This window comes from Hylobates moloch, unplaced genomic scaffold, assembly GCF_009828535.3.
Source record: "Hylobates moloch isolate HMO894 unplaced genomic scaffold, HMol_V3 SCAFFOLD_15, whole genome shotgun sequence".
Taxonomy (NCBI): domain Eukaryota; kingdom Metazoa; phylum Chordata; class Mammalia; order Primates; family Hylobatidae; genus Hylobates; species Hylobates moloch.
The window spans coordinates 2715273-2848319 of NW_026652290.1; the positions used below are offsets into that span (position 1 = coordinate 2715273).

Below are 133047 nucleotides of genomic sequence, written 5' to 3' on the forward strand. Positions count from 1 at the left end.
TTTTTTTTTTTTTTTTTTTTTTTTTTTTTTTAAGCATTTATAGAGGCGGTTTTGTGGTGGTTAAAAGCACAAGCGTGGACTCTAAATAGCCTGATTTAAATCCCAGCTCAGCCTCTCAGGGATAATGTCCTTGAGCTTGTTTCAACTGTAAAATAATTGTGTCTTTGCTACAAAATTGCTGTGAGGATTAAAAGAGGCAATTCATTGGCATTTTTGCCTAATGCCATCTCTGATGAGGGCTCAGTATGTTTTCATTATTATTATTTTGTTTTGTTGTTTTGTTTTAAGGCGGAGGCTCGCTCTGTTGCCCAGGCTGGAGTGCAGTGGTGCAATGGCTCACTGCAACCCCTGCCTCCTGGTTTCAAGCGATTTTCCTGCCTCAGCCTCCAAAGTAGCTGACATTACAGGCATGCGCCACCATGCCCAGCTAATTTTTGTATTTTTAGTAGAGATGGGGTTTCACCATGTTGCCTAAGCTGGTCTGAAACTCCTGACCTCAAGTGATCCCCCTGCCTCAGCCTCCCAAAGTGTTGGGATTACAGGCGTGAGCCACGGCACCTGGCCGAGAAGCACTTCTGTAAGTCCTTCTAGCATCAGTCATTCACTCTACCCAGGACAGCTGGGTGTTCATAGCCACCTGTGAACAGGCTTGGAGGTGATCTCAACTATAACTGGAAGGACCATTGACTTCAATTTCCCATGATCTAGACAAAACTGTGACCTGGTTTGTGGATCAGAAAAACACAACCTCGGCCGGGCGCGGTGGCTCACGCTTGTAATCCCAGCACTTTGGGAGGCCGAGGTGGGCGGATCACGAGGTCAGGAGATCGAGACCATGGTGAAACCCCGTCTCTACTAAAAATACAAAAAATTAGCCAGGCGTGGTGGCGGGCGCCTGTAGTCCCAGCTACTCGGAGAGGCTGAGGCAGGAGAATGGCGTGAACCCGGGAGGCGGAGCTTGCAGTGAGCCGAGATCGCGCCACTGCACTCCAGCCTGGGCGACAGAGCAAGACTCCATCTCAAAAAAAAAAAAAAAGAAAAACACAACCTCCAGCCTGGCCAACATGGTGAAACCCCGTTTCTACTAAAAATATGAAAAGAATTAGTCGGGCATGGTGGCAGCCACCTGTAATCTCAGCTACTCAGAAGGCTGAGACAGGAGAATTGCTTGAACCCGGGAGGCAGAGGTTGCAGTGAGCCGAGATCGCGCCACTGCACTCCACCTGGGCGACAGAGCGAGATTCTGTCTCAAAGAAAAACACAACCTCAAGTTGTATCTGATTTGCTTCCCAATTACATCCTGTTCAGGTCTGGGAAGTAGACTGCACAGTATGTTTTAATTCTGTGAATCATGGGGAAAGTTTGAGCAGCAGAGCTTGAAGCACAGAATGAGAGGACTAGGTAGGGACAGGCAGTTTAAGAAGATGTGCCCGCCACCTCACTGGGTGCAGTGGCTTGCGCCTGTAATCCCAGCTACTTAGGAGGCTGAGGCAGGAGGATCACTTGAGACCAGGAGTTTGAGACCAGCCTGAGCAACATAATGAGATCCCATCTCTCAGAAAAATTTTTTAAATTAGCTACTATGGCTGGGCGTAGTGGCTCACGCCTGTAATCCCAACACTGTGGGAGGCCGAGGCCGGCAGATCACTTGAGCCCAAGAGTTCCATACCAGCCTGGGCAATGTGGGAAAACCCCGTCTCTACAAAAAATACAAAAATTAGCCAGATGAGATGGTGCACACTTGTAGCCCCAGCTACTCAGGAGACTGAGTCAGGGAGGTTAAGGCTGCAGTGAGCCGTGACCCTGTTTTTCTAACACATCTTCCCTCTCCAGATACTGAAGAGAAGATTGATATTGGGCTGCCTCCACCCAAAGTCTCCCGGACCCAACAGCTACTAGAACGGAAACAGGCCATCCGGGAGCTTCGGGCCAATGTGGAAGAGGAGCAGGCTGCCCGCCTCCGCACAGGTAAGCCTTCTCAGGGGAGGGGCCATCCCAGAGTTGGGGTACAGGGTGTGTCCCTGCCCCCACCCCGTATCCCAACTGGCCTTATTCCTGTCTAGCCAGTGTCCCACTGGATGCTGTGCGGGCCGAGTGGGAGAGGACCTGTGGCCCCTACCACAAGCAGCGTCTGGCTGAGTATTACGGCCTCTACCGAGACCTGTTCCACGGTGCCACCTTTGTGCCCCGAGTTCCCCTGCACGTGGCCTACGCTGTGGGTGAGGACGACCTGATGCCCGTGTACTGTGGCAATGAGGTGACTCCAACCGAGGTAACCGCTCACTTGTGCCCCTCCTCCCTGCCCTGTGCAAACACAGACACATCCCATCTCAGTGTCACAGACACTCCTGCGTTTGGAATTTTGTTCTCTGTCTCTTTGATTTCCTGGAAGACAACACCATGACAATTTCAAAGAAAATAGAACAAAAAGAAGGAAAAAAAGGCTCTGTCTTAGTACATTCCTGTGACCGGCCTTCTGTCTGTGGTGTGCCCTCCTGGCCAGGCCTTGGCACATGTTCTTTTTTGTGGTTGTTGCCTGGACAGGCAACTCTGCAGGGCTCCTTCTCTACGCATCCGTTTGCCTGCCTGCCTGTGCCAGGGGCTGTCAAGGGTGTTTGGGTCAGAGTGGGCACCCCCTTTCTCCAAGGCTCCCTGCAACAGCTGGTCTGTCCCTGGTGGGGCTAACAGCTTCCTACTCTCCCTGCCAGGCTGCCCAAGCGCCAGAGGTGACCTATGAGGCAGAAGAGGGCTCCTTGTGGACGTTGCTACTCACTAGCCTGGGTGGGTATCTGGGGCTTACCAGGCCTTCTGCCTCTCTCACCTCCCACGAGCCAGGGCCCTGGGGGCTGGGGGAAGGGCCAGGTGGAGATCTCCAGCGCTGGCTCCTAACAAGGGAGGGGGCAGCAGGGCCGTGGTCGGCTGGGCCGTGGTCAGCAGGTGTCTTTTTGTGCAGATGGGCACCTGCTGGAGCCGGATGCTGAGTACCTCCACTGGCTGCTGTGAGTACCGGAGTACCGGGGGTAGAGGGGTACTGCCCAGGTGGGAGGAGGACCTAGGAGCCTGGACTGAGCTGCTCCTGAGTTCCATGGACTACCCATGGGACCTTGAATTCACCTCCCGCCTCAGGAGGTGACTCCCGCCTCTGCCTCTTGAGGGTGTTAGGGGCCCTGGGATCCACGTTCTACTTGAAGACAGCTACAGGAGACAAAGTTTGCAGTAGGCCTCGGTCAGTCCCCACAAACCTCATCTTTTCTTTTTTTTTTTTTTGAGACAGGGTCTCACTCTGTCCCCCAGGCTGGAGTACAGTGGTGCAGTCATGGCTAATTGCAGCCGCTAACTCCTGGGCTCAGGTGCTCCTCCCACCTCAGTCTCCTGAGTAGCTGGGACTACAGGTGCAAACCACTACACCCAGCTAATTTTTGTATTTTTTTATAGAGACAGGGTTTCACCATGTTGCCCAGGCTGGTCTCCTGAGCTCAAGTGATCTGCCCGCCTTTGCCTCCCAAAGTGCTAGGATTACAAGTGTGAGCCACCATGCCTGGCCCCTTCGTCTCTCTAAACTCATTTCTTCACCTGTAGAACTGGGATAATGGCACCACGTGCCTTATTCAACATGAGGTGGACTGTGACAGTCACGTGGGAGAAGGAGCGGGAGAGGCCTGGCAGCTGTGGCGTCTCCCAGGTGCTCCTTGAACTACTGGGTGCTCCTTCCCTGGGCCCAGACTGGGCTGCCTTCTATCTTGGTAGCTTTTGGCTCTGAACACCAGGCCAGGGGGCAGAGGTCAGGCCAGTGACCCCAACTTTGAGCCTTGCGGTTAACTGGGGACAGGGACTGGCAGGCTGGTTTCTGTCATTTTTATTCAACTGTAGTTACCAGCCTGTGCGGCAGGACCCTCTGGGGAGTTGTGCCTGAGGCGTTCGCCGCCCCTGTGCCAGGCTGGGCACACACTCCCTGACAAGGTCCTGGAGACTTCAAGATGCAGAGGGAAAAGCAGCCAAAAGTGGCATGGTTTCTAGCCTCAGTGACTGTGGCTGACCCCCTGGCTCCCGGGGCCTGGAAGCAGGCTGCGTGGCCTTGCTGTCAAGTTGATGCTTTCTGGAGCTCCGTCCCCCACTAGGAGCTCCTCCAGCCCACTTCCCGTGTTTGCAGTATGTCCAGGCGTTCACGGAGCGTGGCTGCCTCCTCTGTCCTGGGAGAGAGAGCGCTTACAGCTGTCCTCCCAGGGCGTCCTGTCAGCCTCTAGGGTGTGCATGGAGCTGAGGGGACACTCCTGCTGCCTCCCTGGAGTGGTAATTAATGGGGACTTTCCTCCTCCCAGAACCAACATCCCGGGTAACCGGGTGGCTGAAGGACAGGTGACGTGTCCCTACCTCCCCCCCTTCCCTGCCCGAGGCTCCGGCATCCACCGTCTTGCCTTCCTGCTCTTCAAGCAGGACCAGCCGATTGACTTCTCCGAGGACACACGCCCCTCACCCTGGTAATCTACGCCACCCACACATAACCCGGCCTCAGGCCAGCTCCCCTGGAACGGTCACTCTTGCTCAGTTCTCTCTCGACCTCAGCCTTGAGACTGGCAGAAGAGCAGGATAGGGTGCTAGCAGACTCCCAGGGGCCTCTCAGGGTTACCTGTTGGGGTGGAGGGGTGAGGGGCTTTGGTGCCCCACTCCCCACTCTCACACGCTCTCCATCTTCTCATAGCTATCAGCTGGCCCAGCGGACCTTCCGCACTTTTGATTTCTACAAGAAACACCAAGAAGCCATGACTCCAGCCGGCTTGTCCTTCTTCCAGTGCCGCTGGGATGACTCTGTCACTTACATCTTCCACCAGCTTCTGGGTAAGGGCCATGGGGCTGGGGCACTGGGTGGGCCTGAGCTCCCAGGCTTTGCCTGCCCTGCCAGGGAGAAGCTTTGTTAGGGGAAGGCTTCGGCAGGCCCCTGGGGGGCAGGCCTCAGCCTGAGGGGGCGCAGGCCAGCAGACCACCCCCCTGCCCCTCACTCTTCTTGCAGACATGCAGGAGCCGGTGTTTGAGTTTGTGCGGCCGCCCCCTTACCACCCCAAGCAGAAGCGCTTCCCCCACCGGCAGCCCCTGCGCTACCTGGACCGGTACAGGGACAGCCATGAGCCCACCTATGGCATCTACTAAGGAGCCAGAGTGTGCGCACTTCAGAGCATGGGATTGATCGGCAGCAAGAGTAAAGACACAGCTCCAGAAGCCCACGCTATGGGGTCTGGGCCCTGCCTTAGGCAGCCCCTCACTGGCCCCCTCCCATCAGGCCCAGGGCTTGGAGTGAAAGGGACTCTCAGGTGGTGGGGTGGGGAATGTGAATAAAGATGATTTCTTGCCAGGCTTGGTGGCTCACGCCTGTAATTCCAACACTGGGAGGCTGAGGAGGGAGGATCGCTTGAGCCCAGAGTTCAAGACCAGCCGGCAACATGATGAGACCCTGCCTGTATTTAAAAAAAAAAAAAAAGGGATTTCTGCCATAGCTGGCCTGGGTCGGTGCTCCAGGGCCAGAGGACCCCGATGGAGCTTCATGGGTGGGAAAGGGGCTGCCTCCCACCCCACTAAGTGTGTCCTCACCTCCGTCTTCTGAGGGTATCCGGGGCCCTGGGATCTGAAGCAAAAGCAGGCAGTGGGCCAAAAACAGGTGTGGCCCCGGGAAGGGAGACATCCCAATCCAGCAGGTTCCTGAAACCCAGCTCTGAAAAAGTGGAGCAGAGCAGCTGGGCTCAGGAGGGAGCATTTATTGAGCACTGGCTCTGTGCCCCAGGCGGTCCCACCGGCCCCTGGAGAGAGAGTGCCGGCCCAAGCACTGACCCTTTGTGCAGGCTCCAGCCCCCACCCCATGCTTGGGAGGAGAAGCCACATTAGGTAGGCAACAGCGTGTCTCAAGAGACCTGCTCAGGGTCAGAAAGCCCATGGAGCCTCGCGGCTGAACAGTTAGGCGTTTTGTTTCTCCCTTACCAAAAGCAGAAAAGTCTGGCTAACTAGTAGGTGGAGGGTAGATCCGTGCATTTTGTCCAGAAAGAAACTTCGCCTATGGCCGCACAGAGGACGCAGTGCTTGCTGCAGCAGTGAGAGCTCGTGCCGCCTCAACATCAGCCCAGGTCGGTTAGAAAGGCCTTACTCTCCTGGGGTTCCCTCTGGCCTGATACACACTGCCGGGGAGGCGGGCGCTAGGCCCCAGAGCCGCCTTGCCTGCTCAGCTGCAGGGGAAATGCTGGAGTGCCCCTAAATACTGAGGCTGCAGATCAGCTTGGACCCCAGGCAAGGAACCCTCCCCAGCAGAGGGCAGCAGGGAGAGGGGATGCTGATTGCAGATGAAAGCTGGTTTGTGTACTCACTCAAGGGCCATTTGAAAAATACCAGTTAACTGGTCCCTGTCTCTTGGTGACCAGACATTTCCATCTCCCTGTTTACTTTAAAAGAACCAAAATTACGTGTAGCCCAGAGAAGGGAGACACCCCAGTCTGGCAAGTGTCCGAAACCCAGCTCCAGGAAAAAGTGCAGCAGTGCTCGGGTCTGCAGGGAGCCCGCCCGCCCACGTGCACTGACTTTCGTTTCATCGCCAAGCCCTGGGGAATTGGTGTGTGTGTGGGGGGTGGGGGGTCTAGGCTGTTAGGCGATTGACAGAAGAGTCCAGAAGAGGCTTCGCGTGGCCCGTGGTCAGAAGCCCGGAGCCTGGCGGGGTTTTCCAGTCTCTGGTTTCCAGGACCTGGGCTGAAGGCCCAGGGGGGTGGGATGGACCCGCCAGGCTGGGACCGAGAGAGCCGAACCTAGCTCTCAGCCGGGGTGGCGCGAAGCCTAGAGGGAGGGAGGGGCACAAGGCGGGAACGCGGAGCCTTCGAGTGGGCCAGGCCCCTGCGTCGGTCGCTTGTCGAAGGTGTCAGAGAAGGGCCCGCCTCGCCCCTCCGCCTTCCCGGGCGGGGACCTCGCCTCGCCCCGCCCCGCGTTAGCCACGCCCAGGCGCCCTCAGCGCGCGAGGCCCGCGGTCCCTTTAAGAAGCCCGGGGCCCGCCTGGCTCCCGCCGCCGCCGGGCCATGGCCGCGCAGTTACTAGAGGAGAAGCTGACCTGCGCCATCTGCCTGGGACTCTACCAGGACCCAGTGACGCTGCCCTGCGGCCACAACTTCTGCGGAGCCTGCATCCGGGACTGGTGGGACCGCTGCGGAAAGGCGTGCCCCGAGTGCCGGGAGCCCTTTCCCGACGGCGCCGAGCTGCGCCGCAACGTGGCCCTCAGCGGCGTGCTGGAGGTGGTGCGCTCCGGGCCCGCCCGGGATCCCGGCCCCGACCCCGGCCCCGGCCCCGGCCCCGGCCCCGGCCCTGCCGCGCGCTGTCCCCGCCACGGGCGGCCGCTGGAGCTCTTCTGCCGGACCGAGGGCCGCTGCGTGTGCAGCGTGTGCACCGTGCGCGAGTGTCGCCTCCACGAACGGGCGCTGCTGGACGCCGAGCGGCTCAAGCGCGAGGTGACGCGTCCGCCGGGAGCGGGAGGGGGCCGGACCCACCGCAGCCTGGCCACCGCCGGGTGACTCCTGCGGGCCTCGCCCTGCTCTTTCCGGGCACCCGGCGGGGGCGGGGAGCCTCAACTGGAAGGGGCTTCGCCCAACCTGGGAGTTGATTATAAAAACCGTGGGTCTGCCAGGCTCAGTGGCTCACGCCTGTAATCCCAGCACTTTGAGAGGCCGAGGTGGGCGGATCACGAGGTCAGGAGATCGAGACCATCCTGGCTAACACGGTGAAACCCTGTCTCTACTAAAAATACAAAAAATTAGCCAGGCCTGGTGGCGGGCGCCTGTAGTCCCAGCTACTCGAGTGGCTGAGGCAGGAGAATGGCGTGAACCAGGGAGGCGGAGCTTGCAGTGAGCTCCAAAGCTCAGGAGCGGGGAGCTGGAAGTCGAGAGCTGGGAGTCATTAGCGCTAGGAGGGAGAGAAGGTTCCAAGCTGGAGCTCCCAGGGAGATGGGGAAGGTCGGGGGAACAGCAGCCTTGTGTGGCGCCTGGAGACGGGTGCCAGGAAGAGAGCGAGCAGGGTGCCCATGCTGATCAGAGGCTCAGTACGAGGACAGAAATGACCTTCAGCATCGGTACTGTGGAGGTGGTCCGTGCCCTTGACAAAACCCATTTCAGCAGTGAAGACAGGAGGTGGAATCATTCAGGGACAGAGGAGGGCTGGGGCTAAGGCGTGGATGGAGGATGGCGCAGGGACACTAGATGGGACAGGAAAGGAAGGCGTGGCCAGGAGGCCTGATGGGCAAGGAGGGATGGGGGTGTGCACTGCTGGTGGTCGGTGAGGTGGGAGGACTGAGACAGGTGGCTGGAACAGGAGAGGGCACAAAGGCAGTGGTCAGAGAAGGAAGAATGGATGCCTAGAATGGAGATTTTAGAGCTGGTGACAGGGCCAGAGTAAGTTCACAGGAGCGGCTGAGATGAGGTGAAGGGAAAAGGGCTCCAGAGTGTTCTGGGACGTTCCTTGTAGCTGCTGAAGCCACCGAGAAGGTTGAGACGAGATGTACTGCTCACGGGCGGGTGCGGAAGACTGAGCTAGGCATGGAAGTTTGAGTTGGAGGCCGGTAGATGAGGGCCATGTGGAGGAAGGGAGTGACAGTGGCAGCCAGTAGCACCAGGGGAGCCAGGATTTTGCAAGAGAGAGAGAAAGGGATGTGGGGGTGCCTGTCCCTGGGGGAGGGTCGGGTGCCCTGGGAGAGCCTGCCCTCCTGCCTCTTGTGTTCCTATGTTAAATGCTGGAGGCCAGGGGCCTGGAGGAGCTCTGGGCTTAGGAAGATCTGAGGACTTTGACCAAATTATCAACTTCTCTGAGCCCGTTTCCTCCTCTGTGATGTGGGGATAGTAACGGTCCCCATCTCAGTGCATTGCGGGAGGAGCAGAAACAAGGTGGTGAAGCTTTTGACCAGGTGCTGGGAATGGAGCCCCTGGGACCTGCGTGGTTCGTCCCGCTCTCGTGAGAGCACGGTGTTTTGATTCCCAAGGGACTCAGGGAGCACAACCGAATAGGGGTCCCTTCCTCCCTCCTCAGGCTCAAAGCTAGGGCCAGGGACTGGCCGGATTCCCCAGAAGAATCTAGTTTATCCAGCAAGTAACTGCCCACTTGTCAGACAGCTTTGGTGCTTTGGGTGGTCCCTGCAGTCAGCTTCTCAAGCCCCAGGGCCTCCTGGGCCACTGACCCCTCTGCAGTGAGACAGGGACCAATGGCTTTGATGTTTGGGGTCCTCCCTGCGAGGCCTCCTGAGCCAGCATTATCGCTTTCCTGTATTGATGGGTGGGGGATTAGGCCCAGAGAGGGCAGGTGCTTTGCCTCAGCTTGCTCAGCATGCAAGAGGTAGAAATGGGAATGGAAGTTGGGTCCTGAGCGCAAGGCTTCCGCTCTGTTCAGGCACCACCCTGCTGCAGAGTAGGAAGGACTTCGTCCGGACCCCCCGAGGCACGGCCCCGACTCTCCCCGGGTTAGAGTGAGGCCGGTGCTCTAGAGGCTGGCCTGGGGTGGCGTGGGGAGGGGCTGCCTGCTGTCTGCAGGCATGGTTGGTTGTCTGAGAAAGGACATCACAGCCAATCCTGGCCTCTTGTTGCTTGTCCCATGAGCGGGCACCACAGGCCCAGCTGAGAGCCAGCCTGGAAGTTACCCAGCAGCAGGCCACCCAGGCCGAAGGCCAGCTACTAGAGCTGCAGAAGCAAAGCAGCCAGATCCAGGTACGAGGCCTGTGCCTGCCTGCCCACCATGGCCTCACATTGCATCCTGGGGGCAGCCACCAGCTGGTCCCTGGAACACTGGGCAGCAGGGAGTGGGGCTGAGCAGGGAGCTGGGCACAACAGGGGTCCTGGGGAGGTTCCCGGGACTCTGCCCCCCCACATCCTGACCCTCAGCCCAGTGGGCAGCCCTGGCCCTAGCCTGCCTTGGTATGGCACAGGGCCCTGGCCACCCTGAAGGCCCTCCTGTTCCCACCCAGAACTCGGCCCGCATCTTGGCCTCCTGGGTCTCCAGCAAGTTCAGCAGCCTGCTACAGGCCCTGGAAACGCAGCACACGGCAGCGCTGAGGCGCATCGAGGTGGCCAAGACACAGGCGCTGGCACAGGCTCGAGACAAGGAGCAGCAGCTGCGGGGCCACTTGGAGGCTGTGGCTCGCCATGGCTGCAGGATCCGGGAGCTCCTGGAGCAGGTGGATGAGCAGACCCTCCTGCAGGTTCGAGGGCTCAGGGCACAGGTGGGGGACATGCTTCCCCGCCCCTCAGGCCCAGGCTTACTTGTTCTTCCTGGGGTTCAGGAATCACAGCTCCTCCAGCCCCCGGGGCCTCTTGGGCCACTGACCCCTCTGCAGTGGGATGAAGACCAACAGCTGGGTGACCTGAAGCAGTTGCTAAGCCGGCTGTGTGGCCTCCTCTTGGAAGAGGGGAGCCACCCCGGGGCACCAGCGAAGCCTGTGGACTTAGGCCCCGTGGGTAAGACTGACCCCAGGCCTCCCCCTGCTGTCCTGGGCCCAGCTGCCCCTCCCGCTGGGGGGTGGAGGCAGGTCAGGGCCTACACATCATGACCTCTCCAACCATTCCCCTAACACTGCTTTGCCCCCTAGAGACCCCAGGTCCCCTGGCACCGGTCCCAAGCACAGTTTGTCCACTGAGGAGGAAACTCTGGCAGAGTAAGGAGGCCGTTCCTGTGCGTGTGCGCCTGTGTGTGCTGTGAGCACGTGTGTGTGCACGCATGTTTATGCACATGTGAGTGAGGGGGGCACGTGTTGTGACTGTCCTGCCAGGACATCTGAGCCTGGTCCCACCCCCTGCACACCTCGTGCACATCCACCATGAAGCAGACGCAGCCAGTGTGCGTTGAAGGACGGAGTCTGGGGCACAGACCTGCAATTCTTCCACTTAATACTGAGTTAATGGCTCTTGGAGCCCCAGTTTTCTCAGCTGTGAACCAGGCTGATAGAGGATTCCGCCTGCGAGGTCGTGGCGAGGATTAAGTGCTATGGTGACGGCCGATGCTCAGCGTGCCTGGTGGAGGTTTAGCAGCGGATAAATGGAGATCTGGTTGTGCCGTCTTCCCCTAGCCCACTGCTGTCCTCCTTTCCCCAACAGATTATCGCAATCTGACCTTTGATCCAGTCACCGCCAACCGTCACTTCTATCTGTCCCGCCAGGACCAGCAGGTGAAGCATTGCCGTCAGTCCCGGGGCCCAGGCGGGCCCGGCAGCTTCGAGCTCTGGCAGGTGCAATGTGCCCAGAGCTTCCAGGCCGGGCACCACTACTGGGAGGTGTGCGCGTCAGACCACTCGGTGACACTGGGCGTCTCCTACCCGCAACTGCCACGGTGCAGGCTGGGGCCCCACACAGACAACATTGGCCGGGGACCCTGCTCCTGGGGGCTCTGCGTCCAGGAGGACAGCCTCCAGGCCTGGCACAACGGGGAGGCCCAGCGCCTCCCAGGGGTGTCAGGGCGGCTCCTGGGCATGGATTTGGACCTGGCCGCAGGCTGCCTCACCTTCTACAGCCTGGAGCCCCAGACCCAGCCCCTGTACACCTTCCATGCCCTCTTCAACCAGCCCCTCACCCCCGTCTTCTGGCTCCTCGAGGGTAGGACCCTGACCCTGTGCCATCAGCCAGGGGCTGTGTTCCCTCCGGGGCCCCAGGAAGAGGTGCTCAGCTGAAGAAGGCATGGGATGGAGCCCTGGCATAGCTGCCACCATGCCTGTGTGCCCAAGAGCTGCCCAGCTCCAGCTTGGGGACTGGAAGACCAGCTGTTGGCCTCTCTGTTAACTCAGAAAGAGATTGGAGGTTGGGGGAGGTGAGCATAAACGCAGAGTTCACTGTTGCAGCCTTTTTGAAGGGGATACAGTCTAGGAGGGGGATAAATGGGATGCCCTTGCCCCAAACAGAACCCAGTTCTAGGTACTGCCTGGGCCTGGGAGGCAAGAGCAGTGCCCAGGGGACTTCTGGGCTTACAGGACAGCATGTGACAAAATTCAGATCCACCTGAGCTTGCCTCGAGATAAGGGCCAAAGGAGCAGTGAGGGAGGGGCGGTGAACCAGAGTAGCCCCGGGGGAGACGGACTCCTCCCTCTTCCCCGCCTGCAGCTCTCTTTAATTTTTTGTAACATTTGGATAGACGTCCGTCCTGTCTTGTAGTCTTTTTATTTTGTGCATCCTTATAATTGTATTCTACAAACAATTGTTTTCTGCATTTCAACATTTTTGTTTTTTTAGGAGATGGTCTTGCTCTGTCACTCGGGCTGGAGTACAGTGGCACAATCATGCCTCCCTGCAGCCTCGAGCGCCTGAGCTCAAAGGATCCTCCCACCTCAGCCTCCAGAGTAGCTGAGATTACAGTGTTTTCTGAAGTTTCTTGACTTAACATAAGCATTTTTCACATGATTGAATATTTTCACTGATTGTTGTAGTCCTTCTAATGACTATCAAGTTTATTTATCCATTATTGGACATTTAAATTGCTTTCTTTTTAGCTATACAAACATCGATGTGTGTTTTTTGAGACAGGGTCTCCCTCTGTCACCCAGGCTGGTGTGCAGGGGTGCTCCTACCTCAGCCTCCTGAGTAGCTGGGATTACAGGTGTGCGCCACCATGCCTGGCTTATAATGAATATTTCTGAGCAGGATGCTTGGCCACATTTATGGTCATGTATGTAGGTTGTTACCTCAAGTGAGTCACTCAGGGAACAATGAGCACTTGAAGAGTTTTTTAGGCCGGGCGCGATGGCTCACGCTTGTAATCCCAGCACTTTGGGAGGCCGAGGCGGGCGAATCACGAGGTCAGGAGGTTGAGACCACGGTGAAACTCCGTCTCTACTAAAAAAAATACAAAAAATTAGCCGGGCGTGGTGGCGGGCGCCTGTAGTCCCAGCTACTCGGAGAGGCTGAGGCAGGAGAATGGCGTGAACCCGGGAGGCAGAGCTTGCAGTGAGCCGAGATGGCACCACTGCACTCCAGCCTGCGCGACATAGCAAGACTCCGTCTCAAAAAAAAAAAAAAAAGGTTTTTTTATACAAAAGGCCACAGTGAGGCCACCTTGGGTCAAGCCGACTAAGGCCCCTCAACCCTGTCACTAAGCAGCGGATGACACTGGCGGGACCTTCGTCTCCAGCATCCCACCCCTGGGTGTGGGACTTTGGGGCAGCCGTGTGTGCAGGTGCCGGCACAGGCCAGCTCCTCCTGGTTTGGTGTGGTGTTTGCCATTGCAGAGCAAGCTGCCACGAAGACCCCTGGGCATGATTTTGCTTGTATTTCCGGAAGTGAGGTTGCTGGGTCATAGAGCAGGTGTAATTTTTTTTACTTGAAATGTTCCACTTCTTGTTCTGGGAGGTGGTTCCAAGGGTGTCTGCTTTTGGCCAGGCACGGTGGCTCACGCATGTAATCCCAGCACTTTGGGAGGCCGAGGCGGGTGGATCACAAGGTCAGGAGTTCACGACCAGCCTGGCCAACATAGCGAAACCCCATCTCTACTAAAAATACAAAAATTAGCCGGGCATGGTGGCGCGCGCCTGTAATCCCAGCTACTGGGGATGCTGAGGCAGGAGAATTGCTTGAACCCGGGAGGTGAGGTTGCAGTGAGCTGAGATTGTGCCACTACACTACAGCCTGGGTGACAGAGTGAGACTCCATCTCAAAAAAAAAAAATAAATAAAAGGGAGGGCTGTCTGCTTTTTATAACTTGAAAAATTGGACATCTATGTTATATGTACTCATGGATAAATATTTCACAATGAAACTTTTTAAAAGGATAATACATGTAATATACATACCCCCTAATATATATAATGTTTTTATGTTTGTAAAAAAAAAAAGAAAACCTCCCACGACAACCCCACCCCGATCACTGCCGCCATTGCAGCCTCCATCTTGTGGCCCTGCTCCTAGCCTGTGGCTGTTTGTTCAAGAGCAGGGCAGGGCCTTGGATTGGCACAGCCAAAGTCAGGCAAGGACTTTCCAGCAAGATCCTCAGGTGGGAGCTCCCCAGGCATGGGAAGGGAATCTGACGTGCAGCCCCACAGCCAGGAGGCAGGCAGGACCTTGCTGACCAGCTAGGGGCAACCGTGGGAGCTGAAAGCCCAGCCAGGCAGGATGCATTGGCCTGGCCAGATGGCTGTCATTGCTGTCCCCACCTCATAGTCCCTCCTAATCCAAGGCTGCAGCAGAAGCGCCCAACGGGCTAAGCTGCGCTCTGAAAGGGGCAGAGAGAGGAAGAGTGGCCCCCTTTTTGCTTCTGAGGTGGGAGGTGTTTGGGGTCATTTATTTTGTGAAATTCATCTTCCTTTTGGGTGGTGGTTCTTTCTATGTTTTGTGAGCGCGTTCTATATTATTAATGTTAACCCCTTTTTTCTTTTTTTTTTTTGAGACGGAGTCTTGCTCTGTCGCCCAGGCTGGAGTGCAGTAGCGCGATCTCAGCTCACTGCAAGCTCTGCCTCCCGGGTTCAAGCGATCTTCCTGCCTCAGCCTCCGGAGTAGCTGGGATTATAGGCGCACACCACCACGCCCGACTAATTTTTATTTATTTATTTTTTGAGACAGAGTCTCGCTCTGTCCCCCAGACTGGAGTGCAGTGGCGCCATCTCGGCTCACTGCAAGCTCCACCTCCCGGGTTCACCCCATTCTCCTGCCTCAGCCTCCTAAGTAGCTGGGACTACAGGCACCCGCCACCACACCCGGCTAATTTTTTGTATTTTTTAGCAGAGACGGGGTTTCACCATATTAGCCAGGATGATCTCGATCTCCTGACCTTGTGATCCGCCCGCCTTGGCCTCCCAAAGTGCTGGGATTACAGGCGTGAGCCACCATGCCTGTCGTAACTTTTGTATTTTTAGTAGAGATGGGGTTTCATCATGTTGGTCAGGTTGGTCTCAAACTCCTGACCTCGTGATCCACACGCCTCGGCCTCCCAAAGTACTGGGATTACAGGCATGAGTCGCCATGTCCGGCCCCCCGCTTTTTTTCCTAATGCACAGCCTCCCAAGTCAACGTAGGTTCAGAGACTCCCACCCTTTATCTTTTTTTTTTTTTTTTTTTGAGACGGAGTCTCACTCTGTCACCCAGGCTAGAGTGCAGTGGTACAATCTTGGCTCACTGCAACCTCTGTCTCCTGGGTTCACGCCATTCTCCTGTCTCAGCCTCCAGAGTAGCTAGGACTACAGGCATCCGCCACCATGCCCAGCTAATTTGTTTTGTTTTGTTTTTGAGACAGAGTTGCACTCTTGCCCAAGCTGGAGTGCAGTGGAGCAATCTCAGCTCAGTGCAACCTCTGCCTTCCACATTCAAGTGATTCTCCTGCCTCAGCCTCCCAAGTAGCTTGGATTATAGGCGCCCACCACCACGCCCAGCTAATTTTTATATTTTTAGTAGAGTCATGGTTTCACCAGTTTGGCCAGGCTGGTCTCAAACTCCTGACCTCATGTCATCTGACCGCCTCAGCCTCCCAAAGGGATCCACGCCTGGGATTGCAGGCGTGAGCCATTGCTTTTTTTTTTCTTTTTTCTTTTTCTTTTTCTTTCTTTTTTTTTTTTTTTTTAAGAGATGGAGCCTTACTCTGTCACCCTGGCTGGAGTGCAAGGGTGGGATGCAACCTCTGCCTCCTGGGCTCAAGTGATCCTTCCTCCTCCTGCCTCAGCCTCCTGAGTAGCTAGAACTACAGTCGCATACCACCTCGCCCAGCTAATTTTTTAATTTTTTGTGAAGAACGGGGTTCTCACTGTGTTGCCCAGGCTGGTCCTGAACTCCTAGCTTCAAGCAATCCATGCCCAGCCAGCCTAACTGATTCTGATAGAACTCTCCATCGTCTCTCCAGGAAAATGCACGCTGATATTGAGGGAAAAGGCAGCACAGAGTTGGGATGTGACATTTGGAAAGGGGACATGTTTGATTAGCTTGTGTGTGTTTCCAGCATGTCTGGCCTACCCACCAGACCCCCTTACAGATTCTGGGCTTCAGTTATGCACAATCAGGTGGATGGTCACCCAGAGACAGAACAAGGGCAGGAGAGGTTGTGAAAGACAGGGACCTCACGGGCCAGCAGGATTGGAGGGAGTTGGATTGGAGGCCAGAGAGGTGTATTTGTCTGTTTTCGTGCTGCTAATAAAGACATACCTGAGACTGGGCAATTTATAAAGGAAAGAGGTTTTTGTGTTTTTTTGTTTTTTTTGAAACGGGATCTCGCTCTGTTGCCCAGGTGAGTGCAGTGGCACGATCCCGACTCACTGCAAGCTCCACCTCCTGGGTTCATGCCATTCTTCTGCCTCAGCCTCCCAAGTAGCTGGGACTACAGGTGCCCGCCACCACGCCCGGATAATTTTTTGTATTTTTAGTAGAGACGGAGTTTCACCACGTTAGCCAGGATGGTCTCAATCTCCTGACCTCGTGATCCGCCCGCCTCAGCCTCCCAAAGTGCTGGGATTACAGGCGTGAGCCACTGCGCCTAGCCAGGAAAGAGGTTTAATGGACTCACAGTTTCACATGCCTGGGGAGGCCTCACAATCATGATAGGAAGTGAAGGAGGAGCAAAGGCATGTCTCACATGCCGGCAGGCAAGGAAAGCGGGTGCAGGGGAAGTGCCCTTTATGAAACCATCAAATCTCATGAGACTTATTCACTACCATGAGAACAGCATGGGAAAAAACAGCCCCCATGATTCAATTACCTCCCACCAAGTCCCTCCCACGACACGTGGGGATTATGGGAGCTGGGATTCAAGATAAGATTTGAGTGGGGACACAGCCAAACCATATCAGAGGTGAAGGGTAAAGAGAACAAAGGGATGTGCCTTTCCAGGCGGGATAGGAGCAGGATGCTGCCTGGAACTGAGGCTTTGAGTAGCATCAAGCTGGAAGGTAGAAGACAATGGAACCAGCCCTTGAGATGCTGGGGGACTGGATTTCCATCCTAGAATCCCATGCCCAGCCAAACTGCCAGTCAGGGATGAAGCCCAAACAGAGACACTTGCAGACACGTCAGCCTCCATCCTCAGGAAGCACCCAGAGGGCAGACTTTTCAAAAATGAAGAAGTAAATCAGTGAAGGGAAAAGGGAGGCCTGGGATCCAGGAAACGAATTCAACACAAAGGAGAAGTAATCAAGCATCTGCAGTCTCCAGAAACACGAGCACAAACAAGCTGGCTGGGCGCGGTGGCTCCCGCCTGCAATGGCAGCACTTCGGGAAGCTGCAAACCTCCCTAGGAAATGTGATAACACACCTCTCTACCAAAAGTACAAAAATTAGTTGGCCATGGTGGTGCACACCTGTGGTCCCAGCTACTTGGGAGGCTGAACGGGGAGGACTGCTAGAGCCCGGGATGTTGAGGCTGTAGTGAGCCGTGATCTCACCAGCCTGGGTGACAGAGCAAGACCCTTTCTTTAACTAACTAAATAAATAAATATTTAAAAATTGAAAAGCTGTACAAAACTTAGCAATGTCTTGAGTTAAAAAAAGGAACCCGGGGCTGGGCGCAGTGGCTCACGCCTGTAAGATGTGGGGGCAGATGCTAAAAGAAATCATTACAAGACTTAAGATTGGTTGTCCGTGGGGAGCCAGTGGGACACAACATTACTAGTTTTTGTTATAAGCCTTGTTAAATTGTTTACTTTTTTTCTTTTTTTTTTTCCGCTCTTGTTGCCTAGGCTGGAGTGCAATGGCATGATCTCGGCTCACTGCAACCTCTGCCTCCTGGGTTGAAGCGATTCTCCTGCCTCAGCCTCCCGAGTAGCTGGGATTACAGGCATGTGCCACCACGCCCAGCTAATTTTTTGTATTTTTAGTAGAGACAGGGTTTCTCCATGTTGGTTAGGCTGGTCACCTCAGGTGACCCGCCCACCTCGGCCTCCCAAAGTGCTGGGATTACAGGCGTGAGCCACTGCGCCTGACCTAAGTTGTTTACTATTTATTTATTTTTTTTTTTGAGATGGAGTCTCACTCTGTCACCTAGGCTGGAGTGCAGTGGCCTAATCTCGGCTCACTGCAATCTCTGCCTCCTGGGTTCAAGCAATTCTCCTGCCTCAGCATCCTGAGTAGCTGGGACTACAGGCATGCACTACCATGCCTGGCTAATTTTTGTATTTTTAGTAGACATAGGGTTTTGCCATGTTGGCCAGGCTGATATCAAACTCCCCATCACAGATGAGCCACCACACCTGGCCTGTTTACTTTTTAAATAATATAAATATATCCATTTGACATTCATACAAACCAAATGTTTAAAAATACATAAAAAGCCAGGCACGGTGACTCAGGCCTGTAATCCCAGCACTTTGGGAGGCCGAGGCGGGCGGATCACATGGTCAGGAGATCGAGACCATGCTGGCTAACACGGTGAAACCCCGTCTCCACTAAGAATACAAAAAATTAGCCGGGCGTGGTGGTGGGCGCCTATAGTCCCAGCTACGCGGGAGGCTGAGGCAGGAGAATGGCGTGAACCCGGGAGGTGGAGCTTGCAGTGAGCCGAGATCACATCACTGCACTCCAGCCTGGGCGACAGAGTGAGACTCTGTCTCAAAAAAAAAAAAAAAAAAAAACTTGTTCAGAGACAGAAAAAAATACAATGAAACAAACAAACAAAAAAACAAACAAAAAAGCTTTTTAACCAAAAAACAAAACAAAACAAAAAAGTACATCAAAAGCATAAAGAAGGCCAGGTGTGGTGGCTCATGCCTATAGTCCCAGCAATTTGGGAGGCCAGAGTAGTTGGATCACCTGAGGTCAGGAGTTCAAGACCAGCCTGGCCAACATGGTGAAGCTCCCTCGCTACTAAAAATACAAAACTTAGCTGGTCGTGGTAGTGCACACCTATAGTCCCGGCTGCTCTGGAGGCTGAGGCACGAGGATGGCTTGAACCCAGGAGGCGGGGGTTGCAATGAGCCAAGATTGAGCCACTGCACTCCAGCCTGGGCGAAAGAGTGAGACTCTGTCTAAAAAAAAAAAAAAAAGCAAAAAACATAAAGAAAAGGAAGTGCTGTTAGGGACGTGGTGTTTTGATCTCCTTTCAATAATTTTCAGAGACAGAAGTAAAGCTAGAAATAGCTTTTTAATTACTCTCATCACCGGATTGCTTTTTGCTTTTTGCTTTTTGCTTTTTTTTTCCAGAGACAGGGTCTTAATATGTTTCCCAGGCTGGTCTCAAACTCCTGAGCTCAAGTCCTCATGCCTTGGCTCCCAAGGTCCTGCGATTATAGGCATGAACCACCACACCCAGCCACTTGTTTTTGTTTGATTTTTTTTCCTTTTTTTCTCAAGCACTGCTACTACAGCCAGACAGTCATATGTGAGATTTATAATTATTCAAGCTGCAACCTCTTGAGCTTAAATTCTGCTTCCTCTGCAGGACAAGTTATGTGACCTCTGGCAAGACATGGTACCTATCGGAATTCCAGTTGCCATCCTTTAGGATAGGGTCCTTGGACGGACAGAATGAGGGCAGGTGTGAACGTGCTGAGCTCACATGGTGCCCTTGGCTCTTAGACAATTCATTTTGAAGAGAACTAATACATTGGGCGAACAACTTCAAAACTTTGGAAATGGAAATGAAATAGCAAGATAGCAGGCTGGGCACGGTGGCTCACGTCTGTAATCCCAGCACTTTGGGAGGCCGAGGCAGGCAGATCACCTGAGGTCAGGGGTTTGAGACCAGCCTGGCCAACACGGTGAAACCCCATCACTACCAAAAAATACAAAATTTAGCCGGGCGTAGTGGCACACGCCTATAATCCCAGCTACTGGGGAGGCTGAGGCAGGAGAATCGCTTAAACCCGGGAAGTGGAGGTTGCAGTGAGCTGAGATTGCACCACTGCACTCCAGCCTGGGCGACAGAGCGAGACTCCATTTCCAAAAAAAAAAAGAAAAGAAATAGCAAGATGCCGTCACACTGACAAACCGCATCTCTGTGCTTTCCTCCTGGGGAGCAGGCTGTGGGTGGGGAGCAGAGGGTTGGCTGGGACCCAACTGGAAAGGCACCCCCTCCTTCCAGAACCAGGCAGGTTTGCGGCCTCACCAAACCCAGGCAGCCTGGGCGCCAAAGCCACGGAGCAGGGTGGCACTGATGCCTGGGCCTTCCAACCGCTCCTGGGGCTTGGCAAACAAGTGATAGTCCTGATCAAGTGCTCTTGGTGGAAACCAACGTATGGAACTCATTACCCACCTTCCTGCCAAATCAGACACACCCAGGCCGCTGCCTCTGCTACTCCCTCTGCCTGGAAGGTCTTTTCCCACCCCAGTCTCTGCCCGCCTGAGTCCTAGCAGTCTGTGAAATCCCAGCTCAAATGCCGCTTCCACACTTCTCCAGCCTTTCCCATGGAGGCCCCAGGAGCAGATTGCACCGCTCTTTTGGCACTTGGAGTTCCAACAGACTGAATGTGTGTGGACCCTCAGAATTGATGTGTTGAGATCCTGACCCCTAAGGTGATGGTCCTAGGAGGCGGGGTCTTCAGGCGGGCGGAGCCTCATTCATGGGATCAGTGCCCTTGTCCAAGGGGCCCCAAAGGCTCTCTGGCTGTCTCTTGGCCATGTGAGGACACAGTGGGAAGGCAGCCATCTACAACCCAGGAAGTGGCTCTCACTGTGCTGTCACCATGATCGCAGACTTCCAGCCTCCAGAACTGTGAGGAGTGTCTGTTGTGTATAAGCCACCCAGTCTCTGGTGGTCTGGGATAGCAGCCCAGACACACTAAGACGGGTCACTGAGTGCCTGGAGAGCCAGCTCCCTCCCCAAGAGGCTAGGTCCCTCCTTTCTTTCTTTCTTTTTTCTTTTTTTTTTTTGAGACAGAGTCTCGCTCTGTCACCCAGGCTGGAGTGCAGTGGCACGATCTCGGCTCACTGCAAGCTCCGCCTCCCAGGTTCACGCCATTCTCCTGCCTCAGCCTCTCCGAGTAGCTGGGACTACAGGCGCCCGCCACCACGCCCGGCTAATTTTTTGTATTTTTAGTAGAGACGGGGTCTCACCATGGTCTCGATCTCCTGACCTCGTGATCCGCCCGCCTCGGCCTCCCAAAGTGCTGGGATTACAAGCGTGATCCACCGCGCCCGGCCCTCCTTCTTTTTTCTTTTCTTTTTCTTTTTCTTTTTTTTTTTTTTTTTTGAGATGGAGTCTTGCTGTGTCGCCAAGGCTGGAGAGTGCAGTGGCACAATCTCTGCCTCCTTGGTTCAAGCGATTCTCCTGCCTCAGCCTCCCGAGTAGCTGGGAATACAAGTGTGTGCACCACCACGCCCAGCTAATTTTTTTGTATTTTTAGTAGAGATGGGGTTTTGCCATGTTGGCCAGGCTGGTCTGGAACTCGTGACCTCAAGTGATCCGCTCACCTCGGCCTCCCAAAGTCCTGGGATTCTGGGCGTGAGCCACCACGCCTGGCACATTTGTGCTCTTTTGCTTGTGCTTTCTCCTCTTTAGCTCTGAACTCATAAAGTGCCTTCTGAACATTTCTAGCCTGGTCTTAGGGGACCTGAGGGTATTTTCCCGCCCCCTACACCTACAGAGCTGGGGAAACAGAGGCAGGAATGCAGACCCGGTGGGAGAGGTGGACAAGGGTTTGGGATGGCCGCAGCCGTGTGTGCTGAGGTTTAGGGAAGGGCCAGGGTCCTGGAACACAGGAACACCAGGGACATGCATGACCTCTAGCACATTTGGGCCTGGGCCTCTCTCCAACCTTTCTTTACTTAAGCACTGTTATAGGTTGAATCATGTTCCCTGAAAAGTTATATTCAGATCCTAACCCCCAGGACCTCTGGCTGTGACCTTATTTGGAAATAGAGTATTTGCAGATGTGACCGAGTTAAGATGAGGGCATACTGGAGTAGAGTGTGACCTAATCCAACGACTGGTGTCCTTATAAGAGGAAACTGGCACCGGGCACAGTGGCTCACGCCTATAATCCTAGCACTTTGGGAGGCTGAGGCAGGCAGATTACTTGAGCCCAGCAGTTTGAGTGGGCAACACAGCAAGACTCTCTAAAAAAAAAAAAAAGAGAGAGGGAGAAGCGGACATTTGAACATAGACACAGAGAAAAGGCAAATGACAACAGAGGCTGATATTAGAGCGCATCTTACAGCTACAAGCCAAGGAACGCCAACAGTTGCCAGCCGGTAACAGAAGCTGGGACAGACGCCCAAGATAGTCTCCCTGAGATCCTGCAGAAGGAAGCCACACTGCAGCACCTTACTGAAACGCAGCATTTCTTTCTATTCCAAATGCAGAGAATACACCAGAGTGGTATGAGCAGTTCCCTGTGACTTTGTCACTAACCAAAATTACAGATATCTCCAGGTGCGGTGGCTCATGTCTGTAATCCCAGCACTTTGGGAGGCCGAGGCGGGTGGGTCACCTGAAGTCAGCAGTTCGAGACTAGCTTGGCCAACGTGGTGAAACCCCGTCTCTACTAAAAATACAAAAATTAGCCGAATGTGGTGGCGGGTGCTTGTAATCTCAGCTACTCAAGAGTCCAAGGTGGGAGAATCGCTTGAACCCAGGAGGCAGAGGTTGCAGTGAGCTGAGATTGTGCCACTGCACTCCAGCCTGGGCAACAAGAGCGAAACTCCATCTAAAAAAATAAAAATAAAAAATTACTTGGAATTTTCAATGCGAAATGTGTCTATTCTCCCCGGCTTGTTAATTTATTATTTATTTATATCGGCATGGACCCATAGATGTTTATTTTACACTTTGGGTTATAATCGGTGCTACTTTACTTATTTTGTTGTCATTCTGGTGTAGTGTTTTATCTTAATATTATTGACATATAACTCATACAATAAAACACACCACTTTAAGTGCATAACTAGATGAGCTTTAAATACTTCCAGTTGGGGAACCCCCAACCCCACCACAGGTGTCCCCAGTGTCCAGGGACCAGAACTAAATTCCTCAGACAGGGGACTTAGGGAATGACGTCAACTTCCCATTTCAGGTCTAGAAAAGCCCAAGTTCCCTACTGGGGGTAAACAGAGTCGCTAAAGGGGCTGGGCCCTGTGGCTCACGCCTGTAATCCCAGCACTTTGGGAGACCGATGCGGGTGGATCACCTGAGGTCACAAGTTCAAGACCAGCCTGGACAACAAGGTGAAACTCCGTCTCTACAAAAAAATACAAAAATTTGCCGGGTGCGGTGGCGAGCGCCTGTAATTCCAGCTACTTGGGAGGCTGAGGCAGGAGAATCACTTGAATCCGGGAGGCGGAGGTTGCAGTGAGCCGAGATCGCGCCGCTGCACTCCAGCCTGGGCGACAAGAGTGGAACTCTGTCTCAAAAAAAAAAATAGAGTCGCCAAGGGGCAAAAACATATGTACATCAGCAGTTATTTTTCTCTGCAGTCAGCAGCTCAGGAACTTTGCTAAGGGTGCCAGGGAGGGGTCGAGCGCAAAGGTGCAGGCGTGACACAGCTAGACCCGCTCAGCCCCTGCGGAGCCCTGGCCTGGCCCAAAATGACCACAGGGATGGAGGCTGAGCCCTTCCCATTCCTTCCGCTGTACCTCTCGCGTTCTCCGCCCGCGCTCACTCAGTTTCACACCCTTTCAGCAGCGCCCTTCCTTAGGACCACGCGGACTCCCCTGGGGGTCGCGCGGGCTCGGAGACCTCCCCGCGTCATCTGGGCGGGTACTGGGAGTCCGCAGGCCGGCGGCGCTGCGGGGCGGGCCGAGCTGGGGGCGGGCGGGGGCCGGAGCCCTGGCCTAGGTCCCAGGGGGCGGTGCCGCGGCGCGAACGGCCCGGGTCCCTCCCAGGCCGGAGCAGAATCGGCGGCGCCCTGGGCGGCCGCGGAGTCATGGACTGCAGTGGACCCTTCAGCTGCCCCATCTGCCTAGAGCCGCTCCGGGAGCCGGTGACGCTGCCCTGCGGCCACAACTTCTGTCTCGCCTGCCTGGGCGCACTCTGGCCGCATCGTGGCGCGAGTGGCGCGGGCGGACCCGGAGGCGCGGCCCGCTGCCCGCTGTGCCAGGAGCCCTTCCCCGACGGCCTTCAGCTCCGCAAGAACCACACGCTGTCCGAGCTGCTGCAGCTCCGCCAGGGCTCGGGCCCGGGGCCCGGCCCCGGCCCGGCCCCTGCCCCGGCCCCGGAGCCCTCGGCACCCAGTGCGCCGCCCAGCGCCCCGGAGCCGTCGGCCCCCTGCGCTCCCGAGCCGTGGCCCGCGGGCGAAGAGCCAGTGCGCTGCGACGCGTGCCCCGAGGGCGCGGCCCTGCCCGCCGCGCTGTCCTGCCTCTCCTGCCTCGCCTCCTTTTGCCCCGCTCACCTGGGCCCGCACGAGCGCAGCCCCGCGCTCCGCGGACACCGCCTGGTGCCGCCGCTGCGCCGGCTAGAGGAGAGCCTGTGCCCGCGCCACCTGCGGCCGCTCGAGCGCTACTGCCGCGCGGAGCGCGTGTGTCTGTGCGAGGCCTGCGCCGCCCAGGAGCACCGCGGCCACGAGCTGGTGCCGCTGGAGCAGGAGCGCGCGCTTCAGGAGGTGGGCTCCGGGGGCACACTAGGGTGAGCCGGGGCTGGTGACCGACCGCGCGCGAGCGGGCCGAGGACCTTGGACCCCCCCAACCTTCCCGGGTTGGGTCTTAATTTCCTCCTCTAACCTGAGGATCTTTGAGGTCCCTTCCAGCCTTGACAAGGTCATCTGCTGGCGGTGATGGAGATGGGAAGGGAGGAAGGAGGGACGTGAGAACAGGACAAGGACGCGAAGAGCGGGCAGGGAACCTGAAGCCAGGCCGGGGTCTATGGGGGTGTAGGCGGGAGGGAGCCGGGTTAGGCCCGCGGGGTTGCGGTAGCGTGGCTGCTGCTCCCGCCCGGAGGCTCACGCCGGTCTCAGCTCAGATTTGCCCTGGGCTGAGGCAGCGGCTTTCGATGGGTGTGGCAGGCGGCAGGAGGGCGGCAGAGGGCGACCGGGCACACAGATTCTCTGTCCAGCTGTTGCGGGGGCCAGTGGTGGGAGCATGTGCGCCGCGGCCTCTACCTCCCGCCCCCAGTTTCCTTTGGCCTCCAGCCCGGTCTTGGCGCCTCTGGCCAAGGGATTTTCCGTCTCTCCTGCCTGGAGCAGTGACTCATAAGACCTAGGGGATTTGCCCGGAATTCCCTTTTTTTCAGGCCTGGACTGTGGATGCAGGCTCTTTGGGAACAGTGATCCCCAGGACAGCTTAATGCCTCCTTGCGCAGTCACCACCCCCGCCGCCCCCCTCCCAACCTAACTCGCTTACTCTGTGCCTCTTCCCCGCCGGAGGAAGTTCTCAAATTCATCTGAGCAGCACTGAGACCAGCGGACTGCCCTGTGCTAGGCCTCCTGTCAGAGACCGGACGCAGACACCCGGTCAGCCTGCGCGCCCCCTAGGCGTTCAGGAAAGGCACCAGCCTGGGCTGCAGGCACCTTTGGCATATTGTGGGACATCACGGCCCCTCCAGTCCCACCCGATGCACAGACACTACTCCCCGGTCACCCCCTTCTCTCCCCTGGCAAGGCCTGGGACCTGAGCGTAGGGCTGTGGCCTCTGCCAGACCTCACACTCATGGAGGATGTTGTCCACAGGCTGAGCAGCCCAAAGTCCTGAGCGCCGTGGAGGACCGCATGGATGAGCTGGGTGCTGGCATTGCACAGTCCAGGCGCACGGTGGCCCTCATCAAGGTCAAACACCCCTCCCCAGCCTCCATCCCTGTCCTCCCCTGCGGCGGGCATACTCCTGGCAGTGTATGCTTTCAGCATGGAACAATCCACTCCAAACAAAGCATGCCCATACCCACTGAGCACAAGTGTCCCCTGACCTGGCCCAGATCCAGGACAGGCTCAGGCTGGGCCCTCTGTCCCCTCAAGAGGGCCGGTGGGAAGCTGGGGTCAGGGAAGGAGGGGGGCACAGTCCAGGACGGTTCTTTGCCCTCATTGCCCCCTCTACTGTCGTCCTGTGCAGAGTGCAGCCGTGGCGGAGCGGGAGAGGGTGAGCCGGCTGTTTGCAGAGGCTGCGGCCGCCCTGCAGGGCTTCCAGACCCAGGTGCTGGGCTTCATCGAGGAGGGGGAAGCTGCTATGCTAGGCAGCTCCCAGGGTGACCTGCGGCGCCAGGAGGAACAGCGCAGCCGCCTGAGCCGAGCCCGCCAGAATCTCAGCCAGGTCCCCGAAGCCGACTCAGTCAGCTTCCTGCAGGTGAAGGCCACTCTGGGGGCCACGGAAGGAACAGAAGCTGGGACAGGTGGGGGGGGAGGGAGGAGGAGGCAGTGGGTGCATGACCTCCTGGCAGAGCTGCCTCCACCCCCAGCAAGGAGGAGCCATGGCCAGCAGCGCTTTAATGGGCATTTGTCTGGCACAGGAGCTGCTGGCACTAAGGCTGGCCCTGGAGGATGGGTGTAGCCCTGGGCCTGGACCCCCGAGGGAGCTCAGCTTCACCAAATCATCCCAAGCTGTCCGTGCAGTGAGAGACATGCTGGCCGTGGCCTGTGTCAACCAGTGGGAGCAGCTGAGGGGGCTGGGTGGCAACGAGGATGGGCCACAGAAGCTGGAAGGTGGGCACCGCCCCCCCCATGACTCACCCTCTCCCAGCCTCTCACATAGGCCCCCAGGCCTGGTGCCCATCCAGAAGTGGAGGAGGAAAATTGTGCCTGGCACAGGGAGGAGCCCAAATCCTGCCAGTGACTAGAGCTGCCACCCTGTGGGGATCAATCAGCCCCTTGGACCTGGGGGAGAGGGGGCTTCTCCTAGCCCACCCTCTAGCTCCAGAGGGCTGTGGCCTGGGAAGCACATGGGGCAAGGGGCAGAACACAGGCAACGGGCATGCGTGTGAGCACAGCGTGCCACATCTGGGTGGTGCTTCCTCCCTGGTGGCTCTGGACTCTGGGAGGAAGTGAAGGGGGAAGGGATTGTAGTCACAGGTTCAGAAGAGGGCAGTCGCCGGGCGCGGTGGCTCACGCTTGTAATCCCAGCACTTTGGGAGGCCGAGGCGGGCGGATCACGAGGTCAGGAGATCGAGACCACGGTGAAACCCTGTCTCTACTAAAAATACAAAAAAATTAGCCGGGCGTGGTGGCGAGCGCCTGTAGTCCCAGCTACTCGGAGAGGCTGAGGCAGGAGAATGGCGTGAACCCGGGAGGCGGAGCTTGCAGTGAGCCGAGATTGCGCCACTGCACTCCAGCCCGGGTGACAGAGTGAGACTCCGTCTCAAAAAAAAAAAAAAAAAAAGAAGGGGGCAGTCTGGAGGCGTTCTCACCACTATCTCCTCTTCTACAGCTGATGCTGAGCCCCAGGACCTCGACAGCACGAACCTCTTGGAGAGTGAAGCTCCCAGGGACTATTTCCTCAAGTGTAAGTGGACGCCTGTGCCCCCTCCACTCACACTGGGCCCTCCCAGTGCTGCTGGGCTGGTCCCAAACACAGGTCCTAGCAGGGCCCTGGCACACGAGGGTTAGGATTCCTCTCCCCAGTTCGTGGGGAGAGCTAGGGCAGCTCCTGGGGTGGTCCCCGGTGGGGCTGGGTCGTGCCGGTTGGAAAGCAGCGTTTTCCAACGCTGGGAAGCACATGGGGCAAGGGGCAGAACACAGGCAACGGGCATGCGTGTGAGCACAGCGTGCCACGTCTGGGTGGTGATTGCTCCCTGGTGGCTCTGGACTCTGGACTCTGGGAGAGGCTGCGTTTTGCGGGGGTGGGTACTTGGGGAGGGGCCGTGCCCTCTGAGCCTGGCCCTGAGCCTTGCCTCTCTCTTCTGTCCGCGGGATCAGTTGCCTACATCGTGGATTTGGACAGTGACACGGCAGACAAGTTCCTGCAGCTGTTTGGAACCAAAGGTGTCAAGAGGGTGCTGTGTCCTATCAACTACCCCGAGTCGCCCACCCGCTTCACCCATTGTGAGCAGGTGCTGGGCGAGGGTGCCCTGGACCGAGGCACCTACTACTGGGAGGTGGAGATTATTGAGGGCTGGGTCAGCGTGGGGGTCATGGCCGAAGACTTCTCCCCACAAGAGCCCTACGACCGCGGCCGGCTGGGCCGCAACGCCCACTCCTGCTGCCTGCAGTGGAATGGACGCAGCTTCTCCGTCTGGTTTCATGGGCTGGAGGCTCCCCTGCCCCACCCCTTCTCGCCCACGGTCGGGGTCTGCCTGGAATACGCCGACCGTGCCTTGGCCTTCTATGCCGTGCGGGACGGCAAGATGAGCCTCCTGCGGAGGCTGAAGGCCTCTCGGCCCCGCCGGGGTGGCATCCCGGCCTCCCCCACTGACCCCTTCCAGAGCCGCCTGGACAGTCACTTTGCGGGGCTCTTCACCCACAGGCTCAAGCCTGCCTTCTTTCTGGAGAGTGTGGACGCCCACCTGCAGATCGGGCCCCTCAAGAAGTCCTGCATATCTGTGCTGAAGAGGAGGTGATGCCGGGCACGGGCACTCCTGCTGCGGTCTCTGCTCCAGGAAGCTGCCTCCTCTGGGCCCTCTCCTTCGTCTGGGGAAGGCACCAGCATGCGTCCCACACACCCAGCCTTCTTATTTCTAGAGGCTTCCACCTTTTATACACTCAGCCTTCCCTCTGCCAGGCAGGAGGACCCCCAGACCCTGTTCCCCTGCAGACCTCGCTTCTGGGAGACAGAGCTACAGCTGGGACAGCTCCAAGCTACCCTGACTCCTCCTCTTCCAGGTTTCTAGAACAGTGTCTGGCATGTAGTAGATGCTCAATAAACACTTGTTGAATGAATGACTCCTTTTCCATCCTCTCCATCCAAGGATTCCCAGAACTGCTCTCATTTGTAAGCTGGCTGAGTGGGCAGGCAGGAGAGGGGCCGGAGCCCCTGGTCCCAGGATTCCTGTTGAGAGAGAGCCCTGGCCTGGGAGAAGGGGGCTGGAACAGGGTACGTGTCCTTTGGGGCACCCCCACTCCCTTGTTCCCAGCAGGGGCAGCCAGAGGTGGCTTCTCCAGCCCCACTGCCACCCTGGCTGCTTGAGTGTTTGCTTGGGATGGCCTGACTCCCACCAGCTATTTTTATCTTTCATGCCGCAGCCTGGTTCTGGACCTGCCTTTGCTGTTTGTACTGTTTGTGCCTAGCATTAAATGCAGGCATCACCCCTGCAGGAACAGGGCAGGACCCCTGGGTGTGGGCAAGAGAGTTTTGAGACCTGGAGCTTCCTTCACACATAGTCCTCAGCCCACAGAGCCGGCCCAGGGTGTGGCTGGAGCCCAGAACATCTACAATAAGAGAACTTATGTCCTAGCCGGGCACAGTGGCTCATGCCTGTAATCGCAGCAGTTTGGGAGGCCAAGGCAGGCAGATCACTTGAGGTCAGGAGTTCGAGACCAGCCTAGGCAACATGGTGAAACCTCGTCTCTACTAAAAATACAAAAATTAGCCGGGCATGGTGGTGGGCGCCTGTAATCCCAGCTACTCGGGGGTCTGAGGCAGGAGAATCACTTGAACCTGGAAGGCAGAGGTTGCAGTGAGCCGAGATCAATCATACCACTGCACTCCAGCCTGGGCGACAGAGCAAGACTCCATCTCACAAAATAAAAGGACTTATGTCCCCCTCTGGAATCTTCTTGCCCTCCATTCTGGGGACACCTGTGACCTGTGCCCCAGGAGAGCCTCTGCCTCTCTTCTGGGAGGGCCCAGTGCCCTCTGCTGCCCTAGAACCCAAGCCAGGCCTGGGGTACCCTGAGGCTACAGGCCAGTGTGTTTCCAGGCCCAGGCCAGCTCACTCCTCCCTGTGTTCTGTGTGGCCCAGGTGCACCCCAGAGAGGGGCTGTGGCCGAGCGCAAGGGCAGACAGAGAGGCCTCTCAGATAGACGCCCAGCTCAAGGTCAGGCGGGATAATGGGTGAGTTATGCAGCCAGACAGCAAGGCCATACAAGTCCGGCCCCAGCAGCCTCAGCAGCTAAAAATAGCCCCTCCCATAGAGCCTGCCTGGGCCCCAGCAGCCAGGATGTTGTTTTTCCGGGCGGGGCCTCCTTGCCCCTGGTGCTTTGTGTTTTCAACACCGTTCCCTTGGCAGCCACGGGTCCCCAGCTCACCCGGCAGTGAAGGGGCTGGTGGAGAAGGCTGCCCTGCTGTCCCCTTGGATGCTCCTTGTACCTCCTACTACAAGCCTCCTACCTTGCACAGGACCCCTCCCACCCCTCAGGCCACCTGGTGTCTCATCTCGTCCCCCAACTTGGCACTCCCTACCCCACAGGCGCCCCTTGCCGGGGAACCTTCTGGTCTCTGACCCTGCAGGAAGCGTTGGCATGTCCTGGAATGTGGACTAGACAGGCCTGGTGCTTTCCTGGTGGAATTCAGGCATGACTAGTCCTGCCTGTGGCCACAGACACAGCCACTCAGCAAGCATGCCATCTGCAGAGTGGCCTCCAGCTCCAGAGTCTTGCGTGGAAGTTTGGGAAACAAACATCTCTTTAAAAAAATGTTGAGGCTGGGCACGGTGGCTCACACCTGTAATCCCAGCACTTTGGGAGGCTGAGGTGGGGAGGATCACTCGAGCCCAGGAGTTTGAGATCAGTATGGCCAACATGGTGAGACCCCATCTCTACAAAAAACAAAAATAAAATAAAAAAAATTGGGGCCGGGCACGGTGGCTCACGCCTGTAATCCCAGCACTTTGGGAGGCCGAGGCAGGTGGATCACGAGGTCAGGAGATCGAGACCATGCTGGCTAACACGGTGAAACCCCGTCTCTACTAAAAATACAAAAAATAAGCCGGGCACGGTGGGGGGCACCTGTAGTCCCAGCTACTCTGGAGGCTGAGGCAGGAGAATGGCATGAACCCGGGAGGCAGAGCTTGCAGTGAGCCGAGATCGCGCCACTGCACTCCAGCCTGGGCAATAGAGTGAAACTCTGTCTCAAAAAAAAAAAAAAAAAAAAAAATTGGCCAGGCGTGATAGCTCACGTCTGTAATCTCAGCACTTGGGGAGGCTGAGACGGGTGGATCACGAGGTCAGGAGTTCAAGACCAGCCTGGCCAACATGGTGAAACCGTATCTCTACTAAAAATACAAAAAAAATTAGCCAGGTGTGGTGGCAGGCGCCTGTAATCCCAGCTACTTGGGAGGCTGAGGCAGAGAATCACTTGAACTCAGCGGGCGGAGGTTGCAGTGAGTCGAGATCACGCCACTGCACTCCAGCTTGGGCGACAGAGCGAGACTCCGTCTCAAAAAACAAAAAAACAAAAACAAAAACGAAAAGCCATCGTGGCGGTGCACGCCTGCGGTCTCAGCTACTTGGGAGGCTGAGATGGGAGGGTCCCTTGAGCCCAGGAAGTTGGCGCTGCAGTGAGCCATCTTCATGCCACTATACTCTAGCCTGGGTGACAGGGTAAGACCCTGTCTCAAAAATAAATACATAAAATAAAATAAATTTTAAAATGTAGAGACGGGGTTCTGTACCCTGCCTGAAACAAGCATTTTAATCCCAAATCCCTGTATTTCAGCTTTGCAGCTCAGAGCCAGGGATTGGCTGGCCCCTGGGCGCACAGCTAGCAAGGGGCTGGCTCTTCAGATCCCAAGTTTCAGACTCGGAAGACTGGAGTGTTAGCTACAATCTCGCATTTCCTTTGTCACCCTGGAGTGTGAGAGTGTGTGTGTGTGTGTGTGTGTGTGTGTGGTCTGCATGCCTATGTGTTTTGTGTGTATGCGTATATGTGCGTATATTCATATACATGTGTGTATGTCTGCGTGTGTGTGTGTGCTGTGTGTGCGTGTCTGCCTGGGTGAACACCTGTGTGTGAATGCATGTTGCTTCAGCCCAGTGGCTTTTCCAACAATGCTCTGAGAAGACCTAGGAGGAGATGCACTGAGCGGGGTGGGCTGGGGAAAGGCTGGGGGAGGTCCCTCAGCACCCCTGCCAACACCTTAATCAGAGAAGCATTTGCCTATTTGATTCAAGACTCCTTTAAAAAAAGAAACTGTGAAAAAGAAAAAAATGAGAAAACCACTGATCTAGTCTCAACCTTCCCCTCCCACTACCATTTGCAGAGGAAGAAACTGAAGCACAGGGGTACTGGGGGGCTGCCCACTGTTACCCAGTCCAGAACACTCTTTCCATACCGCCCAGCCTAGGTGTGTCTTGTGCTTAGAAATGCCTAAACAGGCCAGGCGTGGTAGCTCATGCCTGTTATCCCAGCACTTTGGGAGGCTGAGGCGGGCAGATCACTTGAGATCAGGAGTTCGAGACCAGCCCCGTCTCTACTAAAAAATACAAAAATTAGCTAGGAGTGGTGGTATGTGCCTGCAGTCCCAGCTACTCAGGAGGCTGAGGCAAGAGAATCACTTGAATCTGGGAGGCCGAGGTTGCAGTGAGCCGAGATCACACCCCTGCACTCCAGCCTGGGCGACAGAGCAAGACTCTGTCTCCAAAAAAAGAGAAATGTCTAAACACACACACACACACACACACCTCACACTCACACTCACACTCACACACACACAGGCCTGCTTCCCAGCGCTGCCGCCTGTGTATGCGCTGCCCTCGGCTGGGTCCCAGTTCCCACGGTCACCAGAGCCTTGGCACGGCTGCCCAAGGGTCTGTGGTCTCAGAAGCTCCCGCCAGAGCCCCCGCCAGGCCCAGACAATGGTGCAGGGTGAGGGGTTTCCGAGGCTTTGGCGCTGGTTGCCGGGCCTGGCTGCTCTGGACCAGGCAGGGAGCCAACCTCCACTCCCACTTCGTTTCTGTGGGAAAATGAGCTGGGGTTCCAACCAACGGCCTGAGGAAGGGGCTTGGGCTGCTCCCATGACCTCCCCACACCCCAGGAGGAAACAGACCCCCAGTCTTCTTTCCTCCCTTCTCCTCATCCTTGTCCTCTCCTTCCCGAGGCCCGAGGAACACTCACAGAAGTGCCTCCCTTCACCCCCTCTCCTCCCAGGCAGAGCGGGTGCGGCCGGACTGTGGCTCCCCGAGGCCTGGCCAGGAGGCTGGGGCCCAACTGGGCGTGGCTGAGGTTGGCAGCTGCTGCGTCTCTCCCGTGAGGAAAGTACTCTAGTACTTCTTTATCTCGGGGGATGCGTTCCCAGACCCCCCGTGGCTGCCTGACGCTGCAGACGGTACAGAATCCTATACGCACTATGGTTTTTCTATGTAGTAACCAAGACGGCTAAAAGTAAACAATGGGCGGGCAGTCCCTACAGTGTGGATTCCCCAGACAAAGGGATGATTCTTGTCCCAGGCAGGCTGGATGAAGTGGGATGGTGTGAGATTTCATCATGCTACTCAGAACGGCATGCAATCTAAAACTTATGAGTTGTTTACTTCTGGAATCTTCCATTTAACATTTTTGGACTGTAGTAGACTGTGGGTAAGCAAAACCATGGATAACAGGGGACTACTGGAGCACTGAGCAGGGTCTGTGTCCCGTTCAACCCCAAACACCCCATGCCCGTTTGATGCCAACATTCAAAACCTGGAAGGTGGCCAGGTGTGGTGGCTCATGCCTGTAATGCCAGCACTTTGGGAGGCTGAGGAGGGCAGATCATGAAGTCAGAAGTTCAAGACCAGCCTTACCAACATAGTGAAACCCCATCTCCACTAAAATACAAAAGTTAGCTGGGCATGGTGGTGCATGCCTGTAAGCCCAGCTACTCAGGAGGCTGAGGCAGGAGAATCGCTTGAACCCGGGAGGCAGAGGTTGCAGTGAGCTGAGATCGCACCACTGTACTCCAGCCTGGGCAACAGAGCGAGACTCCATCTCAAACAAACAAAATCTAGAAGGCAAGGTCATTCCCCGTCCACACAGTCGGATCTGGGAGATGCATAAGAAATGCAGGAAATCCTGGTGGTCCTTGTGGGCTTTGCTTGGGATGGAGAGCCTCCGTGTTCTCCCCACGTGCTCCTGACACCCTCAGGGGTATATGGAACCAAATAGAGATGGGGTCTTGCTATGTTGGCCCGGCTGGTCTCCAACTTCTGGGCCCAAGCAATCTTCCCACTTCATCTTCCCAAAGTGCTGGGATCATAGGCATGAGCCACAACACCCACACCTGGCCTGTACTTTATCTTTAAATGACATTCAAATTTTGAAGTTTACTCAATAGCTGAGATTACAGGCGTGCACCACAACGCCCAGCTAATTTTTGTATTTTTAGCCCAATGTTGCTTTAACATACAAGCCTGGCCCAATATTGCTTTAATATAAAAAACAGGCCAGGCATGGTGGCTCACGCCTGTAATCCTAGCATTTTGGGAGGCTGAGGCGGGCAGATCACCTGAGGTCAGGAGTTTGAGACCAGTATGACCAACATGGTGAAACCGCGTCTCTACTAAAAATACAAAAATTAGCCAGGCATGGTGGCTAATCCCAGCTACTTGGGAGGCTGCGGCAGGAGGATGGCTTGAACCCAGGAGGCGGAGGTTGCAGTGAGCTGACATGGCACCATTGCACTCCAGCCTGGGTGATAAGAAGGAAACTCCCACTGAAATAAAATAAAATAAATAAAAAACAGCTGGGCTCGGGGGCTCGCACCTATAATCCCAAAACTTTGGGAGGCTGAGGTGGGAGGATCACTTGAGCCCAGGAGTTGGAGACCAGCCTGGGCAACATAGCAAGATCCTGTCTCTACCAAAAAAAAGAAATCGAAAAAAACAAACAAATAAAAAACTAGCCAGGAGTGGTGGCGGGAGCCTGTAGTCCCAGCCACTCAGGAGCCTGAGGTGGGAGTACTGGTTGTTTGAGCCCCAGAGTTCAAGGTTGCAGTGAGCTGTGATCACACTATCACACTTTAGCCTGGGTGACAGAGATCCTTGGGGCATCCCAAGGATCTGTTTTTCAGGGGCTAAGATTAGCCCACACCTAAGTTTTCCAGGGCACTACATCTTGTTCTACCCATCCTGATAGGAAACTTTCACTCACTCATTCAACGATAATGTTATCAGGGCTGGGCACAGTGGCTTATGCCTGTAATCCCAACATCTTGAGAGACCGAGGCAAGAGGATCACTTGAGGTGAGAAGTTCCAGACCAGCCTGGGCAACACAGTGAGACCCCATGCCTAAAATAAAAATAAAAAATTAGGCTAGGTGAGGTGGCTCATACCTGTAATCCTAGCACTTTGAGAAGCCAAGGCAAGGGGGTCGCTTGAGCTCAGGAGTTCAAGGCTACCCTGGGCAACATAGCAAGACCTTTTCTCTGTAAAAATAAAAACAAATTAGCCGGGGTGGTGGTGCGTGCCTGCAGGCCCAGCTGTTCAGGAGGCTGAGGTGGGAGGATCACTTGAGCCCAGGAGTTCAAGACTACAGTGAGCTACCATTGCACCACTGAACTCCAGCCTGGGTGACAGAGTGAGTCCTTGTCTCTAAAACAAAACAAAACTATATATTATGTGTAATATATATTTGATAGATAATATATTTAATATATGATATATTTATTATTTCATATATAATATAAAATATATATTATGTAGTGTCTACATAGATAGAGATGCCAACTCAAATATATATTATATATTATATTATACATATATAATTATTATATATTATATATTTGATAAATATAATATATATTATATATTTGAGTTGGAGTCTCACTCTGTCTCCCAAGCTGGAGTGCAGTGGCACAATCTCAGCTCACTGCCACCTCTGCCTCCCGGGTTCAAGTGATTCTCCTACCTCAACCTCCCAAGTAGTTGGGATTACAGGTGTGCACCACCACACTGAGCTAATTTTTGTATTTTTAGTAGAGATGGGGTTTCTCCGTGTTGTCCAGGTTGGTCTTGAACTCCTGACCTCGGGTGATCCACCCACCTCAGCTTCCCAAAGTACTGGGATTACACGCATGAGCCACCGCACCTGGCCAACAAAACAATATTTAATCGCTGTAGGGCACAGTGCTCCGTGCTAGGGATACAGCAGTGGGCGTCACAGAGATGCCCCTGTCCTCACAGGCACTACACAAATGGCTGCCGGATAGGTGTCACTGTACTAAGTACTATCAAAGAAAAGCACAGCAACCCCACTTCTGGGTACGTATCCAAAATAACTGAAAGCAGGCCGTGTGCAGTGGCTCAACACCTGTAATCCCAGCACTTTGGGAGGCCGAGGCAGGTGGATCACTTGAGGCCAGGAGTTCGAGACCAGCCTGGCCAACATGGTGAAACCCCCATCTCTACTAAAAATACAAAATTAGCTGGGTGTGGTGGCAGGTGCCTGTAATCCCAGCTACTCTGGAGGCTGAGGCAGGACAATCCCTTGAACCCGGGAGGTGGAGGCTGCAGTGAGCCAAGATCACACCATTCCACTCCAGCCTGGGACAATCCAAGTGTCCACAGACACATGAATAAATAAGCAAAAAAAAAAAATCTATATATACACACACATAATGGACTATTATTCATCCCTAAACAATCAAGAAGTTCTGACATATGCTACAATTTGGATAAACGTTGAAGACATTATGCCAAGTAAAATAAGCCAATCACAAAAAGACAAATACTTTATGATTCCATTTATATGAGGTCCCTAGAATATGATAGAGGTTGCCAGGGGCTGGTCGACAGGGAATGAGGAGTTGGCGTTTAATGGGGACAGTTTCAGCGTGGAATGATGACAAAGTTCTGGAGATGGATGGTGCTGATGGCTGCACAACAACGTATTCACTTAAAGCCCCTGAAGTGTACATTTAAAAATGGTTAAAATTGGCTGGGCGTGGTGGCTCACGCCTGTAAATCCAGCACTCTGGGAGGCCGAGGTGGGTGGATCACGAGGTCAGGAGATCAAAGCCAACATGGTGAAACCCCATCTCTACTAAAAATGCAAAAATTACAAAAATTAGCTGGGTGTGGCAGCACTCATTTGTAATCCCAGCCACTGGAGAGATTGAGGCAGGAGGATCACTTGAACCCAGGAGGGGGAGGTTGCAGTGAGCCGAGATTGCACCACTGCACTCCAGCCTGGTGACAGAACAAGACTCCGTCTCAAAAAAAAAAGGTTAAAATGGTGAATTTTATGTTATGTATATTTTACCACACGCCCTGCCCCCTGCCACCAAAAAAAAAAAAAAAAAAAGACAGAAAAGGACAGTGGCCATGAGAAGGAGCCCTAATGGGGCTGGCAGAAGGCCATTTCTAGGGATCACCTCCTTGAAGAAAGGACTGCTGAGGCCTGAAGGACAGGGAGGAGTTAACAAGACAGAAAGGATGGGTGTGGGCTCGAGACCAGCCAGAGCGCTGCAGGGGACAGGAGTGCAGGGCAGAAGGGCGAGAAGCCTGAGGTGGCAGGCCAGGTCCTGCAGGGCAAAGCCTGGTAAGGATTCTGGACTTTTCCTAGGAACAATGGGAAGCCAGGGCATGGTGTCACATGGGGAAACAGTACAATCAGATTTGAAGTTTCGGCTGGGCACCATGGCTCATGCCTTTAATCCTAGCACTTAGGGAGGCCAAGGCGGGAGGATCACGAGCTCAGGAGATCAGGGCCAGCCTGGGCAACATGGTGAAACCCCATCTCTACCAAAAATACAAAAAAAACAAAAATTAGCCAGGCATGGTGATGCACACCTGTGATCCCAGCTACTCTGAAGGCTGAGGTATGAGGACTGCTTGAGCCCAGGAGGCAGAGGTTGCAGTGAGCTGAGATCACACTACTGCACTCCAGCCTGGGCGACAGAGTGAGACCTCATTTCAAAAAAAAAAAAAAGATTTGAAGTTTCAAAATCATTCTATTATTTAGGTGAGAGATAAGCTTAAGGAGCGGAAAAAAGAGGATGAAAATGACTAAAGCTGCCGCGTTGCATCTTGCCAGGGAAGTGGAGAAGAGCCCCCTAACTCTGGGAAGGGGGACCCAGAAATATAATAGCAGGGAGGGGCCAGGCCTTTAAGCACCTCCCCTGGTCCCTCTTCTCCTCCAGCTCTCTGGTGTGGGGTGGGGGGGTCCCTCCAGCCAAGGCTTCTCAGTACTGGGATGCAGACATCTTCAAGAGGTCACAACGCCCCTTTCTGGCTTTCTGTGGTTTTGGAGGCTCAGAAGCGGAAATGCACTCGAGGTGTGTATAAACACTCTAACAGCAGGAATTGCTCAGAACAGGCGTTGCAGCTGTGTCTGGGGAAACTGAACTTGACAGAGCCAGGAGGTCCCAGCGGGAACTTCAGGGTGGGGCCCATCTCTATAGCAACCAGAAACAGCCCCAGACACGCGCCGCCGGGCCCTGCCTCTGAAGAGGGAGAGGGCAACTTGTGTTCTTGAAATACCCACGGCCAAAAAGGACTCATCCAAAATAGCCCACTTCCACGTCACCAAACATCACCAGCGCCTCACAGGGCATCTGCCACTCCGCAGCAGAGCAACCAACGGTGAGTGGCAGAAAGTTACCAACGACTTACCAGGAGTTTTATTTCTCTCACTGGCGTATTAGAAAGAGGACAACTGGCTGAAAGAAGAAGACTTGGTGTATCAAGCACAAATTTGTTCCCCAAAACTCAGGTAAAAGAAATGTCCATTTGGGCAGTTTCCCTAAATCAAGTAAAATGTGATTATAGGCCGGGCGCGGTGGCTCACGCCTGTAATCCCAGCACTTTGGGAGGCCGAGGCGGGCGGATCACGAGGTCAGGAGATCGAGACCATCCTGGCTAATACGGTGAAACCCCATCTCTACTAAAAATACAAAAAATTAGCCGGGCGTGGTGGCAGGCGCCTATAGTTCCATCTACTCGGGAGGCTGAGGCAGGAGAATGGCGTGAACCCAGGAGGCGGAGTTTGCAGTGAGTTGAGATGGCTCCACTGCACTCCAGCCTGGGCCATATAGAGCGAGACTCCGTCTCAAAAAAAAAGTGATTATAAGCTGCCCTTTGCCAAGAAAGTAAGAAATTCAACTTCAGGCATATGGGGAGGGGCATCTTCCCCCTCAGTAGAATCACTATTACTATAATAATAATAATAATAATAATAATTACTATAATAATAATAATAATATTATTATTATTATTTGAGATGGAGTCATCCAGGCTGGAGAGTACAATCTTGGCTCACTACAGCCTCCACCTCCCGGGTTCAAGTGATTCTCCTGCCTCAGCCTCCCAAGTAGCTGGGATTACAGGCGCCCACCACCATGCCCGGCTAATTTTTGTATTTTTAGTAGAGACAGGGTTTCACCATGTTGGCCAGGCTGGGCTCGAACTCCTGACCTCAGGTGATCAGCCCACTTCGGCCTCCCCAAGTGCTAGGATTACAGGCGGAGCCACTGCACCTGGCGTTATATGGTGATTCCATGGTGCCCAGGGAATGGGAGAGCTTTCTCCCCCGCACCAACTCTGTTGCTCAGGCTGGAGTGCAGTGGCACCATCTCAGCTCACTACAACCTCCGCCTCCCAGGTTCAAGTGATTCTCCTGCCTCAGCCTCCTGTGTAGCTGGGATTACAGGTGTGCGCTACCACGCCCGGATAATTTTTGTATTTTTAGTAGAGACGGGGTTTCCCCATGTTGGCCAGGCTGATCTCGAACTCCTGGCCTCAAGTGATCCACCCACTTTGGCCTCCCAAGTGCTGGAATTACAGGCATGAGCCACCGCACCGGGGCCTCAGATGGGAGAGCGTCTACTCTGTTCTCTACAGGGTCTGCTGCTCAGATGCTTACCATCCGAGCCCAAGTGCTTCTCTTTTTTTATTTTTATTTTTGAGACAGAGTCTCACTCTGTGACCCAGGCTGGAGTGCAATGGCATGATCTTGGCTCACTGTAACCTCTGCCTCCAGGGTTCAAGCAGTTCTCTCGCCTCAGCCTCCCAAGTAGCTGTGATTACAGGCATGCGCCACCACGCCCGGCTAATTTTATATTTTTTAGTAGAGACAAGGTTTCTCCATGTTGGTCAGGCTGGTCTTGAACTCCCAACCTCACGTAATCCACCCGCCTCGGACTCCCAAAATGCTGGGATTACAGGTGTGAGCCACCGCGTCCGGCTCCAAGGGCTTCTAGCTGCAGCTGAGGCCCTACTGCCCTGGGCCAAGCACACTTTGGGGATGATGCCCAATTCTTGACTCTTAGCTCCAAACCCACTGTATTAATGTGCTAGGGCTGTCGTAACAAGACACCACAAACCAGGTGGCTGAAACAATCAAAATGGGCTGGGTGCGGTGGCTCACGCCTGTAATCCCAGCACTTTGGGAGGCTGAGGCAGGCACATCACGAGGTCAGGAGATCGAGACCATCCTCGCTAACACGGTGAAACCCCGTCTCTACTAAAAACACAAAAGAATTAGCCGGGCGTGGTGGCAGGTGCCTGTAGTCCCAGCTACTCGGGAGGCTGAGACAGGAGAATGGCGTGAACCCCGGAGGCGGAGCTTGCAGTGAGCTGAGATCGCGCCACTGCACTCCAGCCTAGGCGACAGAGTGAGACACCATCTCAAAAAAACAAACAAACAAACAAACAAAAACAATCAAAATGTATCGTCTCAGTGCTGGAGACTGAAGTCTGGAATCAAGGTGTGGGCAGGGTCAACTCCTTCCGAGGCTGTGAGAGCAAATCTGTCCCCTGATGCTCTCCTTGCTTCTGGTGGTTTGTTGACAATATGTAGCAATCCGTGTAGCAATCCCGGTAGCTCTCTGCCTCCCTCTTTGCACCGCCTTCGCCCTGCATGTGTGTCTGTGTCCAAGTTTCTCCTTCTTACAAGGGCACCAGTCACGCTGGATTTAGGGCCCACCCTAATGATCTCATCTTAACTAATGATGTCTTCAACAACCCTATTTCCAAATAAGGTCACTTTCTGAGGTAGTGCAGGTCAGGACTTCAACATATGAATTTGGCGGGGGGACAGAACTCAACTCATAACACCCACCCACCCAACTCAGCTTCATGGTCTGGCTGGGACTCAGAGCCACATGTCTTTGTTTTCTTAATTTCATTTTTTAATTTATTTTTTATTTTTTTGAGATGGAGTCTCTCTCTGTCGCCCAGGCTGGAGTGCAGTGGCGCAATCTCGGCTCACTGCAGGCTCCGCCTCCTGGGTTCACGCCATTCTCCTGTCTCAGCCTCCCGAGCAGCTGGGACTACAGGCGCCCGCCACCACGCCCAGCTAATTTTTTTGTATCTTTAGTAGAGACGGGGTTTCACCATGTTAGCCAGGATGGTCTTGATCTCCTGATCTCACGATCCGCCCACCTCGGCCTCCCAAAGTGCTGGGATTACAGGCGTGAGCCACCGAGCCCGGCAATTTTATTTTTTATTACTACTTTTTGAGAAGGAGTCTTGCCCTGTCGCCCAGGCTGGAGTGCAGTGGTGCGATCTTGGTTCACTGCAACCTCCGCCTCCTGAATTGCAGGGATTTTCTTGCCTCAGCCTCCTGAGTAGCTGGGACTACAGGCACACGCCACCACGCCCAGATAATTTTCGTATTTTTAGTAGAGATGGGGTTTCACCATGGTGCCCAGGCTGGCCTCGAACGCCTGCCCTCAGGTGATCCACCTGCCTGAGCCTCCCAAACTGCTGTGATTACAGGCGTGAGCCAGCGCACCCAGAGCCACGTTTCTCCACTGCCTGCCGCTCCCTGCCAGGCTCTGCCAAGAGGGGGTGCTAGAGAGACCTGCAGGGCTGGAGAAGGCCCCAGCCTCCCATCTGCTCACTATTTTTGCCTGTATTTTACCCAGGAAAGCTTCTTCATTGGGGCAGCTGCAATTCTTTAGCAGCAGCTGAATCTAGTTTCTACTTTTTCCAACCCTTGCAGAACCAGCTACCCCGAGCTCCCTTCAGAGGCACCGGCACCAGCACCAGCCGGCCCAGGCCCCCTCCTCAGAGGGCTGGGTTTTAGTGCCCTGGGGCTCCTCTTTCAAGCCTCTGTACTATTGTTGTTGATTTTGGTGTTGTGTTTTGTTTTGTTTTCTGAGATGGGGTCTCACTCTGTCACCCAGGCTGGAGTGCAATGGTGCGAACTCAGCTCACTGCAACCTCTGCCTCCTGAGCGAAGCAATCCTCCCACCTCAGCCTCCTGAGTAGCTGGGACTACAGGTGTCCACCACGCCCGGCTAATTTTTTGTATTTTTAGTAGAGATGGGGGTTTCACCATGTTGGCCAGGCTGGTCTCAAACTCCTGACCTTAAGTGTCCGCCATGAGCCACCATGCCGGCAGCACTTTTTTTTTTTTTTTTTTTTTTGAGTTTCTCTCTTTTTGCCCAGCCTGGAGTACAATGGCGCCATCTCGGCTCACTGCAACCTCTGCCTTCCAGATTCCAGCTATTCTCCTGCCTCAGCCTCCCGTGTAGCTGGGATTACAGGTTTGTGTCACCATGCCAGGCTAATTTTGTAGTTTTAGTAGAGACGGGGTTTCACCATGTTGGCCAGGCTGGTCTTGAACTCCTGACTCAGGTGATCTGCCCGCCTCAGCTTCCCAAAGTGCTGGGATTACAGGTGCGAGCCACCGAGCCCAGCCCTTTCAGCAATATTTTTGTTGTTTTTTTTTTTGAGATGGAGTCTCGCTCTGTCTCCCAGGCTGGAGTGCAGAGGCTCGATCTCTGCTCACTGCAAGCTCCGCCTCCTGGGTTCACGCCATTCTCCTGCCTCAGCCTCCCAAGTAGCTGGGACTACAGGCGCCCGCCACCACAACCGGCTAATTTTTTTTTTTTTTTTTTTTTAGTAGAGACGGGGTTTCACCATGTTAGCCAGGATGGTCTCGATCTCCTGACCTCGTGACCCATCCGCCTCGGCCTCTCAAAGTGCTGAGTTTACAGGCGTGAGCCATGGCACCCAGCTGCTTCCAGCAATTTTTTAAGATGACAAAATAAAATAGAAAATTTCAGAATATATCCCACTACAAAATACACATTAAGCAGCATGTGGTGGTGGCAAGGCCTGTACTCTCAGCTACTTGGGAGGCTGAGGCAAGACCACTGCTTGATGCCAGGAGTTTAAGACCATCCTGGGCAACATAATGGAACCCCATCTCTACCAAAATTTTTTTTAAAACTAGCCAGGCATGGTGATGTGCGCTTGTAGTCCCAGCTACTCAGGAGGCTGAGGTAAAAAGATTGCTTGAGCCCGGGAGGTTGAAGGTGCAGTAAGTCATGATTGCACCACTCCAGCCTGAGAGATAATGTAAGACAGGGTCTCGCTCTGTCACCCAGGCTGGTCTCAAACTCCTGGGCTCAAGCCCTATATATTTTTACTGTGGGTCAAGGTAAGGAAAAACAGCCACCGTTTGGTAAATGCTGCCAACCTTTTTTTTTTTTTTTTTTTTTTTAGAGGGAGGGTCTCACTATGTTGCCCAGGATGGTCTTAAACTCCTAGGCTGAAGCAATCCTCCTGCCTCAGTCTTCCAAAATGCTGGGATTACAGGCATGAGCCACCTCTACGGGCCCGCCAATCTCTTTTATGTCATGGCACACACAGAAAATTATTTGTTCCGTGAAAATGGTATTTATTTGGCCCACTGGGGCAAACAGATTAATCTTATTGGGGGTCAAGAGGCGACCAGTCTGGGGTGGTGGCTCACACCTGTAATCCTAACACTTTTGGGAGTGTTAGGTGGGTGGATGACTTGAGGTCAGGAATTTAAGACCAGCTTGGCCAATATGGTGAAACCCCATCTCTACTAAAAATACAAAGCTTAGCTGGGCGTGGTGGCCCACATCTGTAGTCCCAGCTACTCTGGAGGCTGAAGCATGAGAATTGCTTGAACCCGGGAGGTGGAGGCTGCAGTGAGCAGAGATCGTGTCAATGCACTCCACCCCAGGAGAAGGGCAAGACGCTGTATCAAAAATAAATAAATAAATAATAAATACAATTATACACAGAAAAAAACAGGTGAAAAGTTCAGGGGCTCAGCTGCCCCAGACCCTGCCTGCTGGTATCTGAGGCCGACCTGCACTCCTCCTTAGCACATTGCTAAGATGTGCTCCAGTGTGGAGAATACGAGCAATCATACTGCAGTGAAAAAGAGATCTGGAGACAGGCAGACAGGAGTATGAGGCCGGAGGAGAGGTCTGAGTACTGAGACCTGGGCCCAGGGGGGCCTCCAGCTGCTCACCTGGTTCAGCAATAAACCATTGTTGAACTCTTCGGTTTGAGTTTTGAGTTCTGGTACCTTCCAGCCCCAAAGTCATGGGAGCTGCCCAAGAAGTGTGTTCACATGGTCATATGTTTTTGTAAAACTTAGCAATTCTGGACATTGTAGCCGGAGCTGGTCAAGCTTGTTATCTCTCCACAGCAACTTCCTCTTCTTGTCATTTCCCCTCCTGTCAGGAGGCCTCACTGTGGCCACAGTATTGTGAATGAATAATTGTGGGTTTTCTTTTTTTTTTTTTTTGAGATAGAGCTTTCCTCTCCTTGCCCAGGCTGGAGTGCAGTGGCTTGATCTCAGCTCACTGCAACCTCCGTCTCCTGGGTTCAAGTGATTCTCCTGCCTCAGCCTCCCGAGTGGCTGGGATTACAGGTGCCCGCCACCACACCCAGCTAATTTTTTGTATTTTTAGTAAAGACGGGGTTTCACCATGTTGGCCAGGCTGGTCTCAAACTCCTGACCTCAGGTGATCCACCTTCCTCAGCCTCCCAAAGTGCTGGGATTACAGGCGTGTGCCACTGCGCCCGGCCTGTGTATTTTATTTCTTAAAAAGAGCCTCCAGATCACTTGAGTCCAGGAGTTCCGAGCAAGCAGTGAGCTATGATCGCACCTGGGTGACAGAATGAAATCCTGTCTCAGAAAACAAAACCATAAACAACCAAGAAAGCCTCCAAAACTGTATAAGCTTCAAGGCCTGGCAAAACCTGAACTTGCTCCTGTCTCCAACGTATTTGGCAAAGGGGTGGGAGAGGGGTTCGCAGGTTGTCCCCATCTTCCCATTTATGGTCCTTAGAGCAGCCAATGCTGCCTGCTCTTTGCTGGGGGGATTTTCCTTTTTCCTTTTTGTTTTCTTTGAGACAGAATCTTCCTTTGTTGCCCAGGCTGGAGTGCACTGGGATGATCTTGGCTCACTGAAACCTTCGTCTCTCAGGTTCAAACAATTCTCATGTCTCAGCCTCCCTATTAGCTGGGATTACAGGCACCATGGCACCATGCCCAACTAATTTTTGTATTTTTGCTTTTTTTGGGGGGGGATGGAGTTTTGCTCTTGTTGCCCAAGCTGGGGTGCAATGGCATGATCTCGGCTCACTGCAACCTCCACCTCCCGGGTTCAAGCGATTCTCCTGCCTCAGCCTCCCGAGTAGCTGGGATTGCAGGTGCGCGGATTACAGGCGCTTACAGGTGCACACCACCACACCCGGCTAGTTTTTGGTACTTTTTAGTAGAAACGGGGTTTCTCCATGTTATCCAGCTGGTCTTGAACTCCTGACCTCAGGTAATCCGCCGAACTCGGCCTCCCAAAGTGCTGGGATTACAGGTGTGAGCCACTGCGCCCAGACTAATTTTTGTATTTTTATAGAGATGGGATTTTGCCATGTAGTCCAGGCTGGTCTCAAACTCCTGGCCCCAAGTGATCCACCCACCTTGGCCTCCCAAAGTGCTGGGATTACAGGTGTGAGGCACGGCGCCAGGCCTGGATTTTGCTTTTCATTTATTCATTTTTTTTTTTTTTTCTGAGATGGAGTCTTGCTCTGTCGCCTAGGCTGGAATGTAGTGGCATGATCTTGGCTCACTGTAACATCTGCCTCCCAGATTCAAGCGATTCTCTTGCCTCAGTCTCCCGAGTAGCTGGGATTACAGGTGCCTGCCACCATGCCCGGCTAATTTTTGTATTTTTAGTAGAGATGGGGTTTCACCATGTTGGCCAGGCTGGTCTTGAACTCCTGACCTCAGGTGATCCACCTGCCTTGGCCTCCCAAAGTGCTGGAATTACAGGCGTGAGTCACAAACCCCGGCCTGCTTTTCCTTTTTAAATTTATATATTATTTATTTATTTTCTTATTTTTATTTTATTTTATTTTGAGATGGAGTCTCACTCTGTCACCCAGGCTGGAGTGCAGTGGCGCAATCTCAGCTCACTGCAAGCTCCGCCTCCCGGGTTCACACCATTCTGCTGCCTCAACCTCCCGAGTAGCTGGGACTACAGGCGCCCACCACCACGCCCGGATAATTTTTTTTTTTTTTTTTTTTGTATTTTTAGTAGAGACGGGGTTTCACCGTGTTAGCCAGGATGGTCTCGATCTCCTGACCTCGTGATCCGCCTGCCTCGGCCTCCCAAAGTGCTAGGATTACAGGCGTGAGCCACCTCGCCCGGCTCTAGATCCTTTTTTTTATACAAATAGAACTATATGTATACAGCATTCTGTGCTTAATAACCCTTGACAATCTTTCCGTATCAGCACATAGTCTGACTTGATTCTTTTTAAAGACTGCAGAGATTGCAGGCGCCAAAATACATCTAACCATTGGGGCAGATTTCATCATGACCATCCTTAATCCACTGTACTTGTCCTGCAAGGTCCAACCTGGTATTGCACAGGACCTCACAGAACGCTGCTGTTTCCTGATCTTTTCTAGTGAGGCAGCTTTGATTCTTCACATAGGAGACCTCCCTGGAAAGCGAAGTCAAGCAGGTGGATGTAGAGGTTGGCCACCACGGTCAGGAAGGCAGCCGTCTACTGAAAAGCAAACTCTAATTCCTTAACATTAACGACTACCGGAACCACCACGTGAGAAGTGCGGCCCCGTCTCTCCGCCTCACGGATTCAGCTCGGAGGTGCAGGGGTTTGGTGGGGGGCGGTTAGGGAATGACAGCTGCCCCGTGGAGGACGCCCAGGTCTGGGTCACAAGCTGACAGGAGTCAGCCTTATTCTGTCAGTCCTAGTTATCAGGCTGCCGGTCTCGTGCCGTGCCCAGTCCCACTCAGCCTTCAATCTTCCGGCCGGGACCCCGCTGGGCGCTAAGGGGGGAGCGGCGCCACTGCGAGGCCGGAGAGGAGGCTGCGAGGGGCGCTCGGCCGGCCCGCGAAAGTGGTGGGAGCCAGGCGGGGCACATGGCCTCCCCTCCCCATGCGGGACTCCTCCCGCCCCCCCCGGGCTCAGCGCTGGGAGTGGTGAGATGGGTGGCGGGGTGATCCGACGCCGCCAGCCCACCGCGTCCCCAAGAGCCGGGGCCTCTAGCTCAGCTAAACGCCCGAGTCACACAAGCGCCCCATAAACGTCTGCTGAGTGAACGAAAGCTCCCCATCCACCAGGGGACTGCTCGGCACTCCCACGCCATGTCCAGGTCGCATTCGGCCAGCGGGACTGCCCTTAACGCGCGCCCGGGGTCCCCAATATCGCGCGCCTGCCAGGAGCGGAACTGTTTATTTCCGTCCGGCTGAAGAGCGGAGTGGGGATGGCACAAGCCGATTGGTTATGCAAAATGTGGAGCCAATTCCGGCCTATGATCCAGGAGACTACAAGTTCCAGAATGCATCCTTCCTCCAGCATAGGGCGAGGCCGAGGCTGCGGGGGCCTCGGGAATTGTAGTCTTCATCTTGTTTGTTACGCAGGCGGAATTGGAAAGAAGAAGGAAACTATTACCACGTGACGTTCGGGTCAGGTGGTTGAGCCAGCCTCCGCACTCGAGCTGTGATTGGCTAACTCTAATAAGAAGACGCCACTAGGGGCGGGGCGAAGAGGGGCGCAAGCTCACTGCGTTTTGAGTCTCGGGACCCCTGTCGGAGAGACTATGGCGCTCAACAAGAATCACTCGGAGGGCGGCGGAGTGATCGTCAATAACACCGAGAGGTGAAAACACTGCGGAAGGATCCTGGAGAACCAAAGTTCGGGTGTCGAGGAAGTGGGCGGTGGGCAGTGGGTGGTGGGGAATAAGCCCCTGAAGAGGGAGCACTGATGGAGTGAGGTTGGGGGGGGGAACGGCTGGGGGCGGGGTTGGAGGAAGGTGGGTGGGCCTTGGGGGAGGGCCCGGGAGGTTGTGATCAGCTGGGAGGCGGAGGTGGGACGTCTGCATGGGGACCTGGTATGGGGCGACCGGTGGGGCCTAGGGGTGATTCTTGAACCCCTTCCCAGACTTGTGATTTCAGTAGCTGGGAGGAGCCCCAAACAAAAATAATTGTCACTTATTGGATGTCTACAACGTTACTACGTGTCAGGCTCTGCGCCTTTTCTACCTTATTTAATAAATTCTGTACAGTACAATCTACTACTGTCCACATTTCACAGGTAGGGAAAGTGGGGGGCAGAAAGGTTAAGTAACTTGCCCGAGATCGCAACTCTGTAAGTAACGGAGATGGTAATTCCAGGAAAGGAGTCTTGACTCCAAAGTTAATAGGATTAACCACCAGCATACAGGCTTCCAGTATGTTCCAGAACTGTTCAGGTTCCGGGTAAGAAACTGAGGTCCCAGAGGTAAAATTAAACAGATGACGTTTGTCAGATGTCTAACGGTTCCTGGCACTGTGTGGGTCCGTAAAGTCATTCCCTTGCCTCTCTCTTGAATGCCTGTTGGTTTGGGTCACCTCGGAGGGCAGAGGTCTCTTGATTCAAGGTTCTTTCCACTCCATCCTCCCCACCCCTTGCTCATTGCATCCTGTCTCTCCTCCAATCTCTGCCAAGAGAAGCCTTAAATGGCCTCTCTCTCCTTTTGTTCCTTGGGTATTGAAAATCAGACCAGCCAGCCCTGGGTTGAACTATGCTGACCCTGAATTGCCTCTTGAAGGCAGAAGGAGCTTAGGAGGCACCTGAGTCCCCAAAGGAGACATTGTGGAGTCAGAGCCCTGTACCCAGCTAAGGCCAGCATCCATCTGCCCTGTGACTTGGGAATGTTTGATGAGTCAGAGGAAAATGCCTAGAGTGACCCAGCTTGCTCACTTTCCCTCTATCTTACCCGCTCGGAGTCTGATGGGCCCAGCCTGTTGATGGTAAATCCTTCTTTTCTCTGAGCGGTACTTCTCTTCTCTTCTTTTTTTTTTTTTTTTTTTTTTTTTTTTGAGATGGAGGCTTGCTCTGTCACCCAGGCTGGAGTGCAGTGGTACGATCTCAGCTCACTGCAACCTCTGCCTCCTGGGTTCAAGTGATTATCCTGCCTTAGCCTCCCCAGTAGCTGGGATTACAGGCACCAGCCACTACACCCAGCTAATTTTTTGTATTTTTAGTAGAGACAGGGTTTCACCATGTTGGCCAGGCTGGTCTCGAACTCCTGACCTCATGATCCGCCCTCCTCAGCCTCCCAAAGTATTGGGATTACAGGAGTGAGCCACCGTGCCCAGCCACTTTTCTTTTCTTATATCAGTTGTTTCCCACTTACCCTCCCAGTCAGAGAAAGTTGTGATATATGGGGGCAGGCCGAAGACAAACAGAACCGTGTGAACCTTTTTATCACGTAATCAGAGACACCTCACACTGTTTTGTTGCATCTCTGTGTGTGAGTCAGTTCCCAGGCGTGGCCACCTTTTTGTGCCATTTTGGCAACATCTCTGGGGACTGTTTTCCTTTCTGTCTCTGTGGAAATTGCTGAGACAAGAATGTATCTATCCTGCTCGGCCTTCTACCTGGCTTAGAGCTCACTCCTGCTAAGTAAGGTGTACCTTGTTTTAGAAAGTGTTTCAGCCTCCTGTCTGAATAAGTTGTATCTATAACAATTGAAGTATAAGTCCAGTGTTCAAAATTTGATAATTAGGCTGGGCATGGTGGTTCACGCCTGTAATCCCAGCACTTTGGGAGGCCAAGGTGGGTGGATCACTTGAGGTCAGGAGTTTGAAACCCGCCTGACCAACATGGTGAAACCTTGTCTCTACTAAATACAAAAAATTAGCCGGGCGTGGTGGCGCATGCCTGTAATCCCAGCTACTTAGGAGGCTGAGGCGGGAGAATCGCTTGAACCCGGGAGGTGGAGGTTGCAGTGAGCCGAGATCATGCTATTGCACTGCAGCCTGGGCAACAAGAATGAAACTCCATCTCAAAAAAAAAAAAAAAATCATAATTAAAATAGTGAACGTTACTCTTCAAGTTGTGAACTCCTTTGACAATGATGAAAGCTGTGGACTCTCCTCCCAGAAAAATGCACATATGACGTACATGATCATCTCAAGGGGTTCATGGACTTTCCTGCAAACCCAGCTTAAGAACCCAGGTTTAAAAGAACCCTGAAGGAGGTCTTATTATGATCTGTATAGTCATGTCTTAGACGTGTATTTATTAGGCTTGAAAAACAAACCAGCAAAAACAGAACATCTATCACAAGGACTTAAAAGAAAATAGAAGAGTTGGCCAGGTGCGGTGGCTCACGCCTGTAATCCCTGCACTTTGGGAGGCTGAGGCGGGTGGATCATGAGGTCAGGAGATCGAGACCATCCTGGCTAACGGTGAAACCCCGTCTCTACTAAAAATACAAAAAATTATCCGGTCGTGGTTGCGGGTGCCTGTAGTCCCAGCTACTTGGGAGGCTGAGGCGGGAGAATGGCGTGAACCCAGGAGGTGGGGCTTGCAGTGAGCCGAGATTGTGCCACTGCACTCCAGCCTGGGTGACAGAGCAAGACTCTGTCTCAAAAAAAAAAAAAAAGAAAGAAAGAAAATGGAAGAGTTAAGCCAGATTATCTAACCTGCTTGAGGTACAACAGCCTCTCCAGGGTCCTGTAGCTCGGCTACCATGTTGATCATTTGGGGGCTGTATGAGCGGGGTTTGGGAAATTTTATAGAACCCCCAACCTGCGCATTTCTTCCATGGCTATATTAATGGGTTTTTTGTTGGTTTTTAGTTTTTTTGTAGAGATGGGGTCTCGCCGTGTTCCCCAGGCTGGTCTCAAACTCCTAGGCTCAAGCGATTCACCCACCTCAGCCTCCCAAAGTGCTGAGATTACAGGTGTGGGCCACCGCGCCTGGCCCTATGAATGGCTTTATTTGTTTGTTTGTTTTTGAGACAGCTTTTCTCTTGTTGCCCAGGCTGGAGTGCAATGGTACCATCTCAGCTCACTGCAACCTCTGCCTCCTGGGTTCAAGCTATTCTCCCGCCTCAGCCTCCTGAGTAGCTGGGATTACAGGTGCCCGCCACAATGCCTGGCTAATTTTTTTGTATTTTTAGTAGAGATGGGGTTTCACCATGTTGGCCAGGCTGGTCTCAAACTCCTGACCAGGGGTGATCCTCTCGCCTCGGCCTCCCAAAGTGCTGGGATTACAGGTGTGAGCCACTGCACCCGGCCCTATGAATGGTTTTAATGCAGCACTGTTGAGAGGTTATGAGAGCTGATGTGCCGGGCAGCTGCTTGGGAGAAAGGCCCAGTGTCTGGGTGACATCGCGTCTCCATACTGTCTCATCGAGGCTTTTCCTGTTTTCTCATCACAGCATCCTAATGTCCTATGATCATGTGGAACTCACATTCAATGACATGAAGAACGTGCCAGAAGCCTTCAAAGGGACCAAGAAAGGCACCGTCTACCTTACCCCTTACCGGGTGAGTTGCACAGCAGGACAGTTGGTTGAGATGCTTGTTACTGTTGGAGGTGACGTGAGTCTTAGTCTCAGGTCCGCCTCAGCCTCATGAGTCAAGTGGCCTCTGAACCCTGGTGCATGTTAGAGCCTAACTCTGCCTGTTTCTCTGTCATATGCTCCTGGATTCCAGAACCACCAGGCTGTTTGTGTAACTGACCTGACCACTGGCCAGTGAACCCATGTAAATTCCAGAGCCACTGGTGCAAAATCTCTATAGAGTTGGATGCAGCCGCTGGCATGACTTGGGCCTGGAGGCCAGAGACTATTATTATTAATATTTTGTTTTCTGTGAGAGTAGCCCATGAAGCCCTGTGCATATCCTGAGTGAGAAATCCAGTAAACAGGGTACAGTTGCGTGACACAGCCTCCGGACTGGGCAGAGAGCCCGGTACCACCCCGAAGAATGACAAATGCCAGGCTGCAGAATGGGCCCTGCCCGAGAGTTACCCACGTGGACTCTGAGAGGTTGAGAAAAACAAATGGATGTTCTTGGAAAAGGATTGCTGTCTGTGGCCACTCAAGATTTAGACTCAAAGACAGGCTGGCACAGAGGCTCATGCCTGTAATCCCAGCACTTTGAGAGGCCAAGGCAGGCGGATCACTTGAACTCGGGAGTTCGAGACCAGCCTGGTCAACATGGCAAAACCCCATCTCTACAAAAAATATAAAAATTAGCTGGGTGTGGTGGCACATGCCTGTAGTCCCAGCTACCCGAGAGGCTAAGGTGGAGAATAACTGGAGCCTGGAGAGGTTGAGGCTGCAGTGAGCTGGGATCATGCCACTGCACTCCAGCCTGGGCAACAGAGTGAGACCCTGCCTAAAAAAAAAAAGACTTAGACTCAAGGACAGCTGGAAGAAGAGGAGCACATTTTCAAGTTTTAATCTCCATGACTTAGCAAAGACAGGGGAGTCTCAAAACCCCATCTCTGGAGGCTCAAGTTGGCATCTTCAGTCACAGATTAAAGTCGTGGGTTTAAAACCCTGGCTGGGTCCGGGCACGGTGGCTCATGCTTGTAATCCCAGCACTTTGGGAGGCCGAGGTGGGCAGATCACGGGGTCAGGAGATTGAGACCATCCTGGCTAACGCGGTGAAACCCCATCTCTACTAAAACTACAAAAAATTAGCCGGGCGTGGTGGCGGGTGCCTGTAGTCCCAGCTATTCTGGAGGCTGAGGCAGGAGAATGGCGTGAACCTGGGAGGCGGAGCTTGCAGTGAGCCGAGATCGTGCCACTGCACTCCAGCCAGGGCGGCAGAGCGAGACTCCGTCTCAAAAAAAAAAAAGAAAAGAAAAGAAAAAAGAAAACCCAAGGGTTTCTCCAGGCACAGGCTCCGGGAGAGCTCTTGTTGCTGTTTATAGCCCCCCTCAATGGGAGCTAGCGACCTGCTGCACCATCATTGTCAGTTCTGGAGAGCTCAGGCTGGAGACCCCCCTGCTTTCAGGAACCCATCTCTGCCTTGCCTCTGCCTGTCCTTCCCTAGCTTCGTAGGCCCCTTCACTTAGGCAACACCGCCACCACCTCCCCACCACCATGTCAGTGACAAAGCAGTCTGCCCTGCTCATAGATTCTGTGACCAGCACGTTTTTCTCCCGTGTACGTGAGCTCGGTCTCTCCAGGCTGTGGTGAGCCTTTTCTCTTCCCAAAGCTCTCTCCAGGAGCGTCTGGCACAGAGAGAGCTGTGGGGCTGCTGTACCCTGGCACTGGGAGCAGACTGGTCACTCCTAGGAAGCAGGCGGGAAGCATGGCAGCGTGGGCTGTGCTTCCAGTACTGATGGCCTCACCCTCTCTCCCTGCAGGTCATCTTTTTGTCCAAGGGCAAGGATGCCATGCAGTCCTTCATGATGCCATTTTATCTCATGAAAGACTGTGAGATCAAGCAGCCCGTATTTGGTGCAAACTACATCAAGGGAACAGTGAAGGCGGAAGTGGGAGGTAGGTGATGAGAACTCAAGGACACGGATGGGGCCTCCAGGGAGGTGCCCTGGGAGCCTCTGACTGCCGCCGTGGGGGCGTCCCCTTCAGACCCTTATCGCCCTAGCCATGACCTCTTCCCAGCTCTGGGCCGCCAGCTGGTAGGGTTTGATTGCCAAGAGCTGGGGAAAATGCTGGCATGAAAGACGGCAGCTCAGATCAGCTTTTCAGAGCGTGAAGTCTGCAGAAGCCTGCAGACTGAGTCAAGACGCTTAGTGCGACTTGGCGAGCGCATACAAATTTTACACTCAGGAAGGAGCTGCATCAGGTTCTTGAGAGGGGCCTTTTCATGAGACCCAGGAAGAGGCAGCTGCCTCTGTGAAGCCAGTCACCCTGCCTTGGGGCTGGCTTTTTGGCAGGCCCCAGAACCCTCTGCATTGAACTTGCCTTCCCCTTGACACCCAGCCAGGCCCGCCCTTGCTATTGCGGCGCCCTTGGTCCCCCTTTGGGCAGAAGCCAGGCTAGAGGGGCCGGAGTCTGTCCTTGGGCCCCCTTAGGATGAGAGGTCTACTCTGAATTTTAAGGTCAGTTGTGGCTGAGTGGGCTTGTTCCTGTGAAGCTGCCGAGTGCTTGACTGGGGGCGGAGAGAAACCTTGATGTTGGTTCTAAAACCAAACCAAGGTGGCCTTAGCACCCATGTACATATTGGGCCAGGGGTGGGAGGACAGGCTTGTTCCAGGAAGGAGAGGCCCTTGTTCCAAAGCGGGAAGGGAAGCGAGTACAGCAGGGCCAGGCTGGACTGCAGTGCCGGCTCCTATGCAGGCAGCAGGCTGGAAGCCGTGGCACCGGGAAGTCCCCATCACAGCGCAGGCCTAGCCCCCGCAGGCCTCCCGGGCGTTGGATGAAGCCCTGGAGAGGAAGACAGACATCTCTTTGGGCATAAATTTTCTTTTCCTGTGCTGTTTATTCACTGTCCTTCCCCTCTCAGGTGGCTGGGAAGGCTCTGCTTCCTACAAGTTGACTTTCACGGCAGGGGGCGCCATTGAGTTCGGACAGCGGATGCTCCAGGTGGCATCTCAAGGTATCCAGGCTCCGAAGATTAGGGGCTAAGGACACGCTGAACATATAGGGGTTTGGTTTGAGTTTTTTCCTTTTTGTTTTGTTTTTTCAAGAACTCAAGAGGTAAGTGTCTGGGCACCAGGCTGACCAGGCCTAGGAGTTGGGAAGGAAAGCTGTCATTGGCATCAGCTCTGTCCTGTACCTCAGAGGCTGCATTTCCCTGCCTGGAGCAGGTGGATGACGTTTTGACAAAGCTGTTTGGACTCAAGGACTCTTTACTATGGCCTCATAAAACAAACACTAAACCAACCATTAAACTGCGGTTCTGCAGCCATTGAAAATGACCGAGGGATGGGCCAGCAAACATCCTCCGCCAGCTCACTCCTACCCCAGCCCCGAGCCTCCCTCCCGGCCTCTGTCCACCCTCCACCCTTGTCCTTGACCTCCCTTGCCTTCCCCTGGCTCTGACCTCTCCCGTCCTCTCTCATTCCTGACCAAGGTGGCCCCCCGAGGATGGGTGGAGAGTGGAGTGGGATGGACAGAGCATGCCTGCTGAGCACATTCCCGAGACCCAGTAGCTCCCATCTGCAGGCAGCGGGGCCGTGCTCTCCCCGCCCCAAGGCAGGCCACGCTCATTTCTCTTTCCCCTTGTACTTGTAGCCTCCAGAGGTGAAGCCCCGAATGGAGCCTATGGTTACTCTTACATGCCCAGCGGGGCCTATGTCTATCCCCCACCAGTCGCCAATGGGATGTACCCCTGCCCTCCTGGCTACCCCTATCCACCACCCCCGCCTGGTGAGTGTGTCCTTTGCTGCCCACCCTCCCCTCATGAGCCCACCTACCCAGGCTCCCCCCAGGCCAGGGAGACCTCATTCCTTGAGCTGCTTCAGGACTAACGAAGGAGATGGAGAGGCCCCCCCTCAGAGGGGGCCACAGCCGGGTGCTCACCGTGTCCTTGTTGCTCTCTCGCCGAGCAGAGTTCTATCCAGGACCTCCCATGATGGACGGGGCCATGGGATACGTGCAGCCCCCACCACCGCCCTACCCTGGGCCCATGGAACCTCCAGTCAGCGGCCCCGATGTCCCTTCCACTCCTGCAGGTGAGGGCCCTTGGGTGCTGGCAGCCCTTCAGGACCAGCCCTCTCCTCCCCAAGGTCACACAGAGAGCCTCAGAATGGCCAGACACTGCTGAGAGCCGCAGATGATGGATGACCCCCGGACTGCCCCAGGGGCCTAGCAGGGCTGTGGCCTGGTGGAGCGGATCGAGATTCTGGCCCCACTCCCATCCCTTAGCTACCCATGTGCCCTGGGCGGGGAAGGTCACCCTGTGTGCCTCTTGATCCTCTCATCTACACTCAGTTGGTCGGTCACAGTGGCACCTGGGGGGTTGGCTCAAGGATTAGATGAGGTGAGACATGCGATGGGCCTGGAAAGGACCGTGCCAGCGCGTGGCACGTGCTCAGGAAACCTCACCTGCTGCTCTCATTGGTGGAACTGGATCCCCAGCACCAGCTGCCCCGAGCCATGGGGGCCCGGGGTCTCTTGGCTGAGCTCAGGGGGAGGAGAACTTGTCACCGACACCGGGTGTGTTTGCTCTCACAGCCGAAGCCAAGGCCGCAGAAGCAGCCGCCAGCGCCTATTACAACCCGGGCAATCCTCACAACGTCTACATGCCCACGGTGAGAGGGCGTGGCAGTGCCGGTGCAGCCCCGCAGCCGCAGATGCTGGGAGCCGCGGGGGAAGACCGCGCCGTGTTTTAAACCTTCTAACACAAATCTCCCCTTTCTCCCTTCTTTAGAGCCAGCCTCCGCCACCTCCCTACTACCCACCGGAAGATAAGAAGACCCAGTAGGCCCTCCTGCCTCCCTGCCTCCCACCCTCATCTCTCTACCCTACCCCTCCCATCGAGGCCGCGCTGGGGCTTGGGGAGGGGAGGGGGCGCCTTGTTCTCCCTCCAGGTCTGATCATAAACAATTACCAGGAACTAGCATTGTGGGACGTTAGGGCCCTCGGCCTCGGGAGAGCTTCCCATGCCAGCCTGGAGCCCACGACGCTGCCCAGCATACCTCCCTCACCGTCTGGGGCTCTCCTGGGAGCACGGGGCATCCCCTGTTCTACTTTCAGCTTCTCCCCTCGAAGGGACTCTCTGGTCATCTCCTCCACCGCAGTCCAACCCCCTCAGTCTGGCACCCACTGCTACACTCAGCCTCATGAGCCACTTCAGCCAGGTGTCTTCCCCGGCCCTGCCAGACCCTGCTCACATTCCCTCTGCTGGTCTGTGCTGGTCTCAGAAGGCCACCGCGCCCGCATTCCACTCAGCCAGGGTCCAGCTGCAGCCCCCGCCACCCTTCCTTCCCTTCCCTGTCCTGGGTCATGTTGTTGCCACCCTGTGTGACTTTCGAAGCTGTAAAATGAGCTTCCAGGGCTTGGGTGGCGTCGGGGCAGAGCCACCGAGGCTGGGAGGAAGCCCTTCTGCCTTTTGCTGGTGTTTCTGGAATTTGCTTTCCCTCACCTCTCACTTCCCTCCAGAAGGAGCTTCCCGACTGGAACCAGAGAATGCATATCTGTTCACTTGGTGGCTGCTGGGTGGGGCCGGGAACAAGGGCCCCTGACCCTGTGTGCTGGCCGGGACCTGCCACCAGCCCCCAAGCCTGCTTCTTCCCCTTAAGCTTCGTGCCCCTGGATGCGCTAACATTCACTCTTGTTTGTTCCTGGACTGGCCATGAAGTGAGGAGATAGTTATTTAAAGAGAATTCCCTATTTATTTGACAAAAAATCCAGTTAATATATTAATGTGAAATAAACCCTGTTTGCACCTTGATTTGTTTGCTGAAAATGTGAAATAGTAAAAATGAAATAACTGGACCCTTTCTGGCTCTGCGTGTGGTGCCCCGGGGGTCTTTTCTGGAAGGAGAGCCATCTGGCCACCGAGGGCCATGGAGGCTTCCGGGACGGTTCCCTCCCACCGGAGGATCCCCGTTCTCACGGCCCAGCCTGTCTGGTCCCCAAGACAGCTCTGGCCTCTGGAGCCGGTTCTTACGGTCGTCGCTCAGCAGCTGTGTCCCTCCGCCACCAAGTCCCCAGAGCCTGGCTGGGACAGAGGTGGATGTGGCCCAGCGTTGGCCTTGATGGGAGGGGTTGGGGCCGCCACCTTGTCCCCTGCTGGCTCCTCGAGGAATGGCAGCCCTGGCCTAAGTCCTGGTTGCTGGAGGGAGGAGGCTGAGTCAGCCCTGGAGCACGTCAGGACCTGTGACAGGGACACTGAGGTAGCTGAGCCGGCTTGCCACCACCCACATCACGTGCCCTGCTGTGAACTTGAAGGGACAGGAGGGTGGGAAATGGCCAAAGGTCGTGGCCAGGCCCATGCGCCCCTGTCCCCCAGCCCAGCACTGGGCACAGAGTGGGCAGGCCACAGAGCTCTAGGAAAGCACCATGTGCTGAGGCACGTTTTCCTGTCCCCCGGGAGCCAAGTCTGTCATCAGGAGAGATCAGGCAGCAGCCGCTCTGCCGCCTCCTCCTGGCCAGCCTGGCCCAGAGCTCTCTGGGACTTGGCTAAGCCCCCTTCAAGGGCGTCTGAAGGGAGCACCCTCCTGACCGCCAAGGTTGGGGCAGGGGCACAGGGCTGTCCCTGCCCAGCACAGCTTGGCTCCGTCATCTCCATGGAATGTCACCTGTGGGGCCAGGCAGGCTGAGCCACTGGCTGTCCTCCAGGGAGACGCCTCTTGGGAGCCCCCACCCTGGGCTCCACCCCACCCCACCCCACCCCGCCCTGCCCAACGTCTGGAGGCACTCGAGGAAGTGGGGTGAGAACCCCCTGGGCCCAGGTCAGCTTCCCTCAGGGTCCAGCCCAGCCTGGGCACAGCACATGGATGGGGCAGGATGCTGCCCGCCTGTTCTGGGCTCCCCCACCCCCTGCTGAGAGCGTTGGCCCCTTCCTAGGGCCTCTGTGGGAGGGTGGGGCGGGGCCAGGCCTGCCCACAGGGTCCATCTTCTGCTCCAGCCAGAGGAGGGTCCTGTAGGGATCCCGGCTGGGGAGGGTGCAGGGGGCCTGGGAGACCGCCTCTCCGAAGCGGTGAAACCCTCACCCTTCCGTCCCTCCCAGCCACCCTCCCTACACCCTCCCCTGACAGAGGGTGGCAGCCTCAGGCTCTTTGCATAATCCTGTGGCTTCGATGTCTTCACCCAGCACCAGCGGACAGGGAAGGGCAGAGAAGGCCACCATGGCGACACTCCTCTCCCGTCCGCAGCAGCGCCCTCCCCTCTTGCGCCAGGCCATCAAGATAAGGCGCCGCAGAGTCAGAGATCAGGATCCCCTGCCCCAGATGGCCCCAGAGGTAGGAGTGACCTCACTGGGGAGAGAGCTGGCCTTGGGGAGCATTGCGGTCTCGGGTGCGGGTGCCCTGCTGTCTGGCCCCACCTCTCAAAGGCTGGGACTGGGGACCAGGGACCCTCCCCTGCCTGCCACACTCTGGGGAGAGCCTCCGGGCCAGCAGAGCAGGGGCTGCCAGGTGGACTCTGGGCCACTGTGGGCCTCAGGCCCTGTGGTCTGAGCCTCTCTGAAGCCCTCCCTCCCGGTGGGCCCGACCCCATCCCCTGCTCCTCCAGCTTCAGAGGAGCCGACTCCATTAGGCGGGGATGTCCCTGCTGTGGGGTGAGCTGTTCAGGGAGCAGCAGACCCCTAGGCCGGCGTGGCGCCCCCCTCACCTCCGCTAAGGAGCCTCACTTCCGCTGCTGGGTGAGGAGCAGCCGCCACTGATAAGCAGAACTGTTTCCTCTGGGGAAGGGAGGGAGGTGGGGTGCGGATGTGGAGGGCTCACGCTGCTGGGCGCCCATGGACCTCAGCCACGGCGGGCCAGGGGACGGACCTCCAGGAGGCCTGCTGGGGGAACAGGTGCGGGGCATCAGTGGGGCTGGAGGCCGGGGTGCTGGGGCCCCCATACCCTTGGCCTGGTTCAGGCCTCAGAGCAGCCGTTCCTGTCCATCTGAGCGTGCTCTGGGCCTCCCGGGACACTCCGCCTTTCCACCTTGCTCTGCAGATCCAGCCTCCGTCCCACCACTTCTCCCCCAAACAGGTAAGAGTCGGAGTGTTGGGGTGCAGAGAGGTGGGGAAGGCGGCTGTGTGTCCTCCTGCTGGCCGACGCTGATGGCAGCAAGCAACTTGCGGTGGGGAGGGGACTCCTGGGTCTCAACTCCCTCTGCTGCACAAGCCATCCCTTGTCCTGCCCTTAGCGAGAGGTGGTGGTGCTAGGGGTGGCTGGTGGGGTCCCCAAGGTGACCCCATGTGTCTCAGCGGGCCCTGCTCTACGAGGACGCACTCTACACTGTCTTGCACCGCCTGGGTCAGCCTGAGCCCAACCATGTGACGGAGGCCTCTGAGCTGCTGCGATACCTGCAGGAGGTGAGCCCAGCTCCCACCCCACCCCCATTCCTGCAGCTGCCCTGTCCCGTGCCCCCAGCCACCCACCAGCCTGCCTCCCCACCAGGCCTTCCACGTGGAGCCCGAGGAGCACTGGCAGACGCTGCAGCGGGTCAGGGAACTCGAGGTAACTTGGGGCCAGGGCCACCCTGGGCAAGGAAGGGCCTGGGAAGCCCAGCCCTCTCAGGGACTGAGGCTGTCCCTCCTGTCCCTCCAGAAGCCAATATTTTGTCTGAAGGCAACAGTGAAACAGGCCAAGGGCATTCTGGGCAAAGATGTCAGTGGTGAGCACGGGGTGGGGTCCCCGAGGGGCTTCTTCCTGGCTCCTTCCTCTCCCATCACAGCCTGGCCCAGGACTCTTGGCGGGAGCACCCACCTCCCAGCAGCCCTGCAGCGCTGGCCCCCCATGCTGCTGATCCCCTTCCGTCTCCCCAGGAGGAGGCTCAGCCCCGGGCGGGGGTGATGAGGGCCTGTCCCAGGGACCCAGCCGACTCCCTGGCTGCCTCGTCTTCCCCACTCCTCCACAGGGTTCAGCGACCCCTATTGCCTGCTGGGCATTAAACAGCGGGTAGATGTGCTGGAAGGCAGCCCCGGGTCCCGGCAGCGGCAGAAGGCTGTGGTGAGGCACACCATCCCTGAGGAGCAGACCCACCGCACGCAGGTCATCACCCAGACACTCAACCCCGTCTGGGACGAGACCTTCATCCTGTACGTGGCCGTGCTCCAGCCCCCACTCTGTCCAGGTCTTTCCTGGGTAGCAGGGTCTTCCCCAGACAATGAGATGAGTAGGTCGTCGTGGCTCAGGGGAGGGGATTTGGCCCTGGGCAAAGACTGGAGGAGAAGCCCATCTCTAGGCACGTTAGATGGACAGTAGGTCAGATGGGACAGAAGGACATCAATGCCACGTGTGCTGATGGGGCAAGGAGGGTCAGGCCCTTGTGGGTGAGTCTGGGGGTGCCTGAAGCCGTACCTGAAAGGAGGCAGGGACGGGTGCAGTGGTTCACACCTGTAATCCCAGCACTTTGGGAGGCCGAGGTGGGCAGATCACTTGAGGCCAGGAGATCGAGACCAGCCTGGCCAACCTGGCAAAACCCCATCTCTACTAAAAATACAACAAAGCCCGGGCGTGGTGGCTCACGCCTACAATCCCAGCACTTTGGGAGGCCAAGGAGGGCAGATAATGAGGTCAGGAGATCGAGACCATCCTGGCTAACACGGTGAAACCCCGTCTCTACTAAAATACAAAAAGTTAGCCGGGCGTGGTGGCAGGCACCTGTAGTCCCAGCTACTCAGGAGGCTGAGGCAGGGGAATCACTTGAACCTGGGAAGCGGAGGTTGCAGTGAGCCGAGATCACACCGCTGCACTCCAGCCTGGTGACAGAGCGAGACTCTGTCTCAAAAAAAAAAAAAAAAAAAAAAAAAATTAGTGGGGGCCAGGCACAGGGACTCATGCCTGTAATCCCAGCACTTTTGGGAGGCCAAGGCGGGTGGATCATCTGAGGTCAGGAGTTCGAGACCAGCCTGGCCAACACAATGAAGGCCCACCTCTCCTAAAAGTACAAAAATTAGCCGGGTGTGGTGGTGCATGCCTGTAATCCCAGCTACTTAGGAGGCTGAGGCAGGAGAATCACTTGAACCTGGGAGGCGGAGGTTGCAGTGAGCTGAGATCGCGCCACCGCACTCCAGCCTGGGTGACAGAGTGAGACTCTGTCTCAACAACAACAACAAAAAAGCCTGGGCATGGTGGCTCACGCTTGTAATCCCAGCACTTTGGGAGGCCTAGGCGGGCAGATCATGAGGTCAGAAGCTCAAGACCAGCCTGGCCAACACAGTGAAACCCCATCTCTACTAAAAATACAAAAATTAGCCAGGTGTGGTGGCGGGCGCCTGTAATCCCAGCTACTCGGAGAGGCTGAGGCAGGAGAATGGCGTGAACCCGGGAGGTGGAACTTGCAGTGAGCCGAGATTGCGCCACTGCACTCCAGCCTGGGCGACAGAGCGAGACTCTGTCTCAAAAAAAAAAAAAAAAAAAAAAAAAGGCAGGGATGCAGCTGGGAGCAGAGGAGTTTGGCAGGGATAGGCTACAACTCCATGGCTCTGGGGCTGTGGTCACTTATGGCTTTGTCTGGGGGCATCCACCCTCCAGGGCCCTCAACCACGCCCTTTTCTCCATACAGGGAGTTTGAGGACATCACCAATGCGAGATTTCATCTGGACATGTGGTGAGTGACCTGGCCTGCCCCTAGGGATGGGAAGGGAAGGGATCTGGGGTGAGAGAGGTGGAACCTCCTCCTGGAAGAGGTCATAGGCACTCTCTCTGCTTCCTTCTCAAACCTCTGTCCCGCCAGGGACCTGGATACTGTGGAGTCTGTCCGACAGAAGCTTGGGGAGCTCACGGATCTGCATGGGCTTCGCAGGTGCGTGTTGCAGGGCTCACAGGGAAGGAGTTGGGGCTCCTTTTGCCCTCCATCCCCCGACATGCACACTGGATGCTGGGGTGCAGGCTCCTTTGGGGCCCAGGTGGCTGCGGCGATGGGTAGATTCCAGCCTGATCCCTTCCGACGCTTGCTGCATCCCCCTCACGGGACCCTGCCTGATGCAGGATCTTTAAGGAGGCCCGGAAGGACAAAGGCCAGGACGACTTTCTGGGGAACGTGGTTCTGAGGCTGCAGGTGAGGAGGATGAGGAAAGGGGCCCAGGAGCGAGGCAGAGGGAGGGGTTTGGGAGGGGTTCTGGGGAGAGGCTCTGTGTCCTCACCAAGCTGAGCCTGGGGTCCACCTCCTGTCGCCTCCACTGCCCCTGACTGTGAGGTTCTGACGCTCACGGGCTGGGCATCCCCGCCTGCCAGGACCTGCGCTGCCGAGAGGACCAGTGGTACCCCCTGAAACCCTGCACTGAGACCTACCCAGACCGCGGCCAGTGCCACCTCCAGTTCCAACTCATCCACAAGCGGGTAGGTCGGGTCCTGGGCAAGTGGCCGTGCCCAGCTCCTGCGGTGGTCTGCTGGGTTGGGGGGCTGGCTGCACCCGGTGTGAGGCCCTGTCTGCTCACAGAGGCCTCATTGCAGAGAGCCACCGCGGCCAGCCGCTCGCAGCCCAGCTACACGGTGCATCTCCACCTCCTGCAGCAGCTCGTGTCCCACGAGGTCACCCAGCATGAGGTACTGCCCTGCCGGGGCTGGGCACAGTCGGGGCTGCCCTTCAGGTCCTGACACTCTTCCACCTGCTCCCCTCAGGCGGGAAGCACCTCCTGGGACGGGTCGCTGAGTCCCCAGGCTGCCACCATCCTCTTTCTGCACGCCACACAGAAGGACCTGTCCGACTTCCACCAGTCCATGGCGTAAGTACACAGCCCTGGGCAGAACCCCTGAGCCACCAGCCCCCCACGCCCCCTGCCCTCCTCCAAGCTGGTAGCCCAAAGTGTAATTCTCAGCAGAGTTCCCTTTGGCCCAAAATGTGTGTTTTAAGTTTTGAATCAGTTGCCAACTTTAAAAGGTCTAGAGATTTGGCTGACGCGGTGGCCCGCTCCTGTAATCCCAGGACTTTGGGAGGCTGAGGCAGGAGGATCACTCAAGCCCAGGAGTTCAAGGCTGCAGTGAGCTATGATCACACCAACACTCCTGCCTGGACCACAGAGTGAGACCTCATTTCCAAAAAATATTAGAAAAAGCTATCTGGAGATTTCACATACCATCCAGATCTCCAGCTTTTCGTGAAACACAAGTGCTGGAACTGCAGGGCCATCGTTTTGCTGCCTTTTTTTTTTTTTTTTTTTGAAACGGAGTTTCACCCTTGTTGCCCAGGCTAGAGTGGAATGGCGCAATCTTGACTCACTGCATGCAACCTCCGCCTTCCAGGTTCAAGTGATTCTCCTGCCTCAGCCTCTCGAGTAGCTGGGATTACAGGCATGTGCCACCACGCCCGGCTAACTTTGTATTTTTAGTAGAGACGGGGTTTCTCCATGTTGGTCAGGCTGGTCTCGAACTCCCGACCTCAGGTGATCTGCCTGCCTCGGCCTCTCAAAGTGCTGGGATTATAGGCGTGAACCACTGCACTCAGCCATTTTGCTGCTTTTTTGAGTGGACAGAGCAGGGTGATGTGTCTGCCTCTGCCCATCACGGCTGCCATTGGGCCCACTTCAGTTGCTTTCGTCTCCTGAGTCCTTCCGGGCATTTGAATTTGGACCCGGTCCCTAACCCCAGCCCCATTTCCCAATGCCATAGTCTTCAACTCAGCAAAGCTATGCGCTGATAAGGACAGATTTATGTTGAGGGCCGCTCACGTCAAGTCCTAGGAATGCCGGGGAGGGCACGGGGGTCACAGCCATTCCAGTGCACGTGAGAAGGGCAGAGATGGGACAAAGCCAGCCAGGCGCAGTGGCTCGCGCCTGGAATCCCAGCACTTTGGGAGGCTGAGGCAGGCAGATCACTTGAAGTCAAGTTTGAGACCAGCCTGGCCAACATGGTGAAACCCCATCTCTACAAAATATACAAAAATTAGTCAGGCGTGGTGGTGCACGTCTGTAATCCCAGCTACTCAGGAGGGTGAGGCATGAGAATCACTTGAACCCGGGAGGTAGAGGTTGCAGTGAGCTGAGATTGCACCACTGCACTCCAGCCTGGGCGACACAGCGAGACTGTGCCCAGCTAATCCAATTTTTCAAAAACAGCAAGAAATCCTGAAGTTTTAAAATCACAAAGGTCTCAGTCTGGGCAATTTGAAAAGCATCTATGGAAACAAAGAAACAAAAATCCTGGCTGGTCACAGTGGCTCACGCCTGTAATCCCAGCACTTTGGGAGGCCGAGGCGGGTGGATCACTTGAGGTCAGGTGTTCGAGACCAGCCTGGCCAACATGGTGAAACCCCATCTCTACTAAAAATAAAAAATGTACCACCATGCCTGTAGTCCCACTGCTTGGGAGGCTGAGGCTGGAGAATCGCTTGAACCCAGGAGGCACAGGTTGCAGTGAACCGAGATCGCACCACTGCACTCCAGCCTGGGTAACAGAGTGAGACTCTATCTCAAAAAAAAAAAAATCCTGTGTGTCCTATTGAGCCGCTCGTTTTCAGCCTGTACTGTGGGTGGTTCTCCACCAGGGGCCCTGGAGAAGGGAGGTGATTCCCCCCACCTGAGGCTGGGTGAACAGGGGAAGGTGACTCCCTCCTCCCTGCCCAGCTGAGGGCTTCCTGTCCCCTGCAGGCAGTGGCTGGCCTACAGCCGCCTCTACCAGAGCCTGGAGTTCCCCAGCAGCTGCCTCCTGCACCCCATCACCAGCATCGAGTACCAGTGGATCCAGGGTCGGCTCAAGGCAGAACAGGTAGGCATGCAGTGGGCAAGGGGCGATGGGCAGGCAGGGCTCAAGGAAGGGGCAGGGGAGCAGCGGCGGCTGTCTAGGCCCCTAAAGCACCTCCTGGCTCTGCAGCAGGAGGAGCTGGCCGCCTCATTCAGCTCCCTGCTGGCCTACGGCCTCTCCCTCATCCGGAGGTTCCGCTCTGTCTTCCCCCTCTCTGTCTTGGACTCCCCAGCTCGGCTGCAGTCTCTTCTCAGGTCAGTGGCTGCCTTCCCCTTCCTCAGTGGGGTCAGGGATGAGGGATCAGCTGGGGTGCCTGCAGGAGTGGGAGAAGCCTGTTGGAGGAGTGAGTGCAGTGTGGGGCAGCAGGCACTTTGGACACAGCTGTTTCCGTCTTGCAGGGTCCTGGTACAGATGTGCAAGATGAAGGCCTTCGGAGAACTGTGCCCCAACACCGCCCCATTGCCCCAGCTGGTGACTGAGGCCCTGCAGGTATGGTACTCGCACTGGGGATAGGGGAGACCAGCGCCTGGGCCTGGCAATCCCTCCCTGCTCACTGCCTCTTTGTCGACAGACTGGCACCACTGAATGGTTCCACCTGAAGCAGCAGCACCATCAGCCCATGGTGCAGGTGAGGAGCTGGGCAAGGGGGAGGGCAGGGGGGCACGGGGGTGGTGCCTGCCTCTGGCAGCCCTGCCCAGCCCACCTCTGTCTCTGCAGGGCATCCTGGAGGCAGGCAGGGCCTTGCTGGGCCTGGTACAGGATATCATTGGCGACCTGCACCAGTGCCAGCGCACGTGGGACAAGATCTTCCACAAGTGAGCAGATAGCCAGGTCGGGAGGTAGTGGGGCATTGGCTCAGAGCCGGAACCATGGGGACCCTGGTGTATGCCACTGGGTGACACCTGCTGCCTTTCCTCCAGTACCCTCAAGATCCACCTCTTCTCCATGGCTTTCCGGGAGCTGCAGTGGCTGGTGAGTCCCTCCCCTGTCTCTAGGGCATGCCCTCCGACAGAGCTGTGGGCCCTGCCCTCCACACCTTTCCTTTGCAGGTGGCCAAGCGGGTGCAGGACCACACGACGGCTGTGGGTGATGCAGTGTCCCCAGAGATGGGTGAGAATCTGTTCCAGCTCTACATCAGCCTCAAGGAGCTCTGCCAGCTGCGCCCAAGCTCCTCAGAGAGGTGGGCAGCAGGCCAATTGTGGGCAGCTGCTGGGGCACAGGGGAGGGGAGGGTGGATGAGGCCCCGGGGCCCGTGGTGGCCCCAGCCTTCCCGACGCTGAGCCCCGGCAATCCCCAGGGATGGAGTCCTGGCCCTGGATAATTTCCACCGCTGGTTCCAGCCGGCCGTCCCCTCCTGGCTGCAGAAGACGTACAACGAGGCCCTGGCGCGGGTGCAGCGCGCTGTGCAGATAGATGAGGTGGGGGCGTGGCCAGGGCAGGGGGCGGGGCCCCGGTTTGGGGGTGAAGCTTGGGTTCTGCCTGGACCTCCAAAGTGTAGTAAAAGCCGGTAACCCGCTCTGAACATCCCTTTTGGGTGCACTTGAGGCCAGTTTTGTGCAAAACGCTGCCTCTGGATATCCTTGGGGCTGTGGCTTCACTTTGCCTGAGATCCTGCAGCCTGGGGGTCTGGGCGGAGCCGTGCTTGTCTCTTGTGAAGCTCCCTGCCCAGCTCTGTGCCTGGTGGTGGTAGCTGCTCTATGAATGAAGGAAGGAGGGAAGGGGGTGGATTTGGCAGTATCCTGAGTCCTCCTTTCTTCCCCCAGCTGGTGCCGCTGGGTGAACTGACCAAGCACAGCACATCAGCAGTGGATCTATCCACCTGCTTTGCCCAGATCAGCCACACTGCCCGGCAGCTGGACTGGCCAGACCCAGAGGAGGCCTTCATGATTACTGTCAAGTTTGTGGAGGTGCGGCATCTTCCATGTGTCCTTCCCCCTCTTTCTAGAACAGCCACACTACCACCCACCGTTTCTCCCGAGCTCTCACCTAGGCAGCCTCCCAAGGCCTGTATCCTAAATCCCCCAAGTCGCTGAAATTCCCATGCCCTCCCACCTGCCCTTCCTGGATGCCCCACCCGTGGATCAGTTTCCTCTGTCCAACCCCACCCTAGGACACCTGTCGCCTGGCCCTGGTGTACTGCAGCCTCATAAAGGCCCGGGCCCGTGAGCTCTCTTCAGGCCAGAAGGACCAGGGCCAGGCAGCCAACATGGTAAGGCCAGAGCTGGGGCTGGGAGTCCGGCTGGGTGTGGGGAGCAGCCTGGGCACAGTTCAGGAAGCTCTGCATCTCTGTCCCAGCTGTGTGTGGTGGTGAATGACATGGAGCAGCTGCGGCTGGTGATCGGCAAGTTGCCTGCCCAGCTGGCATGGGAGGCCCTGGAGCAGCGGGTAGGGGGCGTGCTGGAGCAGGGGCAGCTACAGAACACGCTGCATGCCCAGCTGCAGAGCGCGCTGGCCGGGCTGGGCCATGAGATCCGCACTGGCGTCCGCACCCTGGCCGAGCAGGTACCTTGTCCGACTGCACAGTCACCCCATCCCATCCCGTCTTTAGCCTGCCTGGCTCCAGCAGGACCTGGGCCAATGTCCAGCCCTGACCCCTTCCTGCGTCTAAACTCAGGCCCTAAGGAACTCTCCCATCCCCAACTCATGCCCTGACCTCCCTCCTTCTTCCGTTTTGTGTCACCAGCTGGAGGTGGGCATCGCCAAGCACATCCAGAAACTGGTGGGCGTCAGGGAGTCCGTCCTGCCTGAGGATGTAAGTGGCCCTTCTGCCTGCTGGTCTTCACCGCCCTGCTAGCTCTGTAGATCTGGGGTCATTGAAGGCCTTGGTGTCAAAGATAAGTCCCCCAGACTAGGCAAGGCATGTTCTCTCCCTGGGCCTCAGTTTCCTCCTGGTATACTCACAGGAACAGGTTGGGTCACTCCACCGGCTGTCTCAGCACTGACAGTCAATGAGGGGGCTGCAGCTGGGGAGGGCTTAGACTTTGCAGCCAAACAGGCCAGGGTGCACATCCTTCTCAGCTGCCTCCTAGCTTTGCTGTCCTGTTCACACAAGCCAGCTGACCTGTAAGTGGGGGCATATCATGATGCACACCTTCGACCGGCGGGTAGAAGGATATTCATTCATTCATCAACTATTAGGTACCCACTTTGTCCTATGCATTGATTTAAGCACTGAGGATAGGTCAGTGAACAATATGACAAAATACCTGCTTTCCTGGAGCTCACATTCTAGTAGTGGAGGTGAAAAAAGAGCCACATAGTGAGTATCCATAACTATAGTGATAGTTATAGCTATTAACTCTATGCGCAGACGTGTATGCGTGCGCACACACATGCAGTGTGCTAGATAATGACAAGTCTACAGAGAAAAGTTAAAACAGAGGAGCGGGTGGAAAGTGTCAGAGGGTTGTATTTTTAGATGGTGGCCAGGGAAGGCCGTGACAACTGAGTGAAGACCTACGGGAAGCAAGGGGAGGAGCCATGAGAAGTTCTAGGGGAAGAGCATTCCAGGCAGAGGGAACGGCAAGGGCAGAGACCCTGAGGCAGGACCATGCCTGGAAGGTTCCAGGGCTGTAGAGGCCAGTGTGGCTGGGACAGGGTGAGCAACGGTGAGGGGAAGGCAGAGAGGTGGGCAGGCTGGCCTCTTACAGACACTCACAGAACGGTTCCCGGCCCTGTTTCCTCCCTCCAGGTCAGGGGAAGGGGATGGGGGTGGGGCCAACATAGGCCGGAGCCACACCTGCTCCCCATCTCCCTCCCCAGGCCATTCTGCCCCTGATGAAGTTCCTGGAGGTGGAGCTTTGCTACATGAACGCCAACTTGGTGCAGGAGAACTTCAGCAGGTCTGTAGCAGCCCCTGCCCTGGGCACGCTCGCCACCTCCCCCTCTCCTCCCACAGCCCCTCCTTCCTGGGCCCCAGCATCCGTTCTGAGGGGTGTAGCAGCCCCTGCCCTGGGCGTGCTCGCCGCCTCCCCCTCTCCTCCCACGGCCCCTGTTTCCTGGGCCTCAGCATCCGTTCTGAGGGGTGGAGGTGAATCCCTTTGGTGACCTCCCTTATGGGGGGCAACAGGCTCTGCTAAGGCTCACTGCAGGGACAGGGAGCTTGCCACTTCGCAGGCCTCCCCATTTCCTGCTGCCTAGCTCTGAGCGCTTTGAGTTCTTCCTTAGGCTGAGCCAAAATCTCCCTGTCCTTTCTCCTTTAGTCCCAGGCCTGTCTTCAGGGCCTCCCTGACTGCTCCTCTGCCTCCATTAGGTTACAGGTGGTCCCCGCCCACGGTGCAAAGAGAACTTCTAGCTAGGGTGTCTTATAGCAGGGACCCAGCATGCAAGGCAACAGGTGGTGGAGTCCAGCACATTGGCTCTGGACCACCTGGCTTCTGACTCCAGCTTCATCACTGCTTAGCAGCCTTGGGCAAGTTCCTGGTGCAGATGAGAATAGTTCTGGCTTCTGCTGAGGATTAAATGGGTCATGTGAGGTGCTGAGCGTGGTGTTGGTACAAAGGAAGTGGTCAGTGACTATTAGCTGTAGTGACCATGACAGCACCCTACCTCCCTGTGGAATCTGGGCCCTGAAGAGGCTGCCAGCCCTCCTAGAGTTCTGTTCCACCCTCACAGGTATAGCCAGGGCCCCTCGGAGTCTGGCCGTTTTTATTTCTTAAACCATGTATATATATTTTTTATGTTTTTGAGATGGAGTCTCGCTCTGTCGGCCAGGCTGGAGTGCAGTGGCACAATCTCAGCTCGCTGCGACCTCTGCCTCCAGGTTCAAGTGATTCTCCTGCCTCAGCCTCCTGAGTAGCTGGGACTACAGGTGCCTGCCATCATGCCCAGCTAATTTTTGTATTTTTAGTAGAGATGGGGTTTCACCGTGTTGGTCCAGCTGTTCTTGAACTTCTGACTTCGTGATCCGCCTGCCTCGGCCTCCCAAAGTACTGGGATTACAGGCGTGAGCCACCACGCCCAGCCTATTTTTAACATTTATTTTTTTCACCTTTAAGCTCTGTTGGACTTGATCTTAGACCATATTTTTCCACATAAACCAGAGTTAAACCTCCACCAAGAGGAAAGTTTTGCTCAGTGCTGTCTCATGAGCCTTTAGAACACCACCAGGCATGGTGGCTCACGCCTGTAATCCCAGCACTTTGGGAAGCCGAGGTGAGTGGATCATTTGAGCCCAGGGGTTCAAGACCAGCCTGGGCAACATGGCAAAACCCAGTCTCTACAAAATTATACAAAAAAAAAAAAAAAAAATACAAAAATTAGCCAGGCATGGTGGTGTACACCTGTAGTCCCAGTTACCTGGGAGGCTGAGTTGGGAGGATCACTTGAACGCAGAAAGTGGAAGCTGCAGTGAGCCGTGATGGCACTGCTGCACTCAGCCTGGGTGACAGAGCGAGACCCTATCTGAAAAAAAATTTAAAAAGAACAGTGCCTGGTACATAATGGGCACTTAAATGTGTTGCACAAATTAATTACTTTTTTTGGGGGGGGGGAACGGAGTCTTTCACTCCTGACCTCAGGTGATCACCCCACCTTGGCCTTCCCAAAGTGCTGAGATTATAGGTGTAAGCCACTGCACCTGGCCATGATTTTTTTTTTTTTTTTTTTGAGATGGAGTTTCGCTCTTGTTGCCCAGGCTAGAGTGCAAAGGCATGATCTGGGCTCACCACAACCTCGACCTCCCGGGTTCAAGCGATTCTCCTGCCTCAGCCTCCCGAGTAGCTGGGACTACAGGCACACGCAACCACGTCCGGCTAATTTTGTATTTTTAGTAGAGATGGGGTTTCTCCATGTTGGTCAGGCTGGTCTCCAACTCCCGACCTCAGGTGATCCGCCTGCCTCAGCCTTCCCAAGTGCTTGGATTACAGGCATAAGCCACTGCACCTGGTCGATGCTTTTTTTTTCTTTTTTTTTTTTGAGACGGCGTCTCACTCTTGTTACGCAAGCTGGAGTGCAGTGGCGTGATCTCGGTTCACTGCAGCCTCATCTTCCTGGGCTCAAGCGATCCCTCCCATCTCAGCCTGCTGCGTAGCTGGGACTACAGGTGCATGCCATTATGCCTGGCTAATTGTTTTTTTGAGATGGAGTCTTGCTCTGTTGCCAGGCCAGAGTGCAGTGGTGCGATCTTGGCTCACTGCAACCTCCGCCTCCCGGCTTCAAGCGATTCTCCTGCCTCAGCCTCCCAAGTAGCTGGGACTATAGGCACGCACCACCATGCCCAGCTAATTTTTGTATTTTTAGTAGAGACGGGGTTTCACCATGTTAGCCAGGATGGTCACAATCTCTTGACCTCATGATCCATCCGCCTCGACCTCCCAAAGTGCTGGGATTATAGGCGTGAGCCACCGCGCCCGGCCTGCTCCTGTCTTAAATCATGGTTCTGTCACTGGGGGCCTGGCCTCCTCCCTGTCTCCAGCCTTGTTTGTGGGTTCCGTTAGTCTGCTGGGGAGGGTTCTTCACTGAGGTTGAGAGGTGTGTTGGATAGGACTGACCCCACCTGCCCCTTGTTGGTCCTGTACCCGCCCTCTCCCCAGCCTCACCTGGGGTAGGAGACGGAGGGGGAGGTTGGGGGTGGGAGCAGCTGGGGTGAGGCTGGGTCCCTGAGGCCTCTCATTTCTCAAGAGCGTCTTTGCTTCCTCCTCTGCCACCGCCCTGCCGTGCTGTGTCTGCATCCCTTCGGCCCCCGTCCCAGCCTCCTGACCTTGCTCTGGACCCACACGCTCACAGTGCTGGTGGAGGCGGCCGCCTCACAACGCAGCTCATCCCTGGCTTCCAACAGGCTGAAGATTGCCCTGCAGGTAACAGAACCGGTCACAGCAATGATAACCCTGGTGGGAGGGTGCCTGGGGTCACCTCTGATGTCTCCCCCAGAACCTGGAGATCTGCTTCCACGCTGAGGGCTGTGGCCTGCCGCCCGAGGCCCTGCACACTGCCACCTTCCAGGTAGGGGCTTTGGGTGAGCTTCCCCGTAGAAGGTCCGGGGAGCCTGCCTTTTGGTACTCACCTATGTCCAGGGTCGGCTACATAATTTATGGGGCCCAGTACAAAATGGAAAAACTGGGCCCCTTATTCAAAAGTTATTACAAATTTTAGAATGGTGACGACAGAACCTGAAACCAAGCCTGGGTCCTCCTAAGCACAGGGGCCCTGTGTGCCTGCATCGGGGGTGGAGGGGCCGGGGTGGGGTCGGGTAAGCACGCCCGTGAAGCCAGCCCTGTCTGTGCCTCTCCTGCTGTCTGGCCTGAGGGTGGCCCCAGCCCGTTGTCCCATGACCCAATACTTTCCATTTCAAATGGACGTATTACCCTTGACGGTGAGCTCCTGGAGGGCAGGCCCGGGCTGTGGTTGGGTGTGCAGTCCGGGTGGATTCTCAGCTGTATGTGTTCCCAGGCTCTGCAGAGGGACCTGGAGCTGCAGGCGGCCTCCAGCCGGGAACTCATCCGGAAGTACTTCTGCAGCCGAATCCAGCAGCAGGTGAGGCCCCTCCCTCGCACTGCGCCCTCTGCAGGCCCTGGAGCACCTCGCTCCCGCTGTGACCCTGCTGACCCTGCCCCTGCTCCCTACCCCAGGCAGAAACCACCTCTGAGGAGCTGGGGGCTGTGACAGTCAAGGCCTCCTACCGCGCATCTGAGCAGAAGCTGCGTGTGGAGCTGCTCAGCGCCTCCAGCCTGCTGGCCCTGGACTCCAACGGTGAGTGGAGGCTGCCCTTTGGCCACTCTCCGTGGTCTCGTCCTGGCCCTCCTGTCTCAGTGACCCTGGGGGCTCCGCTCACCCTGCAGGAGCTCTGGGTGCATTTCCTCCAGTTACCAGGAGGGGTCAGTGCTGCTGAGCAGCGCATAGCTGCGGGGGTGGGGTGACTGGGAGACCCTCAGCTGACGCACACTCCCTGGCCACTTACCAGGCTCCAGCGACCCCTTTGTCCAGCTGACCTTGGAGCCCAGGCATGAATTCCCTGAGCTGGCCGCCCGGGAGACCCAGAAGCACAAGAAGGACCTTCACCCATTGTTTGATGAGACCTTTGAATTGTGAGTGGGTCCCGTTCTTCTCCCAGTCCCTCCCCTCATTTCCACCCACTGGGCTCCCTCAGCCCTGCTCCTCCTGGCTGGGGCCAAGGGGCTCCCCTGAGATGGCCACATTTGGGCCCAAGGGATGGGGCACCTGGGACAAGAGTTTGTAGCTGGATGCGGTGGCTCACACCTGTCATCACAGCACTTTGGGAGGCCAAGGCGGGCGGATCACAAGGTCAGGAGATCGAGACCATCCTGGCTAACATGGTGAAACGCCGTCTCTCTAAAAACACAAAAAATTAGCTGGGTGTGGTGGGACGCGCCTGCAGTCCCAGCTACTCGGGAGGCTGAGGCAGGAGAACCGCTTGAACCCGGGAGGTGGAGGTTGTAGTGAGCCAAGATGGCACCACTACACTCCAGCCTAGGTGACAGAGCAAGACTCCGTCTCAAAAAAAAAAAAAAGTTTGCTTCCCTTGGGGGAAGGGGTAGACTCCTCCGTGTTTAACTTAGGGACTTCCAGGGAAGGGTCCTGTCTCTGAGGTTCTCAGTAACCTGCTCCCAGTTCCTTAGGACAGGTGAACGGGGAACACAGGACCCCTGCTTTAAAGCATCAGCCCACGGTCACAGCAGGCGTTGCACCACATGGCTGAGAGGTGCCAGGCTGAGAGCTGCCTTTGCAGTCCTAACCCTGGCTGGTTCCCAACACCAAGTGGGTGAACCCATGTGTCGAGGCTGGGGGTGGCCGTGCTGGGGCTGGCAGCAGAGCCCTGACTCTCCCCGCAGCCTGGTGCCTGCTGAGCCGTGCCGCAAGCCTGGGGCATGCCTCCTGCTCACCGTGCTGGACTACGACACGCTGGGGGCCGACGACCTGGAAGGCGAGGCCTTCCTGCCGCTGTGTGAGGTGCCTGGGCTGAGTGGCTCTGAGGAGCCTGGTGAGGTGCCTCAGACCCGCCTGCCCCTCACGTACCCCGCACCCAACGGTAGGCCTGAGCCCGGGGCAGGGTGGTGCAGGGACGGGAGCCTGTAAAGCTCAGGCAGGTGCCCCAGAGAGGTGACGCCAGGGTCGGAGAACAGCTTCCTTGGAGATGGGAGCCAGTGGGACAGCCACGGCCCATCTCTCGGTCTCATCTAGAGACCAGTGAACTTTAAGCTAAGTGTAATGTGACTCTCCCTGCATGGGGAAGTCACCAAGAAGTTTAACTGGGGAGAAGGGCCTGGATCTCACTCGGTGGGGCCACATCCCTGGAGAGCATTTTTGATACCAGCAACGGTCTGATGCTTGTGCGCTTATTATGAGCAAGTGCTGAGCACTTTATGCATTCCAGGCAACGAAGCAGATATTATTAGCACTCTTTTACAGATGAGTAAACCGAGGCAGAAAAGGTTAACTTGCTAGCTTTAGGTTCTCATATAAAAAGGTAATAGTCAAACCTCAGGCACGTCTCAGCCCCTCGCTGCAGTCAGGACAGTGTCCCGGCAGCGCTCTGTGTGTTATGCGACCGGATGCGTCTGTCAGACCACCTCCTGGGCTGGGCTGGCGCGGGTCTGTCACTTGTTTCCTTCCAGGTTGTCGGGGAGATGGAGCAGTGTTGTGTTCCCCCCCGCCCACTCTTCTCTGCCACCACCAGGCACTGCCTCTCCCCCGGCATCTGACCCCCAAACCCCTCTCTCCGCAGGGGACCCAGTCCTGCAGCTGCTGGAGGGCCGGAAGGGTGACCGAGACGCCCAGGTCTTTGTGAGGCTGCGGCGGCACCGGGCCAAGCAGGCCTCCCAGCATGCCTTGCGGCCTGCACCGTAGCTGTAGAGGTTTGCGGTGGGGCTGGGTCCCCGGTGGGGACCTGCAAGGGCTTTCCTGTAGGGTCTGGGGCTTCCCCGCCACAGCGCGGCCCTCCAGCCTGGCCTAACATTTGGGGAGCCCCAGCACGCGGGGCGCCCAGAGTGCAGACCTTCCCTGCCTGCCATGGTGATGTGGGCTCAGCAGCGCCGTCTCTACTCCCGCCTCCCTTCCTCCAGCCCTGGCTGCAATGTCTCCACCACATCCCAGCACCAGGGGGAGCAAACCCTGCCCCTGCCCGCCTCTCAGAAAAGCTGCTGTGGTGGGCAGGGGATTGGGCCATCTGCCTCCTGGCCTTCCTGTTCCAGCCACTGGGGTGGGGGCCAGGTTCACTGGGACCAGGGCTGCAGGCACAGTCTCCTGGGGAAGGGAGAGGGGACCCTGCCAAAGATGAGGCTCCAGCTGCCCTGGGGGGAGGGTGTTGGCCATTACTAGAGGGAGCCTGGGTCCTCTCCCCAGGGGCTGCCAGCATCCAGGCCAGGAAGCCTGGAGCCAAGAACCTTCTGGCTCTGAGGGAGCAAGAGCTGGCAGGCGGCGGGGCTGGCACGGACAGACGGAAGCAGAAAGGACAGTTTGGCCACTGTGTCTGCTGCGCACGCCTCCTCCCCGGACAGCACCTGCCACCTAGAAACCTTCTTAGCAAAAAAATTAATAAAAACCAATCCATTGTCCTCTTAAAATATAACTTTGGCCTACAGTGGGGCCCGGAATGCAAGCCAGGCCAGGTAGCTTCCTCCCCAGCCCTCAGGGGACTTTGAGCTACCCCCCACCTAGGGGCAGCTACAAAGCAGGGGGGTAGGTGTGGAAATAACTGAGGCAGAAGCAGGGCTAGGGTGATTTTTGGCTGTGGGCTTTGAACAAATTGCTTTACCAGGCATACCAGTTCCTATGGTGACACCCAGGACAGGGACCCGTTCCTCAGGGGAGCACAGTGAGCAGGGGCCTCCCAGGGGTGCAGGTTGAGGCTGAGGGGCTGCTCTTGAGACAGTAGGGCATAGAGGACCTGGGTCCCTACCCTGCCTGGGGGGTGTCAGAACCTGAGGCCTGGTCATCACGTCATCCTAGCTGTGTGACCCTGGTTCCATGTTGGAATCTCTGAGTCTGCACAAGATGAGGACAGGAGTCGAGGTTAGCTGAGATGACATCCAAGACCCGAGACCATGCAAAGAAGATCCCACCAGGGTGTTTTCTCACCCCCACCGCACAGCCTAGTTTGAGGAGGTAGGAGGGAGGACGTACCTCTTAGGCCTCAGCCCCTCATCCCTCAGGGGCAGGGTCGGGTGAAGAAGGCAGAAGGCAGGACTTCCTCTGGGTCCTACCAGCAAATCATCCCAATGGGAAGGCACTGGGTTTTTTGTTTTTGTGATGGAGTCTCACTCTGTCACCCAGGCTGGAGTGCAATGGGGCAATCTCAGCTTACTGCAACCTCTGCGTCCCAGGTTCAAAGGATCCTCCTGCCTCAGCCTCCTGAGTAGCTGGAACTACAGGCGTGTGCCACCACACCTGGCTAATTTTTGTATTTTTTTTTTTTTTAGTAGAGACGGGGGTTTCACCATTTTGGACAGGCTGGTCTCGAACTCCTAACCTCAAGTGATCTGCCCGCCTCGGCCTCTGTTTTTGTTTTTGAGATGGGATCTCACTCCATCACCCAAGCTGGAGGCAGCTGTGCAATCACGGCTCACTGCAGCCTCGACCTCCTGGGCTCAAGTGATCCTCTCACCTCAGCCTCCTTAGTAGCTGGGACCACAGGTATGCACCACCATGCCCGGTTGGGAAGACACTGTTCCTCTGAGAAACAGTTAGGGGCCCTATTGCCAGTCACCGCTAACCACATAGCCCTAAAGAGTCCTAGGGCCTGGGAGGCCTCTGTGTCCAAGGCTAAGGGTCCCTGTGTCATCAACCCCTAGGCCTAGGTCGGAGAGCACTTGAACTGTCTTGGGGCCTGATGGGTCCAGGAAGCTTCCAGCCCTCTCCAGCTGCCTTACCACACCTCAGGGGTGCCGGGCACCAGCCGTTTCCAGGGCTGAGGCAGGGCTCCTGGCCCCCTCCTAGCTCAGAGGCCCTCTTTTGGGACCCACTCCCCTCACCCCCATGTAAAGAAGCTACCACTGCAAGTTCATATTTTATTTTCAATAGGTTTGGAGCTTTGTTGATTTTTGCATTTTTGTAAAAAAGGAAAAAGTTTTCACTTAATTCATTGAAAGCCCTTTCGTGCTGAGCCCAAGGGGGAGCCTGGGCCAGGACCAGACCCTCTCAGCCCTCTTGCTCCTACCCCAGACACCCGGTGCTGGGGGTGCGGCTGCTCCCCTCCACCCACTCTGCCCTCCCGCCCCTGCTGCATCTCTCTCTGTACAGAACAATTTTTAAAATGGAAGCTAAGACACAATATACACTGGACAGGCACACACACACGCACACAGGCATCCGCCCAGAACAGGGCGGGACACCAGCTGCACTCAGAGAGCACCAAGGAATGCATACGGAGCCCCTCCGGGTAGGAGGGCAGGGCCTGGGCCCCCTTGGTCCTCAGTCCGCACTCCTCCCTGCCAATTGCCCTGCTAGCTGCCAGAGAGGGGAGGGGGCAGGGAGAGCTGGGGGCAGCTGGTTGCGGGGGGGTGGGGGGGTCATAGAATGAGTACCAGCCTGGTAGGTGGCCCTGGGGCCAGGGAGGCTCTTGTGGGGAGTCCAGGGGGAAAGGACTGAGGGTGGACCCTCAGGAACCTGAGGGCTGGAACTCCTGGGCCTTGCCCCTCAAGGAGCTTCAAGGGCCCAGGTGTCGGGAGTGGGGCTGGCCCTGCAGCACTGGCCTCCAGCCCTTGCTGTTCTCCCCAAGACTAAATATACATTTGGTAAACCTAGGAGCTAAGCCAGCTGAGACCCCCAGCACTCCCCCTCAGGCCTCCCTGAGGCCCTCACAGCTGGGGGCCAGCCCTGCTCTGGGGGACCCACGTCTTCCACACTCCACCCTTGCCCTGGTAAGGAGGTAGGGGGAGCAGGGCCTGCCCTGAGGGCTTCTCCCCTCCCCTTAGTGCCTTCCAGTCCCACCCTTCCCTGCTCAGGCCCCAGGAAGAAGTTAAAAATAGTTAGTTCCTACGTTAAAAAAGAGACAGAAACAGATTCTCTGCCAAAAGGCCAGTGGGAGAAGAGGGGGAAGGGCAGGGAGTGGGTAGGGGAGGACTGCAAAATAGTTTCTTCTTTTAAAAAGTGCTTGGTAAGTCTTTTAAAGTGTGTGTCTATATCTATGTACAGATATACACACAGACACTGTCCACACCACCACGCATACCTGCACACATACGGAAATGTATACATATACAGAATCATATACATATACATACATACACATATATATATATATATTCATATATATATATATATATATATACTTTAAAAAGTCCTAGGTGAGAAGATCTAGGCCAGGCTGGGCCAGGCCTGCAGGGTCACGACTGGAGGGTGTGGGCCCGGCCAGGCTGGCAGATGGGGCACTCGCTGCCCTCGGCGCAGAGCTCACACAGCGCAGCGTGTTGGCACGGCAGCACTGCCCGCTTCTGTTCCTGACACTTAAGGCATTTCACCGACTGCATGTGGAACACGGCCTGCAGGGAAAGGGGCATTGTGGTCACCATCCATGGGTCTGGCCCCAAGTTGAGCGAGGAGTTCCCTTGATCCTCACTTCAGCCCCCTTGGGATGGGGAAACTGAGGTACCGAGCTCAACAGTGTGCTCCCAGACCGCTGTTGGCAGGTGAGAGAACAGGCTGAGAGTCCACCTCTGCATGGGGCATGGCCAGGCTGCCACAAGGCCCACCCCTCACAGAGGCTTCGCCCAGTCTCATTTGACCTTGTAGTCCCCAAATGGGGAAAACGAGGCCCAGAAAGGGCTGGGACATGCCCAGGGCCACACCTGGGGACTTGGCTGCCCGAGAACAGAGGAAAGACAGCTCTTCCCACCATGCCACGTTGGCCCCTGGGACCCAGCAGGAGACCTGGGAAGGCAGGGGTAGTCCTGGGGTCCTGGGCCTCACTGGAAGGCCCGCTGCGCCCTGGAGGGTGTACAGGAGGACGCAGTTGGGGCCCAGGCATTTGAGCGAAGCTTGGTCAGGGCTGCCCTCAGGGGTGCTGGGGGTGGCACCGACACCCCTCACCCCCAGCCTTTTCACCTTCCCCAGTGCACTCTCCTCACCCACTCCCAGCAGGCCGGCCTTTTGAGTGCTGGCCCAGTGCTGGGCAGAGGCTCTCAGGAGGGTGGCCATCCCTGCAGCAGCCTGGACCAGGTCAGAGTCCAAGAGCTGGCTGAGGCCACCGTGCATCCCACCCAGTGCTCCCCGACCTGGGCTGACCTTGTCCACTTGTTCCAGGTGGGCCCGCAGTTGTTTCTGGAGGGAGTAGAGGGTGGAGAGTGAGAGCGCCTCCAGGTCGGAGAAGGCGGGCAGGGTCTGGGGCTCAGGCCCCGCGTGTAGCCGCTCCAGCTCCTCCTGGAGCTTCTTCACCTGCACCTCCAGTGCATCCCGCTGCTCCCGGGCCAGCTCGCACTCGGCACCCGCTGCACTGGCCCGCTCACCAGCCTCTTCCGCCTCTTTCTTCCAGGCATCACAAGCCTGTGGGCCCAGCATACAGTCTCATCACAATGGCCCTGCCCTGCCCCTGTCCCCAGAGAGCATCATCTCTTGGGGGCCACTCTGGCTGCTAGGCCTGGTGGGAAGCTGGGTTGGCTCTCTGGGAGGAGGGCAAGGAGGAGGCTGATGCTGTCTGCACAGAGGTTTCAGGACCTGCAGGAGACTCTCCCCTCTGTGGCCAGGGAAAGGGGCCTGGGCCTAGCACAGCAGGGGACACAGGGTAGAGCTGGGATTCTGGCCAGCACCCGTAGGGTAGCCAGCTGCAGCTGGACAGGGGGCCCATTTCAGAACCCAGACCTTGGACTTGAAACCCTGGAGAGGTGAGGCTACTGGGAGGAGGCAGGTGGTCCTGGGACAGACTACAAGCAGCTCACAAGAGGGAATTCGAAGCCTGCGACAACAGTAACCACCCAGGGCCCTGGCTGGCAAAGCAAGTCCTCCCAGGGGGAGAGCGAGCAAACAAAACTGAGTTTCTGCTCTGTCCTTCAAGCCCCCGCTTTCCCCCACCCCACGCCCGCTCTGTGAAGGAAGGTCTTGGGCTGGATGTCACCTGGCACTGGGGAAGGCCGGCAGGTGCGGGGCCTGGTACCTGCTTGGCCTGCTTCCAGGACTCCTCCCACTGCTTGATGGTGCTGTTGGCTTCATCCAGCTCTTGCCGAAGTCGGGCCAGCTCAGCAGCCCCTGGCCCTGATAGGAAAGCGGGGGAAGTGCCCGGGGAGAAGCTTCCAGAGGCAAAATGCTCCCAGATGCTGCTGTTCATCCCGTTCAGACCTGCCCCAAGGAGGGGAAGAACATCAGCTCCAGAGGGCTTTGGGCCTGGGCCCTGGCCAGCCCTGCCTCAGGGGTTCCAGGGACTGGCTGTCCACTGGATGGGTGCGCACGGCTCCAGCTAGTGTCAGGTCAGAGAATTCTGCAGGGACAGGAAGGCTGTGAAGGTGCAGGTGGCGTGGGCGGAGTCAGACCTAACCTTGAGTGCCACCTGCTAGTTGGTGCCACTCAACTTCTGAGGCTCAGCATCCTCATGTGGGAAACGGGACTCCCATCGCCGGCCTCACAGGGTAACTCAGGGGACTCAGGAGGTACTGCATGTGAGAGCAGTCCCAGGCCCCCGATAGTGGCAATTTATGATTGTGGCTTCACTTTTAGGCTAGGGCCTTTTTGCAGCCTGATCTGAGGCCCAGGAAGAGATAAAGGGGAAAAGACAGGCCAGAGCCTCATCGGATGGCAGAGCTGGGGCAGGAAGAGCTCAGGGAGCCTTGGGGCCATCCCCCTTGTTTTACAGACGAGGACCCTGGATAAAATGTGTTACCAAGAATCACACAAATTGTAAGTGGTAGGGCCAGGACACAGACAGGGAGCGTGGTTCCAAAGGCCTATGCTTTCCAGTCAACTATGCTGCGTGCACAGCCTCCCACCCGCCGCCAACCCAGCTGCCCTCTGCTCATTCGCTCAACAGATGTTTACTAACATCAGGTCCCCCTGCTCTGGCCCCCAGGGCAGCCCCGGGCTTCTGAGAAGGACCCATATCCACCTCTGGCCTCACTCTGCCCATATGTACTTTCTGGTGACTTCGTCCTTGCTCCCTTTCCCACTAATCCAACCAGGATGTTCCAGAACCAGATTTAAGACGCTTTGCTCTCTGAGACACACAAGTGCACCCACAGAGGAAGGACGTGGTCCTGTGCGGAGACCCTGTGGCATGCACTGTCTGAGCCATCTGCCCCGTCCCAGAGGAAGACCTCAGGGTCACCCCACCCACATGAGACCAGCCCTGCAGCAAGCTGTCCTGTCCCATCCATCTCTCCTCCTCCCTCGGAGAAGCTCTCCTGACTCTGCTGTCCAGGTAGGCCCCTCTATGATTCTCAGGAGGATCCCAATGGCTGGGCACCTCTGCTTCCCACACTGGCCACAGCTGCTGGACAGCAGGGACTGTTGCACTCACACCTGTATCAATACACCTGTGCTCAACAGTCACACGGTGCAGGAAGGAGTGTGTGGCCAGTAAGTGGAGCTATGTCAAGCCGCCACCAGAAGCTGGGCATGGTGGTCCACGCCTGTGGTCCCAGCTACTCAGGAGGCTGATGTGGAAGGATTACCTGAGCTCAGGAGTTCCAGGCTGCAGTGAGCTACTGCATGCCACTGCACTGCACTCCAGCCTGGGTGACAGACTGAGACCCTACTCGAAAAAAAAAAGATCCCATCCAAATATGGGGCAAGTCCGAAAAATGCAATACCAAGCACCTAAAGCTGACAGAATCAACGTAACAGAGAACAGCCTCTTCAACCCTGGAAGGCGCTGAGAAACCCATGTGCTGTTCTAGGATCAGGAATAAGATAAGGGAAGCCACCAAACCCAATCAGAACTCTGAAAGGCTCAGTCCCTGGGCCTGAGCAAAATGCCGGCACTCTCGGGGAGGGAGCTGGTGTCTGCAGCTGCTGGGGGAGAGTGAGAGCGGTGGTGCCATGTGCTTCCCATCCCGCCCTCAGGAACATCCCGACACACACAAGAGATGCACAGCCAGCCCGCAGTGGCACCGGCCTCTGTGCCATTCTTCTAGCCACTAAACCCTGAAGTGCCCTCAGGAACCCCCAGTCCGTACCATTCTAATTCTGTGGGCAAACAGCCTTCTGGGCCAGCCCTGGGCCTCCCTGGAGGCTCTGCCCGGCAGGAAGGGCACCCAGAGCCAGGGGTTAGCCTGTTTGGCTTCTCCCTTGGTCCTCTGTGAACCTGGCTGGTGCGAGCCAGCCTCTCGGAGCCTGGGGTGACTGGGCAGAACAGAACCATGCTGTGAAAGAGACCAGGCCCAGACCTGGCAACTGAGACCCCTGCTCTCGCCTGCACTGGCCTCGTGCCTAGCACTTCAGCCCCATTACTCTATTCAATGCTCACAACGTTAGGAGGTGGATGCTGCCATTATACCCGTTTCACAGCAGAGGAAACTAAGGCAGAGAGGCTCAATCACTTGTCCAGGGTCACACAGACAGGAATCTGACTCTGCCTCCTCGCCCAAGGCCTCTGCCCTAACCCCCAGCCTAGCTGATATGCCGTAGACGGGGTGGCCAGAGGCACCTCCTAAAGGCGCAGGTTCCTGCCCCAGTTATCCTTAGTGAACCACTCCCCCTCTTACCCAAAGATCCATGTGATGCTGAGGTTCCCAAAAATGTGTTTTCCGACTGGCTCAGGTGGCCCTGGGGCTGCTGTAGGAAATGCGAGGAGAGGCTGACGGGAGGGGACGGGGATGCTGAGTGGAAGGAGGCAGAGCTGCCCAAGGAGCCGGGGATGTTCACGGGCGCAGAGCTCTGCAGCAAGCTGCCGCCTGCAAGAGAGGCCCAGGGAGGACGGGCTGGGTGAGGGCAGCAGAAGCCAGGCAGGCCACACAGAGCAAGGGGCCTGGGCCAGGCAGGAACCCGAGGAGTCCTCCAGGCTGCCCTGCCCACCCACACCCAGTACCGATGGTGATGCTTCCTGGGTGGGGCACTGTGCTGTTATCAAAAGTCTTCTCCAGGGCGGCCACACCAAACTCATTCAGGTCCAGGTCATCCAAAGCGGACTCTAGGGACAGAGAAGAGTGGGATGTAACCTCCCAAGGGCCCATCTGACCCTGACCACCTCGTCTACTGCCCACGCTGCATCTTCACGCCCATGCTACGCTGGGTCCGTACTCTCCCAAGCCCCTGTGCCCTTCCTTCAGCTGCTTCCTATGCCAATCCTGACTCCTGACTTCTGACGCCATCTGCCAGTCATGTCCAACCCAAATGCCTCTCCTTTCTGAATCTTCTTTGATACTTCCAGGAGGAATCACATCCCCATCCAGGGTCCCTGCCTCGGACAAGGGTTTTGTCCCCTGATGTTACAACTCGAGGGTCTCAGCCTCGGGCTCAGTGGGGGTGGGCAGGTCTCTGGGCACTCAGTGGCTGGTGTATAGCAGGTGCTTGACAAATGTCCACTGGGTGGGAAGTTTCCCTCTAGAGGGCAGGAACAGCATGTTGTCATCTGTCTCCTCAGTGCCTGACACAGGACCTGGCACAAAGCGGGCACCTAGAAATGAGTACTGAAAGAAAGGAGCACCAACTTCTAGCACCAGGAATTCTGAGAATGTCGTGCTGGCTATTCACTACACAAGGACACCAGTGAGATGAATGGGGACTGAACGACACGTCTTGGGGTGAGACTGTACTTGCCAAGGGGAAAAGGCACCTCTTTCTAATTTGCACAAAGGAGCTCTAAGGGCCAGTCCTGGCCCTACACCTTGGAGTCATTTCTCCTTTAGCTCAAAGGACTCAGAGTGCCCACCCCCTGATTTTCCCAAGACAGATGTCTAAGGGGTCTGGTGTGCTGATTTGAGACTCGCTTCAGAGACTGGGGGGGTCTCTGACCCCAGACCCAGTCCTGGGCTTGCAAATAGAAATGGCCTAGTTACCTATGACTGACTCTACCGTGTCGCTGGTGGGGTAGAAGGGCAGAGCGTTTGCATTCATGCCGGGGACGCTGCTGGTGCCCACTGGGCTAGGGGGGGTAGCTGCCAGGCTGGAGGTGATACTAGAAGAGATGCTTGAGGTCAGGGGGCTGCCTGCGGGGAGGATGCCCAGCATGTCCTGCAACGAGAGAGGGAAGAGGCGAGGCAATGGTAGGCTCCATACAGAGGCCAGGACGAGAGGCTGGAGAGGGGCTGGGGGCAAGGGAAACGGCCCGTGCCAGCTCTAGTCTGGGTGCCCCCATGCCCACATGGGCCCCGGCACACCCGACACCTTGTTGAGAGCATGGAGTTCGAGGTGCGGAGGCTGCCAGCCCCACTCGCCCCTGCAATCCTGTAGCAGGGAAGAGAGACGTGAGCACAGGGCCTGGCAGAGGCTCCAGGAACCCTTTCTCCACTGAGTCTAGGAGGTGAGGGGCTCCAGGGCCTGACCCCCTACCCTCTCTGGATTTGTGGCTGGGACCCCACTTTAGTCCTGCCCTCAGCTTTCGGGAAAAGTGGTGCCTCCCGCTCCCCGAAGCCTCCTGGGGTTCTGGGCCAGTCCTGTCCACAGCAGAGGGGAGGAAGGGGGCTGAGAGCTCTATACCTGTTTGGGCTGAAGCAGAGGCTGCTCTTGACTCCTGGGCTCTAATGAGTGGGGTTTTAATTTGGCCTGAGGGAGAAAATTCAGGGAGTGGATGAATGTGGTGCTGGGGGGTCCCTGAGTCCATCTGACCCTGAGGCTGCAGGTACCAGGGGGCAGGTGGTGGCAGACATGCAACCCCTCTTCACATGCATGCACACACCCCCTTCTTCCTCCCCACCTCCTACTCCCTTCCCCTACCCTAAGCAGGGAGCTGCCCTTCTCCTCCAGGTAACACCAGGCCTCATGTAAGCCCAGAAGGTATCTCTCCAGGCCCAGTTATGGACCCGTGTGTCCTGCTTCCCCAGGCCCTGCCTTTCCATGAAGGCAGCTCAGGGCAGCAGAAGGACCGCACCCAGGCGGGATCCGGCTCCTCTCCTAACCAGCTCTGCGGCCCAGGGGAGGCTGTGCAGCCTCCCCAGCCTTCCTGTCTTCAGCTGCAAATGGGCTGACTCTGCTCCCTCTGTTCAGTCCTGAAGAGGCCGAGGACAGTGGAGTCCTAGCTCCCAGTCATCCTCCCCGTAGCTGGACCAAGATACTCCTCCAAGATTCTCTTGCCCCACGCAGGAGAAGGCTAACCTCACTGCTGCCTCCCTCATCCCTTACCTGGCATTTGAAATTTTTCAGGTACTCGGCTCCCACCTGGTCTTCCCTCTCGAAGCCGGGAGCCTTCTTATAGCTGCCAGGGGCCAGGCCAGACTCCCCAGGGAAGACGATGCCCTCCAGGTTTGGGGGCTTCCTGATGGAGCCCGGTGGGGAGCCGCAGAGGTTAGATGGGCTGCCTAGGCTGCTGTTTCTACAGAGGAGCTGCGGAGAAGGAGGGGAGGGAGTGGGCCCATGGGCACAGCGCAGGCTGGTGCATGGGCCCGTCCTCTACCCTCTCCAGAGGGAGTCTTCAAGGGGCTCAGTTCCACTTTCGTCTGCCAACGAGCAGCAGCGACCACTCGGGGAGCCCGAAGCTCACGAAGGAAAGGGGGTGGCCTCAGGCTTTGTCCCTGCCACCAGTCCTACAGGCTCATCAGCACAGGCTCTGGGGACTGCCCTACCCCACACCCCCGGGCCTGGGCTTTTGACGAAGAATGCTGAGATGGAAAAGACAGATCCCCCTGGCCTGAGGACAAATACCAGGATGGTCTCCCAAGCCCAGGCTGAAAGGGCCTAGGAAGCAAGTGTTGGCTCTGTCAGGCATGGTGCCCACCCACTCCCCAGGATGGACACGTACGGCACTGAGGTCAGGGGCATGCGGGCTGGAGGGGCTCACAGGCACCGAGTCTCCAGCAGCAGACGGCATGTACAGGACAGGACCCGGCTGGGTGGGGCTGGACACAGCTGAGGAAGGCTGCAGGTCGTCACTTAGGGGTGGCTCTGCAAGAGTCAGGGGCAGGGGTCAGCAGGCCTAAGCCAGCTCTGTCCCTCCAAAAATGCTCCTGGGTCCCTTCCAAAGGAGACCACAAATCCCCCTGCACATAAAGGGAAGGTTCCTACGACATCTCTAGTAACACCATGTCTGTGCATTTACTGTGTGCCAGGCACTGTGCCAGCACTTTGCAGTAATTGTGACTCTTCATGGTGACCAGAAGATACCAGTAATATGGTCTCCATTTTATAAATAAGAAAACTGAGGCTCAGAGAGGTAAGGTAAATCCACCAAAGTGACAGAGCTAAAACACAGAAGAGCTGGGACTTGAACGCTGATCTGCACAACTCCAAAGCCTGAATCACTTCCTTACGCTGTCTCAGCCAGGCGGTCCCAATGCCCATGGCCGGGGACCACCTCTGCATCAAGAACATGCTTCTCCCTCCCAGGGCCCTCGATTTATTTTCCATTCTCATCTCAGAGACAGGGCCTGAGCCCGGAAAGAGGTTAAGGAGACCCAGGGCAGTATCTTGGGGTGGAAAGAGGTGTCAACAGGTACAGACTGGAGCTCTGTCTCTGAGACTGGTGGTGGCCTACAGTATCATGCTGAGGATCCAGACCCACACTGTCCCACAAGGCAGCCGAAAGCCACATGTGGCTACTGAGCCCCTGAAACAGGCTGGTCTGAATGGAAATATCCTGTAGGCATTAAAATGCATATCAGATCTCATAGACTTAGTACAAAAAAAGGTAAAATGTCTTGATAATTTTGTATATTGATTATTGAAATAACCTTTTATGTTGGGCTAAATACAAATATGTTATTAAAATTAATTTAACAACATATTTTCCAATTTTCAATTTTCAATTTTTTTTTTTTTTTTAGACAGTCTAGCTCTGTTGCCCAGGCTGGAGTGCAGTGGCATGATCTCGGCTCACTGCAACCTCCGCCTCCTGGGTGCAAGTGATTCTCATGCCTCAGCCTCCTGAGTAGCTGGGATTACAGGTGTGTGCCACCATGCCCAGCTCATTTTCATATTTTGCTATTTTTGTTAACATGCTTAAATATTTTAACTTTAAAATGACATATGGGGGTTGCATTATATTCTGACTGGCTAGCTCTGCTCTAGAGGCCTGAGCAGGACTCAGCAGAGAAGAGCTCCATGTTCCATTAGTGATGTCTGTCATGGGTATGACATGGGGTGGCTAGTGGGATTTGCCAAGTCAGCCATGGGAGGCACAGTGCCTCAACCCTCCCTGGAACCATGAGTGCTCAACCAGGGGGACAATCCCTGCAGTCTCTATCTCACTACTTTGGAAGCTCTAGGCCTTCAAGGCTACTTCTAGAAAGGTGGGGGAATGGAGCTTCCAGTGGGGACAAGGCCCGCTGCTGGCAGGCCAGAACTCCTGTGCAGGGCGTACTGCCAGGGGCCGTCCCCGGCCTAAGCCTGAGCTAGCCAGGCAAGGGAGGGGTGGGAGAGGGCACTGCCCCGGGGCAATGGGAACAGCATACGTTCTACGTGGGCAAAGGCGCAGAAGGGTCCTCGGGGACAGCTGCCCGACTGCTGCATGTCGTTGCACTTGGTGGACTTGTAGATCTGGAGGGCAGAGCACAGGCAGGTCAGGCTCAGGCCCTGAGGGAAGGCCGGGCGGGCTCCCCTTCCCCCAGCATGGGTGCGCTGGCTTAGTCATCTCTTGCCCTGTGTCCCCGGCCCCTCCCCTCCCCTCCACTATGTGTCTCCCTACCAGCTTCTTACTCAAACTCCTGAGGCAGCCCACCACCACTCCCCACTGTCACCAACAGCTTCCATTCTGGGGCCACAAGTCCCACCAGCCCTCCCAGAGGGATCCCCCAGTGACTCTCCACTCAAGGGCATGGCCAGGGCTGGGCCTCCTGGGCATTAAGGGAGCCACAATCTCAGGCAACCACCCCCGCCAATGTGACCCCTGCCAGGATACCCTGGGTTGCGACCTATACTAAGTAACCTTCCACTCTGCTGTCTGCAGCTACGTAAGGTAGTTTCTGTCTGCATGTCTACCTCAGGGTGTCCTGGCTTCCATGGAACACTAAGGGCAAGGACTGCAGGTGCCTCTCTGAACCCCAGACAAGACCTAGGCACACAGATATGGCCCAGGCTACCTCTTGGGGCCAGAGGGCAAGGGAACTGTGTCAGGGAGGTTGCTGATAATCTAGGCCCTAATATGAGACAGGACAACAGGAAAGAGCTTATTTTTTTCAATCCTTTTTTTTTTTTTTTTTGATGGAGTCTCGCTCTGTCACCCAGGCTGGAGTGCAGTGGTGCGATCTTGGCTCACTGCAACTTCCGCCTCCCAGGTTCAAGCGATCCTCCCACCTCAGCCTCCTGAGTAGCTGGGGTTACAGGTGCTCACCACCAAATCTGGCTAATTTTTGTATATTTAGTAGAGATGGCATGTTGCAGGCCAGTCTCGAACTCCTGACCTCAAGTGATCCACCCACCTTGGCCTCCCAGAGTGCTGGAATTATAGGCATAAGCCACTGTGCCCGGCCCTATTTTTTCAATCCTGATGTCACTGGATTATAAGCACCATGAGTGGTGGAAAGCCCAGAGTGGCCAGGTCGCCACACTCCACCTACACCTGCCCTGTCAGAAGGCCTGGGGGACACAGAACTGGAAGCAGAGGGCTGCTTGGTGAGTGTGGGCTCAGAATAGGAGAAGATGCCAAATTCAGCATGCAAGGTTCCTCTAGGCACTGCCAGGGGAGAGCCAGTGGCCACAAGTCCCTCTTCCAGGATGGCATCAGGATGGGTTCTGCCAACATCTCCACTGATCCTGCCTGCCTCTCTCCTTACTTCTCAAAGCCGCCCCCCGCCCTGCTGTGGGGCCCACCTCGGGGTGGAACTGCTGCTCGGTGCGGGTGTGGCAGTACTGGCAGGCGTCTCCGTTCTCACACTTGCCAGGGTCTCCCCACTCATCCCCGTGCTTGACGTTTGGACATGGAGACGACCTGGCCAACAACAGGGTGGGGTCAGATGGAGAAAGGAGCGGGTGAGATCGGAGCCTATCGGGTGCCACCTGGACCCAGCCTCATAGGCGTGAGGACAGAAATGGAAAAGACCAGCTGCAGAGTCAGGGCCTTGCTGGTGCCACAAGCCAAGCTCTTTCTCTGACCCAGCCTGGCCGCATCACCACAAAGGATACTGTTTGATTCCCCTCGGCCAGGCCCTCCCACTAGCCCAAGTAGGGTCAGGCTGGAGCTACAACCACACTGTCCATGCTGTGGCCTGGTCCTCATTCAACACATTCCCCTCAGGATCAGAAGTGGTGGGGCCTCACAGACGGTCTGACCAGGGTCCTCATTCACGCAGGAGGTGAAGCTGGGCTCCTACTGTCCAGCCATCCTCACTATGCCCTCCCCTGGGCCCTGGGCTTGCGATCCTGTCATCCCCAGGACCAGCCTCCCCTCCTCCCGGACAGCCAGTGGGAGCAGCCTCTGCCTGACCCCTTCCCTGCCACTCCTCCCTCCCATGGCTGGCCTCCTGGGGCCTAAGGACCTGTATTTGTGCTTCCGGGGGCTCCGCCGCCGGTCCTTGCTGTTGTGGTAGTAGGGACAGGCATAGCCTTGGCGGCACAGCCGCGGGGGTTTCTTGCAAGGCTCCGTCTTATAGTTCCCCAGCACATAAGCAGTCTCTGCACAGGGGGCCAGAGGGCAGGGGTCAGGTGAGAGGAGCTGGAGCACCCCAAGACTAGCAGGACTGGAGTGGAGGGAAGGCGAAGCCACTGGGAAGGAGTCCAAGACAGGAGGCCCCTGCGAGATGTGAGTAGGGCCCCTCCTCCCAGGCCATGGCACAGCCCCAGGTGCAGCAAGGATGACAGATGCTGTCCATCAGAGAGACACTCACAGCTCACAGGGTGAAAGGGCACTCTTGCAGGGTGGAAAACATTTGCATGTGTACTTATGTACGTGCCTGTGCACATGTGAAAGCCTGGGGGGATCTTGGGAACATGATGTGTCAGGGAAAACGCCCCTAGAGGCGCCTTTTGAATGGTGGGTGTAGGGTGGGATGCGGGCCAGGTCAGGGCTTCGGCTAGAGCAGGCAGTAGGTGGTGGTGAGCCAAATCCCCAGGGCAGCTATGAGCAGGATTATAGGGAGGGCGCGGCCGAGGCGTGGGTGCTTGTACCTTGCCATCGAGGCTCCTCGCTGAGGATCTTTTCTATCATGGCGTGGCTCGCAGCCCCAGCCGACTGGCCCTCTATGCTCCCCTCTACTGTGGTCTGGCCATTCTGCAAGGCCTCCATGGCCTGAAGCTCCCTGGGAGGAGAGGAAAGAACAGACAGGTGGAGAGGGGGCATGAGGGGGCAAGAACCAGAGTGCCAGCCCTCCACTGCAGTCTGAGGTACTCACCGTCATCAGCCGCCAGGCCCCTGCCCTGGACCCCAGCCTACTGCCATCAGCCCAGCCCAGCACCCAGCCCACCTGATGTCGTAGACAGGGGAGCGGAGGTCATGGGGCCCGTGGGCAAAAGCGCAGTGCAGGCCGTTTTTGGTGCAGTTGCCTTTCGAGTCTGTCTCGTGGATGCAGATTCCAGTTTTGTAGTAACGAAGGTGGTACCTGCGCTCAGTGTCCCCTGTGGTTCTGTGCAGGAATGGGCACCTGGAACATGGTAGCGGGGGTCACTCAACTTTGCTGCCTGCAGCCTAGGCTTCCCTGCCTACGCCCTGCCCTTTCCCCAACTGTTTTTGTTGTTGTTGTTTGTTTGTTTTGTTTTGTTTTTGAGACGGAGTCTTGCTCTGTTGCCAGGCTGGAGTGCAGGGGCACGATCTTGGCTCACTGCAACTCCAACTCCCTGGTTCAAGCGATTCTTCTGCCTCAGCCTCCCAAATAGCTGGGATTACAGGCACACACCACTATGCCGGGCATGGTGGCCTGTGCCTGTAATCCCAGCTACTTGAGAGGCTGAGGTAGAATTGCTTGAACCCGGGAGGTGGAGGTTGCAGTGAGCCAGGAATAGAGACAGGGTTTCACCATGTTGGCCAGGATGGTCTCGATCTCCTGACCTCGTCATCTGCCCGCCTCAGCCTCCCAAAGTGCTGGGATTACAAGTGTGAGCCACTGCGCCCGGCCTTTCCCCAACTGTTGAACAGCTTTCACTATGGCCTGGAAGGTGCACTAGGAAGAAGGCAATGAGGAGCCCTGCTGCGAGGTAAGAGAACTGCCCTGCTGCTGCCTGCAGCCTAAATGGGGCCCAACAGGGCCTGGCATTCCAGGGCAGGACAGACATCTGGGAGAACAAATGCTGCCTAGGCTTGGGGGCCGTCAGAGAAGCAAATGATCTACTCAAAACTCAGGTATAGCCTTCATCCCCTGAGTGCTTCGTCAGGCTAGGGGTAGGGTCAGCAAGCCTTGGGCCTCCATGAGAAAGAGGTGCTAGGCCAGGCCAGTAGCTCACACCTGCAATCTCAGCACTTTGGGAGGCAAAGCAGGAGGATCATTTGAGGCCAGGAATTTGAGACCAGCCTGGGCAACACAGTGACGACATCCCCTCACCCATCTCTACAAATTAAAAATGTTTTAAATCATGGCCAGGTGTGGTGGCTCACGCCTGTAAATCCCAACAGTTGTGGGAGGCCGAGGCAGGTGGATCACCTGAGGTCAGGAGTTTGAGACCAGCCTAGACAACATGGCAAAACCCCATCTCTACTAAAAATACAAAAAATTAGCCGGGCATGGTGGCCTGCGCCTGTAATCCCAGCTACTTGAGAGGCTGAGGTAGAATTGCTTGAACCCGGGAGGTGGAGGTTGCAGTGAGCCGACATGGAAGTGCCAGTGGAAGCAGGTGCCCATCCATCTCAAAAAAAAAAAAAAAAAAAAAAAAAAACAAAAAAATGAACTGAAGCCGGGCATAGTGGCTCATGCCTGTAATTCCAGCACTTTGGGAGGCCAAGAGGGCGGATCACCTGAGGTCAGGAGGTCGAGACCAGTCTGGTCAGCGTGGTGAAACCCTGTCTCTACTAAAAATGCAAAATTAGCCTGGTGTTGTGGCGCACACCTGCAGTCCCAGCTACTTGGGAGGCTGAGGCAGGAAAATCACTTGCACCCAGGAGGTGGAGGCTGCAGTGAGCCAAGATCGCACCACTGCACTCCAGCCTGGGCAACAGAGTAGAGTTTGAGGGTGCAGCAAGGATGGTGCCACTGCACTCCAGCCTGCGGGAAAGAGGGAAACCCTGTCTAAATAAATAAATAAAATTATAAAAATTTAAAAAAAGAAAGAGGGCTGACGTAGGGAAGGCTCTATGAGACAAGCAGGGTCAGTGAATGTTCCGTCGGTGACACTCCCAGGTGTGGCACCTCCCTGTGTCTGTCAGTGCTGTGCCCTATTTCTCCACGGAGATTTGCAGTAAGATATTTAGGGTCAGCAAACCTGGGCGCCGGTGAAGCGCTCTCTCTAAACAGCCAGCTTTGGTGGGAACCGCATGGGATATGGCAAGTGTAACTCCCAGATAGGGAGAGGGGCCCTGTGATCCCCAGGGGAGGATGAAAAAAGGCCAGGGAGCCTCCTGGGTTCAGATGTGGGCCCTTAGGCTTAGTGAAAGAAAGGCCTCTCTTAGGTTTCCTAAAAGTGGGAAAGAGAAATGGTACCTCCCCGCAGCCTACCGCCAGGGATGGTGGGGTCTGAGCCCAGGCTCGGGCCATGGGCTGGGCTGCAACCAGTCCTCTGGATGGCTTCCCAGAATCTGCCCAGCCTACCCTGAGGGCATCTGACCCAGAAGGAGACATGGGGCTCCTCTGAGGACAGGCTGGGTCACTCACTCGTCGCCCTCCGGGCAGAGGCCTGTAGCCTCGTCGTACTTGGTGCAGTAGACGTCAGGGCTGTAATTGAAGGTGCCGTCCCGACGGCGGATGGACCGGCGGCGCCGCTGGTTCACGAAGTGCCAATGGAAGCAGGTGTAGGGCCGATGCTGCGTGCATTTGTGTTGCACAAAGAGTGGGCACTGCTCTGTGCGGAATTCTTTCAGGTACCTGCAGAGAGAGCCCCGCATGGGGCAGGCCGGGAGCAGAGAATGAAGTCTCTTGCTTCTCAGCAAGAAGTTAGCCGCCAAGTCCCCTGAGGGCCCTGCTGTGGGGTGCTAGTTCCACTGGGATACCAGGAGAGACCCAGAGCTGTAAGGCTACACCTCAGCTCTAGGATCCAAACCAACACCAGTCCCACACCAGCCTGAAAGGCAAGAACCACAGACCACAGGGGCCTCGGCGGTCAGCTGTCGCCTGTGTTGACCAGCTGTGGCGTTAATCAGCAACTTGGTTCTCTGAGCCCTTTCCAAGGTTTCCCAAGCCAAACCACTAATCACAGGCAAAGGGCTGCAAATAAGAGCATGAGGCGCCTCTGCCAAACTCTACAGGCCTCTGCTACCCAAGTCCACCTGCCTGTTGTTGCAGGCCTCGCCTGTACCATGAGCTGAGGCTGTGGGCTGAGAGGAGAAATCTGCAGATAAGCACTTAGGCTTTTCAGCTCTGAAGCTGAAGGTCACAAGGCATCCCTCGGGACTACTGACTCAGTAATTACCGTCCTGTCTGCCCGCCTCCGCCCAGAGACATTTCCTAGCACTACCTAGATCTGTGCTTGGGGAAAAACTCATACCGAAGTTTTGAAGAGACCCGCCCCCCGACCCCGCCCCTGCTGCTCCAGCCTGTTCTGTCCCCAGTCGTGTCACCTCATGTGAGTACCTGAAGCAGCCGGGCTATTTATGTCCTGGGGGCATGAAGCTGTCTCCTTTGGCCGCCTCCTCCCAACCTTCACTGGTCTCTCTCCTCTGCCCTGCATGTGTAACAGCCAAGACACTCCCAAATCTCTTCTCCCACATTCCACCCCGTGGAAGGCCCCAGACCCACTTCTCCCTTACATCTGGGTTTCTGTTAGCTACATGTGTCCAGGCTGGGGAGTCTCCTAGACTGGGTCCCTCTGCCCCCGGCCCCAGGAAGGACAGGCAGTTAGTATAGTTCTCTTTAGTCTCTCCAGCCTAACAATGCAAGCAACGAATGGCTTGGGATAGGACATCTAACGTCATCGAGAAGGATGGTGCCAGAGGCTTGCAGACTGCAGAAAGAAGCATGAAGGGAACAGAAGTCGATCCAAAAAAGGGATCCTCGACCCAGGCTGGGATGCAGGAAGGAGGAAGGGGGAAGAGGGGAGGAGAGGTACTAGTGGATGAAGAATTTGAAGGTGTTTTTGGAACAGAAACAGTATGAGCTTAGAAACAGAGTGTCTGGTTCTAAGAGCTCCCAGTACCTTTGTGGATGTGCGTGGAATAGGAAGGGAGCTGGAAAAGAGAAAAGGAGATGAGGTGAGGTGCAGGAGGCAAACTGCAAATTTCAAGGGCCTCATCTCTGGGGTCCAGGTACATCCTGAAGACCCCAGGCAGAAATCTGGAAGCCTCCCTATGGCCTGATGCTCTCCTGGTCCCTTTGGCATTTGAAGCAAAGGTTCTTCTCCTTTCCTGTCTGGTTACACAAAAAGCTGTGCCCTCCTGCTACACAAAGTTACCAAACCTGGCACTGAGCTGGGATACCCATTCCTCAAACTGGTAGGACCATCCCTCTCCTGGGACGTACATCCTCTTCCTGACTTTTTGGACCCGCAAAGAAACTACCTCAGGAGGTAACAGAAAATGGGAGAGAAGGAACTTTCCTGAAAGAGGGAAGCTGGGCCCAGAGCCAGGAGCACAGAAGAGTGAGGCATGGTTAGAATGGGCAGATTAAGGACAGAACATCCAGTTAAACTGGAATCTCATATAAGCACTGAATAATATTTTAACCTAATTAAGTCTCAAATATTGCATGGGACATACTTATCCTAAAGAAATTATCTGCTTCTGGTCAGGCGTGGTGGCTCACGCCTGTAATCCTAGCACTTTGGGAAGCTGGGGCGGGTGGATCACCTGAGGTCTGGAGTTTGAGACCGGACTGGCCAAAATGGTGAAACCCAGACTCTACTAAAAATATAAAAAAATGGCTGGGCGCGGTGGCTCACGCCTGTAATCCCAGCACTTTGGGAGGCTAAGGCGGGTGGATCACAAGGTCAACAGATCGAGACCACCCTGGCCAACCCGGTGAAACCATGTCTCCACTAAAAAATACAAAAATTAGCTGGGCGTGGTGGTGTGTGCCTGTAGTCCCAGCTACTCAGGAGGCTGAGGTAGGAGAAGTACTTGAACCCAAGAGGCGGAGGTTGCAGTGAGCCAAGATCACGCCATTGCACTCCAGCCAGGGCAATAAGAGCAAAACTCCATCTCAAAAATAAATAAATAAATAAATAAATAAATAAATAAATAAATAAATAATCTGTTTCCAATGTAACTGGCATCCTGTTTTGTTTTTAAGAGACAGGGTCTTGTTATGTTGCCCAGGCTGGAGTGCAGTGGCTGTTCACAGGCTCAATCATGGCATACCACAGCCTCAAACTCTTGGCCTCAAGCAATCCTCCTGCTCCAGTCTCCAGAGTAGCTGGGATTGCAGGTATGCGCCACTATGCCCAGCTGGCATCCTTTATTTTTATTTGCTAAACCTGGTAGTTCTAAGAGTGACACATGCCTGCCTGGTGTCAGTGCCTCATGAAAGCACAGGGAGGCAGGAGGAGAAACCTAGGATATGTTCACCCTGCCTCTGGGCACAGTCTGTCCTGGAGAAGGAAAGGTCCTCAAGGACAGGAGCTAGACCTGGTGAGCCTGCTGACTTGGGGCAGACATGTCCACAGTGCCACGTGCAGATGAGACTCCACAGAGGCTCTGGCTGGCAGGGCTCCCACAGATCAGGACAGACAGTGAGCTACAGATTCCATGTTAAGCGTCTTCACTTCCATTCCCACTGCCCTGGGTCAGGGACTTCAGACCTTTTTCTAAACTGACTTCCCTGTTTCTGGCCTTTCTCTGTCCAGATGACACTGCATGGTGCTCAACCCTCTTCCTAGAGCCCGAATTTAACTCTTACTATTATTATTTTTTTTTGAGATGGATTCTCGCACTGTTGCCTGGGCTAGAGTGCAGTGGTGCAATCTCAGCTCACTGCAATCTTTGCCTCCCAGGTTCAAGCGAGTCTCCTGCCTCAGCCTCCCTAGTAGCTGGGATTACAGGCACCCGCCACCACACCCAGCTAATGTTTTGTATTTTTAGTAGAGACAGGGTTTCACCATGTTGGCCAGGGTGGTCTTGAACTCCTGACCTTGTGATTCGCCCGCTTCGGCCTCCCAAAGTGCTGGGATTACAGGTGTGAGCCACTGCGCCCGGCCCAAAATTTAACTCTTGCTTTTTTTTTTTTTTTTTTTGAGACGGAGTCTCCCTCTGTCGCCCAGGCTAAAGTGCAGCGGTGCGATCTTGGCTAACTCACTGCAACCTCCGCCTCCCAGGTTCAAGCAATTCTCCTGTCTCAGCCTCCCGAGTAGCTGAGACTACAGGTGCATGCCACCACGCCTGGCTAATTTTTTTTGTTTTGTATTTTTACTAGAGACGGGGTTTCACCATGTTAGCCAGATGGTCTAGATCTCCTGACCTTGTGATCCGCCCGCCTCAGCCTCCCAAAGTGCCGGGATTACAGACATGAGCCCCTGTGCCCAGCCGGCAAACTCTTCTTGTAAAGGACCAAATGGTAAATATTTTAGACTTTAGATTTTTTTTTTTTTTTTGAGACGGAGTCTCGCTCTTTTGCCCAGGATAGAGGGAAGTGGTGTGATCTCAGCTCACTGTAATCTCTGCCCCTGGGGTTCAAGCGCCTCAGTCTCCCAAAGTGCTAGGATTACAGGCGTGAGCCACCACGCTCAGTGGACTTTAGATTTCTTTTTGAGGGGATAACATTTTGCAAAAATGGATTACAAATGTTCATCGTTAATTCTGATTCTGTAATACATACATATATATTATATATATTTTATATATATATACACACACACACACACACACACACACACACACACACACACACACATAAATCTTTCTTTTTTTAAGGCAGGAGCTCGCTCTGTTGCCCAGGCTGGAGTGCAGCAGCTCAAGCAGGGCTCACTGCAGCCTTGACCTCCTGAGCTCAAGTGATCTTCCCACCTCAGCCTCTGGAGTAGCTGGACTATAGGCGCGTGCCCCCATGCCCAGCTAAATTTTTTTGATTTTTAGTACAGACAAGATCTTGCTATGTTACCTGGGCTAATCATGAACTCCTGAGCTCAAGTAATCCTCCCCTGCTTTGACCTCCCAAAGTGCTGGGATTACAGGCGTGAGTCACCACACCCGGCCTGTAATGAGATTTTTATGTATTTCATCTTTGAAAATGTCTTTTCACATACATAGGTATTACCAAATGTTGATAACATTCCACAAGCATGTGGGCTTGTTTTTCTTTTTTTTTCCTTTTTGAGACAGTCTCACTCTGTCACCCAGGCTGGAGTGCAGTGGCGCAATCACAGCTCACTGCAGCCTCAACCTCCGGGGCTCAGGCAATCCTCCCACCTCAGCCTCCCAGGTAGCTAGGACCACAGCCACCATGCCCAGCTAATTTTTGTATTTTTTGTAAAGACAGGGTTTCACTGTGTTGCCAAGGCTCAAGCATATAATTTTTTTTTTTTTTTTGAGATGGAGTCTCGCTGTGTGCCCAGGCTGGAGTGCAGTGGTGCAATCTTGGCTCACTGCAAGCTCTGCCTCCCGGGTTCACGCCATTCTCCTGCCTCAGCCTCCTGAGTAGCTGGGATTACAGGCGCCTGCCACCATGCCCGGCTAATTTTTTGTACTTTTAGTAGAGACGGGGTTTCACAGTGGTCTCGATCTCCTGACCTCGTGATCCGCCCACCTCAGCCTCCCAAAGTGCTGGGATTACAGGCGTCAGCCACCGCGCCCAGCCAAGCATATAATTTTTATTCAGGATATCCATCTCTTAGATGACAATTATAGAATTCTACCGATTTTTTTTTTTTTTTTTTTTTGAGACAGAGTCTCGCTCTGTTCACCAGGCTGGAGTGCAGTGGCGCAATCTCGGCTCACTGCAACCTCTGCTTCCTAGGTTCAGGCGATTCTTCCTGCCTCAGCCTCCCGAGTAGCTGGGATTACAGGTGCCCGTGACCACACCTGGCTAATTTTTGTATTTTTTAGTAGAAACAGGGTTTCACCATATTGCCCAGGCTGGTCTTGAACTCCTGACCTCAGGTGATTCGCCCGCCTCGGCCTCCCAATGTGCTGAGATTACAGGCACGAGCCACCACGCCTGGCCAGAATTCTATTAATCTTAATACGTCTCTTTTAATCACTTCCAGTTGAACATTTGGCGTAAACTGAGTTGCACAGATTAATGGATTTTTTATTTTTATTTTTTAGATGCAGTCTCACTCTGTCGCCCAGGCAGGAGTGCAGCAGCATGATCTCAGCTCACTGCAACCTCTGTCTCCCACATTCAAGTGATTCTCCTGCCTCAGCCTCCTGAGTAGCTGGGATTACAGGCATGCGCTACGACACCCGGCTAATTTTTGTATTTTTTTGGTAGAGATGGGGTTTCTCCATGCTGGCCAGGCTGGTCTTGAACTCCTGACCTCAAGTGATCTACCCACCTTGGCCTCCCAAAGTGCTGGGATTACAGGCATAAGCCACCACGCCCACCCAGTGGATTTCAAATTAGAGAAATTTCCTTTGTGTTCACATTGAGATGCAAAATCCCTGATAGAACTATAGCCTGCATTTGGAACATGTGTGTAGGAATGGAGAGCTTGCCTTTGTTTCACTTTTGACAGCACAGGAAGTATACAAGGCAGCTTAACGTGACATAATGATTTAAACATTTGCTGTCATCAACATGACTTCCCTGAAGCATGGGGTTTGCATAAGCACTGTTTTACTTTGGAGTTTTAGGTTGAATTCATTAACAAACATTACCTAGTCTGCAGCAAAAGCTAATTTCCAAAGCCATTCAGCATTCAATAGTGGTTGCCAGCGATTCTCCTCATTCAGAAAATCGTCAATCTCAGCCCTGAGCTCAAAAAGTTGAAAGAAAACTACCGCTGCTAAGCCATCAAACTACTGCGCGGCAGGGCACATCAGAATACTCAGCTTCTATTTCTGACAAAAACTTATGGAACTGATAATGATTCACAAAACCAAGTAAAATCACTGATGCTAAGAGTTCAATAACATGATAAATTAAGATATTTTCTGCAAAGTACCTGCTGAAGAATAACACAATGAATAAACCACCTTGCATTTTCACAAGTTTTGTAAATTTGTCCAATTCTTCTTCTGCTGTACACATATTTTTACCACCGCCAGCTGTAAAATATACTAGCAGATTACACTTTAGGTTATACTGAATTAGTGTTTTCTTAGCTATGGACTCACCAACAGCCAGGAAAAACCACATGAAATCGGCCTTCTTTTTGATGATGTCTGGCTCTGTCACCAGGCTGGAATGCAGTGGCGTGATCTCGGCTCACTGCAACCTCCGCCTTCCGGGTTCACGCCATTCTCCTGCCTCAGCCTCCCAAGTAGCTAGGACTACAGGTGCCTGCCACCATGCCCAGCTAAATTTTTTTGTATTTTCTAGTAGAGACGGGGTTTCACTGTGTCGGGGGATCGATGGTCTCAATCTCCTGACCTCATGATCCGCCTGCCTTGGCCTCCCAAAGTGCTGGGATTACAGGTGTGAGCCACCTCGGCCTCCCAAAGTGCTGGGATTACAGGTGTGAGCCACCTCGGCCTCCCAAAGTGCTGGGATTACAGGTGTAAGCCACCGCGTCCGGCCTGTAATTTTTGTATTTTTAGTAGAGACGAGGTTTCACCATGTTGGCCAGGGTGGTCTCAATCTCCTGACCTTGTGATCTGCCCACCTTGGCCTCTCAAAGTGCTGGGATTACAGGTGTGGGCCATGGCGCCCGGCCTTCTTTTTTAATTGACTACTGACATTGCTCCTAACATCCTCAACATTTTGAGACACTGTTCCTGCTGAAAAGCTAACACTCTCAAACAAAAGTGTGTTTTCTCTGCACACACTTCTCCAGCTGCTGCAATCAAACACAATTTAATTAACTCAACATCAGTAAACGGCTTTCCTTGCCTAGCTGACAAACGAGCCACTCAGAAACCTGCTTCAGTTGTAACCTGCAACTGAAACTACAAAAATGTGGTTTTAATTCTTGTGAAGAAATTCTGCTGTAAGGAAATATTCCTAGCTGCATGCAGTGGCTCATCCCTGTAATCTCACCAACACAGGAGGCGGAGGTGGGAGGATCACTTGAGCCTAGGAGTTTGAGGGCAACATAGCAAGACCCCATCACTAAAACATTTTTTAAAAAACTAAGCCAGGCATGCACCTGTAGTCCCAGCTACTTGGAAGGCTGAAGTGAAAGGATCACTAAACCCAAGAGTTTGAGGTTGCAGTGAGCTACGGTTGCACCACTGCATGCCAGCCTGGGTGACAGAGCGAGACCCTGTCTCAAAAAAAAAAAAAAAAAAAAGACATCTGTGCTGAAAAAATCCATCAGCATTATCAGACCAAGCACTTATCACAATATTCCCAGAAAAGCAAGCAATGGTCAGAAAAAATCTTTTAGGTCAGGCGCAGTGGCTCACTCCTGTAATCCTAGCACTTTGGTAGGCCAAGGCGGGCAAATCACTTGGGGTCAGGAGTTTGACACCAGCCTGGCCAACATGGAGAATCCCATCTCTACTAAAAATACAAAAAATTACCCAGGCGTGGTGGGTCACACCTATAATCCCAATGACTTGGGTGGCTGAGGCACAAGAATCACTTGAACCAGGGAAGTTGAGGTTGCAATGAGCTGAGATCACACCACTGTACTCCAGCCTGGACAACAGAGCAAGACTCTGTCTCCAAAAAAAAAATGAAAAAAAAAAAAAGAAAAAAGGCTGGGGGGAGCCAGGTACAGTGGCTCACGCCTGTAATCCCAGCACTTTGCGAGGCTGAGACGGGTGGATCACAAGGCCAGAAGTTCAAGACCAACCTGGCCAATATGGTGAAACCCCATCTCCACTAAAAATACAAATTAGCCAGGTGTGGTGGCGGCCGCCTGTAGTCCCAGCTACTCAGGAGGCTGAGGCACGAGAATCGCTTGAGCCCAGGAGGTGGTTGCAGTGAGCAGAGATCACGCCACTGCACTCCAGCCTGGGCGACAGAACGAGACTCCATCTCAAAAAAAAAAAAAAAAAAGGAAAAATAAATTTTAAAGGAATATTTCCTTCTTTTTTTAAATAAAGAGGGTCTCACTCTGTCACCAGGCTGGAGTGCAGCAGTGTAATCACAGCTCATTGCAACCTCGACTCCTGGGCTCAAGGAGTCCTCCTGCCTCGGCCTCCCAAAGTGCTGAGATTACAAGCATAAGCCACCATGCCCAGTCACAGCTATCTTTATTATTAGGTGCTTTGCCACCAAACATGTTAACAAAATAATCCACATGCCACTGAGCCTTAAAAGTGAAATATTTGAAATGCATTTTTCTCTTCCTCCCTTCTTTTGACATAAGAGGTATGCACTGGTGATGAAGAATGTATAAAATGTGCTATGGTATGCTGGCGGGGCACAGTGGCTCACACCTGTAATCCCAGCACTTTGGGAGGTCGAGGTGGGTGGATCACGAGGTCAGGAGATCGAGACCATCCTGGCTAACATGGTGAAACCCCGTCTCTACTAAAAATACAAAAAATTAGCCGGGCATGGTGGCTGGCGCCTGTAGTCCCAGCTACTCGAGAGGCTGAGGCAAGAGAATGGTATGAACCTGGGAGGCGGAGCTTGCAGTGAGCCCAGATCGCACCACTGCACTCCAGCCTGGGTGACAGAGCAAGACTCCGTCTCAAAAAAAAAACAAAAAATGTGGTATGCTGATACGTCCAGCAATGAGAAGCAATGAGCATCACATATAGTCAGTCTCCTGTTGCAACTACTTGAGTCTGTAGTTGAAGTGCACAAGCAGCCAGGACAACAGAGAAACGAATGACTGCAGGTTTAAAGGAAGCGTTATTTTATTTATTTTTTATTTTTTGAGACACAGTCTCGCTCTGTCGCCCAGGCTGGAGTGCAGTGGCGTGATCTCGGCTCACTGCAAGCTCTGCCTCCTGGGTTCATGCCATTCTCCTGCCTCAGCCTCCCGGGTAGCTGGGATTACAGGCAACCACCACCATGCCCGGCTAATTTTTTTATTTTTAGTAGAGGCGGGGTTTCACTTTATTAGCAAGAATGGTCTCGATCTCCTGACCTCATGGTCCGCCCGCCTCGGCCTCCCAAAGTGCTAGGATTACAGGCATGAGCCACTGCACCCAGCCCAAAGGAAGCTTTATTTAGGGACTCTGAAATTCATATAATCGTCACATCATGAAATATCATTTTTTTTCAACCATTGAATAAATGTGAAGAGAGGACACAGTGGCTCATGCCTGTAATCCCAGCCCTCTGAGAGGCCAAGGCAGGTGGATCGCTTGAGCTCAGGAGTTGAAGACCAGCCTGGGCAATGTGGCAAAACGCTGTCTCTACCAAAAAAATACAAGAATTAGCCGGGCGTGGTGGTGCACACCTATAGTCCAAGCTACTCAGGAGGCTGAGGCAGGAGGATTCTTTGAGCATGGGAGGTCGAGGCTGCAGTGAGCCAAGATAGTGCTACTGAGCTCCAGCCAGGATAGACCTGTCTCAAAAGAAAGTGAAAACAATTCTTACCTTGTGGGCCATAAAAAAGCAGGCAGCAGGCTGGATTTGGCATGCAAGCTGGTTTGCTGACCTCTGCTCTACACCTGGGTTTTTTTGTCTTTTTTTTTTCCCTTTTTGTGGAGAAAGGGGGCTTGCTATATTGCCCGAGCAGGTCTCGAACTCCTGGGCTCCAGCTATCCTCTGGCCTCTGCTCCCTAAGTGCTGGGATTACAGGCGACTTCTGCTCTAAACAGTTGGTATGCCCCATCACATCACACCCTTACATCTCCATACGTTTGATCATGTTGTCCCCTGGGCCTAGATCACCCTGAGGGTTCCCTGGCCCTGCCTGCCCCCGCTTCCATGTTCCTACTGCACTACGTGAATACTGCTGGTACAGCCACCACAGTGGATTCTGACTGTTTTGTACACTGCCACATCGATCATCTTTGTACCCCTGCACAGAGCTGACCCACAGCAGGTGCTTGAGACATGGGAAGTGAAAAGAAAAGCAAAAAGCACCCCAAGTGGTAGAAGCCTGGTACAAAAGCAGCTCTGCACGAACCCAGCAAAACACAGAGGAGCAACTCCAACCTCTGACTTAGATACTTCTCCTGGCAATTAACTCAGTAAGCTCTCTCTTCCACATTACGTCTGCTCAGCTTTGTTCCTCACCTGAACACTAAAATTGAGATCTTCTGCATCACACAGAGTCGGTTGCTGGCATCCGGCTCCTCTTTTGTCATTGGTGCTGGGAATGTGCAGAGACCATTACAGATTAACTTTTTTGAAAAAGGGTCTCATTTTGTCACCCAGGCTGGAGTACAGTGGTGCAATTACAGGTCACTGCAGCCTCCCAGGCTCAAGCAATCCTCCCACCTCAGCCTCCCGAGTAGCTGGGACTACAGGCACCTGCCACCCCACCCAACTAATTTTTGTATTTTTTTTTGTAGAGATGAGGTTTCGACATGTTGCCCAGGCTGGTCTCAAACTCCTGACCTCAAGCAACCCTCTTTTTTGTTTGTTTGTTTTTGAGATGGAGTCTCGCACAAATCCCCCAGAGGGGAGTGCAGTGGCCTGATCTCGGCTCACTGCAAGCTCCGCCTCCTGGGTTTGCGCCATTCTCCTGCCTCAGCCTCTGAGTAGCTGGAACTATAGGCGCCCGCCACCACGCCCAGCTAATTTTTTTGTATTTTTAGTAGAGACGGGGTTTCACCATGTTAGCCAGGATGGTCTCGATCTCCTGACCTCATGATCCGCCCACCTCAGCCTCCCAAAGTGCTGGGATTACAGGCGTGAGCTACCGTGCCCAGCAAGCAACCCTCTTTAGCCTCTCAAAGCGCTGGGATTACAGGTATGAGCCACCATGCACAGCCACTACAGATTAATTCCTGTTTCTATTTCCTCCAACAACCAATGGGTATCATGATGATTACTGGCAAAAGCTGGGTATCGGCCAGGCATGGTGACTCATGCCTGTAATCCCAGCACTTTTGGAGGCCAAGGCAGGTGGATCACCTGAGGCCAGGAGTTCGAGATCAGCCTGGTCAACATGGCAAAACCCCGTCTCTACTAAAAATACAAAAATTAACCGTGGTTTGGTGTAGTGGCGCATGCCTATAATCCCAGCACTTTGGGAGGCCAAGGTAGGCAGATCACCTGAGGTCAGGAGTTCAAGACCAGCCTGGCCAACAGAGCAAAACCTCGTCTCTATAAAAAATATAAAAATCAGGCCAGGCGTGGTGGCTCATGCCTGTAATCCCAACGCTTTGGGAGGCTGAGGTGGGGGGGATCACCTGAGGTCAGTTCAAGACCAGCCTGGCCAAAATGGCGAAACCCCTTCTCTACTAAAAAATACATTAGCTGGGTGTGGTGGCACACACCTGTAATCCTAGCTACTCGGGAGGCTGAGGCAGGAGAATTGCTTGAACCCGGGAGGCAGAGATTGCAGTGAGCCGAGATCGTGCCATTGCACTCCAGCCTGGGTGACAAGAGCAAGACTCTGTCTTAAAAAAAAAAAAAAAAAGAGCTGTGGTCAATCTTTTTGTGGAGTGTACGTCTGCATGAATGTCCAACCTGTATGTTTTATGTTTGTTTATAATCTGATTTGGACAAACCTACAGATTTGAGTACAGAGACATATAGGCAAGACAATGATGGCCTCCAGACAACTAAGACAAGCCAATAGAAAGAGATGGCACTGCAACGCCAGATTTGCTCAGGACTTGGTGAATCCCAGAACACGCAGTGAACAGCAAGATGTAAGCCCAACAAAAGGGACAAGAGATTGAGCCAGTGGAGTAACTCACTCTGGATGCCACTCAACCTCGGGACATGGGCCATGAATTTTCAAGATGGAACGGCCAGTGAGGAAGCACCTGTTCCTGCAGCTCCTGCTGCTCTCCTGGCCATTTAGTGTCACTACTCATGACCCTCACACAGCAGCTGGCAGAGACAGGGCAATCTGACAGATCTGCCCATATCCCTAATAAGCTACTAATGTTCATTTTATTACAGCCAGTCTTATAAAAATTGAAATTCATCTTTTTGAACAAGTATAGGCCAGGCGTGGTAGCTCATGCCTGTAATCCCAGCACTTTGGGCAGCCAAGGCGGGCGGATCACCTGAGGTCAGGAGTTCGAGACCAGCCTAGCCAACATGGCAAAACCCTGTCTCTACTAAAAATACAAAAATTACCTGGGTATGGTGGCAAATGCCTGTAGTCCCAGCTACTTAGGAGGCTGAGGCAGACAACTGCTTGAGCCTGGGAGGCAGAGGTTGTAGTGAGCCGAGATTGCGCCACCGCACTCCAGCCTGGGGGACAGAGCGAAACTCCATCTCAAAAACAAAAAACAAATATATACAAGCTTTAACATGAATATAGGATCTTTTTAAAAAGCAAGACATAGTCCTAATCTTAAACATTCTTTATTGAAATCTAACCACAATATGATAGGATTCTGCAACTAGCACCAAAGGAAAGGAAAAACAAAAAGTCAAAAAACCCGTCATTTTTGAAGATTATTTGTAGTATCCAAAGGCTCAAATGATGCTTGTCTGTAATCTCCTGCTTTCCATGTTAACCCTGCTAGCTACTTCTTTCCTTCCCCAACATATAACTCCTAAAAAGAAATGTAGTCACTGAGGTCATAATTCACAGCTTATCAAAGGTTCTTTAAGTTTGAGAATAAAGTATGTTTTACTCTGAAAGAGAATATTGTTAAGAGCATATGAGCCGTAGATTAAAATTCTAAATTATTTATCCAAGTATGTATATGTTTGTTATAAGCTGCTAAAAATCTTTCCTTATTTTTGCAAATCTGATAGGTAAACTACTGTCAGTTCTACATTTCATATTTATAAGGATATACATACACATTTTGATACCAAACATGACTCAGAAACCACACGACTTTGTAACAGTAACCACATTGGTGGGAGTTACTAAAAATGGCTTTTAGTTTAGGCTGGGTGTGGTGTCTCGGGCCCAGCACTTTGGGGAGCAGAGGCAGGATGACTGCTTGAGGCCAGAAGTTCCAGACCAGCCTGACAACACAGTAAGACCCTGACTTCACAAAACAAATTTAAAAATAAAAAATTAGTCGGGTGTGGTGGTACACACCTGCAGTCCCAGCTACTCAGGAGGCTGAAGTGAGAGGATCATTTGAGCCCAGGAGTTCAAGGCTGCAGTGAGCTATGATTACGTCACTGCACTCTAGCCTGGGTGACAGAGTAAGACCGTATCTCAAAAAAAAAAAAAAAAATAAGGCCAAATAAAGCTATAACTGGTGGTAGGTAAATATTTGGATAGATCTGACACACTACACAGCTATAGAGATGTGGCTTCCAAATCTTCTAAAGTGATCCTGATTTAGAATATTCTCTCTGGCAGAAAAAGCAAGCTCAGGGAGTATTATTCAGACAAATAAAACAAGTGTCTAGTGAATTTCTAAGTGTGTCTGAACCTTTAAGGTAGTCTTTGATCCCACACTGGCCTTTAGTCAGAGTAAATACAATATGTGCGATGAAACTCCCTACCGCACCTGGGCACACACGCACATGCACACACACACAGCAACCCACAGTTCAAGTGCTACGGGCACTCAAGCAAGTCAGTGTTTTACAGTGGGGGAGCCAATCACTGGCAATTATTTCAGCCCACTTTTCACTGGGGCTCACTGGAACTTTCTGACACCTGTGAGCTGTCCTGGCCCCAAGAACTAACAAGAGCCAGGAAGGGTGTGCAATTAGTCCTGTGTGTTCATGGTCCCTTCTTTCTATAACTGTCCCCTTGCCCTATGGGGCCTAGAGCTGGTGAAACTGAGGAAGGTTAACATAAGGGTCACTCACGTCACTGATTTAGAGAATATTCGAGAGTACTAAAAACCCCCATTCATCCTCCCCCAAATTATATAATACCTTGACTTTATTCAAAGTTTTTCTGGCCAGGCATGGTGGCTTACACCTGTAATCTCAGCACTTTGAGGCCAAGACGGGCAGATCACTTGAGGTCAGGAGTATGAGACCAGCCTGGCCAACATAGTGAAACCCCATCTCTACTAAAAATACAAAAATTAGCCAGGTGTGGTGGCACGTGCCTGTAATCCCAGCTACTCAGGAGGCTGAGGCACTACAATCGCTTGAACCCGGGAGGCGGAGGTTGCAGTGAGCGAAGATCACGCCACTGCACTCCAGCTTAGGCAACAGACTGAGACCCTGTCTCAAAAAGCAAAAAAAAAAAAAAACCCTCAAAGTTTTTCTGTACATAGCTAGCCTGAAAAAGCTAGCCTGGAAAACCTCCAGTTTTATGACACTTTAGTAACATGTTTAAACTAACATGTTCTTTGTACACTGTTTTCTGTACAACAAAGTATTTGGCCCTAAACTGCGTGGGTCAGTTTAGAACACACATCCATCAGGTAAGATACAAGCAGTATGATGGAGGCACTACAAAGACTGGAGAATGAAATAAGAATTCAAGTGGACGTGGAAGAGAGAACTGTTCTCTGAAGATGCTGCTGCCCCGTGCGTGCCCTAGGAACTGAAGAATCTATTTTAGTGTGGATGCAACTAAAGAAGGCATTCAATCAGGGCTGTTGAAGCAAGGAGCAATGCAACTGAAAGCAGTGACTAGGGCCCTGTTCAAATAATGGCGGAGAACAGTACCTACGCTGTGCTAAGTGCCAAGCACTGTTTTAACCGCTTTACATATACGAACTCATTTATTTCACCCTTATAACAACCCCATGAGACAGGTAATATTCCTATTCTCAGGAAACTGATACACAAAGAGGTAAGTCACTTGCCCAAAATCTCACAGCTAGTAACTGACAGAGCTGGGCCTCAAATCCAGGTGGTGCGACCCTGGAGTCAGTACTCTTAACTACCATGCTGACTGTTAACTAAGCTTTTTTTTTTTTTTTTTTTTTTTTTTTTTTTTTTTTTTTTTTTTTTTGAGACGGAGTTTCGCTCTTGTTGCCCAGGTTGGAGTACAATGGCGCGATCTCGGCTCACTGCAACCTCCGCCTCCTGGGTCCTAGTGATTCTCCTGCCTCAGCCTCCCTAGTAACTGGGATTACAGGTGCCCGCCACCACCACACCCAGCTAGTTTTTTGTATTTTTAGTAGAGATGGGGTTTCACTATGTTGGCCAGGCTGGTCTCGAACTCCTGACCTCAGGCGATCCACCCGCCTCAGCGTCCCAAAGTGCTGGGATTATAGGCGTGAGCCACCATGCCCGGCTAACTAAGCATTTCTTAACTGAGCTAAAGGAAAAACAAGAGTAGTAGCAAATAAGCCTCAGTGACTCTCTGAAAGCTGTTTAGAATATGTCAGAGAGTTTCGGACAGGCCATAACTACAATACCATAAAATAAGTTGCTGAAATAAAAACAGAAATGTTCACTTTAGCATGCTCTACTGGACATTTAATATACATTTTTGTATTCATTATAAAGTACTCTTACTTCAATAGTAAAACAGAGGTTAATTTGTTTTTAATCAGGAAATACAAGTACTAGTCTCTAATTTCTATTATATTTAGATGGTCTGATTCACACAAATCCTGAAGTGGCAGGCCGCCAGATGCCTGGCACCTCTTAACAGTAAAAGTGACATCAGAAACATATAGTAATGTTCTTACCAAAATCAATAAATGCTTAGATATAAGAATGACTACTTAAAACTTCTAAGTCACAAAACACCATGCTAAAGGTTTTTATCAACCTCTTCTTTACAGAACATAACTACTTCTCCTATGAGGGGGTAGACTTGTGAATAGGCCAAAATTTCATAGGAAGGTGGGACATGGACCTTCCCCCTCCCCATTAAGTCATTTTGTCAGGACTTGTGGTGACTATATGGTGTTTCAAATGCTAACAAGAAACAAATGAGTCAACTTATGCACATGAAAAGCAAACTGTGAATAAAGAATAAGGAAGGGGAGGAAACAGTTCAATAAGTTCAGATACGACTTGATGATACTGTCACAGGCTGTCACAGGCCTCAGTATCTTCTTTATGTCCTAAAGAAATTGAGCCACCAACAGGAAAAAAGGTCACCTCACAGAGAATGCTGTGAGATTTTTAAGTTGCTAGACTCCTTTCCATCTTCTCCTTCTCCTCAGCTCTTGATACTGCTGTCAAATTCTACACACTGGCAAAGAAAAAAGGGGTGAAAGTTGAGGGATTTTATAGAGAAATAATAAAAAGTTTGTTGTGATTACTTGAACTAATATAGTATAGCCACTGATATCATTTTAAATGCCTAAAACACATGGCCTGTCCTTAAAGAAATGCCCATGTAAACCTTAAAACACTCACAATACCTGAAGAATGGACTCTATTACATTTTAGCAAGACAGCAAACTTCTCTCACACCTCCCACCCACCCCAGGAAGTAGACATGATTCATCTTATGAAGGCATTGGTAAAAATCTGCTTGTTCCCTGGAATGGCTATCAAGTTGGAGACAAGGTAAAGTATAATTACCAGCACCTAGGAGTCTCAAACTTGTTTTCTGAATACATATTTCTTATCTCAAAACATCTCCACAGACTTATAACATGGCGGCATTCAACTAGAATAGATACACAGCACCTAAGCCACTGAGAAAGCTGGGAAAAGGGCACCAAGGAGCTTTGTGCGGACCACAGGCTTTCCCACAATGAACCGCTGCTGCTGAGCCTTGGCAATAGGCCATGAGCTTGAAGCCTTCTCTATGGTAGGAGGGACTCATATACACTGATTTTTTAATTAACTTTTTAACAATTTGAGATATAATTCAGAGAGCACACAAACTCACCACTTCTACATTTCAGTGGTTTTTAGCGTATTCACCCGTGTTATGTAACCTTCACCGTATCTAATTCCAGAACATTTCCATCACTCCCAAAATCACCCTGTACCTATTATCCCATGCACTTTCTCCACAGATAATCTGTTGCCTATGCAGGTATTTTAAGATGACTGGCTGGGGGGAATCTATAGAGTATCTATACGGTAAGAAAACAAGACGCTACATTGTCCAGAGGGATACTAAACCTAAATTCTTGGCATTGTTAGCAATTAGGCTAATGTAATTTTTATATATTGGCTAAGAATGGCAGAGAAACTTACATTCAACATCCATCTTCACATAACAATTAGTGTGACCCAAATTCATCCAAGATGTTAAAAGAAGGGAAGACAATCTACTAGGATTAGCCATAACTGTCCATAGTTGCAATCTCAAAACAGAGAAGATGCATACGGATAGTGGGAAAACCTCCTTTAGTATCAACCATAGCTGGATTAAAAAAAACAAAAACAAAAACAAAAAAACTTAATCATTAAGCAAGTATTGCCCAGTGTGGGAAAATAATCACTAGACCAGTCCACTATTTAACGTAATGCAGCTTTAAATGCAACCTTACTGTCATCACTCTTGACCTGGAGTCTCTCCTAATGAGAAAAATTACCTTTAGGCAAAGGTCTGGCAGGAAAGCCTGCAGATGTGTGCTGTGCTGCTCAGGCTGTGGCAGGGCTCTAGTTACCTAAGTGTGCTCATGGCTTCTAAGACACACAGGAAAGAGACCTCACCTTCAGGCATCAGGGTGTTGAAAAGCGGGAGGACGTGTAGGTCCACGAGGGTATCTTGCTTTTGTGCACTTATCTGGGGTGCTATTTGCAGAGAAGGAGCTCCTTTATAGAGTGTGCCCAAGATGGATTTCTCTAAGTTGCTCTCAGAGTTGTCCAGCTGCCCTCACCAATAAGTCACAGTCTTTGTAGGATGATAGAAACCACCAGTCAAAGCAGATGCATATGGGTTGTGGGGAAGCCTTCTTTAGTATCTAACATAGCTGGATTAAAACAAAAAAACTTAACCATTAAGCAAATCTTGACTTTAATTAATAATTTAGATAATCGCAAATATCAACTAGCTGTTAAGCTTAAGAATCTACCCTTAGCAAGGGCACTTAACACTTGTTAACGGGCATTTTGTGGGATTAAATGAAGGCTACAATGAGCTCCTAATTTCTGTCCTGCAAGAAATTAGTTCTACTTGATAAACAAGTAAATAAGATCCAGAAATGTTTATTGGTAACGTAGCTCGTTCTTGCTGAAGTTGCTTAGTTACGCTTCCAATGACTTCTGTTGTGCAACAAGTAGTACTCTACTAATGCATGTACGATTTTATTGTGATTTGCAATAATAACTTAAATACACGTTCATGTCCAGGATTTTCCAAAATACAATCAGATGCAATCAAGTGAAGTTAATGACATTTATATAATACATAAACTGACAAAACTGCCTGAAAAGAGTTATCTATGGAAGTATTGCTACATTATCTTTGTTTAATTCAATGCCCAGGAAACCAGTCCTAAATTTAAATGATGCCTAGATAGATGAGGCTATGAAGTATTTATTCTTTGTCGACCTATAAGAAATCACCAAGTGGCCAGACAACTCCTGCAAACCTTCACTAAACTAGAATTTCATTTTCCTTTAACATGAGGGCATTAAAAAGTCTGAGAACCGACTGCAGTCACTGCAGTTGAAGGCATGAAGACATGATTCGTCTCTGAGGTATACTTCCTCTCATGCGGTCAAAACAATGAGGTCAGAAACTCGGAGAGCTTCATATTTATTTATTTATTTTTATTTTATTATTTTTTTCAAGCCAGAGTCTCGCTCTGTTGCCCAGGCTGGAGTGTAGTAGCGTGATCTTGGCTCACTTCAACCTCCGCAACCTCCACCTCCTGGGTCCAAGCGATTCTCCTGTCTCAGCCTCCCCAGTAGCTGGGATTACAGGCATGCACCACCATGCCCGGCTAATTTTTGTATTTTTAGTAGAGATGGAGTCTTGCCATGATGGCCAGGCTGGTCCCAAACTCCTGACCTCAAGTGACCCACTTGCCTTGGCCTCCCAAAGTGTTGAGATTACAGGCGTGAGCCACCGTGCCCAGCCAATTATTTATTATTTTTCAGATAGGGTCTTGCTCTGTCACCCAGGCTACAGTGCAGTAACACAATCTTGGCTCACTGTAGCCTCAATCTCCTGGGCTCAGGGATCCTCCCACCTCGGCCTCCTGAGTATCCAGGACCACAGGCGTACACCACACCTGGCTTGTTTTTTTTAATTTTTAGTAGAGAGGAGGTCTGGCCGGGCGCGGTGGCTCACGCTTGTAATCCCAGCACTTTGGGAGGCTGAGGCGGGTGGATCACGAGGTCAGGAGATCGAGACCACGGTGAAACCCCGTCTCTACTAAAAATACAAAAAAAAAACTAGCCAGGCGTGGTGGTGGGCGCCTGTAGTCCCAGCTACTCGGAGAGGCTGAGGCAGGAGAATGGCGTGAACCCGGGAGGCGGAGCTTGCAGTGAGCCGAGATCGCGCCACTGCACTCCAGCCTGGGGGACAGAGCGAGACTCCGTCTCAAAAAAAAAAAAAAAAAATTTTTAGTAGAGAGGAGGTCTTGCTATATTGCCCACGCTGGTCTGGAACTCCTGGGCTCAAGTGATCCTCCTGCCTCAGCTTCCCAATGAGTTGGGACTATAGCTACCACACCCAGCTGGATATTTCAGATGGTAGTTTTCCTGTGACCTTTCAAGAATACACTTTTTTTTTTTTTTTGAAATGCAGTCTGGCTCTGTTGCCCAGGCTGCAGGGCAGTGGCGCGATCTTGGCTCACCGCAACCCCCGCCTCCCGGGTTCAAGCAATTCTCCTGCCTCAGTGCGTGCCACCACACCCAGCTAATTTTTGTATTTTCTTTTTTTGTTTTTGTTTGAAACGGAGTCTAGTCCTGTCACCCAGGCTGGAGTGCAATGGCACGATCTCGTCTCACTGCAACCTCTGCCTCCCAGGTTCAAATGATTCTCCTGCCTCAGCCTCCTCAGTAGCTGGGATTACAGGCGCCCGCCACCACGCCCAGCTATTTTTTGTATTTTTAGTAGAGACAGGGTTTTACCACGTTGGCCAGGCTGGTCTCGAACTCCTGACCTCGTGATCTGCCCACCTCAGCCTCCCAAAGTGCTGGGATTGCAGATGTGAGCTACTACGCCCTGCTCAGCTATATGCTTTCAATAGTATATCTGTTAATACAGCAAAAAGCCAAAAGGTAGCTAAACCTGTAGATACATTTTGAGATGTGATTGCTACAAAAGTTCTCCTCATTCTTAAACGTTTTTATAAAACTCTTCCAATATACAAGACAGCATATTATTATAAATAACGCTGAATTAAATTATTTGTCAAATTAAAAGACAAACTGTCTAGTAAAAGGTCACAGGCCAGGTGCGGTGGTTCATGCCTGTAATCCCAGCACTTTGAGAGGCTGAGGCGGGTAGATCATGAGATCAAGAGATAGAGACCGTCCTGGCTAACACAGTGAAACCCTGTCTCTACTAAAAATACAAAGAATTAGCTGGGCATGGTGGCGGACGCCTGTAGTCCCAGCTACTCGGGAGGCTTGAGGCAGGAGAATGGCATAAACCCAGGAGGCGGAGCTTGCAGTGAGTCGAGATGGTGCCACTGCACTCCAGCCTGGGCAACAGAGCGAGATTTGGTCTCAGAAAAAAAAAAAAAAAGAAGTCACGTGGTTCTTGTATTGGAAGAATAATAATACATACACATTATTGTTTTACTAAGTGCTAAGCAAATACTGGGAGCCGTACAATAGAGGAACTTCTGACATAACTGTTTTCTAAAAGAACTGGATTCCTCAAGTCCAGCACAAGTGCCTGCTACACCAATTTGCTGAAAGGATTATTCCAAAGCTTCCCTTAAAGCAAGATTATTCAAGAGTTTACAGCCGGGCGCGGTGGCTCACACTTGTAATCCCAGCACTTTGGGAGGCCGAGGCGGGCGGATCACGAGGTCAGGAGATCGAGACCACGGTGAAACCCCGTCTCTACTAAAAATACAAAAAAATTAGCCGGGCGTGTTGGCGGGCGCCTGTAGTCCCAGCTACTCGGAGAGGCTGAGGCAGGAGAATGGCGCGAACCCGGGAGGCGGAGCTTGTAGTGAGCCGAGATCGTGCCACTGCACTCCAGCCTGGGTGACAGAGCGAGACTCCGTCTAAAAAAAAAAAAAGAGTTTAGAAAAAAATCAACAAAATTATCCTTCAAATTATGTTATGAATAATCCTCTTGGTTTAGGAAAAGGAGGGCTCAAACTCTAAGAACTTTAATTTCAGCACAAGAATGAAGGGCAAGAAAGGGAAACCAATGGGAACGTAATTTTTTGCTTTTGGTGTATTCAACTGTGTTTGCCAAGATTGCCGTTATGGTGAGTGAGACTCAATTATCACACAAGTGTCCCTGGATTATTGCAAAGACTACAGCATGTTAGCTAATTTCAAATAACATCAGGTATAAAACTATACAAAATTAATGTAAAAGAAAGGCCAAGTGAGGTGGCTCACACCTTCTCAGGCTCACGCCTTCCCATGCCACTGTACACCAGCCTGGGTGACAGAGCAAGATCCTGTCTCTTGCTCTGTCCAACCAACCTGGGCGATGAAAATAAAAAAAAAATAAAAGTGGCTGGGCGCGGTGGCTCACACCTGTAATCCCAGCACTTTGGGAGGCTGAGGCGGGCAGATCATGAGGTCAGGAGTTCAAGACCAGCCTGACAAACATGGTGAAACCCCATCTCTACTAAAAATACAAATAAATAAATAAAGTTTAAAAAGGTAAAAAATTTGACAGGCGGACGGGAACAGTGGCTCACGCCTGTAATCCCAGCAGTTTGGGAGGCCAAGGTGGGCAGATCACGAGGTTAGGAGTTCGAGACCAGCCTGGCCAACATAGTGAAACCCTGTCTCTACTAAAAATACAAAAATTAGGCCGGGCGCGGTGGCTCACGCCTGTAATCCCAGCACTTTGGAAGGCCGAGGCGGGCGGATCACGAGGTCAGGAGATTGAGACCATCCTGGCTAACACAGTGAAACCCTGTCTCTACTAAAAATACAAAAAAATTAGCCGGGCGCGGTGGCGGGCGCCTGTAGTCCCAGCAGCTATTCGGGAGGCTGAGGCAGGAGAATGGCGTGAACCCGGGAGGCGGAGCTTGCAGTGAGCAGACATCGAGCCACTGCACTCCAGCCTGGGCGACAGAGCCAGACTCCATCTCAAAAAAAAAAAACAAAAAAAAAACAAAAATTAGCCAGCCATAGTGGCATATGCCTGCAGTCCCAGCTACTTAGGAAGCTGAAGCAGGAGAATCGCTTGAACCCGGGAGGTGGAGGTTGCAGTGAGCTGAGATCACGCCACTGCACTCCAGCTTGGGCAACAGAGTGAGACTTCGTCTCCAAAAAAAAAAAAAAAGAGGCCAGGCGCGGTGGCTTACGCCTGTAATCCCAGCACTCTGGGAGGCCAAGGCAGGCGGATCACGAGGTCAGGAGATCGAGACCATCCTGGATAACACGGTGAAACCCCGTCTCTACTAAAAATACAAAAAAATAGAAGGCGTGGTGGCAGGAGCCTGTAGTCCCAGCTACTCGGGAGGCTGAAGCAGGAGAATGGCGTGAACCTGGGAGGCAGAGCTTGCAGTGAGCCCAGATCACACCACTGCACTCCAGTCTCTGGGCGACAGAGCGAGACTCCGTCTCAAAAAAAAAAAAAGAAAGAAAAAATTGACAATTGACAGGCAAAAACATACAAATATTCAAAAGGGGTCTATCTCTGTATTCAAAATGGGATCAATTATTATCAATGATCAATTATTATTCCACTCTGTATGTCCATGTGTACCCACTGTTTACCTCCCAAGCAGCTCAAATTTTCATTTAAAATCAAAATCAAAATGCTCCCGTACCCTAACTCCCAAGGGCAATAAATGAACTCACCTTGTGGGGGTTGGGGGAAGCAGGTATGGTGGTATGTGCCTGTAGTCCCAGCTACTCAGGAGGCTAAGGCAGGACTGCTTGAGCCCAGGAATTCAAGTCCAGCCTGGTTAACATAGAGAGATCACGTCTCTCTTTTTTTTTTTTTTGGACTGAGTCTCGCTCTGTCACCCAGGTTGGAGTGCAGTGGCGTGATCTCCGCTCACTGCAACCTCTGCCTCCTGGGTTCAAGCGATTCTCCTGCCTCAGCCTCCCGAGTAGCTGGGACTACAGGTATGTGCCACCAGGCCTAATTTTTTGTATTTTTATTAGAGATGGAGTTTCCATTTTGGCCAGGTTGGTCTCGAACTCCTGACCTCGAGTGATCCACCCACCTCAGGCTCTCAAAATGCTGGGATTATAGGCATGAGCAACCACACCCTGCCCATGTCTCGTTTAAGAAGAGAGAAAAAAAAAAAAAGCTGGGTGTGTGGTGGCTTCCCAGCACTTTCGGAGGCCAAGGCCCAACAGCAGATTGCTTGTGCCTGCTTGACCACAGGAGTTCGAGACCAGCCTGGGCAACATGGCAAAATCACGTCTCTAAAAAAATACCAAAAAAATGTATCCAGGTGTGCCTGTAGTCCCAGCTACTCAGGAGGCTGAGGTGGGAGGATCACTTGAGCCAGGGAGGTCGAGGCTACAGTGAGCTGAGATCCTGACACTGCACTACAGCCTGGATGACAGAGAGAGACCCTATCTTAAAAAAAAAGAAAAAGAAAAATCAGAGCCAGCAAGTGTGCTGGTTCCATCATATGTGTCCTCATGCTCTCTGCACCTCAGCCCTAGGAGGACTAGGGGATGAAGTTCTCCAAGTCATCACAGCTTCTGAATGCTGGTAAGTCTAACAAGAAAGACCACTGATTTCTATCTCTGATTTTTGGAAATACAAACACAAAAACACACATACATATGAACAGACAAAGAGATAGGAACACCTACAACCTCCCATCAAGCTTGGCTATTTCACCTACTCCTGTTGATTTCCTAGGACACCTCGAGAGCCAGGTCCCATTACTCTGTACTTACCCACAAGGAATGGAAAGGCAGGGTTTTTTTTGTTTTTGTTTCTGTTTTTTGAGACGGAGTTTTGCTCTTGTGCTCAGGCTGGAGTGCAGTGGCGCGATCTCGGCTCACTGCCACCTCCGCCTCCCGGGTTCAAGCGATTCTCCTGCCTCAGCCTCCTGAGTAGCTGGGATGACAGGCGCCCGCCAGCACACCCAGCTAATTTTTTGTATTTTTAGTAGAGACGGGGTTTTGCCATATTGGGCAGGCTGGTCTCGAACTCCTGACGTCATGTGATCCGCCTCGGCCTCCCAAAATGCTGTGATTACAAGCATGAGCTACCACGCCCGGCCGGAAAGACAGGTTTTAAACAAATGAGCATAAAGAGGACAAAGACTGATACTGACATTTACTCAGCTGTTCACTTGTTTCACCTGTCAATTCCAAAATAAGAAAGCCTTTCTAATACAGATTCCATAGTATGCTCAATGACAACACAACACAGAAACATAAGTTGCTGAAACCAAGACTCTCATGACTCAAAATGTGTTTATTTTGCTAAAAACAAGTGATCTGAACAACCAGAGATTATAAAGAAGTTCCAATTATGTGAAGTTTCCAGATTCGAAAATCAAGACTACACCATTCAACTGATAAGTAGTCTTTGAGCTAAGAACATCTCACCAAAATCAATGGAAAGACTGCGAAAGATCTCCAGTAAGAAAGGACCAGGAAAGCAATGTCCATATCAGAAAAGGAATGGTTAACGTGAGTCAGACTGTAGTCAAGAAGCTTAAATGATTTCAACCAACAACAGAGAATCCCACAAAGAAACCATACACTTCCTATAACCAATGTTCCCCAACCCCAGAACAGTTTCCCAAGGTCTTCTATAACAAGAGTTCCTCCTGACTGGTTTGAGTTCTTTCTACTCCAACAGATGATTCTGCTCTTCGTTCACTGAACAACTTAAGAGCTGCTCAACCCCCCAGGTTCCAAAACCTCTCGCAGCTGGTGATCCTTTTAAACATGCACATCACTCAGGAGCTCACGGGGATGAGAGGCATTCACAGAGCATCAGGGAAAATGGAAAGCAACATTTTGCTTAACAGGAGAAACCGCCCCTTATTCATCTTTCTCCCACACCAACTAACTCTAGGGAATGAATGCTTAATGTGGCTTGAAGGAAATGAAGACAGCGACCTAAAAGCACACAGATGCAGACTTCCAGGAAGAGGTTTTCCCATCTTGCTGGACTCCTGTAGTGTCAGTATTTGGGGCTCCCTCTAATGCCACATTTCTGCTGAGCCTGCAGACATACTTGGAACCCATCACCTTCGGGCTCCCAGACTCAGGCTCCGCACAGCCCGCGAGGGAAACGGTCATGGGCACGCACCGACACGTTTCCATCTCTGCATGTTTATCTACGTCGACTGTGAATTCAAGCAAGGGTGGCCCTCGTGGACAACCTACGAGCCTTAGGGACACAAAAGGCTTCCTGTGCAAAATGCACGGAATCTCCTGACAGGACTTCACGCTAATCATCATTCACAGGTGGGTTCTGGGGCTGGACCCCACGGAACTCGTCTTGGTTGTGTCTTGGACTTCTCACTGCCCCAAAGGAGCCTACCACTGTGGTTTTATGGTCCGAGGAACAGTTAGGCCTCGAAGGCCTGGCCTAGGGAGAGTGCACTCTGCATCCCGAGCTCCCGCCTTCCCCACTCGGCGGCCAGGACCGAGTTTCCCGCCCCACAGCCCGACCAGAGGTTGGTGGCAGTTGGAGGCAGTTGGGACCGGCCCCAGCAGGTTGGAACCGGTCTGGGCCGGGCCGGAGGAGGAAGGGGGGGAGGAAGAGGCCGCCTCGCGCTCTCCCTGCGCGCGTGACTCACGCTGGCCGCTGACGTCAGGCGTGCGCGCGCGGCGGGGGGGGGTGCTCTACGTACGTGTAGTGCTGCGGTTTCTCGGGCTGTGCCTGCAGCACCTGAGCGGTAGCGGCCGGGGGCGCCGAGGAAGCTGCGGAGCCGCCGGGCCCGGGGCCCTTCGACATGGTCTTGTCTTCCTGCCTCTTCGCCGCTCCCCTTTTATTATTCAGTCTGCGCGGTCCGCGCCGAGGACCCGGTGCGCCTGCGCCGCGCCACGAGAACGTGAAGACCCCCCACACGGTAGCAGGGGTTGCTGGGAGTTGTGGTTCTATGTCCGGCTGGAATTTTACCGTCGGCAGAGGGTTGTTGGCAAAGCGCGGGACCACAATACCCAGGAATCCCTGCTGGTAGTGTCCCGGATGCTGAGGGCCTGCGACGGCTTCTGGGAATTGCAGTCCGGTCGCGTTTCTCCTTCTTAACAGCGCGTTTTCAGTTTCATAGGGAAGCCTTTCCATGAAACTGGAGCGCCTGGAGGAGAAGGGGCCCAGAGCTAGGGAGACCCTAGCGACTTCTGCGAAAGAGTTCCAAGTATAATTTCACTGCCAACAGTGTCATAACTACTTTGCCTTTATATTTAGTACAGCTAGGTTCGATCCTAATGCCTTCTCAGAGCAGTGCCTCCAAGCAGGGCTTAAGAATCTGTGTTGTCGGTTCTTAGTTCTGGGCACTGTGCTGCAGGCACCTGCAATCTGCCAGCAACCCCTTCATCCCTGCGGCGGGTCTAACCTAAGAGGCATTGAGAAAGCTTTGCTAAGGAGGAGGTACACCGCACGCTACAGTTCCCGCGCCTTTGCCGAGGCGCTTCATTTACCTTTACCAACCTCGACACCTGGAACTCCACGACTTCTGTGCTTTCTCAGCCTGACACCTGGCCTGACCAACTTGTTTCCAGTACATTAAGGGCCAAGGACGAATTTAATCTCCGCCTAGAATAGTCTCTGAGGTACACTGACAAGTTGCCAGTGTTGAGAAGCATCACAGGGTCCAGAGGAAAGGCCTGGGTTTGAGTAGGGCGGCCCGTATTTATCCACTCTAGTTTTCTTCTCTGGACGTCAGCCTTTTTAATTGGGACATTATCTTTCCCCTCTCTGCTTCCCACCCGTCAAGCAAAGTTCTTCACTTTGTAAAATGAGCCAGGTGCCCCAGACCTAGGCATTTGTTTCTGTGAGTTTTAGAATGTTCTCCGTAGATATTTTAACAGTTGTCATTTAACTTCGTTTTTCATATTGAATCTATTTCAAATCCACTGGTTTTGATTTATGTTTTCTTAGATGGGATTACATTAGCAAATGATTATCTCATTGAAGAAACACATTCCAAATAACCTTAGGGGTGAAGGGTGGTGGGGCTAATGGAAAATCGTTAATGTTTGAGTGACACATACTTATTTTATTTAGCTCCAAGTTCCCTTACATCAGAAGCCACATTACAGAGTTGAGAAACTGGTATTTCCTAAACAGGCTAAATCGTTTAGCCACTAGGGGCGTTTGAAAATGAAAAATTACAAAAGGACAAATAAAAGTTGTATATTGCTTCCATCCTATGATTAAACGCAAGTTAATTGGTTTGTGTTAGCCTCAAAACACTCAAGTGTGATCTGACTGAAGAACTAGAGTTCACAGCACTAGATTTTAAATAATAGATGTATATCATGATCTTCAGAATAAGTGTGTACTGGTAGAATTGGGAGATGATACCATCCAAACTGCTTAATTTACAAAAGAGGAAACCGAAACCCAGAGAAGCTAAGTAACTTGCACAAAGTTACTCAGCAAGTTGGTAACAGAAGAGGAACTAGGACAGTAGCCTACAAGGCTACATCACATTCACTGTTGGGTTTTGTTTGGTTTGTTCTCTTCTGCTATTTTTTTCATTGTATAGACATTTTTTATTCTTCCTCATTTCCTGTGTTGCTTTTCCTCCATTGTACCAATTTGGGAAAAGTGAAACATACCTGCGTGACTACCAAGTAAGAGAGAGAGACAGCCTTTTTTTTTTTTTTTTTTTTTTTTTTGAGACGGAGTCTTGCTCTGTTGCCCAGGCTGGAGTGCCGTGGTGCGATTTCGGCTCACTGCAACCTCCGCCTCCCAGGTTCAAGCAATTCTCCTGCCTCAGCCTCCTGAGTAGCTGGGATTACAGGTGTGTGCCACCACGCCCAGCTAATTTTTGTAGTTTTAGTAGAGACGGGGTTTCACCATGTTGGTCTGGCTGGTCTTGAACTCCTGACCTCACAATCCACCCTCCTCAGCCTCCCAAGAGCTGGGATTACAGGCATGAGCCACCACGCCCAGCCTCCTGTTTCCACGTATCATACTTAAATGGATAAATGCATATCCATACCTTTTTTCTCGGTGTGGCTTTAGTTTCTAATAATTAGCAAAGCTGGAAAGAAAATGCTGTCCATCCACACAGAGGCATGGAAATGACAGGATTCTGTATAACCTAGAAAAATCGTGAAACACAGCCAGGCGCAGTGGCTCAAGCCTGTAATCCCAGCACTTTGGGAGGCTGAGGTGGGCGGATAATGAGGTCCGGAGATCGAGACCATCTTGGCTAACACGGTGAAACCCTGTCTCTACTAAAAATACAAAAAATTAGCCGGGCATGGTGGTGGGCTCCTGTAGTCCCAGCTACTCAGGAGGCTGAGGCAGGAGAATGGTGTGAACCCGGGAGGCGGAGCTTGCAGTGAGCCGAGATCGTGCCACTGCACTCCAGCCTAGGCGACAGAGGAAGACTCCATCTCAAAAAACAAAAAAAAAATCGTGGAACACAAAGTGGGGACCAATTTAGAAAGTCCATTCCTCTTCTTGGCCAAAAAAAAAAAAAAAAAAAAGATGACAAGTTATTTTTCTGTTTGCATCCCAGAGAATTTGACAGCCTCATATGTGTGTCTAAACAGTCCCCTGTTTCTTAGCTTGACACAGGTTTGAGGACAAAGCATGAGAATCCACCTAGGTCTCTCTTCTCAGCATGGCATGAATAAAATCATGTAATTTTTCCCTACCTCAAATTTTGAGTCAAAGGCAGAAATCAAGGTTGGTTATCACAGTAAATTTAGGTATATGATGATTAAATACATAATGTGCATGTTAAGATTAAGAAGGCTGGCTGAGCGCGGTGGCTCATGCCTGTAATCCCAGCACTTTGGGAGGACGAGGCAGGCAGACCACGAGGTCAGGAGATCGAGACCATCTTGGCCAACATGGGAAACCCTGTCTCTACTAAAATACAAAAAATTAGCTGGGCATGGTGGCACATGCCTATAATCTCAGCTACTTGGGAGGCTGAAGCAGGGGAATCGCTTGAACCCAGGAGGAAGAGGTTGCACTGAGCTGAGATCGCGCCACTGCACTCCAGCCTGGCAACACAGCAAGACTCCATCTCAAAAAAAAAAAAAAAAAAAAATTAAGAAGGCTGAAATAATGACAGGAATTTGGTACCAGAGATTGAGATGAAGCTGAGCTAGTTTTTCAAATTGTGCATTTTTTTCTCATTGTTTGATACTTGACCACTGGTGTGACAAGTCAATATCGAGGTATTTGTACTTATGTACTGTAATTCTCTGAAGGCCAGGCATGATGGCTCATGCCTGTAATCCTAGCACTTTGGGAGGCTGGGGCAGAAGGATTGCTTGAGTCCAGGAGGTCAAAACTGCAGTGAGCCGTGGTCACCGCACCACTGCACTCTAGCACGGGTGACTGGGCAAGACCCCACTTCAAAAAAAAAAAAAAAATTATCGGCTGGGCACGGTGGCCTACGCCTGTAATCCCAGCACTTTGGGAGACCAAGGCGGGTGGATCACGAGGTCAGGAGATCGAGACCATCTTGGCTAACACGGTGAAACCCCATCTCTACTAAAAATACAAAAAAATTAGCCAGGCATGGTGGCAGGCACCTGTAGTCCCAGCTACTGGGAGGCTGAGGCATGAGAATGGTGTAAACCCAGGAGGCAGAGCTTGCAGTGAGCCGAGATCACGCCGCTGCACACCAGCCTGGGCGACAGAGTCAGACTCCGTCTCAAAAAAAAAAAAAATTATTTTAGTTGAAACCTATGTATACCTGTATCTGCTACTTTTTCTTTTAATAGTTTAGAATATTTGTTGAACCAGCATCAGAACTATAGAGTAGAATGCCCAAGGCTCTATTTCAATTTTCTGGGCTTTGCTTGGCTAGTCTTAACCTTAAGCCTGCTATGGTATTTTATATACTTGAGGCAACTAAAGAACTGACTATTACAATCTACCCAAGACATTTACTTAGGCAAAGGTAGGGATTAGCATATTTACACATTTGTCATGTTTCTTCAGAAGTAATACCTGCCAGGATATGCTATTAAACAAAAGGGCACATAGCTGGTTTAGTTATCTTTCATTTATTCTTTATGGACATGCAAATACTATAGTGGGACTATTTACTTTTGGCTGTAGTCATTTCATTCAATTGAAGTACATAATTCAAGTAACATGTTGCTTAGTAAGTTACCTCTTGTTTAAGCATATGGAAATCAAATATTTTGTGACACCTTAAAAACATATGAAACTGTTCCTCTAAAATAATTTATTAACATGTTTATTTGTATCTATTATTTACCCCTTCCCACCCCACCAAGGGACCTGCTTTTGGTTAAAAATGTATGTGCATGATATATGAAATACTTGATAATATAACATGATTTACTGAATTCTAATTCTCACACTACGCACTTAACTATCAAAATATTATGAAAGGTAAATCATCCAGGGAACACATTTTATTTTACATCGGAAAATATTTACAAAAATTTTGTTAAAGTAGCCTCTCTGCGTGCATAGCATTCGCTTGATGCCTGTAAGTTGAGACTCCTGCTCATCCTGATAGAGACCAATGCAATTCATTTGCATTGACTTTCTATTGCAGAGCTTTGGAACCAAGGGAAGGATCCAAACATAGCTCCATTTTATCCAATCAGAAGGGCCGTTTAGTGCTAAACTCTGATTCGTCCATTCCTCTTTGCATCCATCCAATCATTAGGCCACTTTAACAGCCAATCAGCGGCCTAGATATGCACCAATCATGGAACAGTGCCGAAGCACGGCCTTTGTGTCGGGGGATGTCAGCGCGTCGGCGAAAGCGCCCACCAATAGAAAAAGTCGTTGGTGTATGCAAAGAAGGGTTCTATGACGCAGAGACGCAGCGTGAAGCGTGCATATAAAAATGGAGGCGTCGAGGGGGCTTGGAGCGCAGAGCGGTTTGGTCGTTCGCTGAGCAGTGTCGGTTCTTCGCTCGTCGACTGCGGCTCTTCCTCGGGCAGCGGAAGCGGCGCTGCGGTCGGAGAAGTGGCCTGAAACTTCGGCGTTGGGTAGGCGTTCGTGGGTTTACCCGCGGCTTCAGGTTCTGCCAACTGTTGGCGCCGCGGGCCGCGGCCGTTGGGAGCTGAGCGGCGGGGGCTGTTCGGGCCGCTGGCGTCGGGTCGGGTGTGGGGCCTGGAGGTTTCCCCTTGGGGCTTTGTTCCGGAACTGCGTCCCCGCCTTTTCCCGGCGGTGATTCAGAGGTCCCGACGCCGGGTTCCGGGCAGTCGGGCCTCCGCCCGTCGAGGGAGGGAAGTGACTCCTCCCCGCGCTCCCCCTCCCGGGGGAGGCTGCCGCTTCTCGCAGCCTGAGTCATTAGGGGAGGGGGAGGAGGTTGGCGGCCCTCGGCCATCTGCTGCCGCGAGGTGGGGCGCGGGGAGGCGGGAGGCCCAGCGGAGGGGCCAGGGTCTGTTTCTCCCCCCGCAGCCCCGGGGGCGGCCCGGGTGAGCGCGGCGGCCTTATCTTCGGGGTGTCTTTCTTAGGTGAAAGAAAATGGCCCGAACCAAGCAGACTGCTCGTAAATCCACCGGTGGGAAAGCCCCCCGCAAACAGCTGGCCACGAAAGCCGCCAGGAAAAGCGCCCCCTCTACCGGCGGGGTGAAGAAGCCTCATCGCTACAGGTAGGTCGGGCGGGGGAACAATGGCCCGGCGGTGGCCGGCTTTGTGCGGCAGCGTCCGCTCACCCCCTCCCCTGCTCGCTGCAGGCCCGGGACCGTGGCGCTTCGAGAGATTCGTCGTTATCAGAAGTCGACCGAGCTGCTCATCCGGAAGCTGCCCTTCCAGAGATTGGTGAGGGAGATCGCGCAGGATTTCAAAACCGACCTGAGGTTTCAGAGCGCAGCTATCGGTGCGCTGCAGGTAAGACAAAGGTCTGGAGCGGGGGGAGGGCTGGGCGGTTTCCGCTGCCCGAGGGGGATTAATAGTGTGGCTCTTGTCCTCCACAGGAGGCTAGCGAAGCGTACCTGGTGGGTCTGTTCGAAGATACCAACTTGTGTGCCATCCACGCTAAGAGAGTCACCATCATGCCCAAAGACATCCAGTTGGCTCGCCGGATACGGGGAGAGAGAGCTTAAGTGAAGGCAGTTTTTATGGCGTTTTGTAGTAAATTCTGTAAAATACTTTGGTTTAATTTGTGACTTTTTTTGTAAGAAATTGTTTATAATATGTTGCATTTGTACTTAAGTCATTCCATCTTTCACTCAGGATGAATGCGAAAAGTGACTGTTCACAGACCTCAGTGATGTGAGCACTGTTGCTCAGGAGTGACAAGTTGCTAATATGCAGAAGGGATGGGTGATATTTCTTGCTTCTCATGATGCATGTTTCTGTATGTTCATGACTTGTTGGGTAGCTATTAAGGTACTAGAGTTGATAAATGTGTACAGGGTCCTTTTGCAATAAAACTGGTTATGACTTGATCCAAGTGTTTAACAATTGGGGCTGTTAAGTCTGACCATACATCACTGTGATAGAATGTGGGCTTTTTCAAGGGTGAAGATACAAGTCTTAACCACAGTGTAACTTAGTTTCCTTTAAAAAAAAAAAAAAAAAAAAAGTAAACCTGGCAGCTATAGAATACACTATGTGCATTTATAATAGCTATTTTATATATTGTAGTGTCAACATTTTTAAATTAAATGTTTTACATTCACAAGTGGTGGGGAGTCTTGTCATTAAGGTGTGTGTAATTTAGAGTCCAGTTGGTTTTCTTCTGACTGCACTTGTTCTCATTGTAGTAAAATGCTGTGTGCATTTATACCTTGCATAAGTCCTCATTCTACCACATGTTAACCCTCTAGCTGATAATGCAAACACTAACTGGGGGATTTTATTTATAAGGGCTCTAGAAAAAAACGAGTTATTCACACCAGCATCATCATAACGAATATTCTGAACTAGTTAGTGCAGCTTTTCATTGTGTTGTGTGGTTGGTCTCATAACTAGGTTGAGTTTTTCTCCTCTGCTGAGAGGAAACAGTACCGAAGTTTTTTCTTGTGGCATTTGTATTATAAAAACTTGGTGTGGGGGGAGGAGCACAAAACTCCAGCCCACTGAACCTCTGCCAATTAAGATGGTGTTGGGTTAGGTTACATCTGGTTACTGTCCTGGGAAAATCATTTTTATAGAGATGGCCTTCCAAGTGGTTTTAAAATTTACTGAAGTTTTTAGGTCAATTATGTATGTTGACTAAATTTACAAATAAACTTGTTTATCCAACTAAGTGTCCAAAACATAAATTGAATGTACTAAGTTTTCACATGTCCCTTTATCTAGGTCCTTGTATACTAATGGTTTGAGCTTAGATCATTTCAGGTGTTGCTTGGTGGACAAAGGAACCTTTTATTTACAAAGACACTGTAGAAAGCTTGTGAACAGCTCTCTGCTTGATTAAGATGCCATAATACTGCTGTATTTGCAGCGTGGGCTAAGACAAAAGTATATTAATAAGCTTTTCCCCCCACTCCCGTTCCATAGTGTAGAAGCCCGGAGGTGTAGAACTCAGTCTTAAACTTCAGTATGAAGCCAGTTTCCTTGTGCAATGATGGCTACTAAAGCGTAGTAAGTGCATGTCAGTGAGACAGCATGAGAGCCAGCAGTCATCAAAGCATTCCACGTTTGAAGGTAACAACTGCTTAAAGTTATGCCCCATTAAAATTGCTTTCTCAAAAGTTTAGGTTAGTTTCAAATGTAAGATTTTGGAAGGAAGGTAGAGTAGGTATCTTTCAGGTCGTGATAATGAGCTCCTATGAAAGAATGCAATATAATGACCTGCTTTTCTAGAAAGTTCATCATCAGCCCTGGAACAAGCACACAATGATTCCTCAGAGTGTGCTTCAGAATGAGATTAAGATCAGATGTTGGAATGTGCTATGCTGTGGAGTGTCTGGAAACAAGTACAGAAACCTGGCTACGGTGACGAGTTAGCTTCTGTTTACTACCTGTGACAACCCAAGTGGGTGACTAGTTAGTGAACCTTCTCCAGTCTGCAGGCTGGCATAGAAGGCTCTCAGATTATATTGGGCAGCTTGCAATCTGCCGAAGCAGCAACTTGCTTTCCACACTTGGCTGGAGCACTCAACTCAGAAGGCAAAGATAGCTTTTGGTTGTAGGCAGCTTCCTGTATGGGATATCCCTCGGTAAGAGTAAAGGAGCAGAGGCAAAGGAGAAAAGCAGAAGTTGGAGCTGACGCAGGTATCCTATGCCCTTGATGGATGAGACTAAAATAAAATTTTTGAAGTTAAGATTTTCTCATTTCTCAATGGTTTTCATTCAAATGATAATGTCTTTAAAAAAGTTTGGGGAAATGTCCAAAAAGCACTGACTTCTGATTCATCTGGGGCTGGGATGTGTGCATTCAATAATAAGGAAGCTCCCTATTGAGGTGACCTCAGTGATAGTTGGCCCAGGACAGTGCCAGTCTGTGCCTGTTGAGGTGGTGTATTTTATTTATTTATTTACTTTTTTGTGTGTGATGGAGTCTCGTTCTGCTGCCCAGGCTGGAGTGCAGTGGCACCATCTCGGCTCACTGCAAGCTCCGCCTCCTGGGTTCACGCCATTCTCCTGCCTCAGCCTCCCGAGTAGCTGGGACTACAGGCGCCCGCCACCACGCCCGGCTAATTTTTTTTTTGTATTTTTAGTAGAGACGGGGTTTCACCGTGTTAGCCAGGATGGTCTCGATCTCCTGACCTCGTGATCCACCCGCCTTGGTCTCCCAAAGTGCTGGGATTACAGGGGTGAGCCACCGCGCCTGGCTTATTTGTTTTGAGATGGAGTCTTGCTCTGTCACCAGGCTGGAGTACAGTGGCGCGATCTCGGCTCACTGCAACCCCCGCCTCTCAGGTTCAAGCGATTCTCCTGCCTCAGCCTCCGGAGTTGAGACTACAGGCAAACGCCACCACGCCCGGCTAATTTTTGTATTTTTAGTAGAGACGGGGTTTCACCATGTTGGCCGGGATGGTCTCCATCTCTTGACCTCGTGATCTCCCTACCTCGGCCTCCCAAAGTGCTGGGATTACGCGTGTGAGCCACTGCGCCCAGCCGGTGTATTTACTTTTTAGAGACGGGGTCTGGGGTCTCCCTATGTTGCTCAGGTTGGTCTCAAACTCGAGCTCCCAAAGTGCTAGTATTACAGGCGTCAAGTGTGTTTAATAGTGCCTGTGTTTACTGTTCTCTGTCCCAATATGGCAACTTATGCGGTCGTTCTACCTACCCATAGCATGGTGATGTGAGGTGGGGAGCCAGTGAATCTTATTTGTATAGGGACGTGTCTCAGGAAAATAAGGTCAAATTGTTTACCCACCAATATTCTAATTATACCACCTTCAATCTGAAAACGGGACATAATTTGTTTTGTCCCTTAAACTTCAATCATCTTATCTACATAGTCAGTTTTGGGATGAAGCAGGGCTGTTTTACCCAGAACCAGGGGTCCACAGTGTAACCAGAATAGGGAAAAGGAGGGGTGAAGAGGAAACGGGAGAAATGAAGGGCAGCGGGTGTTCCCTCACTAATAGTGGACCCAGCTTCTGACCTGCAACTTCATCATGAACAAGTGGTCTTCCAGCCACCTTCCTGAGGACACAGGCTAAGGGCTTCAGGACAAGTGGAGTTTCAGAATTTGCTTGGGTTTCAGAATTTCTGGGAGCCAGAGTCCTGTCAGGACCTTGGGTAGTTTTAGCACCTGGCCCACTGTTCCTGGCCTAGGGACCATCAGCCAAAGGGAAGGAGAAGAGGCCCTGAGCTGACTGCCTGGACTGGAAATTAACAGTTCTAACTCATCGATTCACTGGATGATTCCCCAACAGTGGTATCTGCTGCTCAGCTCCCCCTGCCTGGCTCCTTGAAAACACTGCCTGGTGTCAGGTGTCAGGGTAGGGTCTTGCAGCCCTGGAAAAGCAGTCCCTTTCTCCTGAATCACCTTCAGGTAGGTCAGTAGAGGGACTGACTGCGGAACACAGTCAGCTGTCTGCAATTCAATCAGCAGGAAACAAGGGCTTGCCCTATGGTTTCTGCAAGATGGCCCTGGCCTGTGTTCAGATTCAGAGACTGAGGCCTATGGCCAGTCTAGGCCGCCATAGAGAAGGGCCAGGTGGGTAGTTTTCACCCCTTCTGCAGCTGTCTTACAGGGGGTGCTGTGGTCCACTGGGCACGAGATCCTTGAGCCCCTATCCTGGGCATTCTCTCCTCATCCCTTGGAGCGGGAGCATTTTAATCATCTTGCCAAAGGAATCGCAGTCCACCTCTCTCAGCCCCACCCCAGGCACTGATCAGTCCCACACCTTGCCCGGGCCCTCACAGCCTCTTCCTTCCCTCACCCCTATGGTGCTCCTGCCTGCCCCTGTGGGCATTCCTCAGGGAGATGCCCTGATCACAAGGATGTCACCAGTCTGTGCCACTCTATCAAGCTGGGCCTGGCTTCTGACCAGCAACTGCTGCATGAAAGCTGGCCATCCAGCGTCCTCCTCCAAGGCAAGGCTAGAAGAAGGGGAGAAGGGGTAGGCCTCTGTCGGGTTGCCAACCCAAATTCTACAGCACCCTCAGAAGACTAAGGATGCCCTCTTCTTGGGCCGGGTGGCTGGCGTTTTCCCTCCCTGATCCCTTTGTCAGCAGGTCTGGGGAATGAGGGGGGCTGCAGGCCGAGGTGGGTGCAGCTGAGACAGCGCTGTGTTTATGCACAGAGGAGTTTGCACAAGGCCTCTATTGCGAGGGGCTGTGGCGTGAGAAGGGGCTGGAGGATACTGTCCTCCCCTTGGGGACTCCTACTCCCTGTGGTCCTGCTGACGGCCCAGCAACCCCTGACTATCAGTGATCCCACCAGACACTGTCTCCCTCCAAGCAGAAAGTCACAGGATTTCTCTGGGATGCGCCCCAGCATGTTCTGGTGTCTCCACCTGAGCACTATGCCCGGTGGCCAGCAGGGGCCAGTCTTGCAGGTCAAGCACACCTGGGAGCAGCGCTTCTTCGCTGTCTCCCGAGCCGAGGTCTCTCCACTGGAGCCCAGCCCGCCTCCTACCTTATGACCCCTCCCCATGGAGAAAGCTAAGAGGTCCTACAGTCACCCCCTACTGGGAAAGCAAGAAGTGGGGGCTTCAGTGAGGCTGTAGCTCCTAGAGGGGCGGTAAGGCCATGCGTGATCTGGAAAAGGGTGCAGAGAGAGGGACATGGTGAGGCAGCCAGGGTCTGGGGCCTTCTTGCTGGCAGCTGCTAGCTCTCATCAGGAAGCTGCAGTTCTGGGGATACACACAGTGGGATGGAGGGTAGGCAGAAAGGGAGAGGTTCATCCCAGACATTACCAGTACCAGGGACAAGAGGGCTCCAGGGAAGGAGAGGGAGACGGGCTGCAGGCTTAAGGCAGGTGGCCTTTGCTGAGGGGTGTGTGAGGGATTGTGCCTGTCCTCATGGAGGTGGAACCTGGGCTCTGTTAAATCCCTATTCATGTACCACCTCCTACGTAGGCCACATTTTCCCCCCATAAGCTCCTCTCTGCCAGGCACTGAGCCAGGGGGCCAAGCAGAGGGGTCCGCAGGGGCTTGGGTCCACAGCCCAGGCATCACGGCCCTCACAGGGCTCTGCCTCCCCAGCTCCACACCTGGAGTTAGTCTCAATCCACCTGCCCACTGCCAGCGGCCTGAGGCCTGGGCAGCTGCAGTGCCAGCCAGCAGCTTTCCAGCCAGTGTGAGGCACAAGAGGAGACAGCCTCGGCCCTGAGCTGTCAGCTGCATCTTGTAGGTCTGGACATGCTCCTTGGCCAGCAGCAGGGTGGTTGTCAACCTAGAGGGCAGGAACTTCAGGGACAGAGTAGGGGCAGCAAATAAAGCCAAGACCTGCAGCTGGGTTATCCGAGCAGGGGCATCTGAGACCGGAGGGAGACGAGAAGCTCCTGGCGCTCCGAAGGCAGGGAATGAGTGTGTCTGCCCCTGGAATCACACCTGACACATAGCAGAAGTTCCAGGAGTGACTGCTGACCGAACCCAATGGCCCCAGCAGCCCCCAAGCACAGCTGGCTGGATCAGCTCCCAGCATGGGTGGCAAAGAATCAGTCTGGTTCCCAAAAGCTTTGGTTACTGGCCTGGCTTCCAAACTGAGAGTGTTTCACGTAGGCACTGAGTCTGAGAGAGCAGCTGCCCCTCCTGTCCCTCACCAAGAGGCTGAGCTTTAACTCTTGACACTTTCGTAAGCAGAGGCCAGTAGAGCAGAGGCTGCAGCAGTCCAGGAAACAGTAGTGGCTGAGAAAATGGGCTCAGGGGCTGGGAGAGGTGGTGCATGCCTGTAATCCCAACACTTTGGGAGGCTGAGGTGGGTGGATCACTTGAGGCCAGGAGTTTGAGACCAGGCTGGCCAGCATGGCAAAACCCCATCTCTACTAAAAACACAAAAATTAGCCAGGTGTGGTGGTGCATGCCTGTAATCCCAGCTACTCAGGAGGCTGAGAGAGGAGAATCGCTTGAACCCGGGAGGCGGAGGTTGAAGTGAGCCGAGATCACGCCACTGCACTCCAGTCTGGGCAACAGAGTGAGACTCCATTTCAAAAAAAAAAAAAAAGACGCTGGTAGTAAACAAGCAGTGCTGCCCCGCAGGTGCATCTTGGTGAGATATCAGCCCTGAGGTCTGGGCTTCCCATGATGGGCTCAATATTATTATCAATATTCCAGAATGTTATAGAAGGGCAAAGGGAGCCCAGATCAGGAAATAGGTTAACCCTCTAGAAGAAACAATAAAAGGAATCTCCCAGAATGGGAAAGATAGTGAGCCATCTGCTGGGAGCAAGATGTCCGTCTCTGAAAACACTGGGAGCCATGGACCTAAGTCCGTCAGGGAATCAGGCTGTGACTGCAACGCAGAAGCCAGGGCTGCGTCAAGTGTGTAGTCCTGTGAAACACAAACGAAGGCCAAGTTGAGCAAGGAGGGCCCAAGGATTTGGCTTTTGTGTAGAAGACAGACACGGACTCTCGTGGAGAAGAGGCATTTTGGAGTGCCTGTCCTCAGCGGGAGGTCAGGTCGTGCCGTGGCCTAGACAAACATTGTTAGAGCCAGGTGCAGTGGCTTACCCGTGTAATCTCAGCAACTTGTGCGGCTGAGGTGGGAGGACTGCTTCAGCTCAGGAGTTGAAGGCTTCAGTGAGCTGTGATGGTGACACTGCATGCCAGCCTAGGTGACAGAGCAGGACCCTGACTGAAAAAACAAAAAAAAAAACAAAAACCCACCTCTAAGCCTGTCTAGGTCACCAGACACCTGGCTGGCATGCATGGCATTCCCACCACTGGCTAGTATGTCCCAGTGGTGGATATAACCCAGAATTCTATCCAGACGCCTCAGCCCTATGTGATAATCAGCAAGATACAGGCAAGGTTCTCAGCCAGCAGAGCAGAGGACAAACCTCAGGGTGAAGTGTTTCCATTACCGTGCCACCTCCCCGCTAATCCTGAGACATCTGGCCAGGAAATGGGGGGAGGGTCAAAGGAGACTTCACTCTGAACAAATTTCAGTAACACACTAGATGGGATTCAAAAAAGACAGTAAACACATTTCCCAGACAAAATCAATGTTTCAGAGTCCATCTTGAACAAACGGACATGCTTCGCCTTATGCCAAATTTTTTTTCTTTTTTTTTTGAGACGAAGTTTCACTCTGCAGCCCAGGCTGGAGTGCAGTGGTGCCATCTCGGCTCACTGCAACCTCTGCCTCCCGGATTCAAGTGATTGTTCTGCCTCAGCCTCCTGAGTAGCTAAGATTACAGGCGCACGCCACCACGCCTGGCCTATTTTTTGTATTTTTAGTAGAGATGGAGTTTCACCATGTTGGTCAGGCTAGTCTCGAACTCCTGACCTCAGGGGATCCACCTGCCTTGGCCTCCCAAAATGCTGGCATTACAAGTGTGAGCCACTGCGCTCAGACTAATTTTTGTATTTTTATTAATTTATTTATTTTGAGGTGGAGTCTCCCTGTTGCCCAGGTTAGAGTGCAACGGCACAATCTCAGCTCACTGCAACCTCTGCCTCCTGGGTTCAAGCGATTCTCC

General features: G+C 53.5%; 8 protein-coding genes and 1 long non-coding RNA gene across 20 annotated transcripts; 7 read left to right on the forward strand and 2 right to left on the reverse strand.

The window, feature by feature from the left end:
• Positions 1 to 1887: 1887 nt before the first annotated feature.
• Positions 1888 to 5350, forward strand: MRPL38 (mitochondrial ribosomal protein L38). Its single transcript, XM_058428838.1, has 7 exons — positions 1888 to 1968; positions 2068 to 2272; positions 2709 to 2781; positions 2954 to 2999; positions 4320 to 4478; positions 4700 to 4836; positions 5009 to 5350. Exons 2-7 carry the CDS (start codon positions 2234 to 2236, stop codon positions 5143 to 5145), a joined length of 591 nt encoding a protein of 196 aa, XP_058284821.1. The 5' UTR covers positions 1888 to 1968; positions 2068 to 2233; the 3' UTR covers positions 5146 to 5350.
• Positions 5351 to 5371: 21 nt separating this feature from the next.
• On the reverse strand, positions 5372 to 7162 carry LOC116484072 (uncharacterized). Its single transcript, XR_004252444.2, has 3 exons — positions 7076 to 7162; positions 5584 to 5704; positions 5372 to 5450 (listed from the first exon to the last, which is right to left on the reverse strand). It is a non-coding gene; the product is annotated as an uncharacterized LOC116484072 (long non-coding RNA).
• On the forward strand, positions 6986 to 17811 carry TRIM65 (tripartite motif containing 65). Of its 2 annotated transcripts, XM_032178802.2 has the most exons (6): positions 6986 to 7469; positions 9612 to 9707; positions 9965 to 10198; positions 10280 to 10454; positions 10586 to 10651; positions 11091 to 17811. In XM_032178802.2, exons 1-6 carry the CDS (start codon positions 7044 to 7046, stop codon positions 11657 to 11659), a joined length of 1566 nt encoding a protein of 521 aa, XP_032034693.1. In that variant the 5' UTR covers positions 6986 to 7043; the 3' UTR covers positions 11660 to 17811. The 2 variants fall into 2 exon arrangements, with proteins under 2 accessions (XP_032034693.1, XP_032034694.1); XM_032178803.2 differs by lacking the exon at positions 10586 to 10651.
• Positions 17812 to 23712: 5901 nt separating this feature from the next.
• TRIM47 (tripartite motif containing 47) lies at positions 23713 to 28615 on the forward strand. The gene is made up of 6 exons (XM_032178804.2): positions 23713 to 24421; positions 25484 to 25579; positions 25860 to 26090; positions 26254 to 26446; positions 27168 to 27242; positions 27656 to 28615. Exons 1-6 carry the CDS (start codon positions 23747 to 23749, stop codon positions 28294 to 28296), a joined length of 1911 nt encoding a protein of 636 aa, XP_032034695.1. The 5' UTR covers positions 23713 to 23746; the 3' UTR covers positions 28297 to 28615.
• Positions 28616 to 46304: 17689 nt separating this feature from the next.
• WBP2 (WW domain binding protein 2) lies at positions 46305 to 56986 on the forward strand. Of its 4 annotated transcripts, XM_032178816.2 has the most exons (9): positions 46305 to 46480; positions 47258 to 47495; positions 51049 to 51157; positions 52992 to 53127; positions 54095 to 54187; positions 54826 to 54960; positions 55143 to 55265; positions 55768 to 55844; positions 55964 to 56986. In XM_032178816.2, the coding sequence occupies exons 2-9, from the start codon at positions 47437 to 47439 to the stop codon at positions 56015 to 56017; spliced, it is 786 nt and encodes a 261-aa protein (XP_032034707.1). In that variant the 5' UTR covers positions 46305 to 46480; positions 47258 to 47436; the 3' UTR covers positions 56018 to 56986. The 4 variants fall into 4 exon arrangements, with proteins under 4 accessions (XP_032034707.1, XP_032034708.1, XP_058284818.1 ...); XM_058428835.1 differs by lacking the exons at positions 46305 to 46480; positions 47258 to 47495 and adding an exon at positions 47536 to 47554; XM_058428834.1 differs by lacking the exons at positions 46305 to 46480; positions 47258 to 47495 and adding an exon at positions 48054 to 48094.
• A 1245-nt stretch (positions 56987 to 58231) lies between these two features.
• UNC13D (unc-13 homolog D) lies at positions 58232 to 75923 on the forward strand. 3 transcript variants are annotated; one of them, XM_032178807.2, is made up of 33 exons: positions 58232 to 58499; positions 59202 to 59237; positions 59456 to 59563; positions 59649 to 59708; positions 59799 to 59865; positions 60109 to 60289; positions 61759 to 61803; positions 61930 to 61998; positions 62184 to 62253; positions 62430 to 62534; positions 62649 to 62741; positions 62817 to 62920; positions 64781 to 64898; positions 65004 to 65128; positions 65273 to 65363; positions 65446 to 65502; positions 65592 to 65689; positions 65795 to 65846; positions 65924 to 66054; positions 66172 to 66292; positions 66638 to 66781; positions 66985 to 67083; positions 67170 to 67376; positions 67558 to 67626; positions 68637 to 68716; positions 71566 to 71671; positions 71745 to 71816; positions 72264 to 72347; positions 72443 to 72563; positions 72775 to 72898; positions 73664 to 73860; positions 74557 to 74686; positions 75780 to 75923. In XM_032178807.2, the coding sequence occupies exons 1-32, from the start codon at positions 58338 to 58340 to the stop codon at positions 74676 to 74678; spliced, it is 3318 nt and encodes a 1105-aa protein (XP_032034698.1). In that variant the 5' UTR covers positions 58232 to 58337; the 3' UTR covers positions 74679 to 74686; positions 75780 to 75923. The 3 variants fall into 3 exon arrangements, with proteins under 3 accessions (XP_032034698.1, XP_032034697.1, XP_032034699.1); XM_032178806.2 differs by lacking the exon at positions 75780 to 75923 and adding an exon at positions 75174 to 75385; XM_032178808.2 differs by lacking the exon at positions 75780 to 75923 and having other exon boundaries at positions 74557 to 75385.
• Positions 75924 to 76823: 900 nt separating this feature from the next.
• On the reverse strand, positions 76824 to 118881 carry UNK (unk zinc finger). 5 transcript variants are annotated; one of them, XM_032178813.2, is made up of 18 exons: positions 118723 to 118860; positions 110495 to 110754; positions 110033 to 110201; positions 92576 to 92785; positions 90242 to 90418; positions 89946 to 90076; positions 89318 to 89453; positions 88653 to 88770; positions 87296 to 87380; positions 85648 to 85790; positions 85032 to 85232; positions 84390 to 84455; positions 83750 to 83924; positions 82780 to 82881; positions 82457 to 82645; positions 79918 to 80099; positions 79053 to 79310; positions 76824 to 78310 (listed from the first exon to the last, which is right to left on the reverse strand). In XM_032178813.2, coding segments are annotated over exons 3-18 (2331 nt in total). In that variant the 5' UTR covers positions 110035 to 110201; positions 110495 to 110754; positions 118723 to 118860; the 3' UTR covers positions 76824 to 78154. The 5 variants fall into 5 exon arrangements, with proteins under 5 accessions (XP_032034704.1, XP_032034703.1, XP_032034702.1 ...); XM_032178812.2 differs by lacking the exons at positions 110033 to 110201; positions 110495 to 110754 and having other exon boundaries at positions 92615 to 92785; positions 118723 to 118881; XM_032178811.2 differs by lacking the exons at positions 110033 to 110201; positions 110495 to 110754 and having other exon boundaries at positions 85687 to 85790; positions 118723 to 118881.
• LOC116484077 (uncharacterized) lies at positions 79310 to 82370 on the forward strand. Of its 2 annotated transcripts, none has more exons than XM_058428837.1 (2): positions 79310 to 79648; positions 80475 to 82370. In XM_058428837.1, the coding sequence occupies exon 2, from the start codon at positions 80704 to 80706 to the stop codon at positions 81331 to 81333; it is 630 nt and encodes a 209-aa protein (XP_058284820.1). In that variant the 5' UTR covers positions 79310 to 79648; positions 80475 to 80703; the 3' UTR covers positions 81334 to 82370. The 2 variants fall into 2 exon arrangements, with proteins under 2 accessions (XP_058284820.1, XP_058284819.1); XM_058428836.1 differs by lacking the exon at positions 79310 to 79648 and adding an exon at positions 80067 to 80386.
• Positions 118882 to 123894: 5013 nt separating the features above from the next.
• LOC116484078 (histone H3.3A) lies at positions 123895 to 126245 on the forward strand. The gene is made up of 4 exons (XM_032178819.2): positions 123895 to 124039; positions 124511 to 124648; positions 124733 to 124886; positions 124973 to 126245. The coding sequence occupies exons 2-4, from the start codon at positions 124521 to 124523 to the stop codon at positions 125099 to 125101; spliced, it is 411 nt and encodes a 136-aa protein (XP_032034710.1). The 5' UTR covers positions 123895 to 124039; positions 124511 to 124520; the 3' UTR covers positions 125102 to 126245.
• The last annotated feature ends 6802 nt before the right edge of the window (positions 126246 to 133047 follow it).

Coding starts and splice junctions, on each gene's coding strand:
- MRPL38 (XM_058428838.1), top strand. CDS start 2,234: ATGCCCGTGTACTGTGGCAATGAGGTGACTCCAACCGAG. Junction 2,782..2,953: donor GTTGCTACTCACTAGCCTGG/GTGGGTATCTGG, acceptor CTTTTTGTGCAG/ATGGGCACCTGCTGGAGCCG. Junction 4,837..5,008: donor CATCTTCCACCAGCTTCTGG/GTAAGGGCCATG, acceptor CTCTTCTTGCAG/ACATGCAGGAGCCGGTGTTT.
- TRIM65 (XM_032178802.2), top strand. CDS start 7,044: ATGGCCGCGCAGTTACTAGAGGAGAAGCTGACCTGCGCCATCTGCCTG. Junction 7,470..9,611: donor CCGAGCGGCTCAAGCGCGAG/GTGACGCGTCCG, acceptor CGGGCACCACAG/GCCCAGCTGAGAGCCAGCCT. Junction 10,652..11,090: donor GAGGAGGAAACTCTGGCAGA/GTAAGGAGGCCG, acceptor TTTCCCCAACAG/ATTATCGCAATCTGACCTTT.
- TRIM47 (XM_032178804.2), top strand. CDS start 23,747: ATGGACTGCAGTGGACCCTTCAGCTGCCCCATCTGCCTAGAGCCGCTC. Junction 26,447..27,167: donor TGGGCCACAGAAGCTGGAAG/GTGGGCACCGCC, acceptor CCTCTTCTACAG/CTGATGCTGAGCCCCAGGAC. Junction 27,243..27,655: donor CAGGGACTATTTCCTCAAGT/GTAAGTGGACGC, acceptor CCGCGGGATCAG/TTGCCTACATCGTGGATTTG.
- WBP2 (XM_032178816.2), top strand. CDS start 47,437: ATGGCGCTCAACAAGAATCACTCGGAGGGCGGCGGAGTGATCGTCAAT. Junction 51,158..52,991: donor TCTACCTTACCCCTTACCGG/GTGAGTTGCACA, acceptor CTCTCCCTGCAG/GTCATCTTTTTGTCCAAGGG. Junction 55,266..55,767: donor TGTCCCTTCCACTCCTGCAG/GTGAGGGCCCTT, acceptor TTGCTCTCACAG/CCGAAGCCAAGGCCGCAGAA.
- UNC13D (XM_032178807.2), top strand. CDS start 58,338: ATGTCTTCACCCAGCACCAGCGGACAGGGAAGGGCAGAGAAGGCCACC. Junction 59,564..59,648: donor TGCTGCGATACCTGCAGGAG/GTGAGCCCAGCT, acceptor CCTCCCCACCAG/GCCTTCCACGTGGAGCCCGA. Junction 67,084..67,169: donor AGGGCCAGGCAGCCAACATG/GTAAGGCCAGAG, acceptor TCTCTGTCCCAG/CTGTGTGTGGTGGTGAATGA.
- LOC116484077 (XM_058428837.1), top strand. CDS start 80,704: ATGCTTTCCAGTCAACTATGCTGCGTGCACAGCCTCCCACCCGCCGCC.
- UNK (XM_032178809.2), bottom strand. CDS start 118,826: ATGTCGAAGGGCCCCGGGCCCGGCGGCTCCGCAGCTTCCTCGGCGCCC. Junction 89,454..89,945: donor CGAGGAGCCTCGATGGCAAG/GTACAAGCACCC, acceptor CCCCCTGTGCAG/AGACTGCTTATGTGCTGGGG. Junction 88,771..89,317: donor CCCCGGAAGCACAAATACAG/GTCCTTAGGCCC, acceptor GTTGTTGGCCAG/GTCGTCTCCATGTCCAAACG.
- LOC116484078 (XM_032178819.2), top strand. CDS start 124,521: ATGGCCCGAACCAAGCAGACTGCTCGTAAATCCACCGGTGGGAAAGCC. Junction 124,649..124,732: donor AAGAAGCCTCATCGCTACAG/GTAGGTCGGGCG, acceptor TGCTCGCTGCAG/GCCCGGGACCGTGGCGCTTC. Junction 124,887..124,972: donor CAGCTATCGGTGCGCTGCAG/GTAAGACAAAGG, acceptor TGTCCTCCACAG/GAGGCTAGCGAAGCGTACCT.